The sequence below is a fragment of the Megalops cyprinoides genome, chromosome 2 (genome assembly GCF_013368585.1).
Source record: "Megalops cyprinoides isolate fMegCyp1 chromosome 2, fMegCyp1.pri, whole genome shotgun sequence".
Classification (NCBI taxonomy): domain Eukaryota; kingdom Metazoa; phylum Chordata; class Actinopteri; order Elopiformes; family Megalopidae; genus Megalops; species Megalops cyprinoides.
The window spans coordinates 53355915-53500093 of record NC_050584.1 but is presented as its reverse complement, the minus strand read 5'-3'; the positions used below and the strand labels follow the sequence as shown (position 1 = coordinate 53500093).

Below are 144179 nucleotides of genomic sequence, written 5' to 3'. Positions count from 1 at the left end.
GGAGCTGACAGAAGACCCCCTCACCCAGTGGGCCCTCCCCAGCAGAGGTGGAAGCAGAGACATGAAGGTCAAAGGCCGCGTCCACATCAACAAGCCACATTCGTCTGGACATGGAGCCTGCCAGGGTCACTTTGAAGATACAATAAGACAGATTCAAAAACGTTTTTTTTTAATAGACAGATGCAAAACATATTTCTAAAATAGATGCAATCATCAGTCTCTATAACTGGCAACGGTTGAATGTTTCTAAATACTGTATGTTTCATGAGTGTTGGTTTATAGAGTACAGCTGTAACGTGAGTTGGGGGTATGCTAGGGCTTGTAGCTCTTTGTTCAGTTTCAGAAGGGTGTATGTAGCCACACATCTTCCGCTGTTGCCTCTCCTTCCTGTTGTTCTCACAGCAAAGGAATAATTATAGCTGCTGTCTCACTTGCCAGGGCCCTGTTCACAGCAGACTGTAGTACGATACAGCCTGCTTGTCACTGCTGTTACCACTGCTCTGCTCTGCTGGCACAATTTGTTTCATTCGGGCAATATGAACTTGAAAAAAAGATACATGTTTTTTTTTATTATTTATTCAAGAATTGAAAGGAACAACACAGTTATTTTTTTCACCGTTTCTTAAAAATGAGGTAAAAAGTTGAAACTAATTTTACTTTAGAGAAGGAGCTGCCTAACACGTTATGGATAATAAGTGTTTTATTCTGGATGATGTTAAGCATTATAATAAAGCAGGTTGATCTCACGCTATCATATTCATTTTCATAAACGTGTATAAGCGTGTCACATGTTAAGAGGGTGTTGCTTTGATTCATCTACTCGGAGGCACTTTGTCAAGAGTCACTATGTTGCAGGAGAGCCACCTAGTGAGCTGATACACGCTTATCATTTTCACCCTGATGATTCAGAGCTGAAGGAGATCTGAGTTACTGGAAATGAAGAGCATATTTTCTGTAAATGGTGAAAACCCTGCCTTTGGTCTGTGGGTTTGAGACGTGTAAGAAAGGACAGGTAGCAGCCCGGAGGATTCAGAGAGTTGGTTTGCTGTGTAAGAAGAGTGTAAGAAAACACGCATACACACACACACACACACACACACACACACACACACACACACACACAACCACGCACACACACACACACGCATACACACACATACACACACACATGCATACACACGCATACACACACGCACACACACACAGACACACAGACACACACAGACACACACACACACACACACACACACACACACACACACACACACACACACAAGTTTCTCACCCTGTTGCCTGGTTCTGCGATTCCTCATGTAGATGGTGTAGTTTGTGATGAAACCTCTCTGTTGGTCCAAATCAAGCTCCTCCCACTGGACCTGTATACGGGTGGCCTCAATTGTGAGCACAGACACCTTGGGTCCAGAGAGTGGTGCTGAAATAGTTTGCAGAGTTTACAGCTTCAGACACTGTGAGTGAAAGGTTGATGAATAGACAAATTTTTCATGCAGTTGATGAAACTGCAGCACAGTCATGTGGTTATCTTATTTACATTCTTAACATGATCAACATTAGCATGACTTAATCGAACAGCCACAGTCATCGCAATAAAGATATGTGATGAACAAACTTTGAACTTACTCTCTTCTTTGGAATAGATTTGTTTGGACGCAGGTTCAGATGCACCCACTGAAGTTACTGCATACAAGGACACATTAAACCTGACCCCTGGTTTCAGACCTGTAATATCCCATCAGTAAGTAATTCTTTTCTGTTCATTTCATCTTCATCACAGTCTTAAACATGCACTCTAACAGCATGGCTCTATGTACCAGTTTGCCCCTGTCTAATGAACATTGGAATAAGAAACAGTGTCCAGTTATCAATGTGGCTAAAATGCTAGTCAGGCCATGGGTTGCATGATCACAGTACATGAATCACAGTGGATGAAATATTATTGACATTATTGCATTCATGTTTCTGTATATTCACATCCATAAATTCTAAGGCATATTGTAAAATGTATGTACGCTAAAATGATTCTGGGGCCACTGCACTTGCATGACATTTTCAGAATTAAGAACCCACCTTCAGCATGTGTGGAATTGTGGTCAGCAGCCACTTTCTTCCACTGCATTTTCAGAGAGTGGCTCTGCCACTGAACAATGTAGAAGAGTGCTGATTCGGTCGGATGACGGTGCATGTCCCAGGTCAGGAAAACACGGTCCTCACCTGCAGGAGCCAAATCTCTCACGCAAGGTGCAGCAAGACCTGTCAGGTGAACCAAAATACATATCATGACCATAGGGATCACAGGAATTGTCCCAGTTTACTGATGTCTCCTACATGCCCAACTAGATCATTCGATGACTATTTTCTAATTCAAAGCATTTTTGGTGGGTTGTTTTCTAGAGGCAGAACTAGGGCCTCACCCATTTGTCTGTGCAGGTACCATACATGACCTGTTCACACACAGCTGTGTGAGACCTCTAGCAACCTGCTGTAGCCAGTACCGGGGTCCCCTCCTAAACACAAATATGGTTTTCCCACAGAGAGAACATGTCGGTGGCGAAACCCTCACGTGTCTGCGCGATGTGTAGAGCGGCAGGAGGGGATTTCCCTGCGGATGTGACGGCGCTGACAAAGAGAGTCTTCACTCCAGGTGACACTCGGAGATTACACTCTGTTACATCGGCATCACAGGTATGCACCCGTTCCTGGCCGCCCTCCTGGTAAACAATCTCATGGCCCAGCATCACACCTTTGTAGTCTTCAGGAGTAAGGGCCTACACAACACACAACAGGCAGCAGGCAGATTGGAGGAAAAGGCAGTGTAAAAAGCAGATTTAAGTCATTGATTTATTTTAGATTTTTTTTTTTAAAAATGGGCAATAAATTAGTTTATTTCCCTACAAATCATCTAAATATGTAAGTATGAACAATATTGTGATTTTGGACATCACCGTATTTTAAGCCAGCTTTGAGGTAATGTGCACATACATATGATTTTATTTTTGTCCACTAGAGTGAGCTCTTTAAACTCCTTTCCTCAGTGGGAGGCAGTCGTCACTCTCGCGGTATCACAAAGAAAAGCACAAGTGCTGCCTTTCATGTGGTGAATTTAATTATAGAGTGGAAGACCTCGTAACTTAGCAGCACTGTGTAATTATTATGCCCACAAATGGCAGTGTGTTATGCACTGGATGTTTTGAGGACGTATGCAAATAAAGGTATATGTACCTTCCATAGTACTGTAACCCTGTTTGTTCCATCCTTCTGAATGCCTCTGAATATTCTCCAGACATCCAATTGTCTATGAGGTGCTGGAAAAAGAGAACAACAGACAAATTGGGTGACAATTTCAAATGGAAAAATCGTGACTAAAGTCTGGACAAGACAAAGTGTTATTGCTACTAACTAACATTGAGGAATATGTTGATTGTTATTTGTTTTCAAAGGGTTGAATGAGTGAATTGTTACATGACTGAATGAATTACGTTAATCCAATCTCATACATGATGCAGTATCAACATCAGGACAGCAGACTATTGTGGCCACCTGTTCCTGGACTCATATGCCATGCAGATGGACTCCATTCGCTGCACTTAGATTTTCCTTCTGCAAAGCACACTTGGATCTGAAACTCATACTGGGTCAGCGGTTTGAAGCCTTTCAGCAGCAGCAGGCCTTGACTCTCCTCAGTCCCCTGTTTTTCCACCTGCACAAAACACAACTCATTAATCTTACATGGACAAAAAATCACAAACTAGTACATGTGCATGTTGAACTTTTATTCAGTATATCATTATATGTAAGCTGATATACTTGATATAATGTTGATGTGTCCTTAGTCCTCAGGTAAACCGACCATGGGTTAAAAGCACCCTCCTGCCTGTCTGGTGCTTGGAATGAAACCATTCAATGGAAAGGCAGAAGCTTTACCCAATAAATGTTGATGTCTTACCTCTCAAATTACAGTCTTAACAGAGTGTGAGCATTATTATGTTTGAATCAAATGAAAAGAGCATTGAGAAAAATTCTAGGTCTGCCACTTTGAGATGTTTGACTTATGGAGGTTCAGCATAGCTTAAACTGAGTTGCAAAGATAGTTGTCCTCTTTGACAGAAAAACAGATATAATAACAAGTTTGTACCTATGTATGAAATATTGTCATTTCTTCCAGTATTATTAAAAACATTATGTTTTAAAAAATGTTTATCTTTATTAGATGGATCTTGTTCTCTTCCTTTGTAAGTCGCTCTGTGTAAGAACGTCTGCAGAATGATAAATGTAATGATGATGAATGTGAGATGTAAACGACAAGTGATAAATATAAATGTATAAAGTGATATCTTGCAGTAATTGCAAATGTTAAAATTGTGAATTAAAAGACATTTCTTTAAACAATTTAAAGATGAAAATATGCATCATAGGTGGTTATTATATTGTTTGCAAAGGTCTTACCCAGGGATCTTTGTCACCTCTGGCCTCTCTGACTCTCACTTTGGTCTTCCATGGTCCCAGCGATTCAGAAATATTCCAACGTAGCATAGCAGACAGGGAGCTATTCTCAAACTCCACCGCTATGATTTTAGGGGTGCTGGGTATAACTGAGGCAAAAAAAGAGAGACCTTAAGGTACTCAATCTCACAGTCACAGTGGAGGTCTGTAGATATTCATATTCTTTGAACTCACCTAAGTCCGCAACTGACAGCGGAACGACATCGGAGGCAGACTCTCCCAAGTCATTCTCAGCTCGCACGCTGACGTTGTACTCCCCATTCCCGTCAAACATGGACCGCGGCACACAGAGAGCGCTCTCATTCTGGCTCTGAACATGAAACGACTGGGCCCCATTTTTACTGGAGAAACAACGCAGTATTTGTTTATTGTAACTAGGAGACTGGCAAAGAGTGAGTGAGACGACGCATTCAGGGACAGGAAACATGCTCACTGTTGGAATGTCACGCTGTAGCTGGTGAGTATGTGTGTTTGCCTTCCTTTGTTCCAAGTGCAGCTGACATTTTCTGAATCCTTCGTGGCAAAACATCTTATCCCAGTGGGTTTCTCCGGAGGAACTGTGGAAACAGTTCATTTGCATTCCTTATACTCTCTCCACATGGGCTGTGTGCCATGCTTAAACATATCAGTCTCAGATCAAATAGGACAATAAAAGTTAACGTAGCTCAAGCTTAACACAATCCTCTTGAATCACAAAAACCTCTTGAGTCAAAGTTATCTTTACTCAACCAATGTATTTAACATCAGCACCTATTCTCTTATTCATCTGCAATGTCATTTAAAGTCAGCAATGACACTATCAATTTTGTTGAATTTCTCACCCTTAAAACCTCCTTAGCATTTTCATTACGGCAAAATAATTTTAAAAAGGGGAGCGTAACAAGCTACCCATGACAATGGACGCTATCAGATTAGCCTGTGTCATAATGTAATTTCTGTGCAGGGCAGCGGTAAAAAAAAAAAAAAAAAAAATGTTTACTGTACTTACATCCAGACAGGAGCACCATTCCGCACACGGTTTGCTCCAGACTACCATTGCTCACTCTGCAGATCAGCTCAGATTTGGGTGTGCTGACGTTAGCCAGGCGCAGCCTCACGGTGGAGCAGTTGAGCACCTGCAGAGGTGTCTGGGGTTGCTGGTTGAGGGAAATGGAGAAACGCCTGCCACACTGCTTGTTGTAGGAGCGGCAGAGGACGGTCAGCTCAGAGCCCATGGAGACTACAGTGTCCGCTGGCTCCACCCAGAGGACGCCGTTACACATGACCTTCATGCAGCCTGGGGGGAAATACACAGTCAGATGAGCAATAGCAAAATCATCAATAGCTGTCTTTGAAGTCTTCGTTTTGTGTTGGATCAAGGCAACTGCCTTAGTGGTAACATTGTGCAAATACTACAGCTACACTGGGGATTATAAAAAAGGATCTTAGCACCCAGACATTGCAATGTCACATACACTTGACATTTTATCTTGCTTTTTATTGTCTGTGTTAACCATTATTAAGGTCATAATGAAAATAAAGAAGAAGCAAAAAAGGGAGAATTTAAACTTACATCCAGTTCTCCAGCAGAGAAAGCAGAAAAACAACACCTCCCACGTTTTCCTACAGCGATCCATCTCTTTCACTTCTGGGTAAATTAAAACAGATACATTGATATTTTGTCCAAAATGTCTCGTTTCTATCTCTCTCTCTGTCTTTCTCTGTCTCTCTCTCTTTCTCTGTACATCTGCCTGTCTGTCTTTGTCATCATCTTAATGGAAATGCGTCAGATGATGCAAAATGTACAATGCTACCACAAACATTTTCATATAAATATATTTTCATATACAGCTATTTTGTAGTGTAAAAAATACAATACTTGACAATAACTGCTCATTTAAATGCGGGCCATGACATTGTCTCGATCCCCCCACAGGTGAGATAAATATGGTTGTTTTCTGGTTTGGAAAGTGACTGTCTCTCTACCCACTGCTTCAGCCAAATTTCATTAAAAGTGACCTGAGCACTTGCATGTTATCGCCTGTGATAGTTAAACTAATAAACCGTTTCATTTCAGTCATGAAACCTCTTTGCGTGTTTTTGAGGGGTACTGACCTACATTTGTGGTCTTTCTGCATGAGCTCAAACTATGAGGTGTCCTACATTAGCACGAACCCTCTCTTTCACATCAGTAATGCAATTAGCTTTCTCACCTCACTTTGTAAAACTTTTTCCACTTCAGTCTTTCTCAACAGCTTACAATGATGTGGTTGTGGTGTGATTTTAACAAGACAGGCTTGTGTCATTTACATGGATATTTTTACTGTAATACACTGTTCAATGTTACAGCTGCAGAATGCCATATTCTATATGTAAATCAAGAACGCTCATACATATTGTCCCCAAGAGGAAATGTTTGATTCATACTAATGGAAACATGAGGAAAAACGCATTCAACACAGGGCAGTTACCATTCTGGCGTTCTCAGCAGTTTATCTCTGTCCAGCAGTCCATATGTCATGTTCTCACAGAACTGTTTCAGGTATGTCCAGACATCACATTGTCTTCATATGTGGTTTCTTTATGTATCCTTTAGGTAACTTCATCACTGAGACATTTTCAGAGCTCACTTCAGCTCTACAGTCTGATGTGCCTTTCTGAAATTCATTATGGGTAGCACATGGCACTGTTATCACAAAACAGAAATTGATGCATCTACAAGGTCCCGCTAAGGAACTAGTGAAGGCTATGCAAACTACATATTCCAATGGAAATCCCCTCCAAACGCCCAACATGAAGCTTTGCCCTTTGCACTCAATACTGGAGAAATGTCTTATCTTTGTTTTGTCTTTATGATACCAGTTAGGGTTTTCATGTATGCAGTGGGCAGAAGTATTTGACATTTGAAAGAGAGAGAGAGAAAGAGAGACAGAGATAAAAAGAGTGACTTACTTTAGTCTTTATCCAGCATGGTCCATAGAGCAGCCAGTCAGCATGTGAAGGAAGCACTGAGGAAGTCAGGTTTGAAAAGCTGCCCCAGATTTATGCTCCTCTTATACTCAGTTTCCACCTCCAGCCACAGAAGGGGAAGGCCCCACCAGCTCAGATATGTTGAAAAAGATAAATTTAATGATGAGACCGCTATGGTCTTGCAAGAAAAAACATTGTGGCTTTTAAAAGGGAATAAATTCTGTCGTTATGATCATTTAGAGCCATTTTCATGTGAGCATGCTGAGAGCTGAGCATGTGGAAGGTGTTGGTGCTGTAACCACTCCCATGAACAATACGGCCTTTGTGAAAGCTTGTGTTGGGTGCACATGTAATTCACACCTCTTACACACTAGGGGAATGGTGACCACAGTGAGAATGTATATGTAAACCACAGAGACTTCTGAAAATAAATCAATCAAGCTGGTATTTGAAAGCCACTCAAGTATTGTGATATTTTTGCAAACATTATGAGCTCATAATGGTCTCATCAGTGATTTCGCCACTTTAGCCTTTCCATTATTAGTTAATAGTTTGTTGGTAACTGAATGCAATGGACAGTAGTAAACAACTTTTTAATTTACACAAGGGTTGAGGGTACACAAACAGTTGTTTTCTGGAATCCACTTCAAGCATACTGAATTAAAGTGGAGATGTTCATTTTTACCTTATTTTCAGGAGTAAATATTTGAGCAAGGCACACGTTTATAAATGCAATTATAAAATGTAACCATAACAATATAAAATGTAACCATTTGAACAATACAAAACCATCACTATAGAAAATTAAATACATGTGAGTTGTTGCATTAATTAATCAATTAATTAATTAAGAAAGTAAGTAATTCATTTATATATATCATAATTAGATGATACTGAATAATTTCAAGAACATGAAAAAGACAGAATGAACAAACATCCATTCCCTTTAAAGTATTGGTATGTCCCAATGAGTTATTCCTAGAGCCCAAACAGCCATTGTAATACTTTTCATTCTTTTGATTAGTCAGGTTTGCCACTACACCATTGCAGACTCCTAACTGTAACAATTCTAATTGTCTGAGAATGTACACCAGCTCACTCTTCCTTCATAATGTCATCAATGTGTTTCAAAGTATTCAAAAAGCCAGCTTTCTGTGTATTTTATCCTCAAAGTGATATGTTAGTGTTTGTTTTAGGATTATCTGCTTCATTATGTCAGTACTCTTTGTGACCCATAACCAGTATTATAAATGTTTCGGCTTTACTTAGATTCATTTGTTAGATTCACATAGTTCATCCTCTATTTCTTTTTCATCATTCATCATCTTTTGATCTGCTGAATATAAAAAAAAACAATGTTACACAATTAATTTGTATATTATAATTTGTATAATTGTATATGATGTATATAATGTATATAATTGTATAATTGTATATGATTTGTGTTAAAAGGAAAAATGCTTCTGTTGTTGCATGCCAATAAAAGAACATGTTTCTACCCACTCTACTCTATCTTTCAGTTACAATGCCATAGACCTATAGAGAATTTACATCCAAATGTAAATTGTATCAATGAATAATACCAAGATAGTGATCACACTAAACATGCATGTATAAAACATGGGAAATGTGACAAATGCAAGCATCTGAAGTCTTTGATGTCTCTCGCAACTTCCTGTGCTCGGAAAAAAGCTGCTAGTTTGACAGGAGGTCGACCCTGATTTGATGTGGTTGAAGTCGTTCAGCCTACTTGCTGATTTGCTTTAAAAAATAGAGAGGTGAAAAATGGCATTAATGTCAAAATGAGAAAACAGAAAATGACTCATTCTTTCGAAAACAAAAATCTGTTGTACTTAAAGGATTAGAAAAAACAGAAATATTAACACATTTTCATAAATGATCGATCTGCTTACAGACTTGCTTATTGTCAGTGTGGCTAATAAATGCAATGACTTGTACTGAATACAACATAAAGCACATATATTGAATGGATGTACATGGAGGTTATTTTCTGATAAGTATCACCCAAACACTACATCTTTACTCTTTTTTTTCAACATGTGATCAGTGAATATCTCTGTTCCAGTAATGGAAGAGAAAATCACCATCTCAACTGCCTAAAATGATGGTTCGATCAGCCAGCAAACTGGTTGGAATGTCAGTTGATGTATTTGATAAATGTTTCTGGCTAGTACAACCAAATGCCAGAGTGCTTGTTTGTGGAATAAATGTATTACTTTCTGCCTGTGTCGTATAAATTAAATTGCTTAAACTGCCTCTGTTACATTTATCTAACCTGAGAACATGTTGTGAGTTATGTTTTTATGTTGAAAGTATTGTGCATAGCTTAACTCTGAAGACATCAGAGTAACATTATGTGGTCTGCTGACCTGGATTTCAATGTCTCACAAGTCCTACAACCACAGTAAAGAAATGTCTTCCTGGCTGTCACATAAAACTCTTGTCATCTCATGGTTATCTCATCTCCTTCTTTATCATTTGATCATGCTGTATATTTTACATTGGCTAATGGCTGATCCCTCTGTCTGAACTAGTAGGGTACTGCTTTTTCAGTGTTGCCTTTCACATGTAGTTCTGTCTCTGAATGCTGCTTTTAAATCAGATTCTATGACTTTTAATATGTTTCTGCAAATGAAAAATAAAAATGTTCAAAATTACAACTAACTGAAATGACATGGATGCTTTAAACATAGTTTTCATATATGTGGAAATTTGACACAGTTCAGCAGTCTGACATAAATATTGCTCATTTTAGGGACCCACGACCTCTTGCTCCTCCATCTTGAATATGACCTCACAACAGAGAGAAAAGGAGATGCTGATGACTGCCTTTTCCTCCTCCTGTCAGCAATGTCAGCAACCTTTTTAACTACAGCAAGACTAAAACCAAGCACATTTATTTTCATTGATGTGATAACCAAGAGAGCTTGCACCAATAAAGATTACGATTAGCATTTCCTTCATCATACGCACACGATACACCCACTTCTTTCATGCTTTGAGACATTGTGTCACGTCAACATTGTCATTAATCAATTTTTAAAGATGGTTATCCCAGAACAAAGTGATTTTGTTAATTTTCAGATAACACGGGCTTCATGTTATGCACAGACCACTGTTTATATTTTTGGAAGTATGTTACATTTGCTTAGTAGACACTCTTATCCAGAATTCCACATAGCTAAAATTATTATCATTTATATTTATACAGTTGGGTATGTACTGGGATGACTTAGGTTAGGTACTTTCCCCAAGGGTACAACAGCAGAACCCTACTTGGGAATGAAACCCAACACTGATGTTACGAGCCTTGCTCCTGTCCACTATGAGACACTGCTGCTGCTGCAAATTGTCACTTGCACATGAATGCAGCTGACTCCTCCACAACTTTTACTGTAACAGCCTTCATCGGGGTAAAGCTGCTACTATTAATCTACGCAAACTCTCTCCTACCTTCTCAACCCTCCCACTTCTTCCTCTGTCACTGTAGACAACTTTGCACTTTGCTGTCCCGTGACAAAGCTGTTGACATCTATAGGCTACGTGAGTCCCCAACCGCACAGCCTACCGACCTCACTTCACCACTGGTTTCCCCTCTCTCTGCAGCTTTTCCTCAGTCACAGATTCCTGTTTCGCATAAACTGACCACCTGCACTCCGGATTACCCGTCACCCAGGTGAACTTCATCCTGATATGCTTGCCTTCCATCCACGTCCCCTTAAATATGCCCCCCACATTGGGTGCCATCTCTTCACCTCATCCCTGTTTTATTTATTTATTTATTTATTCTTTCTTAATTCTTTTGGACTTTTTTGGAATTCATTTGGACATTAAATTTTTTACATGGTCAGTTTAAGTCTCATTTAGTGCAAGACAGTTTTCTTCTAAGAGAGAATCATGTTAAATTTGACACTGCAACAATTTTAAAAAATCAAAGAAATGATCTGAGTCCCACCTGCCCTACCACTACTCTACCCTGCTGCCTGCTGCAGATCCATGGCTGCCTGCCACAACTGTTTCTGCAGATCCACTGGATCTCTTGTTTTGGTGACCATCCTGTCCTGCTGCTGTTAGAGGACCCATGTTGCTCCCTGTTTGCCTGCAGTGTCTGCTCCTGATCTCAGGCTCTCAGATCATCTACGACTGGCCTTCTTTCTGTCCTCTATAGTTAAAAGATCTTTTAGTGTTGTGGCACCTCAGCGCTGGGACAAAATACCGATTTATGCCTCTTTACTCCAAAAGATTTGAAAACACCTTATTTCAATAATTATCCAATCTTTTCTTTAAGAATGACATCTCTTTTCCAAACTTTGAGAGAAAACTTTCCTCTTCCTCTGTTATGATCCTTTTGGACCTCCCTGCAGAATTCAACAAAGCTGACTGCCATGCCCACTTGTCCACCCTGAGAGGAATGGTCTTGTTGTGTTCTTAATAATTTACCTGAGAAAGTTCAATCTTGACTTCTCACATTCTCTACACAGAGATTCCTCAGGGACCAGTGGACCAGTGCTTGAACTTGTTTCATTCAAATAAAATCAAATCACTTGGATGAGTCATTCCTGCGCTAGCTTTTTTTCTTTTACTGTTACTGTTGATGCTGATGACACTCAAATGTTTCCTTAATTTTGCACCACTGACTCATCCAGGAGATCGACCTGAAAGTCGAACCATCATCTTACACTCAAAACCGAACTGCTCCTCCTGCTGGCCAAACGTCTCTAAGGCTTGCAATTTCCTTGTAACTGACAGTAACACCCTCCCTAAATATATTTCACTTCCTTTTAAAATGAGTCTGAAAATAAATGTACTGACAAATGTGTTAAAAACATCCCACAACTACATCCCATCATTTTTATCCAAACCACACAGTCCAATCTTAAAAGGAATTGACAGTTTATTTGCATTTGCATGAAACATATGGTTCGGCACTGACACATATTTCGACTCCCATGCCCCCCCCCCCCCCCCCCCCCCCCAAAAAAAAAAACATACACATAATTTCAAGGCATAGCAAACTGTCTGTGATTGAGAAAATGGCTCTTTTCATAAAGGAAATGAGACCCACCCCCCCATAAAAAACCCAGGGGGAAGCCTCAAGCTCATTAAATCCAGACATCAATAAAAACAAACAATGAACATGAAACTACAGAAACAGGTCAATATAAAAGTACAGAAACAGAAGTTGAATATATGTTATCAATTTCAGATTTGCTGGGGAGTACAGCACACAATTTGTTTTTCAAAATCCCTTCTAGGTTCTACTACAGTACAATAGTATGTAAACTTACAACAAAAATACATTTTAGTTAGCAGAACAGTGCTTTTGGTCAATCCCAGGGCATTCTCCATGTTTAGAAGAAAAAGCTTTTGAAGCAAATCTCTCTTTACAGCAATTTCAAGGTTGTGGACCAACAATAATTAAGACCAGGAAAAAAAAAGAAACAGAAAAATGTTAATGTACTACATACAGGAACAGTACCATGAGAGATACTGCTGATGACTGAGGTAAGACCAGCGTGAACTGACAGGTCTGCATGTATCATAATAAAATTCCAATTGATTGGCAGTCTTATGTAGGGGTGACCACAGATGTGAAAAACTGGTGATTGAAGTGACTGAGGTGAAGTTTCAGTTAAGTTGTACAATTTGATAGAAGGGAAATGAGATACAGGTTTGATTCCCTAAAGAACTGACTATGATGTTTATGACATGTTTACTAAGATGGTGAGATAGAGATAGAGACAATGCTATTAATGTATGACATGATAGTCTGACATCCGGTAAAACAAGTTTTTTTTATGTTTCTTGAAATGAAGATCATGTGGCTATTGGCGGTACCACTGCAACTAATTGCTTTGCCCTGGAGATGTGGAAAGCCAACCAGCAGAAACTCAGTTTTATTACAATTTAAACAGAGAAACATTTGCTTCAACTCGCTTTTGAAGTAAGAGAGACAGAAAGACAGGATTGCATCAAGGCCACTGTTATCTTATGGCAGGCTAGCAGAAACACTGAGTGTGGATTTAAACCCCCTTTCCTATTTCACAAATACTAAAAAAAAAAAGTAATAACTGTAAAGGAGAGCCTGAGATACCAATGACACATTGGTAGGGACACTCTTGTGCCATGCTGGTGCCTGACTGGAGAATTCTTATGCAATCTGCTGGTGCTTGTTTGGGAATGTTCCTATCTGCCAAATTCCTGATGGAGTATGTTCTTATGCATCCGGCTGGTGCTCGAATGGCCACCTCTTGGGGGGTGGGGGGTATCCCTCTTTAAGAAGTGATGATCAGATGCAGGTGCGTGTGTGTGTGGCTGCTGTATAAAAGCTACAAATAAGACAATGGGGAAATTCACTCTTTTCCTTTCTGTTCATGTGGTCTGCAAGGTTTCCCTCTGCCTGTAGTGCTCTCAGCTTAGATTTTTTTTATTTTGGATTGTGTTTCTTTGCTGGGCTCTTGAGTTTTGCTTAATTTTCAATGTTTTCAGTTTGGTTCGGCAGGTGGAGAAACTCTGGGTCCACCTCTTCATTTTGGGGAGGCCTAAATTCCCAGTTATTTTAATTTACATTTGTATTACTCTCTAGCCCAACTTTCTGCAAGTTTCTGAATACCACATTGTTTCCTTGTCACTCATAAATAAAGCATTATTTGGCAGTTTAACTGTCACTGAATTCTGTTTAATGCCTAGTTTTGTAACTGGAGTTTTGTGTAACATCCTTCACTATGTTACAGTCCCTTTCTCTCAGTTAAAAAAAATTACTCCTATTTCTATTTCTGTTATTGCTAGAAATTTAGTGCTATTCTACTTCCAGTGCATAGAGTTCATATGTTGATATGATACTGATAATCTAAAACAAAAATACTTTGAGCGTGCCGTGCAGTTAATCACATGTACAAATCTCACCCTCCACATGGCCGTACATACACACAAATATCACATATTTAAGTAACATAATGCCAACTAATGAGTAAAAATTAAGGCCACATTAACTCACACACTCTAAGGGAGCGCTATTGCAAAAGAGTGCCACCCGCTGTTTCCTGTGCCATTTCATGTTACCTAGCCCTGTGGTTTCTCAGGTAACCCATTAAAAATATGTTAGTGTAGAGGCACCAAAACCTCCAGGTTTGGTCCTATGGAGGCATAGACTAAGGCAACAGATATGTAACATTCAGCATCTAATACAGCAGTTTATTTTGGCCACTTTAACATACTACCCATGATATTCTTTTAAAAATATGTTCATAGAATATGAGAATAACATTATTTCTCAAAAATGTGACTTACAGCGTTCCTCATTCAGACAGGTGGAAGGGTTTTCAACCTGTTGTTCTTTGGCCTGCTTTGCCCTGAAAATATCCCTAAGCTTAGTTTGACCATCCATTCACATGTGCAATTTAGAAAATAAATAAGTTTAAAAACAAATGCAAAAGTGCTACTTCAGTAGGTTCCAGGGCACCACTGCTTGACAGTACTCTGTGAGGTCTCTTGAATGCTGATCTTCACTGGTTCTACAAAAAGACAAAGAACTGCATTTTCAAATGCTGTTTTCCACTGTGATATAGCAGGAACCATAAAGTGCTGCAAAACTGCAATGTCTCACACAAACGATACATTCTCTGTAAACTATATTTACAGTCAAAAAGAGAATGTCTGCATTGTATCTCATTTTGAGGTATTTGTGATGATACAAAAAAAAAAACAATGTACAGAGTGGGATCTGCATGTAAATCATTTCTGTTGTTTAGTAATAAAGTTGAGTTTACCTTGAATGGGCTCCTGAATTCCACTGTGGCAGCAGCTGCAGCAGATGAGCATGGCCCTGGCTCTGGAGAGGCAGCCACACACCAGCTGGCATAATCCAGGACTTGAGGTCAGGTTCCCTGGGGCTAAAATTGTTACTGTTAATACAATTCTGTATTTTTATGCAGGTTACCCATAATGCAATGTATTTTCCTTCACTTTTGCCTAGCTGCAGTGCCCTCTACAATTGCACAGTAGTGCTGTAGCTCAGCAAGTCCAATGCTCAGATAGTCTCCCGCAGCTAAAATAGATTTTTTATAGGTGGCTGGTGCATCAATAAAGGGTGCTGATGACTGGTGTGATATGGGAACCATAGTGACACAAACTCAATTATACAAAGTCAGCTACATCCCACTGCTAGACACCCCATGTTATTGTCAGCCAATGACACAACCCAGACACAAGAAATGTCTTAGGCTCTAGGACTCAGAGTGCTTGGAGCAAAACCCCTTACCAACTGAGCCACTTGGGAACTCAGGACCACCCACAGTACAATTAAACTAAATAAACTTTGTTTCTACTTATTGCTTTATCTGTATACAAAGCATCTATTTTGGCCATACTGAACTTAACATATGGTACTTGGCATTTAGCTGTGTCCTCCATATTAATTCATACCCTTGGTTACAGATATAAGCAAAACAGGAAAAATAGACAGTCCAATGGGTTTTGAACCATGTGAGACTGGAGGTCTTAATAATTACCAGGAAGAACAATATACTGCCCCCCCCTTACGGCCGTCAATGAACATGCCGACTTTCGGCATTTAATTATTTTCTTCATAGCTGAGACTGTACCGACAAATATAAAAGGCAAATACATATTTTTTATTGTGTGCTCTATACACCGACAAAAAGCTGAAACTGCAAAAATAAATAAGTAGCTCAGTGATCCTCTGGGTACCACTATTCATTTCTCCGTTACCAACAAGCACATTACAGGCCCTCCAAATGCAAGGGGGCGGGACTCGCTAGAAAAGAGTTTAAAGCACGTGATTATTCGGCTCTCTTCGGAGAACTACATGTTTGGTTTCCTGCAGCGTTTAGCAGTCAGAGCCGAGAGGTAACGTTCCGGTGAATGGATAAATTTAAATACCGTAACACTTCTGTAAATCGCCTGTCTACGGCAGTAGCCGGTCTGTTACATTATTGACCTGTTTCTGTAGTTTCATTATTAATTTGGGTTCTAAGCAAATAAACCCCCTGGCCTGGCTACTAATATAAATTGTACTGCAGTCAGCGCCGCTCACTACTGCTCTATAGCAACGTTATTGTCCTTGTTACAAGACTGGTTTGAGAGTAACAGTTTATATCCTGAAGTGATTTTGTCAGTGCTTTTCAAAGCCAGTTTCAGACTTCGATCGTCAAGCCCGTTACTGTTTTGACTAATTAAAAGTAGCTAACATTAACAGAGTGTCCTTGCTGCTAAAATCTCCGTTCATTCATCCATTTATTATTGCTTTTAATAATCTTAACAATCCCCTCGGACGATTCTGTAACGTAGCATACATTTCTGGAGATGAAGACACTCACCGTCCTGTCTATTTTCCTCGGGAGGCTGCGCGTCGAAGTGAGCCGAGTGCGTGCTTTCAACCTCATCGTAAGAATGCTCCAGTCCCGAGTGTTTGTTGAGCTGCAACATCTTGCTCCCGTCCGGCTCTGTAGACAATCCAGTGATGTCAAAACCTTCATTCCCTATCTGACACGGCACAGTGGACCCTCCGATAGTCCCTAAAAATTCATGAGATGGCAATGGCAGACGATGCATTTCGACTTCACAACAGATTTAGCGTTCCTATGCAATTTCTCGCGCGTCCGACAGGCTGTCAGAACTCGGGAAACTACTACGCCAGGAGCAGCAATACAGTACAGTAGTCAACGCTAGTCTTCTACTACATTTGGAGACGGTCGGTTCAGGCGTCTTGCTGCCACCCACAGGATAGGAGGTTTCACGACTCGTTTTCACGTGTTTTTGGAATAGTGGAAGGAGAGAGCTCAATCTAGGAAATCGGATGGGTAAACATAAAACAACTGTTGTAGATGAGATACATTATCATTTTTGTCCAGAGGAGACAGCCATAGAGCTTTTTACACTAAATGAAAAATCTTGTTTTATTTGTGCTTCAGAAATAAAGAACCTCAGACTTTGTCTATGTTATTGGTTCTGACACAAATCATGACCACTGGATCCAACCTTGCTCTGGCCAGAAGCTTGATCACATGCTCCTGGAAATATCTTACTTGGGCACCAGGCAGACAGTACACTGTACAAGACTCCTTTTTCACATGTGCACAACTCCATATGGTGGGTGTAGCCCATCAGCCCCTTCCCAACATTATGGCCCATGTGGCTCTTCCTGTAAGGCCTTGAATAACACAGAAACAATTTCTAGAGATATTATCCCAGCACTATGAGCATGTACCTTCCTACAAGTACAACCTAGTCATCAAACTCTCTCTCCTGGTCTACTCCAAAACCCCCACCTCACCACATCCAGGACATATCTGACCAGAACACAAACCACTTTGCCCTTCACACACTGCAGAATGATCACAAACTTGATACCAGCTCTACAGAGCAAACAGTACCTCATTAACCAGACATTACTCAGACATAAAAGAACCACTCATCTGCCTTAAATGGACACCAAAGTTAGTGTAGCTGGGGGCGACCATCAGTTAAAGGGCCTGAGACGTACTGAGGTGCTGCACCAGATTGCCAATAAAAACACTTTACAATTACTTCCAACGCATAGAAATATGTAGCCAATGCAGAGCATTAAGGTAATCTGGGCTTTTTCTACTTCTTGCCAATATTCTGAGTCCAGTGTGCTGTACCAACTGAAGTCTTTCAATGGTTTGGTTGGGCAGGCCTGTCAGTAATTAAATACAGTAATCCAACCTGCTTGTGACAAATACACATATTACCCTTTCTGCATCAGCCTGTGAGTAGTGGTCTGACTCTGGCAATGTTTCTCCTATGACAGTATGCTTTCTGTGGTAATGAATGTTGTGATGTTTTTAAAAATAAATTTAATATTCCAAACAGTATGAATACAGAATGTATTAGATATATAGTTCCACAACTACAGGAAACGGTATTTAAAAAGTGACTAATAGCGCAGTGGCAATAATAATAATAATAATAATAACAAATAATGGCAGTGGTGTTGACAAAACAATGAAGACAAATTCCAATGTTCTATCTGCATAACCATGTCCATGTTTTCTGGACATTGTGTTGAAAACGTCTTCAGCTATGTATGCACAAAACATTTTGTTTGGAAATGGCAGTAAGTCTAATATGGCAGACCCAAACCAAGACTGCAGAACTCAATAAGGGGTAAGTATGTAGAGTTTCAAGTCTCTACACCATACAGTTGATGCATTGTTTATTGCTCTGTAATGAAGACGAGGAAAATTTGCTGTCATATCACATTTTGCAGTTAAATCATGTCATTTTGTGGCCCATCTACTTCTGGAACCCACCAAATCTTTACGTTTCTGAAAATCTGTCAGCAATTTAAAGCAGTTTCTTCCAAAAAGTGGAGGAAAGCCAGAAAAAAGTGAAAGAAAGACGTCTACAGACCCGTTATGTGTGTCCCTAATATTATATTTAAATATCTAAATTCATATATATATATATATATATATATGAACTTCTATTTTTTCCTACACAACTGTGTTCGCTAGAAATTGTACAGCGCCATCTGCTGCTCTTTACATACATTACTTAGAAGAACAAATAACCTACAAAAATGGGTTAGCGCAGGGTCATCCAAACTATGGCTTTGTGGTAAATTTGGTCTGCCACACCTCCTAGTGTGGCCCTGTGGAGGTATATATATGACTGTATAAATATGTAACATTCAGCTTTCAACATGTAATACAGTCCAGTTTATTTTGGCTAGTTTAATCTGTGGCGTAGGCCTATACAGCACCAGTCAAAAGTTTGGACACACCTACTCATAGAAGGGTTTTTCTTTACTTCTACTGTTAGTCACATTTTAGAATAATAGTAAAGAAATCAAAACTATGAAATACCACAAACAGTGACCAAAAAGTGTTGAACAGATCAAAACTCTCTTATATTTTATTCTTCAAAGTAGCCAAAAATGTTTTTTTAAATGAATTTTTTTGGAAAGAAATTCATGCAGAGACAAATGTAAATAGTGATGTCTAACAAACAATAAGTTTAAGTTCTAACAATAAGCTGATGTCTAACAAACCCATTTTAAGAATTTAAGCATAAGTCTTTAGATCAAAATGTCTCTGAATGCATATTTCCCATTATTTTAATCAAGTGTGCCCAAACTTTTGAATGGTACTGTACATCTTAAAAATACTGCAAAGGCCCAGTCATGTACTAAGGGAGAGCACCCATCCCCTGAAAGAGTTGTGCCATAGTTGCCACTTTTACTGAGAAGACAGTAAAAGTCCCATTCTTAGACAATTATTGTGTAACCAGCTACTGATATTCTTACTTGCTATGCTAGTATATACCCCACTTGCTAGAATATATTGAAACTCATACAATAACAATATCAGAAAATATTCTTCATTCAAATTAGTGGAAGTATTTTCAACCTGCTACTCCTTGCTTTGGCCTGGAAATATACTTCAAGCTAGAGTGCCTGGGCTTCCCTTAAGAAGTGCAATTCAGAAAATAAAAAATAAATAAATAAAAAATAATGTAATGCCAAATTTATATAAAGGTGCTACTTCAGTAGGTTCCAGGGCACCAGGGCAGAACAGAACTCTGTGCAGACTCCTGAACGCTAAACTTCTCTGGATCTATGAAAAGACAGGGCTTATTTTCAAACATCTTCTTCCCCCAGAGGTGTAGACATACCTCTGAAGTACTGTAATTAAAAGATGTATTAACAAAGAAATATATGCAGTCTCCTATTCTCTGTAAAATATATGAAGTTGTATAGAAAAAAAACTATTATCTCACTTACACACTTGAATTGTAAGCAAAGCCTGAGAGGGAATTTAGTCTCATTTAAGGTAACTTATTTTAAGTTAATCTAACAGTAAGAATACCATATATGATGTCAATCAGAGATCTGTATGGGAACATGTTTCTCATCTTTAGTAATAAAGTTTTACCTTGAGTGGTATTTCCAGTGTGGCAGCAGCTGCAGCACTTGATAGTGGCCCAGGCTCTGGAGAGACAGCCACCAACCAGCTGCCATATTCCAGAACCAGAACCTGAGGTCAGGTTCTCAGGACCTTGAATAACAGGTCAATCAACAGTGTCAATAACTGCTATCCTGTGTTCAGAGGTTTCAAGCTGCCCTATCCATAATCCAAGTAGTCCACTTACATTTACATTTATTTATTTAGCAGACGCTTTTATCAAAAGCAACGTACAAAAGTGCATACAGTAAGTATAGCGACAGTACGGGGACAGGATGTGTACAGTTCCATAATGGGACAGTAGTTCTCAGCTGAGAGCAAAGTGTGTTTGAGGACGCAGTACTAGCTAATTTATACAACTACAGGGTACAGGGCAACACAGGGCGGGGATTGTGTGATAGGTCAGGCCAGGTAGAGTCTGAAGAGATGTGTCTTCAGACCACGTCTGAAGGATTGGAGTTACTTCAGACCACGTTAAAAGACGTCGGGTGCTTGGTAGATTAGCAAAAATGTTCCCCATCACGCAACCCCCAAAACCGTAAGGCTAGGAATGCACTTTTTTACATTTGATTAGGGTGCAGCAGATGAATAGGCAGCAGTATGGTGTAGTTGTAAGGAGCAGGACTGGTAACCAAAAGTCGCTGTACAAATGGACAAAACTGTAACCTATGTAAATCGCCCTGGATAAGAGCGTCAGCTAAATGACAATAACGTAATGTAACTTCCTACCAGAGCGCCTGAAGCGACACAGGTCGCTGAGTAAGGTCGCGCTTCATGAAAGAGAAAAGCAAACGCAAAGCGAGCCCAATGCATCTACCAGCGTTACGATACAACAGAGGAACGGCGTGCTCGCTGATGTCCGTCATGGATCATCAGTTACATTGAGGCGAACCCTATTACATCCAATCGATTTCAATTGTGTAACCCCTGTGACCGCACACATTTCACCAATTAATTCAGTTTTAAGTCCCAACAATATCAGTACGCGCGAGCAAATTGTATTCATTCGTTCAGGATTTCCCGACAAGCATCGATCGTGCCGTCCAACACCGTCCATTTCGAAAGTATAAGAAACTCACCATTCTGTGCATTTTCCTCGGTATCGGAAGAGTGTGCGGTGAAGTTTGTGCAGAGTTCGTTTACTGCATCACTGTAAGATGGTCCGGCTCCCAGATGTTGAAACGCTCGTGGTCTCCCCTGTCCCGGATATTTCTTGAGCAGGTAAAGTTTAATGCCATCGGACTCCGTTGGCAATCCAATGCGAGGTATGTATTCCTTAAAACTTATCGTCCGTAGAATGTTCTTGAGTTGAAACGAAGGTCGATGCATCCCAGCTGAAATCTCCGTTAACGCAGGCTAACTGTTGCCACAAGCCTCTGTGAGGAGCGCAGAAGGGCACTGTACGCCGGTTTATATGTAGAGACAGAGCGCGTTTAGGCCACGCCCACGCGGTGAAGGGAAACAACGCTGCACTTCCCATTGATTTTCACTGCAGTTCTCTGTACTAAACTAAAATAGGCGGGGGCAGGGGAGTGAAATACCTGGGAGGCGGAGAGAGGCGGGTAGGGCGAGTGGCGAAGATGCGTTTCTTTCTTAAAGGCGCCTCTCTTCTATGGTAAAATGTTACACATGCATCGGCTTTTTGCGTGTAATATTAGCCTCTATCTATCTACAAAGTAGAGGTTTGCGTACGTGCTTCCGAAGAGTTAGCAAAGCTCCCCCATCAGGCATGCGCCGTCATTCATTAAGATGCTTAACCACAGAACATATTAAAAAGGAGGATACACAATTAATACTTATGAACATCAAATCCACCATTTACCACATCCAGTAGCATAAGGGAAAATCATTTAAACACAGAAACCATTAAAACATCAGGAATACATCGCCATAACGTAACGGGTTTGTATGAACGACCTAGTTTGGAAACTTTTTGATATCTAGATGGAATTTTTTCATTCTTGTGTAAACGTTGGTATATTTCATACGTTTGGTTCTAGAGCGATTGTCATTATAAGGACTTCACCGTCATTAATTCATAGCTAATAAATCAATAGCCCAGTCTCATTTAAAAGTGTCTTTCTAATGCTAGTGCAGTATATTCCATTCAAGAAGAACAAATAAAGAGCACAAAAACATTACAACAGCAAAAAGTAACACTGTCCATGCTACCGAGGTCAGAGAGGAGTGCTGAAAGAAAGGGGTTATCACTGCCCTGTCATTAAGGCACAGTGGACATGTCTTTACATTGATGGCAAAGTACGATTTTGTGTCCTCACTTGGATTATAGATGGCATTCCCGCTATGAAAAAATGTATGTAGGCTAAGATACATTTTCATCATTATTTGTTTAACTGCAACCCCAGCAGCATAAAGATGTCTTGGCAGTGGATTAAGGCAAAGTATGAAAACATGATCCAAACTGGCAAATAGTTATAGTACTCCCATACTTTTAGTGTTTTGATGATATGCATAGTATAAAATTAAGATCTGATATTGCTTGCAACCAACAGGAAAAATGACATGAAGAAGACAGGAGGGGGCCCACCACGGGATTACACTCCTGAGAAACTGGCCCTCTCCAACAATGAGGGTTGGCCCATGAGCCATAAGCAAGGGTGTGTGCTCTGACCCCAGCGCTGGCAGCACCAAAGAGGAACCTTACATACAGGGTATGTGTAAATTAGCTTCTGCTTAATGACTGGGATACAAGCACATATTTGTAGTGGTTAAGTGTTTTCATTTCATCTACAGTTGAGGGAGATGCTCTGATATTGCAGGATTTTGATCCCGCTTCACAAAACAGACCACACGTGATACACACTGAGATTACGAATATCTAACTGAGACCTGGCAGCAAGAGGGCAGTAAAACATGGCTCAACACAAGAACAGGAAGGAATGGCATGCAGACTGTAACTAAAACATTATTTTTTTTATTGCAATGATATTTCAGGTTATGCCCTTCTTCAGCATGCTACAAATGTCAACATAAAAATCCACATGCAGGTGGCTGTAATTAATAGAAAACATAAAAGAAAAGGAATGGTGCAACAAGTGGAGAACCTGTTAGAGGAAGCCATGGAGGTACTTCCATGGCTCTAACATAGTATTGCAATATGGAGGCAAATAGTAAAATAAGTCAGAAGGATGAAACATGTCCCAATATAGAAGCTGTAAATATAAAACTTGAGGCCTTTATCTGTTGGTTAGGGACAGCTCTTCATTAGCTTTAGTACTCCAAGAGCCATCCAATCTGCTTCTTTTAAGAGGAGTAGTATGGCCCTGCCTCCGCCTCTTCTTGGAACATTGGCTACCTCTAAGCACATGTAATGGAAGCTACCGAGATCATGCTTTCACCCAGCTGGTGCTACACATTAGTCTGAGGTGAGTCCCCCTTCACTCTGAAGTATTTGAGAACCGAGGCAGGCTGAAATGTGCTATATAAATTTTACCTTCTAATCTAATCCACTCAGCTCCATCAGTGTAGTCTGTGAAAATAATCTGTGATGCATGGAGCACGAAGAAAACAAAAAGAAACAAAACAAACAAACAGAAACTGGTGTATAAAAAACACAGCTGAACGGAAGACACCGTCCTACAATGCGACGTTAGACCTTGCCACGTTCACCTGCTTGATCACAATCTAACAATTTTTTTAAAAAGTCTGAAAAGAATGAAAAAGACGAAATGCGCAAAAAATCATGCTTGGGAGAGTGGGCGGGTTCGTCCCACCGTGCCTGCATTTTGTTTTTCTAACCCACGTGTCAGGAAGCTTACTTCACGTCACGCGAAGATGGGGGCTGTGTTCCTGTCATGTATGAAATTAAACCCAAAACATTAATACTAAATCAGTGAATTCAATGCTTTCAGGGGCCGACAGCCAATCAAGTAAATCCTCTCGAACAGTTCTCTCATAGCATCATTTGTTTTTCGACCATGAGTAAGGACGCAGGCTGTCCCAAACTTTTTAAACCTCCCGCTTCCCCGCTTCCCTTACAATTCGCCGAGTCACCACTGGTCTGTTCGATGTTCACGTCAGGAGATATCACATTGTGCAAGAGGCTGGTCTATTTGCGAATAAAACTAAACGTTCTACAAAATGGGCTGGACTGTTACTATAGTGATGGTGAGCCATCGGTGCCCGAAGCTGCATAACGTGGACGTCGTTGGAGGGGTAGGTTGGGTGGTAGAAGGCTGCTGAATTCTGATTTAACTTAATAGTAATGAGTTAAGGGACCTATGCATATGTAGTCTTACCAGTTGATCGTTAGTTTTATATGACGTTTTGACGGAAATTTAACGTTGTAGTGTCTACTCTTGAAAGTAATTGTAATTAACTCAGCTGTTTTGCGTGGTAGCGACTTGCTCATGGCAGTAACTAGATGTCCAAAATTTGCGATTGGCATGCGAAGGGTTGCTCGCTAAAGATAGGTGGCAGATGTCGGTACTGATATCCTTCTCGTTTCCATTTTGTCGTTGTTTTTCCAAAACGGAGCTACCAGCTGTCTGTCTTGATTTGCGAATATTGGCGGAGTGCCTACTACGAAGTAGAACATGCTATGTAGCCTATAGCTGCTGTATGTATGACCTCTCTGCTTAAAACTTTAGTCAAAAAACTACGACAACTGTTTCAGACAAAGCAATGTTAAAGGCCAGGGATTTCCTTTGAAATGTTTTCTTCTCGCTTTTTCTCGGGATTGAGAAAAATATAGTCTATAATATTGTGTGCTACTAACATTGCTTCTCTAGCTGAATACAACAACGTCGTGAAACCATTGTATTTTATATAGTCTAGTTATATAGCCTTTATGTAGTCAGAGTGTATATTTAGCATATAAAAAAGCCAACCAAATTGCTGTGATCGTTCATTGTTTTGGATAGGTATTCTAAAAGGAGATTTTCTAAAAAGATTTTAGAAGATATTCTAAAAACACCAGTTGCTGGTTTGTTTTGTTTTGCAGCTTAAACTAGAGTGCGTATAGTGTTTTTTTTTTATTTATTATTATTTTTTTTTTTACAGAATGTGTAGTACTGGGACAAATAAAGGGATGTAATGTTTAATAGTTGCTTTATGATGCAATTGTCCTTTAATGGCTCCGAGAGGAGAATTTGTTGCTCTTACTTCGAAGGAACCGTAAGATAAGTCACCTGCAAAAGAAAAGAAGTACATCGTGCCTTAAGCCTGACTTTCCCATGTCATTTCCCTGTGAGTGGGACGTGGACTTTCCCATCACCAGACCATCAGTCACAAAACCTAAAGCCACTAACAGGTAACCGGTAACAAGAGAAATTTTCTGTTGCTCTTTAATTGTTCGTAACATTTCTTACTTCCTGTTCTACAAGAGATTTTTTCCACCCGGTTTAATTGAAATTAATAAACAATTTTGTGAGCAGTGTTGATTAACTTGCAACTCAGTAATTTGATCTCTTCTTTTATGTGGTGGTTTTGCACTGAAGGTGCTGTGACAAGAACCACAATTTAGGCCAGCATTTGTAAATGTTATATTTGTGAAAATGTGGGAATACCTTCAGCTCAGTGTAGAACACCTGCTTCCAAACTAGGCCATAGGTCCACTAGCCATATCATGGCTAAGGAAATAGGTCTAGTGTAGCACCAAGAAAAAGCATTGATTTGGATCCCTTGATTTTGAACACACTTCCTAAGTGACTCGGTACCACCTACCTGATGACTTAAGTGATGAGAAGCTGTACCTGTGGTAAATGCACCCCCTAATGGATGTGTGATCCACCAGGATCACAAAGTCTGTTGCCCCAACGTCAGCCATTAAAGGAACTGATTGCAGTAAACCTGTCAATGACACCAGTGGAAAGGTCAGCATAACACCGTTCACTAGCCCAGAGGACCTAGCTGTGAGAGCAGTTAAAATGAAAGGTGAGTGCTTTTCAACTGCTGCTCTCTCTTTGGCTTCTCCTCTACTGGTTCAGCAACCTTATTCCAGGAGCTCAAAAGCGAAATTTGTATATGCAGTTGTGTGTGTTAATGAGATGCTTTGTAAACCTTTACCGTTGTTGTGTTCAACAGACAGAGAGAATTCTGATGCAGGCTTTATGATTATCGCATTAAAAAGAAAACAATCCCTCAAGTCTGAACAATACCCGTCCCAGCAGAGACTCAGGTGGTCAAAAGAGGTAAAGTATGCTGTGCTGCAAGAGTAAATAATGAATGATCTTGTGTATATTTAATCCTGCTTTTGTAATCATTTATATGCCAGAGCGACAAACCCACCTGTGCCTCTCCATTGGTCAGGTCCTTCTTTCAGAATTGCTGTCGGCCAGCTATTGGTTGTAGATGACTGCAACCGTCTGTCCGTATGCCGTCTTGTGTGCCAGGTTCTGTTTCATTTAGTCCTCAGGCTTCAGGGGAACCTGCCTCCAGGTAGATTGGGTGTAGAGTTGCTGATGAGATTGGGATTGTTCCTGGGTTATAAATGATTTCCTGATGCAAGTTGGAAAGAGACACAGCTCATGTTGCATTAGCAGAGCTTGGGCTTGTGGTTGGAATATGTGCTATTGTGTGTGTGTCATAAATGTATATGATGTGTTCATGTGTTTATTAACACATTATATAATATATTATATGTGTTAATATGTGCTAGATTACATTCAGTCTGTAAAAAAGCTAATTTGGAAATGTTTCCTGACATTCCCAAGCTGTTCATTTGCATCAGTGGTTCAGTATGCACATGCATATCCTGTCTCCTACTCATTCACTGAAATTCCTTCCACAGTGCTTCTTGTATGGAAAATGTACCTAGTACTTGTATATGGAGTTACAAAGGTTGAAGGGAGGTGTAATTTTAACTTTTACTGTTAAGTCTGTAAGGTACAACATTTGAGAACTGACCTTTCATGTATGTACACTCATGTGTTTTCCTGTTGATCCCTGTAAGTTAATTAGTTTCAAGTTTTTATCTAAAATATTGAACCAAATGGCATAACAAACATTTGTGGATGTGGATGTGGAGATTCGTGTCATTATTTCCTCTTTCCAAGTACTCATTATGTCTGTTTGTTCTTAAGCGTGAGAGGGTGCCATCTTTGGATGCTTTAAGTAGAGGGCACAGCCAGGCTCAAGTTGGTGGAGCTCTGAGTTATACAGACACATCCCGCTGGAGCTCAAACTCTGCACAGGACCCCCACGACTTACCTGTCAGAGCTTTCATGGGTACGCATGGAATTTCAGACTGCTGGTGTCTTGCAAACAAAGTAAACAGTTATAGAAAGTATATTATATTTGATTGGCATTCTGATTCTGTGCTTATGATTTTTTTTTCTGTAGATGAGGAGGAGGGTCAGTTCACTTTGTGTGGGCCCATTGGCAAATTAGTATGCCAGCAGCTACAACATGGAAATGTGGTACGGGTTGGCACCAATGGAAATTATAAAGGGTAAATGTTCCAGTGTGGTCAAATTAAGTTTCATTTAATGTGTGGATATTTAACTCTGGGTAATTCACTGTCTTTTTTTGAAAGCATATATATATATATGAAAGTATATATATAGATACACTCTTCAATGAAACTGTGTATAACTTAACATTGTATGGAGTTTAAAGGTCTAGATACATTGCACATAATTTTCACTTCTTTGCATTTAATTTTGTATTCAGCAGGACTGGGGAAGGTTCAGAGAGGGGCATGCCTTCACAAGCACATAGTCCTGCTGTCAGACTGTCAGGACCTGTTCCTCTCAGCATCACTGATGAACTGGAGAGAAAAAATGCAAAAATCCTCACTCCTAGATCCCCTTCTGTATACCTGTCTCTCCCGGTAATGTGTGCAGTTTGTTTCTAATCACTATTTTTTAGGTATTTGTACTTGTAGTTTTCATGCTTACTTTCATTTAAAAAGCACTGAATCTTTTACAATTAAACAAACAGTATCACTCGTCTCTTAGGAGATATCCATGGCTACTATTGAGTATAGTTACAGGGAGAAGGTTGAAGTCCAAATTTGTTACATGCATTTGTAATTCAGTGCGCACAGCATAGCTCCTCTTTTCACATGTCAAGAGATAAGGCTCTGCTGGAGTGAGTCAAAGCAGTTCAAGTGGTTTGGTTGTAAGGTCAAGTGTTTGTTGTCTAAATGCAAACATGGAGGGTTGGTCATACTGTCACTAATCTTATGGAAACAAGAGATAGATTAGCAGTCTCAAGATTACGGTAGCACTCAGTATTTGTGGGACAAGCAAGTAAAGGCAGTTTCTATGTTTCAAATAAACTGTAATATGATTTGAAGTTATGAAGTTACAGAGGTTAGTGTAGAGAGAAATGATGATGTACTACATCTCTTAAGGAAGTACTTGTCAAATGGTAAATGAGTTGTGTTGATAAAGGATTAAATACTGGGTAGTAAATTTGAAGGGTTACAGGCTGTAAGGTTAGTCTTGAACATACGAGGTGAAACAGTACAGTAGCAGAAAGGATATAATGCATTTGCATGGTCAGAAACAGTCCTAGAGTGCAAAGGAAATGGTGACATTGCAAGGTATGGCCTCTAATTGTCATTGTGGAATACCCGGAGAGCTCAAGAGCCATGGGTAAGTGTGTTTAATAATAGTAAATTTAAACAGGAACCTTTTACAATTAAACAAACAGTAACACTCATCTCTAAGGAGATATCCATGGCTGCTGTTGAGTATAGTAACAGGGAGATGGTTGAAGTCCAAATTTGTTACATTTATTTGTAATTCAGTGCGCACAACATAGCTCCTCTTTTCACATGTCAAGAGATAAGGCTCTGCTGGAGTGAGTCAAAGCAGTTAGTCAAAAAGTGGTTTGGTTGTAAGGTCAAGTGTTTGTTGTCTAAATGCAAACATGGAGGGTTGGTCATACTGTCACTAATCTTTTGGAAACGAGATAGTTTAACAGGTTCAAGATAACAGTAGCACTCACTATTTGTGGGATAAAGAAGTAAAGGCAGTTGCTATGTTTCAAATAAACTGTAATATTATTTGAAGTTATGAAGTTACAGAGATCAGTGCTGAGAGAAATGTCCATGTACTACATCTCTTAAGGAAGCACAGCTAATGGTAAACAAGTTACACTGATAAAAGATTAAATATTAGCTTGCACATATGAAGGGTTGCAGACTGTGAGATCAGTCTTGAACTTAACAGGTGAAACAGTACAGTAGTAGACAAAGCTAAAATTCATCTGCGTGGTCAGAGACCATATTAGAGTGTGAAGGAAATGGTGACATGCCAAGGTCATTGTGCAATACATGGAGAGCTAAAGAGCCATGTGTTAGGTGTGTTGAATAGTAGCAAATTGTTTCTGTTTCTGATCTCACAGATTGTCAGTGAGACATACCCTGTGGTGTGTCACATGGATCATCATCCGCATAAACCGTTCAGCAGCCCTGGCTTTCACTCTCTGGAACCTAGAGAGGATGCATATCAGAGCCCTGGGCAAACAGGTGCTAGGAAATGCACAGTCCATTCCGCCATAATCCGCATTACTCAGGCCATGCAGGAACACCATTTGCTGAGAGGGGTAAAACAGAGGCAGTGGATGGAACGGTACAGTTCTCAGATTTATCCAGCACCGGCTCTAACGGCGAGAAGGTACGGGGCCCGCAAAGTGAATCTCCGCGCCCTGTCAGCCAATGAGGACATTGTTAAGTCTGAAGATCTGGACAAACTTTCTACTCAGTGTCACAGCCAATCGCTCTCAAGAGCAATGACAGTACCTAGCTTCAAGGGACCATCAGTTCCTATTGTAGCCATCAGGCAGAAGATTGTCTCCACTGCCAGTGTAGGTCGTGTGCTAAATGGAGTGAACCCTAAGCACTCTCCGGACAGCACCGTGCGTTCCTCAGATTATTTCCGAGGGTTGCTAGGCACAACAAGGAAGAAGACCATTAGTTATCGACATCAGACACCAGCACTCTCACAAAGAAACCTAATCGCCAAGCAGGAGAACAAGACGGACTTCTTACTGATTTCAAAACCACTAAAGTGTAATCATAAAGACATCAGTCCTTTTGTTTGTAAGCAACTCTCCGCTGAGGAGCAGTGTTGCCCGGGACAGACTCCGTTGCCTGAGACACCAGTGGTAAATACGGAAGGTGTAGGTCTGTACAGAACAAGTGTTCTGTCGAGAACAAACAGCAGCTCAGGGTACAAATTCCAGAACGGGACCCTTGCCAGGAGAGGAACACCAATAGATAACCTGTCCTCAGATGGTCTTGAGATTCCCACAGTGGCCTCAGGCTCCTTTGCTCCTGGGAAAGAGTATATGGAATCTAAGCTTGAGGACAAAGACTTTGAGTGTGTCCAGAAAACTGCTTCCCCCTTTGACCCACAGCAGGCAATTAGCATTCCTACTGCAAGAAGTGTACTGCATGATTTGTGTTAAAATCAGAGGCAAATTCTTGTAGTTAATGGATTTTTGCAAGAATTTTTCAAAGCCAGTATGCTCTATTTTCTCTTGTAGGTAAACTAATTATGGTAATAAATGTACATTGTAAATATTGTCATTGCCTTTGTTGTTTTTCTTTTCATACATTCATACATAGCTGCTGTTACCAACATGATTTTGTTTCATGTTGTCAGATTGTCCTTTCTTGTTGTCAGGTTTCCTGGTAAGGTCCCTCCAGTCACCACAGCCCACACTTGCCTCTTCCTCTTTTTCCTCCCTCCCATTCTCCACCCCTCTTCTCTGAATTCTCTCCAATTTTAGATGTTGTCGCTCATCTCCTTACATCACACTGACCTACCAGCTGTGCCCCGGATCCCATTCCCTCACCTCTCCTTCAGACCGTTGTTCCCAGCCCTCTACCATTCGTCTCTGCTGTGATGAATTTGTCTCTCTTCACAGACTGTGTGCCTGCAGCCTTCAAGGAGGCATGAGTCACACCCCTGCTGAAGAACATAACTCTGGACCCATCTGCTGTCTAGAGCTGTCGACGGGTCTCTCTCTTTCCCTTTCTCTCTAAAACACTTGAACAAGCAGTAGGTAACCAACTATTCTCCTTTTTCCTCCAACAACCTTCTTGACTCTTGTCTGGCTTCAGGGCTGGTCATTCGACAGGTCATTCCACAGAGACTGCCTCTTCAGTCATCTCTTAGCTCTGTCATCTTCTTCCATGGCCTTTCATACCGCCTCTATGCTGACAACACTGAACTTTTCCTGTCTTTTCTGACATCTGACATAGGCCTCGCACACATCTCAGCTTGCTTGAAGGACATTTCACAGTGGAGGACCACCAGATAAAGCTTAACCTGGCTAAGACTGAGATGCTTTCTATCCCATCCAGGTCCTCCCTGTTTCAACATCTCTTCCTCAGCCCAGACTCTACAAGACTTTTCACCAAAAGCACTGTCAAAAGCCTTGGTGTAATCCTTGATAGCCAACTGTCCTTCTCCTCTATGGTTGCAACTGTGAGTTGGGCATGCAGATTCTTTTTGTACAACATCTGAAGGATCCGCCCTATCTCACTATGTATTCTACACAGCTCCTTGTTCAAGCCCTGGTCCTCTCATGCCTGGACTACTGTAAAACCCTCCTTGCTTGTCTTCCTGCCTGTGCAATCTTACCCCTACAACTCATCCAGAATGCAACTGCACAACTTGTCTACAGCCTCCCTAAACGTAAAGTTGCACCCCTTCTCACTGCACTTCATTGGCTTCCTGTTATCACTTGTATCAAGTTCAAAACCTTGGTGCTGGCATACAGGAAGGGTGAATGAGTCAGCCCCCTTATATGTACATTCAGTCTTCAAACCATATGTGCAGCCCAGATCACTACACTCTGCAACCATGGGGCAACTGACTGTCCCATCCTGATGGGGTTGCTCCTCTCAGACATGATCCCTGTCTGTACTGGTCACTCATTGGTGGATTGAACTTCCTACGGGGGTCAGGACAGTGGAATCATTGGCCATCTTCCGATGCAGGCTGAAGACCCACCTCTTCAGATTGCATCTCAGTTCCACCTCAGTCCCCACCTCCTAACACCTGCTACTTGTATTACTTGCTGTTTATTTTATGTTTAGTATCGCAATGTGTTTTGGATTCTGAGATCTAGTGACTGTGATGTACGGTAGTATACTTGGCTTTCCTTGTCTAGTCAGGTTGGCCAAATTAACTTGTGGTAGGGCTTGAATAGTGTTGTGCTCACACACACACACTAGTCTGGGACTGTTGTTAGCCTGCGTTGACACTGTTTATACAGCTTAAATGGATGCACTTCTGTTCTTCTGTGTTGGAAATCACTCTGAATAAGAGCGGTAAATGAATATAATGTAATGTAATGCATGTACTTTCCACAAGATGGAACCATTGGGCCGTGTCTCTTGGGGGGGGGGGTCTTAAAGATACAAGCTTCATGACATCACAATGTACGCAGCTTTGTATGTTTGGCGGAAGTTGAATAACGTCAGCGTTTAGCAACGGGTTAAAAGAGAAGCTCCTATTAAAAGCAGTGAACACAGTGATGACCGCACGGGGATGGCGGCCGAATCACTGGCAGTGTTGTTGAAGCTGTCTGCAGCGGGGTTTTATGCATTAAGTTCTTTTTTAATCGTTGTCGTGAACAAAAGCGTCCTCACAAATTACAGGTATGCCGAGGGACATACTGGCATAAGGAGTGGACATGTGGCTAATAACTGAAAGTAATTTACACTTTGTATAGAGATACAGGGACGCGGTTGGACGTTTCCAAACTTCGTGAATGAAAATTTATTCAGTGTTGTAATCTGGATTTAATGCAGGGCATTATGCAGAACTTTGCGCCTTCCCCATTTTCAGTATTTGTGTCCGTCAGGGACACATGGTTTCGGGAGACTTGGTAGCGGGGTCTGCTTGACCTCGCTGTAGCCTACTTCTAGTGGTCAGTGACTAACTTTTACGTTGTTGACTAGCTACATTTTACTCTCATTATTCTTTGCTGTGGATGGAATCTTGGCAAGTGGGGATATTATTGTGTAGTTATTGCGAATGAATAGTTTTCTCGTTACCTAAACCCGAGCACACTCCTATTGATAGCCTACCGAATCTTTTGGGCAGCGCTTGGGCTATTTATGTGACATGTGGCATTGGTTACAGTTTCCTTGAATATCCAGTGGCATAGGTTTGTGATACGTTTGTCGCTGTTTTTCGTCTGTTCATTTCCTCATGTATGTAACAGGAAAACGATCGTAGTGAACCCTAACTGTTACGAATATTGTTTTGCAGGTTCCCTTCATCAATATGCGTCGGGATCGGTCAAGTAAGTGTTGGTCTTTCAATTACACTTTTGACTCCGATTAAGTCAAAGGCGTTTTGTTCAGTATGTGGTGTTCTTTGTGCAGATGCTGGCGACCGTGCTCGTGCTATGGATGGGAAAGGTTCTCAGGGTGATAACCTTTCCAGATTTTGATCAAAACATACCTCGGAAGGTGAGTTGTCGAAAATCGATTACGTCAAAAAATAATAATAATAATAATTGCAAACTTGCACGTGTTTACATTGCCAATGTGTGTGAATGTAACTACCCGTGTAAAAATGACATCGCTGTCGATTTGTGCGCCGTTCCATTGCCAGTAGCCGTGCACGAGACGTTTTGTTGGAAATCGTAAAATCATGTATTTGAGAGCTCCCCAATGCCGTCATTAGCTTTGTATTGAGTGTGCATTTTGCGCTGCTGGCGTTAACCTAACATTTTGTATGAATAGATGTACTGTCTCGGCGTCAGAATGATGTCACAGGGAGCACGCTATGTATGGGGTGGCATTAGGGGGTGTTACTGGCCAGTGCCTTTTCACTCACATAAAGGATCTTTTATCATGTAATTCTGAAATCCTCTGCTTGAGCAGTGTTTATTTAACTGCAGCAGAATTCAGTCTGCCATAGGAACCTGGCTAGAATTTGTGTTTTTAACCACATTTGAGTTGATAGTGTGAACGTGCAGATATGACGTGTTCAGTGAAGATTTGTTTTGTTTGAAGGTGGCTGTCATCATCTCAACCATCAGGACGCCCACCCTAATGCTTTTTTTTCTCCTTTCATTACAGACATTTCCTCTACCTCTTCTTTATGTAGGAAATCAAATAACAGGACTGTTTGGAACAAAAAGGCTAAAGTATGCAATTTTCGGTGTGGCATGTTTTGTAGATTACTGACCCAGGACATGGCTAGATTAATAGCCACTTAAAGTGTTGGTTAATGTGAAGTACTAAAATGTACCCATGCGACATGGAAATCATGTTTGCATATTCTGGTGAAAAACTTATGAATAGGATTGTTTATTAATGTTGTATGCCTCTATTTGATGTACTCTTCCTTTTCACAGTTTACCCATGTTCACTGTTCTGAGGAGGTTCTCTATCCTCTTTACTATGCTGGCTGAGGGATTCCTTTTGAAGTAGGTTTTCTTCATATTGGTCTCATTAACAAAAGTATGTGTAGCCACAGCCCACAGGCCTACTCATGCCACTGTTGAATTTACTATGTAAATGCATTGTCTTTTTTCTTCTAGGAAGAAATTCTCTCGGTCTGTACAGCTTACAGTGTTTGCAATGATTCTTGGAGCTTTTGTAGCTGCCAGGTATGATTTTTATAGTGATTGCATAATTTGTAGTTTTGTTCCAGTTTTAATGATTTTTCTTTTTAGATTTGAAATGGAGTTTTGAATGTGTTTACAATTAGTAACTACATTTAGTTTAGAGGCACTCCATTAACAAAGTAGATTATTTCGTCATTGCTGTGTCCATCTGAACAAATTAATGTGGTTATCTCATTCACAGCTCTGATTTGTCCTTTGACCTGGAAGGGTATGTGTTCATTCTGCTCAATGACGTTTTGACAGCAGCCAATGGAGCCTATGTGAAGCAGAAACTTGACTCCAAAGTAAGTGGAAGTGCGAGGCTGAATTTGAACACATTTTTGTTGCAGAGCGGGAACTACTAGACGTTAGAAAATGTCATTGGAAATGACCCATCTGAATGGCCTGCATCAGTTCTGTTTTACAGGGACAGTGGCAGTAGTTCAGAGCCTCTCTGATACCCGCTGTTTTAATTTGGATGGCAGACATGCCATCTGCCAAGTTACTGTTTGACGGGCCATGCCCCATACCTATAGAGCCCTGAGATATACACCCTTTTTGGGGTTTTCTACAGAAATTCCCACAATGACTTGTGGGTCTGACTCATCACAAACATTACTTCTGGGCCATCTGAACTCATTTAACTATACAGAATTTGGGTATGACCTCATACGGCCACACACATGCCCAAACTTGCTGCTTTTCTGTGCTGAAGCTTTTCTTGTGGATATGGAGCATACAGAGGAGGCTGTTAAGATCCTAACATCAGGATTTTGTGACCATTTTACAGAGTTAAAAAATAGCAATAAATCCTGGGAGATCTCTGTCACTCACAGTAATCAGATCCCCTGTGGTAGAGTAGAAGCCAGTGGTAAAGAGGCTCCCCTGTGGAAGTAGGGCTTGAACTGGTTTGTCTTGACAATAAATGGTTTCTCACTTGTGTTAACATAAAGAGTCAACTGTCAAAACATTGGGAGAAGTATGTATGCATTGAAAATTAAATTCTGGCCACAGTGAAGGGAAAATTTCTTGCATCAATTTTCGCTGTGGTCACCAGTGACCGAACAGAGTGAGAAACACAAATTCTCAGGTGCCCCATTTAAAGGTTATGAATAGCATAGTTTCCCCATAACAACACGGGCTATTCAGATGCAGCGATGAAAGTGTTGCACTAGGAGGATGACACATGACGTCTGTGTGATAGGTATGAGAGGAAATGAGAACTAGTTAATATTGTATATAGCCATCTTTCTGTTTTCCCTCTTTCTCTCACTGTCCGCAGGAGTTGGGAAAGTATGGACTTCTCTATTACAACGCTTTATTTATGATCTTTCCAACACTGCTGTTGGCTCAATTTACAGGAGATATCCAACAGGTAAGATGTTTTGCATGAACTCCAAACTGCAGTGCTTCCCTACTGGCCACCAGTGTTAGTATTAAAATGGTATAGTGTACATCTTTGTCGCTCTGTATGTATAGTATTAAAAGCACTACAGCCTTTGTTAGTGGGTTTTATTGTCAGTTTGTGTGCACTTGGCACACTGTTTGGATGGTTTGAGGTAAAGAAGTTTCAGTCCTGGACCTCACTTGGAAAGTACATGGTGTTGCGATCTGGTTAGGATTTCTGTCCAGACTGTCTGCCCCTTATATGTAGATCACTCGCCAAGGATTCATCTCAAGCTAGGCTAGTCTTGCAGCTGCACACAAGTCATCTGTTCAACAAGGCTTACCCTAATCTGACCTGGCTGCCATTGTATGATGTACAGGTGTTAGCTCTTCTCTTTGAACAGCTCTGAATACAGACTTATAGTAGCTGTCTGTTCATGCTGTTGTCTTTATGACACGTGAATGAATGAATTGAATTGCAGATTGAGAAATAAACCTTCTGACATCTGTGATATATCGTTGTTCTCATTTAGAGCAGCACAATATTGCTCCCTTAAATTTCTCTGCTTCAACCTGCTTGCCTAAAAGTCTCATGAATATGGTGTGATTGTGGGATAGTGTATGTGAGTGATGACTGTTTATATTTATGTATACAAATACACACACACACCTGGGCACCACAGTTAATTCTTCATTTATGGGGCAGCCGCTCTGGAAATGGTTCAGCCCATTTATCAAGGACTGCTTTAGGAAAAAACGCTCAAAGCAAGTGTTAGAGTGTACTGAGTACAATGCAGTCATTATTCCTGCTACTAGATTTAATGAAGCAAACTGAAGCTGGGAGTTGTGTTTTTTTCCCCATCTACATTTTCAGTGTAATGTCTGTAGTTTTTTTTGCTGGCTGGTAGGGTTGGTCTTAACGCACAGCTGAAAATCATGTGTGAAGTTTCTTTATCAAGGAAAGAGTACATTGCTAAGTGTGCAGACTGACTGGCTATTTCTACACACATATATACTATGAGTGTATATTCTGCTAACATCAAGGAGAAAGAGCACATACTAGAAAGAGCAGAAGTACACCTAGTGATCCCATTTATATCTGCTTAAGAGGGGAACGCGAGACCCTGGCAAAGTGCCGTGCCAGTCTGCAACGTACGCACTTGGAGCTGAATGAAAAGAAGGGATTCATTGAAGTAACTCTTTCATTGGTGTAGTAAAATTGCCAGTCTTCACCATGTGGACTTTTATTGGTGAGGATCTATGCTTTCCCACTGCCTGAAATGGGAGTTCTTTGAAAGCTTCTACTCTGTGCAATGTTTAAAAGCATACTGTATTTCCTGTGTGATTGCAGTTAACTGATTGTGCTTAACAGAAAATGAAATGTGAGGATGGTGGCGATGCACTTCATTTTAGCAGCAGTAACAACTTGACATAATATAAATGGGTTTAAGTCAGTTTCAACTGTTTGATCATGTTTTGGTGCCACATTTTCTACTAAGAGCGTAGAATTAACTTCAGTCATGAGTCGGGAGAATAAGTAATCAAGTAATCAGTTTTTTTCTCTGATTATGACATTCCTTGACTTTGTGGGTATTAGCTGGTCAGCGGTGCAAAAATGAAATGCATTTTTAATTTCTTTTCACAGGCGTTGGAGTTTGAGGGGTGGTCAGACGTCTTCTTTGTCAGCCAGTTTCTACTCTCTTGTGTTATGGGGTACGGTCTTTCAATGTTGTGATATCCTACCAACATACATAAGAAACCCAGTGCCAAACCCGTGGATATTAAGATTTTGATCCAATAAAATGAGGCTGTTCACCTGGCACTTGGGTCAAGTCCAACTTCAAAGTATTTACAGAAAGCCTGATTCTTACAACAGGATTTCAGAATCCATAGTCAACTCTCAACAGGATGTTGAGTGCTATATAAGTTTACTCATTATAAGTATGGCACTTTCTACCTCATTGTGCTATTGTGAAGAGGGTTGAGCGAAGGAGATTGGCAAGACTCTCCCTCCTGGCATTCTGGACTATGAGGACGATACCAGCAAGCTAATTGATTCTAGATGGAAGTGTAGAGGGGGGTTTCTTGTGGCAGTTTAACTATGTACCATTCTGTTTGATCCAGGGAAGCCATAATTCTTTGTGAATTCTTTTTTCTTTTACTGGCAGGTTCATTCTGATGTACTCCACAGTGCTTTGCACACAGTACAACTCTGCTCTAACAACCACCATCGTAGGCTGTATAAAAGTAAGCTGTATTCTTTATAAGTTTGGCCATCAGGAGGAGAATCTGATGATGATGATGATGATGATGTTTCACTCTTTTTTTTTTTTTTTTTTTTTAAACTGCTGTCTTCCTTGGCTCTCTCCCCTTCTTACAGAATATCTTGGTGACTTACATTGGGATGGTGTTTGGTGGAGACTACATTTTTACCTGGACAAACTTCATTGGTCTAAACATCAGGTATGAAACCTGCTTTGAAGCAGTCAGGCTTGTACTTTTTTAGATGCAAATTAAGTTCACATGTATTTTTAATGAACCCATATACTCTTGACTGCTGGATGTAGGACTGTAGAATAAATACACAGTTGTGAGGGGCATATACACACTTTCAACACAGATATAAAGCAAACTAGGGTGAGGTCTTGTGGAGGTAGTTTGGAATGCACAAGCTAGGTAACAATGGTATCCAGAAGTTGAATCTGACTACTTGGTGTTGTTTGCACAATGAGGTACTGATGAATGCAACTATATGGCCTGAGTTGTCATGACTTGCAGACCTGCAGGCACACATCCTGTTGTGTCTTGTGTGGAAGGTCAGGCGTTTCTATGTGGCAGTTGGCAACTATCCTTGGATTTCTGAAGTTGGCACAAATTGCGAGTGTATATTTATACAGTACCAAAGTTTTAAATTAATGGTTTAATTATCAGGAAATGTGGCTGATGAAATGTAACTGAATACTCCTATTGCCACTGCCTTGAAACTGTCGTTTAACACATTCCATTCTATTATGGCAGCACTAATCAGCGATTATTGCAGTGTCACAAAGTGAGCATTAGAGAATAATCCTGGTGTACAGACATGAAGAAGGTGTGTGATGGACTATAAAAAGTTACATACTGCTGTGTATGTAGTTTCACAGTGCTTGCATTAGGAGTGCATATTGTCTTAAGTGACTTTGAGTAGGGGGTGGGGTGGGGGTTGTGACAGTGAGCTGGGAGACGGTACGTTCCATATAGCTAGAATGCAGAGGTGACAGGCTGGGCTTGTAGAGACAGGTTGACGACTCAGCAGCAGATGTGACTTAAGCTGTGCCTTGGAGATTGTCTCAATTGAATGTCAGGAGGATCTCGGGGCAGTGTCCAGTCCCACGCTGATTTTCTCATGTAATGAATGAATAGAGCACCCTGCAGCAGGCCTCTGACTGCTGCTCGAGTAATTAATGCGCCCAAGGCAGCGGAAGTGGTTGGCTAACACTGGTTTCTCTCTTTCCCTTTTTGTTTCGCTATAGTATTGCTGGCAGTCTGGTGTACTCGTATATCACCTTCACAGAAGAGCAATCGACTAAGCTAAATGAAAGCACTAACAAACTGGAATTAAAGGGGAAGATAGCCGTATGACGAACTCCAGGGGTTTGTCCTGTATTTTGGTACAACAGAGATGATTTTAATATTTTTTGTAATTATCATGTTTTGTATATCTGGAAGCATGTGAAGACAAAACCAAACCACCAAAGCAGAAGACTTTCTCTGGACTCTAGAAGATTTTTTTTCTACATTTTTTCTACAGTAACAGACACAAACCACAATATAATATGTGAGGGACGACTAAGGCAGTGCTGTGCAGCCAGTGTTTTTTCTTGTCAGTGTTAAGGAATGTATTTTTTAGCCATTCCTGCTTTGTTTACCATTTCAAGAGTGCATATTTGGGACCAGATAGTAATTAGCTGCTCAGAGTGTTTGTGGCATCGAGGTGATAATTTTCAATTCAGACATATTGGATGGGAAATATTATGTGCTTATGTGAAGGTCAAAGGATTAGACAGACATGAGTTGGTTTGGAGTAAAATGTGTGTATTGTCTATGTGAAATGACATCTCTGTGATGAATCTGAACAAGGTCTGTAGACCTTGATCTGTACCAATAGCAATGTTCCCTAAGACGTGGAACTGTCCCAAGGTTTGCGAATAGTATAATATAACGCATGGCTTGTGTTGTGCTTGGGTGTGTGTGTGCACGTGCGCAGGTGTGTTCACCTACAATTTTAATATGCACTAAGAGCAACTATTTTAATCAGAAAAGGTGTAAAAAAAGTTGTTTGAAATGTACTCAGTTTTTTCAGTATTTGGTGTATATATACATAAGGTGTTTTGCCATACAGATGGTTTTATATGCTGGCAAAATATGCAGTAGAATGTGTTTTGTATTTGTATCATGTGCTCAGTATTTAATGAAAACTAATGTAGAAAGTGCAATTTTAAGAGTTTACAGCCATATATGTGATTTCTTCTGTGTATGTAAAGAATACTGTAGAGGGGGAAGGCGAACTGTAGTTTCACCTTTATTTAATCAGAAATGCCTTAATGGGGAGCTCTTCCTGGAAAGTGAATTTGGTGTAAGACATGTTTGTGAAGATGTAATGTAGAAGACAAGAAAAATCTGTATTCTAAGATCAAATGTAAAGCATGTTGGGAAAGTTGGCGAAAAACCCAGGAACAAGTAAAAGATGCACTCATTGTTTCATGGATGGTTTTTGGAGTATGTGGGAAAAGGGAGTTCCCGTGTACTGCTTAGTCATCATTTTGGCCAAAGAGCGCATTTAGACTGCAGGAACAACACATACCGAGTTATTTTTTGGCTGCAAGAAGATGACCGAGGGGGAAGCTACCATTTCCCAAGAAGTAAACGGTTGATGAATAATTGTGTTGTGTAAAACCTTGCAATAGTAACCTCATCTCCCTTTGTACAACAGAATGAGTACGTATTGCATTAAAATACCTCAGTCATGACTTGTCCTGTTGCTTCAGATTTCCTTTTACACCTGAATAATTCTGTTCAGTTGTATTCGTTGTATGTGTTCATGTCCCTCTTTTCTGGTATTTTATGAGCACGGCCTCACATTCCTCTTTTCCACTGTAAGCATGTTTTTAAAGTTTTGTAATTAAGGTCAGTATGCATTAGAAGTCTTGGCTCTAAAATGTGGGGACCACCTTAAAGATTGTCCTCAATAAAGTTAGTGTTGCAATCATTTTGGCAGATTTGAAATGGAGTTTTATGCATGTGAAAATGTGTGTTAAAACCAAGATGTCTTTCATCGACTCCTAATCAGGATTCTGAATCAGACTAATTCTTTGAAAACATGCCGGGTGTACATATACGTTTCTCAGGATCTATATATGTAGTCTGTCTACTGTAAAACTTTCCACAGAAAAATACAAGACTCACGTTACTGCAGTTACTGTAGTTAGTTACTGCAGATGTTTAGTGCCAGATGTATCAGCAGGAGGAAACTTGTAAAGTTTATACTGATTTGGAACTGATCTTCACAGACTGATGTAAATAAGTCATATATATATATATATATATTGTTTAACATATCACATGGCTTCAATTTTCATCAGATTTATCGTGACACCATACCCCAAAAATACAAGCCTTTGTTTTAAACGTATTCCTCTAGTTTCTCTAGGTGTCGATCTTTCATACTGTCTTTGGTCAGATTCCTGAGATAAGCTTTGTTCCTTTCCAATCTGCCCTATAGCTAGAAAGGGCCTGCAAAGCTTTACCTGGTAGTCTAGAAAATGCAGTTTAACAAAGTGTAATATAGTCATTAACAGCAACCAAAGAACTAAAACAAAGGAAGTGTTTAAGTGAAAAGCACACTAAACTATCAAGTACTGAATCATTGATATTTATTCATTTAAATCTTATCACAATCACTAAAAATACCTAGTCTACCTCTATTCACATTCAAGGGGGAGAAAAAAAGACACTTCAGCTTTTGAAAAAGGAAAAAAAAAAACTTTTACTGAAGATAAAGAGAACGATAGGTCAACATTTGAGGGACTAAAGCTTTGCAACAAACTGCATATTAATCAAAAACAATTTGTGGATGCAAGTTAAAGCAGTACAAAATATCAACACCATTTCAAAACATCCAGACAGCAACAAACTAATGTCTTGAGACAGCATTTTCAGAGTACAAAGGAGCCTCACAAGGCCATAGTGCGTTAAGTGTCAGGTACTTCAGGCCAGGGGACTAGTGGTGACCAATTAACAACCACACACGAGCTGGTTAGAGAGCAGCAATGTTTACATCATCTTGCACAGTGAACATTTTCTCACTTCACAGAACCTACACTCTCCGCAGTGCTTTAGGGTCAATGAGAGGTATTGCACCGAGCCACATCCACATGTTTCATGGAGTCATTAGCAGTCCATTCCATGCAGCAAATAAATGGCCAAATACGTTTTGTCCAATGCACACACAAAAATAGAATGAAACATTGCTTAACCCAGGAAGGAATGTTAAACTCAACAGCACATTTTAAGGTCCATTTTCAGGGCAACACAAATAAATGACAACTTGTAAGAAATAAGTAAATGCTGACGGATTCAGATCTGAATTTAGTATATTTTTGCTTCTTACATAATCAAGTATATGAACTGTACAAGATGAGAAATCTATACAAACTTCACACACAAAAAGCTCAATAAGCTCTTTCTAAAAAAAGAAAGGAAAGAGTCAGTCTAGAAAGAATCTGGAAAAATACGGTTCTGTATTTTAACTGCCCCATAATCAGCAATATACAGGACATCACTGATGTCAACGTCACATAAACAAACCTTGGGGATCCCCATTGGCTCATTTTTCCTATAAGAAAAAGAGGGTGTAGGTAAGGCTTCCTGGAATCTGAGTTTCTTATTTGCTTTGATGTCATGTAGCTGTGGTGCTACGCTCTTATACAAAACGAGAGTAGAAAAGTGCAACATTGTATGCCTGTAAAGCTCCAGCATGCCTCCTTCACTGTGAGAGACCGCTGTTCTGCCAAACTCACTCGCCTCTTGTTGAATGGCTTAAGAGTAATCACTATCATCAAACTTTTCATAAAAAATATAAATATCTTTCACATACAAAAATATGAACCGAGCATTTGTAATACAAATAAGAAATACATTTCTTTAAAATCTCGATAGGTCTCTCAAAAGGAAATAACGCGCCATTTCCCGATCGGTGGGAGACGCATTACTTTGGGATATAAAAGTGGAGGATGGTGGCCCTCGGTGTGGTGTGAGGGGGTTTGGGATGGGTTGGGGGAGGGGGGGGGGGGGGAAGGGTGTCACTCGTCCTCAGCTCTGCGTGTGCTGCTGCCGCTGGGGGGGTCTGCTTCTCCCACAGAGTCATTCTCCGTCCTGCGCCTCTTCAGGGGCCTTTCGCAGCCGGCCTCCTCCTGCTTGCCGCTGTGTTCCAGCTCCTCAGAGTCCCTTTTGCTGTCGCTCAGGGCGTCAGCGCTGGTACAGCCGTTAGTGTCCTTGTCCGTGGCCGGGCCCTCCTGGGCGTGGAGGGGCCCGTTTGTCTGAATCCCTTCGCTCTTCATGTCGTTCGCACCAGACAAGGATTCACTGGTGCCGTGACCTACTACACCTGCGACACAAACCGGACAGCATGAGGCTGGGTGCAGCGTACAGAAAAGTAAACGCATTTGTGGTTCACATAAGAAACTTCAGCTTTTGAAACAACATATTCACAATGCCAATGTAGGCATTTAATCAGTAATACACTACGCTGCATATATTATCTATAATCATTTCAGGCTTGGTCCTATAAAAGGAGAATGAGGAGTACTGACCGTTCTGGTTGCTGCTGTCATCTTTCTCAGAGTGACTAGTGCTGCTGTTGGAGGTGGTGGGAGGAGGAGAGGCCGCCCGACTAGAGGCAGCACTCTCTGTCTCATCCAACAACCGGTCCATATAATCCCTGTAAAACAATCCACCACACACAGGTCATTATCCACAGTCCTGTTTTCACTCAGCAGTTCCGGCTTTCGGCCCCACTGTCAACAATGGCAAAAAACACTTCAATTAAAAAAACGTGAAGACACTGTATCCTTCACTGATATAGCATGCTTCCTGTTCATACCTTTACCTATCAACTCATGTAACAATGCAGACAGTGTTTATAAAAGTCAGGCTATACAGTATACATTAAAGGAATATGAATTATTGCAGTCATGCAGATTTTTTTTACAGTGAGTTTACAAAACTGACTTTCAAGTACGTTGTATCCAATCTTATGAAAAACCTTTTAAAACAATTACTAGAGTATGCAGTCAATAAACACTGCTGATGATAACTGTCTGCAAAAAAATCAATTAAGTAAAGATAGAATATTGTAAAAATAAAAACTGAGTTTCATATGGTGCACAATAAACAAGGTGCAATGGTAACTGGGAAGTCTTTGTACTGATGTGTGATAAGAAGCAGAGCTCATGCAGGACAAACCATCTGCATACAGTCACTGATTACTTAACATGAGAATGCAAACGTACAGTTAACTTTTTCACTGCAATTAAGAACTTACTCCTGGATCATAAACTTTTGGGATTTTGCCGTCATTCATACAAAAGAATCTCTCTGATCAGAACTGACTTTATATTTTTCTATTTCTCTTTCACACTCCGCAGAATAAAACCAATGCCAAAAGCTATGTTGTCGCAATAAATTCAAATGGGACCAAAGCCATACTGGCCATTTCTACAACACGTTAACCAAACGGTATTTTGCTGTAATGTCTGTCATTAAAGCACTTACGTAACACCTGGGTGAAGATTGTATTTCCTTTTCCCAAGTCTGGTTTGCTGTGCAAAGAAATCATAACGCTCAGATTTCTTCCACATGTAATAAAAGGCCACACATTCTCCTACTGATCTAGTTCTCACCTGAAAAATTTAATGTATCACAAAATAAATACCTAGGAAGAATCAGTGATAAAAACAGCACCTTAAAACACAAACAAACAGCACAGTATGAGTACATGTACACAAACATTTTAATTTTCACTCTAATGAAACATTTATAATCATTATAAATTCATATTTACAATTACAAATACAATTTTAAACTTAATTACTTGCTTCACTGAATACAATTCACTTTACACTTCAAAATAAAGTCCAGATAAAATGTTAGAAACAGATGTTAACACTACTACAAATATACTTATACTCTCTATACTGTACTTATATTAATTCACATCACATAATGGCATCATTTGTGCAAATTACAGGAGATGGATCAAGAAATAACATTATTTCACTGTCATTGCTTCACAAAACCCACTCAAACTACTAAGATAATTTCAGTCATTTTTGTCAGAGTGATTTATGTAAACAGTATCCATGTTTCCAGATTGAAAAAAGTCGTTAAGATTGGTCCTCTTTACCTTGTTTGCTTGTATTAAATGAAAATCCTTTCCATAAGCTTTTAGTCCTTGTTCAAAATTTCTACATTCTTCTTCTGTCCAAACTGACAGTTCTTCTGTAGCAGAGAAATACGTTAAAGCTTTGATGACAGTCACAAGCAACTCAGCATGGATAAAATATCAGACTCTTGAAATTACAAGCCAGCTACTGTCACACTTTAATGCTAAACAATTAACATTTACAGGACACACCAATCGGACTGATTTTCAACACTATATTTTAAAATAACAACAATAACATACATAAAAGGAGGAAATACAGAAACCAGTGCCTACCTCTGGCTGCTTTTACATTAAACCTCAGTCTCCTTAAAGCTTCATCAGTATCAAAATTGCACTTGACCAATTCATAAAGGGCCTGAAAGACACGTGAGATATATTTTCATTAGTGAAAACAGATAAGAATAAATATGAAATAGATAATTAGATCTTTTGAATAAAGGTCTGAGAACATGTACTAGTAGAATGTACCATTTATATTACTGCACCTTTCCAAACACAAGGGTCCTTCATAAAATCAAGTAACATTCTCATTGACAATTCAAGTCCCAAGAGAGGAAAAAAAAGAAATGATGATTACATGAATCATATACTCTTAACAATGTTAGCAAATACAGCGCCACTGGCATGGTCTGTCAGTAGCTCTTTATGAAACAGTAGGATAAAGACGGTGTATAAGGCAGGGCTCCAGACTATCTTTGCCACTGGTAGCACTGCTGCTACCAACTTTCTCAGTTGGTCGCAACAGCACATGATTTGGTCGCACCCTTTTTTTTGGTACAGCATGGTATTAATCAGTGACCTTGCATGCTGACAAATAGTTGTCTCTGCATACCCTAGTTTCGCACTGATGTACAGATTGACAGTGACTCGAGACTTGATATTTGCAAAATATTTTAATCTGAACATTAAGTTTCCCTCGTACCGCAACCCCGGGTACTGCGTTAGCCATTGTGGTTGAAAGTAGTAGTAGTACTTCACTGGCTCAGTCGGTCTCTCCCTGCCTGCACCTGCACTCTCACCATCAGTTGTGCCTGAGACCTCTCATTGGCTCTGGCTCTCCACCAGCCTCGTCCTCTCTCTCCTCATTTTATTTTTTAACCCTTTCGCACGTACGGTCACACCGGTGTGATTAGCCGTTTAGCGCGTATGCTAAAACCGGTGCGATTACAACATGAGATTGGAAAAATTCTAGCTAATTCTAGTTTTGAGGAAACAGAGATTTAACATTAAAAAATACAGCAAATGCGGCAGTGAAAACTATGTGAAGCTTAATAACGCTAATAAAACATAAAGAACCATGTAACATAACACGCTCTACATAACAAAAAATAAGTTGCGTGCGAAAGGGTTACAATAATCAGCTATAGACCGCTTCAGCTTTGGAACACGGTAACAGCTATACAACAGGATTGTTTCGCGCCTTTCGTCATCAGTGCGCATGTAAAGGCAGGGAGAGTGCAGGTGCAGGCAGGGAGAGACCGACTGAACCAGTGAAGAAGAAAAAATACTACTTTCAACCACAAATGGCTAACGCAGTACCTGTGCTGGAGGGGCACCAAAACAGCCTAATGATCATCATGCACTCGCACGAATGCGACCATGTGAAATTCTAATTGGCACACTCAAAAAATGGTCGCATATGCGGGCATATTTGCAAGTCGCACTGGTGCACCTACTTATAAAATTTAGTCACGCTGTCTCCAAAAATGGTCGCAAAATGCGACTAAATGGTCGCAGTCTGGAACCCTGGTATAAGGTGATGGAGATGTATGCTTCTGCTGTACCTGCTCATTGTCTTTGATATGGGAACCCTCTGGAATGGCATCCACTCCCTTTTCCTCACCAGTACGTTTTGAAGCCTCAGCCAAAAACTCCACCACTTCATTTTCAGGAAGTAACTCTGGATTCCATAATAACTGATCATCATTTTCATACACTGTAAGTGAGAAAAAGAGAATACAGTTCATGAAGTCCATTCATTTTGGCACATCATTCACTGTATTAATCTGTAAATACACTGCTATTTACATGTTTATTTTACAGATAAACAGAAATTGTTCTTTAAATGATTAATTTTTGTTTATTATTGATTGCCATTACCTTTTTCATTTTCTTTATACCTGCAAAGCCCAGACGGAGTTTCCGCCTGGTACATAGAACCCACCATGATCTCCTGAAAGGCACAAATCACACCAAATTAGAATGCATTTAAAAGAGATCACACTCAGGAAAATGACTATTGACTCTTGGAAGTGCTTACCTTTTTCCAATCCTCGGACGGAATATAATCCTCATCCTCCTCAGATTCCTCCTCAGCATCGTTACCTGAAATCACAGACTTGCCTTTTCAAGACAAAATCCAAGTGCACACTCTGACATTCCTTCTGCAGCATGTCATTTCAAATTTGAATAATGTGGAAATGAGCAGGCTACCCCATTAAAGCCATATTTTAACAGTAACTGACAGCTCACAGAACATGCCTGAGAGAACACTTTTATTGCTGCTATGCTGCAGCTGACTTTTCAGGATCTTTCCTTTTAAAATCGCATGCGCTTATGTGAGCATCTGATACTACAGTGACAGTGAAAAGCTGCATACTTTCAAAGTACTTGCACCGCCGCGGGCGGATCAGCTCCGCGGTGTCATGAGAGGTGACAAATGGAGTCTGGTCATCATTGGACGACTGAGTCTCATCCTCCTGCCCGGAGGAATCCTTCACTCTCTCGTCCTGCAGAAGACATTTCAGACAGGGTAACCTGAGTGTCTTTAATTACTCAATTACAGGCAAGCAGGAAGTGTCACTAATGGATTTCCTTACAGTCTGCATTCAAACTTAAAAATATACCACCACAAGAAACTTTCTCATGGAAACACCTCGATACCGTCAGAAGAACGATGAGCTTTTGTTTTATACTTTTCATGCAATATATGTCACTAACACACCAAAGTTTTGTGCTCAACAGAATACGAACCATTGTCCCTTTCAGTTCACCGGTGCTGCCACTGTTCTCATCGTTTTCCACATCTTCCACATACTCCTCCTCCTCTTCATCATCCTCCTCAACCTCATTATCATCCTCATCCTCTTCCTCCTCAGGGGACCCCCCACCACCATAGCCATACATACTCAACAGCTCCTGAATGGGCATTTCACCCTCCTGCAGAACAAAGCAAGCAAACACCACCACCTGGCTGAAAACATTTTATTGCATGGAATTTACATTGCTTCCAGCTGAATTCTAAGCCATCTGAAATATACTTTACCTTTAAAATAGTCAAATTTAAACTACTGATAACTTTTTGCTATTTATTTCTCACATCTGCCAGGGGACTGCACTTAATAAGAAAAAGTACAAGAAAGAAACAAAAAAAACAGGCCTCCCATTCTGACTTGAAGTCTAAAGACAACCTCTACAGGTACTTCTGAATAGATCTTCCACTTTCAAAAGGCAAATAAAAATGCAACGACGCATTTATCTGTATTGTTCTAGAATATCTAGTTATCAGAACAGGTTGGACTTACTCGAGCAAGATCATCAATCTCTGTGCTAAAGTTAGTTTCTCCCTCAAGCATCTCCTCTTCCTCTAGGGTTCGTTCATCGTCATAATCGTGAATGAGCATCTCTACAGATGGGTCAAACTCATGGTCGTCTGAGCCAGCCGAATCTCCTGCATTCCAGAGAATGAGAATTCAGGACATCTTGAATAACAAAAATAAAATATACACTAAATAAAAATATTGAAGGCAGAAATATATTTACCTGCTGGGCTCGAACTCCCAAAGGAGGACTGGAAAAAAAATTATACATTAAAACATGCAAAAATCACCATTTAAGTGACATGTTGCTGCTTAACAATCAACTACAACAATTAAACCCATACAAGAAATGGGTCCTGCTTTGGTATAACCCTCTATGATTTCTTTAAGGTTGGCACCTACACAGTGTAGCCCATGTAGTATCCCCTCGGCTGTGCAAATCAAAAATATTTCAACATATTTTGAACATTTTAACAGGGTTTCAATATTATCCAATGCGCCACCATGCATCAGTACAAAGAACGGTATTTTTACCACAATTACTCATGTATTATACAGTACAATAAACTAAACTTCACTGTATACATTTTTACATTATAAATTTACTACTATCACATTATTAAATGCCAGTTTTGGCAAGTCCAACGTATTCAATAACAAGTGTGATTTACCACAATGTCATCATGCCATTTTAATATACAAAACAGTGCTTTATGTATGTCAACTGCTATAAACATTTCTCAACATTATGTAATACCTGAGCAGCATACAAAACCCTCTGTATTCTGTACTATATATTCATTGCAGAGGTAACTAATAAGAAACCAACCATCACCCTCAGAAATGATACACTATTTACACTATGCTGTTCATAATTTTAAAAGGCACAATAGACACAACCGAAGCTAACCGAATCACTTTGCTTTTTTGTACCTAAGTAAATCATTTACACTAGGACAGCTGAAGTTTCTACAGCTAAGTATGGTTACTAGATACTTGTTAATTATTCTAAACTATACAATTAAAGAGCAAAAAGCTGAAAACAGACTACTCTGAAGGCGACAACAGGTTCTCTTTGTGATTTTGAGGCTATTAATCATTGAAACCAACAGTAAGTGGCAGTGACTTTGTTTAAAAAAAAAACACACAAACACACATTAAGCTTATGAGATTAAACATGGTGATGTTAAGTGGGTTCATCTGTGTTTGTAATGTGGATATTCAAATGTCGGTCAAATTTTGAATTTATATTTTAATTTTGAGATTTATAACTAAAGTCTTCTTTTAGACATTTGAGAATTTGATTTACATTTACTTCTCAAAATTATTAAATATGGTAATAATATTAACAAAGCACAGTCTTTGATGTGTTCATCTTTCAATGATATTCAACATACTTTAGTGAATGAGCACAGCAAAATTCCAGAGGGAGCCCCCTTGCAGTTGTAGAGATACTGCCCACGCTTATGAAGGCTATGATATGATTTCCAATGCACCATTCATCTAACAGCAAATGAGCACACATGAGGAAAAACCCATATAAAATACAGCATTCAGTGACCAAAAACACCCGGCCATTTTTCAAGCTAGGACCACTGGCACAACTGAAAGGGGCTGACGGTTTGACGTGACATCTTCCTCAGACTGATTAAAATATCTAACGCCACTTCTCCATTATTACGCCATGGTGATATAGGTCATCTACGCACATTCAAAATGAGCTGGAACTAGAAAAAGCCCCTTCGTTTAGTACTACATCTCCACCATATGATTTAGTCCCAAGTAACTACGTGGAGACACTAGGAGAAGGAAGACACAATAATACCTGCCTACCAGGTGTCACCAGAAAATCTGGTACACATGGACATGGAGAGTTATAGAGGCATTTCTCTATATTCATACATTTGCTAAATAAATTTTGCTGCTTCTGCATTTCAATATGCGGACTGCTGCAGTTTTCGAAACTTTCAATTTCTTTTCTTCCTAACGGAATGAATCAAAAATGTAGTTCTTTGTCAGATCAGTTTGGTAACTTCATAACGTGAATACACAGAAATGGAGCATTTCATTTTTTTTTCCGTCTTACACTACATGTGTACCACACATTGCAGTTTTTCTTGATAAGAAAACTAAGCGTTGTGATATGCTGTATTTCTGGACCCAGACTTAATCCCACTGCTCTGACTATGCTAGATAAAAGACTAACGTGTGACAAAAATAGCATTTAGGTGATTAAGTGTACACTACACACGATTCTCTACATCGTAACGTCTCGGTTTATGCACGAGAGATAATATGACATGTTCTAGTACTCAGTGGTAGTCCTTTTAGTCAGACCCAGTGGGAAAAAAAGGCAAGAGTAACAGTAATGGGCGTTGGCAGTCGTATACTATTTGTTGAATAACCTTAATAACTACCACCCATATGAGGACATGAGCAATATCTCGAACTAGGAAGTTCCACTCTAAAATGCGTTGCGATCAAGTCTGTAGTCTGTAGAATATTTTTTAAGAAATGTCGTTACTTTTAAGAAAATCAAATTTGTGCTCAATTAAAAAAAATGGCCAGAAATGTAACAGGTCACCACACAACAAGAGCTATAAAATGACAGACTTTATGCATCTTGTGTTGATGAAACAAAATTTAAATATCCAGGGTTATGCATATAATTACAGAAATACTACTTCAATTAGCCATATTGTACATAATTCACAATACGAAGGAGTAATTTTGCCCACGTTATAATCTATCAATTACTAATGTTTGTGCCAACTTTTTAAAAGAAAATGTCAGAGGGTCATGGCAAAGTCGGTCCCATTTCACGTGAAATTAGCCCAATTTTTATATTTCTACAGGGCACTGCAAATATATTTAAAACATGTGAAATTATTCTCTCTCCAAAAAGTAAATGTGCAATACATCAACCCAATATAACTAACCATCATTGCGGTTAAAACGTTGTGGCGGTAATCAAGTAGCTAGACTAGCTAACGTTACGCCACAGTTTTGCAAGCGAACTGGATGGCTAGCTAGCTAGGTGGCTTCCAGTTGCAATGCGAGTCTTGCAAGCACTAGTTATCTAGCTACACGACTTTGTATTTGTTATAATTTAAATTCTGGAAAAGTTACGCGAAAGTAAAACGTGTATAAATTTGACGAGTTGTTTCCGACACTACTGTGAAGCTAGACGGAGGGCCTAGTACTGGAGTAATAAAACTGGAAGTTTAAGCTCGTAAGATGGAAAAGCGCGCCTGAAAGCAGGCGAGCTAACAAAACAGGCAAGATATGAATCTCCAACGTAACATATGAATAAAACACTTGACAAACACTTCTAAACCAAAATAAACGAAAAGAAAATGAAACACGGGGATAATTGGCGATCAAGGCTGTGAACAGGTTCACACGTTAGCAAGCTAAATAATTTTTGTTTAGCTAGCTCGCTCACTAGCTTGTGAGCTAGCTAGCTAGCTAATTCATAAATAAGTTTGCAAATAGCTAGCTACCAAACATATTTTAAATCAAACTACCCATAACTGTTTTATTTAGCAAGAAATGTAACTACATAAATTACTTATTTTTCCTTCACTCTGGCGCTCTAACAGCAATAAAAAAATGAGCAGCTGCTATTATGAAAAATATTTATATCAAGCTTTGAGTTTTCGTCTTACCTCCGCCATATTTGCTATGCTAAAAGGGTCACAATGCGGGTCATGACTAGCTCCCGGATGGACTCCCCACCTCACGTAGTATGACGTCATGCGATTTTTACTCGGGTTGATTGCAATCATTCTGCATTCTGCATTTTGTTTTCAGCTACAAGCGACGCAAAAGAGACCGACTTCGGCTTCGTGCTTGTCCCACTTGTGTATTTTCACAACGAGTTGGCAGTCATACGTGGGTTAACTGTTGTTGCTTGCAAATGTAACTCGTTAGCTGGCGAAATTGATTGTGAATACTTAGACGAGACAAATGGATTGCAATGAGACGGTCGGGTAGTTTGCATGGCGACTCATGCACATGCCCAGCTTTATTCGGATTTAGCTGTTAAACCACTCCAGCTGGCTAGCGATATGGCTACATGTATACTTGTGTGCGTGCTGCGGTTGTTGTAGAGTATGGAGTCGCTGATCTTAGACATGATCTGATTGGCTCGTCCCGCTCGCAGTGTAATTTCCAGCCAATCTATACCATGTACGTATCAGTGAATCTCCGCCGAATTCTGCGCAGCATGACGTCCTGGACGCAGCCGTTGGGTCATCTGCGCAGTCAACTGTTGTGGGCGGTGATATCGATTGCCATAGTAACTTTAAACAAGACTGAAGTTGTCAAGTAACTGGGTGCCAGTAAGATACAGATAGCAAAGTATCAACCAGGTTAACGTGCACAATATTTTCGTTTTCTCACTTTGCACTTCGAACAAATGTATTTCTGAAATGTCTACCTCCACAGCGAAATTGAAGAAGCCAACTGTTAAAGTATCTCCGTAAGTCAACTTTCCAGGCTATCTTGCCAGCTCTCTGATGCCAAGCTCACGATAACGTTGTAGGGCAGCTCTATCTAGAACAGTTACTTTCAGCCATATTATGACTTGCTAGCTACCTCAGTACTATACTATATTTATACTATACACGCACTAATTACTTGAAGCAACCATTTTATGTTGCCTTTATGGCTGCCAAAGTACAATTAAATAAGTTACTTTGGAAAGCTACTATTGCTATGTTACTATGTTACGTAAGCTGACATCAGTTGCTTCCTTTTAGATCCTCCAAAGCATCAAACATATCAACATCTGGAATACTCAAAGTCAACCAAAGCACAAATAATACCAAGAGTGCCGCTTCAGTAAATCGAAAAAGTTTCAGTTTAGCCGGAGACAGCAAAGTTCTTGATAAGAGCGCAAGCCAACCAGCTAAGCGTGTTTTACAGGTAATAAATCCCCCGCACACAACATACATTCACCTCAATTGTCTACTAGAAATAAAGACGATAAAATAAAATATAACATAGTTTCTGACCATGCGTAGTTGCTTGGCTAACATATGGGTGTGTTTTGATTTCTAAAAAGGTTTTTGATGACCATGGCAAAGATGTCACCCCTCGTCCGCTCTACAACCCAGAGCCTGGTGTTGTGCATCATAAACAGAGTAAAATCCTCACAGCACACGACACTACCAGCGCCACTGCCTCCGATTTCCTCTCTACCACATGCCAAACTACCAATGCAAGTTCTGCTGGGCCCTTTACCAGGTAGTATCGTGTTTTTCTGTAATGGAAAATGTTGTAATTATTATTACAGTTATGCGCATCGGTGGTGGCTGAATGATGCATGACTTTCAGGTCAGTTTTTGGAAGCAGTACTGTGTCGAAATCAAGCCAGTCTACCATGGAATCAATGACTGACGAAGCTGAGGATCCATCTTCCAAGCATGACATTTCCCTTAGCGTTCCCGGTAAAGACTTTCTTTCTCTCTTAGAATGTCTTTGAGAATAGTTTTGCCTGTGGGTATACTACACAGTGCTGATAAAGTTTAGTTTTCAAGCCTAGAAAAAGGCTTGAAAAAGCCTGGTGAATATTTTATCCTGATTGTTCTTATTCTTATGTTTACACAGAAGTACAGGTTAGGAGGGAAGAGGTGAAGGAGCACATCAGCGATGAAATGTTGGATGCTGTAGTGGACAGATATTTAACTGAAACAGAGACTATCTGGTTGCTGGACATACCTGGAGTCGCTGTGGCTGCAGACTCAGACGAAGCTGTGACCGTGAAGTAGGTACACGTGTTACTCTCACATATGCGGTGATTCATGTGTTGATCAGTGATTCAAAATTTCATGTAAATGACATCCTAATTACTGTTTGTAAATAAAAATTTGGCATCAATATTCATTTGGATGTGCAGGTGTTACTGAATGAATTTCTCAGTTGGTTTCTCCTCTATTACTTGCAGAGAGAGAAACAATGCATACACTGAGCTGTGTAAAAACAGACTGGGGAATGACAAATATGTGGAAAGAATGATGCAGACTTTCAGTGGAGCCCCAAAAACGAAAGAAGTCCAGAGTGAGAGGATTACCATGGTGGATGCCGGTTAGCATATATTTTCCCCTTGATTGTGCTGGCCACAGTTTGGCAAGAACTTTGAAGTGACATCTTTGTTATGTTTTACATGGATGTTTGACATATGTTTAATGCACAACCTACCACCTACCACAGGTATTGTAGCAACTACCTGGGACATGTACGACACTTTCTCTGCCATTGGAGTGGGCGAGACCATGAAGTCCCCAGACACAGAAGGCTACCTTGAGGTTGTCTCAGACCACAGACACACCACGAGTGGAGGCTCGGACAGAGATACATCTCTCATCAGCAACGCAAGCATAGGTGACCACTTATTTTAAATAAGACTAAATAAGGCTCTAAAGCTGTCGTTTGCTTAGTGGCACCACTGTGAATCTTTGCTTTTCAGAAAGCAGCACCAGTTCACACATAGAGACAGAGACTTTTACCGGGACCAGTGAGGAAGAAGCAGACCCTCAGCTGATTCTCCAGTCTGAGAAGTTTCAGCAGGACTTGTTTGTAATGGAGAGGATTCTACTGGAGAACATCTTGCAACCTAAACAGGCTGCCTATAGGCAACTTCCTGTCTTGAGAGGTGACTCCTGACCCTGCTGTGTACATTATTACCCATGCTATTACAAACTTTCCTTGAATAAGGCCATATTCAGATGTGTAAAACTGAAAACTGCAGAAATGTTGCAAACATCCCTTTTATATACCGAGGTAAAGTGATGGGGAAATTACCACAAGCTTAAATTACACAATGGAATTCCTTCGGGAAAAAGAATTGGTATGTTTTCTTTTACCAAATGAACGCTGAGATTTCATCTGGTAAGTTACATTTAATGTCCTTATGTTGCACAGATCCTTATTCACAGAAATACGAGGCTGTGAGCAAGAGTGAGGGGAAGGAAGAGGGCACCCTGACACCAGCACTAGAGCGCCTGTGGTCGTATACCTGCTCGCTGACCATCGGCCTCAATGTCACTTGCATGGCCTGGAACAAGCGAAATCCGGTACACCACCTTATGTGTCCTCTCTGTCTAACACCGCTTGCTGCCTGCTGGCTCTGCTTATGGTCCCATTCTCACTGGGACCCAACAGTGGGCATGAACTAATGTACTTACTGTATCTCTGAGCACTTCATTTTCTCTTACAGGATATTCTGGCTGTGGGATATGGGCATTTTGATTTTAGAGACCAGAAACATGGTTTGGTGTGCTGCTGGTCTCTGAAGAATCCCATGGTATGAAAAGTTACTTTATTAGTTGTGCTTTATTGTCTTTTGTTGTCAAAAACTGTTGTAGTCAGTTTTTGACTAATTGCATAAGACCCCTACACAAACAGAGGTTTCTGTGTAGGAAGTCTTTGTTGAAGCCACTCGAATGAAGTGATTACTGTTTATTTGTTTTTCTGTTCCTGCCTTTGTCACACACCTTTTTTGTGGTCAGTAAATTTACTGCTTTATACTGCTCTTACCATGAGTCACAGGGCAAGCCAAGCCAAATGCCTCCTTTACACACCCTATCCCCAGTGGAACAAAGCTGTGGGCTCTCCATCATTAATCCCAGATGATATGGCTGGTTTTGACCACAGGCTGTATTGCTCAGCTTGCATTTAAAATGAGTGCTCTGCCAAATGAACCACTCAGGAGCCCTGAATGAAGCGATTATAATTCAGTCCAGATCCCTATTAAAACCATATCGACAAATATGCAGTTGTAATTACATAAACACTGAGGCCCTCTCTAAGAGACAGTGTCTTAGGCCATGTTGAAGGGCATCTCACTCTTTTTCACATGAGCGGAATTGCACATACCGTGCCACAGTGCCCACCAGATGAGCCGATCCACAAACCATGAAGACTGGTCAATTGCAATAGAACATGTGTTGCGCCTGCACATCGTATTACCATATTAACCATTGCGTCTCTCTTCTGATACCAGTGGCCAGAGCGAATATTCCCCTGCGAGAGTGGCGTGACTGCGTTGGACTTCTCTTCTAGCAGTGGAGGCCAGCTGGCTGTAGGAATGAATGACGGGATCATAGCAACCTATAATGTTCAGAGTGCAGAAAAAGCTCCAGTTGTTGACAGCAGGTGGTGCTGTTTCTTTGAAGGGTCATAGTCAATGCAATTTGTTATGCAACCATAAAAAATTACTGAATTAATTAAATTCAGTGAAAAGTAAATTAATAAATAATAAAGTTAAGAAATTAAACTAAGACAAAAATGAAGAAATGATAAAATATGAAATGTAGATCAATATAAGGAATATATTTTCAAACCCTTTAAAATATGTCAAATATTACAGATGTAGCAATTATTTCTGCTTTTGTGTCATCATTAAATTCACATACTGTAGTGGATAATTTAATGTATGAAAGTGGCAATAAGTGATATGTCTAGTATATGGGATATGTCAGTATTGAGTATATTCCTTATATTTTCAATAGTTAATGAAAAATCAATGTCGCACAAATGTACTTTTTGAGGGAAATGATGCCACATGTTACATGCTGTGAAAAGACAGTGACAATTATGTTGTTATGTAAAAGAAATGGTACACACTGTCCACATCGGCAGTTTCTCTTAGACACAGTCCAGATATACTGGAAAGTAAACTCAATTACCTTTTTTTCTGATGAGAGAGTGTCTAACCTGTGTCTTTGCTTTCCAGTGATTCCACCCACAAACACACGGGCCCTGTGTGGCAGGTTAAGTGGATTGAGATGGAGAGAGCTATGATGGGGGAGGACAAGGGAGAGTCTCTTATTTCGGTGTCTGCGGATGGAAGGATCTGCAAATGGTTCCTGAGGAAAGGCCTTGATTGCATTGGTAAACCCTTACCCTTCTCCTTCACATTTTAGAAAACTCACATCACAGCACGGCATACTTGAACAGGACATTACGTTATTGTCATTTATCAGACGCGCTATCCAGAGCGACTTACACAGGTCACAATTCTTACAAGTTGTCCATTTATGCTGCTGGATATTTACTGAGGTAATTCTGGGTTAAGTTTTGTGCCCAAGGGTGCAATGGCAGTACCACAGCAGGAAGCTTAACCAGCAACCTTTTGGTTACAAACCCTGCCATTATACTACACTGCTGCACTCAAATTAAAGCCATGGTTTTTTGTCAGACCTGATGAAGCTGAAAAGAACTGACAAATCCAAAAAGGCGGAGGAAAAGGAGGGAAAGGGTGAGGTGCAGATCTCCCGACAGGCACCTGGGCTGTGTTTCGATTTCCATCCTAAGGTAGGTGTCACTGGTCACAGTCACGGATTTACTCACAGAAAATCATTTTGTCGGTAAAAGTCCAGAAAAAAGATAGGGGAATCTGCCAGGTGATAAGGGGTTATTTTAATATTCAAGACAGTGCTTAATTAAGTAGTTATCAGATAGCAGGGCAATTATCAAGTATTGTTCTGCACCTGTTATTATAGTTCTGACTTTGTTTTCCTTTCTTTCAGGACACAATCCTGTACCTGGCTGGCACAGAAGAAGGCTATATTCATAAGTGCTCCTGTGCATATAATGAACAGTATCTGGAGACATACAGAGGGCACGATGTAAGCAGGATTTACACCTCATTTTCTGAGCAGGCTCTTCCTTATGTAGAGCTGAATATTTACAGCAATGTTCCCTCATCATGCAGGACTACAGCATGCTTGTATTAAGGCTAGCAATACCTCTGTCTCTTTCAGGGGCCGCTCTACAGGATCACCTGGTCCCCCTTCTGCCTGGATGTCTTCCTCAGCTGCTCGTCCGACTGGACAGTCCAGCTGTGGAGGCAGGATCTGTTGCAGCCTGTGCTGGGGTTCACCTCCGGCCAAAGGGCCGTGTTTGATGTCATGTGGTCGCCGAGGTGCGCCACAGTTTTCGGAACAGTCAACGAGGACAGGGTGGAGATCTGGGACTTGAGCATCAGCATGTGAGAGCCCTCCTTCAAAAAAAAATCTTGTGTTTCTTCTTTGTGCATGGTGGAATGCAGAAGATCATTTCAAGGCTATTGCATTTATCTTCAAGGTATTAAAATGAGTTCAAGCCATTTGGATGTCACTGCTTTACAATTCATGTATATTTCGGTTTGTGCATGTAAAAATGGTAGTCATGAGAGCCAGTGCCACATGTCCATATCCATTACATGTTAATATGTCAGTCCCAATATTTGCATCTAAAGCATTTTGTGTCCTCTCAGCTTGGACCCCACCATCGTGAGCTTGGCTGGCCCAGGGGTGAAGTTTACCTCGCTGCTGTTTGCCACTGAAACAGACTGTGTTCTGGTGGGGGACAGTGAAGGCCAAGTTGGTGTCTATCAGCTGAAGAACCTGAACATGGGAGAGGACACAAAGGTAAGCCAGAGACACATACAATCCACATGTGAGACATTACCATATAGAATCTCAAATTTCATTCCACAGCCATAGTCAACACAGAAATTACACATACAGTTCATTCATGTACATTTTATATGCATTTTATGCGGACAGATTTAGTTAGATATCTAATTTGTACGCACAGGGTCTATACACTCTTGAGTAAAATGAATGTAGAAGTTGTATGTATTTGACATAATGTAACGTGTACAGTATTCTGAACAGTTATCATCAGTTATTATTAGTACTAGTGCCATAGGTGCCCATGATATGATCCTCATGGGGAAATTATTTTGTCAAAAAAGATTTACAAGAACAGAGGAACCACAAATACGAGACTAAAACTACAGTACAGTGCAAAAGGGGAGAGGAGCCATAAATGCAAAACAAAAGATGCGATACAGTACCACACTTTAGTGTGTAATAAAAGACCTAGAACTCTGATCCGATCAGATCACCAGGACTGTGCGACCAATGGATAAAAAAGGCAGATTATCTTGAGGCATTAAAAGTGCGTAGAGCGGCTGGTATAAATGACTGCCTACAGCTTTCAGAACAACACCGAGGGGCAGTAAGGCATCCACTAAAGCTACTCATCTGCCTCGCTGATAGGGGGTGCAGAGGATGCAGACCGGCTTGCGTAATGGCCTTAGTTTTGTTTCTCTAGCCTATACTGCACTGTGGCTTCCAAAGGATCCAGAGCTTGCCTATAGTGTGATTCATCCTGGTGTTTAAAACCTGTTATGCATCACCACCATTCAGGGTTTTGTCATTTAAACATACCAAAATTGGTTGCAGTTCATGTTTCCAGTACTAATATATGAGTTTTACTGTGCAGACTTACTGCTTACCTTTTTCAGTTCTTGATCAAGATAATTACATTTGTGTGCAGAATGTGTCAATCTCCCGTTACATGTGATAGGTACCTCATGTCATATCTTCTTTCCTTGCAGGTGGATGTGTTGGAAGATATCATTAGGTCATCCCTCTCAAGCTAGGTGTAACAAGAGCACAAGGGCAACAGGCACCAGGATTTGGGGACATGCTGCTTGTGTGCCATGTATTTTTAATAAAATGCTGATACAATTACCAAGTCCACTTTGTCATTGTCATGGCAGTAATATCTGGTCAGTCAGGAAAGTGGCAGCCTGAAAGTCTCCTCTGGTGAATAACAATGAGATTACAGTGCACCTTATCTGCAGTGACCCAGCAACAGGCATCTTCATTTAGCTCCATGTCCACAGTAAAGAAGTGTAACATTTTAAAAAGTCTCGTATGAAGTCATGTGAAATGAAAAGGTCATGAGTCATTATGTATGCATATTGTCACTCATAAATTTGACATTATTTCAGAGGCATATTGCTGTATAATTTTGAGTAAAGGTTTAAATTTTGAGACCATTATTCTAATATTGAGACCATTGTTGACACACCTCAGTATCAAATGATCACCTCAGTAGTGTTAAATCTGTTTCCTTGATGGCTTTGCTGGCTGTGTTGATGAAGTCATAAGCAGGGACCCAGAGAACATGGATTCAGCTGTGACTGACCTTTGACCTGTTTGTGATGAGAGGTAAATTAGCGTCTTTATATGACCCTCATTATGGAACACTTTGCAAGATTAGGGCAATAAACAGAAAATCATCCCTGTACTAGGAAATGTCCATCATCACATTGTGCGTTTCTCTCCTTGACATTTAGAGAGCATTTTAATTGTCAGTGCTCTCAGAAACAACAGAAGAGGTAAGCAATGTTAAATCAGATGCTCTCGAAGTAAACAAGACACAACAGACCTTTTAAAGGGAGTGGCTGCCAGCTGGTTCATCACGGTATTTAACCCTTCTCAAATATGTCGCTATAAAAAAATGTACAATAGATCTACAACACCCCCTTGTTCATTAAGATTTATTATGTTAGGTGTACCTTCTCCAGCGGAAGCAGGAAAATATGAACTTGTAAAAGAGATAACATGATGTTAAGCATTATCTCTGTGTGGTGTCTCAGTTTTATTACTGACATTTCAAATAAAATGGAGAATGTTAGCATCTTTACAGGTTTTACCATTTTCATCAACCCAAAAAAATCGTGTTAATGAAGGAGATGGTAACTATGATCTAATATATCATGTGATCATGTGAGGTATATAATTCATAACCAGGTAAATCCATACACATGAATGTAAGGATATTGTAGGAGATGGGCTGTTCACATCCAAAATCTTGGACTACTGTTTAGAAAACATGATGTAAATAAAAATGGTTCGCTGGGGGCAAGCCTGGGGAGCACATGACCCAATTAGCTTCGCATTAAAGTGAGGTGATTGCAATCAAGCCATTAAACGTTAGGGGTTAAGAGGCTGTGGTCGTTTCCCAAAAGATGTAATTTAATTCCCTGTCAGGGCTGTAAATGTCTGATTGCCTGTTGCAGATCTTTTTTGGGATCCACAGATGGCATTGTTAAAGTTGATTGAAAACATAAAGCAATTAGGCCCGGGCGAGTAAGTGGTGTGGGGGCGACCAGAGAGGCAAAGGAGGACGGGACCAATGGCCAGGGGGTGGGAAAGAGGTCCAGCCATGTATATATATGGAGCGGACGGCCAGCACTGGCAGAGCAAGGCCAGCCCACCGCGTGGACTGTGTTTGTGTGCGAAGGTGCGAGTGCAGAGAAGCTGAGGTCGCCATGAGGGAGCTGCTGGTGTGTGTGCTGCTGCTGTGTGTGCTGTGCGCGGGGGCCCAGGCACAGGGCGACGTCAAGTCCATCAAGCTGTGCGGCCGCGAGTTCATCCGCGCCATCGTCTACACCTGCGGGGGGTCCCGGTGGAGGAGGCTTCTCAGGGAACGGGAGCTGCCAGGTCAGTGCCACCTCTCTCCTCTCTCACGCTGACCCACAGTACCTGCTGTCTTTGTGCAAGTCGGCATCCCTGTGCAAGCCGGGGCGTGAACATTCGAGTACAGAGTGCACAGGTTGACTGTAAAGACATGGGAGAGCTACACAGGCCCCCCTTCCCCCTTAGCTATTACTTACTTTTAATCCCATTTGGACAGGCTGATTGGCTCTGGATTTGTCAGGTACCCATGTATCTACATGTAAGAGCTGCATCGCCCAAATTCTGTTCTCTACGAAGAAAATGAAAGAATTTGAAAAGTCAGTTTGTTTACTGGATTCTTTTGAATTGTCCATTTGTCTTCATTACAACTTACATTTACATTTAATCATTTGGCAGATGCTTTTATCCAAAGCGACTTACATAGGTTACAGTTCTTTACAATGTTATCCATTTATACAGCAGGATATTTTACTGAGGCAATTGTTGGTTAAGTACCTTGCCCAAGGGTACAGCAGCAGTGGCCCAGCGGGGATCGAACCGGCAACCTTTCGGTTACGAGTCCTGCTCCTTAACCACTATGCTACACTGCCGCCCACTATGCTACACTGCTTAGGAAATGATGCTGAAATTAACATTAACAATTGAAACAAACAGAAATGATGAAAGTAATAAGTAGAAATTTGTCTGCCCCCCTTTGAATAAGCCTTCGCTGTGAAATCTAAGATACGTTCAGACATGAAAAAAAGAAAAGACTTCTCATGAAAACCCAATAACAAATGGTTCAATAACTGTAATGGGGTCTTCATATTTTTGCATTACTGATCACTTCTATTGTTCACTGGCTCAGATGAATATTTGACTGCCTTGGTGGGTGCCCTTGCAGATAAGGGGTCTGGTAGAACACCGCCAGCGGAATTCTGCTGTTATCAGATTATACGTTTCAGCACTGGGGTCAGACTTGATTTACTGAGTAACGGGACACAGTTAGCTTAGCTTTGCCATGGTCATTAGTATCAATTAGAACAGTGTTGACAGAATCCACACGCAGAAGCAGCAGGCTGCTGAATACGAATGTTCCAGATAACAAATAACGTACGTCTCTACAGAAAGGATTATGCACAACATTCAAAAGCCCAGAGGAGCTGCCAGCAATTACTTTTTTGGAAACCCCATTACAGTTATTGAACCGTTTGTTACGTTGTTTTCATGCAAAGTGATTGCTTTCTTTCATGTCTGAACATATCTTAGATATTACAGTGAAGGCTTATTCACAGGGTAATTGGCCAAGAGTCATATTGGCCATATTTGTCATGTTCATTGTAATTTCGTCATGGTTTTGCATCTTGGCCATTCAGGTTTGGGCAGCGAGGACCAGAACGACTTTGGGGTCCTTAGCAATGGTCCTGGGACAGAGCTGGCCCGACGGGACATAAACCAGATGCTGACGACCATGTGCTGTCAGGTGGGCTGCAGCAAGAAAGACCTCACCTTCCTTTGCTGAGGCTCCACGGTGACCACCAAACTCTCCCACAGACTCTCTCTGGCTGCATAACTCTTTCATATCTCAAGTCCAAATCATTTAAAAAACTATTCACAACTATTCATTCACAAAGCAATGTTTTCAAAGCACTCTAAATAATGTGAACCAGTTAATTACAAATATAATAAATTATGTAATTGTGTCTACCGTATACATTTAAAAGGTTTATGTTGTGCATTAGGTGGAGATATTGGAAACATATCTGAAACATAGAATGGAAGGGTTAAGTACCTACTTTGCATAAGTGGAATTCACTGTTTCCCTGTTTTGTGGCTGCTTTTTAAATAAGGATGGAGTCCATGTGTTCCTATACAGTAGATGTACTCTTTCATCACCACCCTTTTTGTGAGAAACAAAAAAAAAATCAATTGAATTCAGAGATTTAAATCTAATATTGAAAAAAAAACAATGTATTGCACATGTTGCTAGCCTTGTGTAATAAATATTATTTCCACCGCTTGAAATATGCCTTAAAATTTCTCTCCACTCCATAATTTTTACAGATTTAATGACTGACAACATGGTGTATTTATTGCTTTTAACTCCTTGTGGTCATACGATTCACATCAGAATTGCAACATTTCTTTTCTCTCATGGATCAATAATTTTCTTAAGATAGAGCATTACTACACAACTACACTACACAACTTTAAAAAGTACAAATATATTCACTTGTAATGGAATACAGTATTGGATGAAGTTCTTTGGAACGTCCAGTAGGTCTTATGACAACACATCAGCCACACAACAGTATAACATACTATCCAGATGGTTCAAGCTAAATAGTCATGTCACTCACCTCCTTCACACAGAATTATATTACTTTCAATTGTTTACACCTGTAATCATTTTACACATGCAAAAATGAAAGACACTTTCCAAGAAAATCTGTATCAATAAAATGTAATGCAAGTTCAGAACAGTTTTGCTTTGGTACAATAGTAAGGTAACAGGTAATCCAATGGCTGCCAGTTTTGTCCCCCTGAGGGGCACTGCTGTTGTACCTTGGATAAGGTATTTAACCTAAACTGTCTCTATAGTCAGCTGTACAAATGGATATGTAAAACATGTAAAACATTGCAAGCTATTTAAGTTGCACTCAGGATGAAGTAAACAATTAAAATTATCCACGTTCCCTCAAATCTAGTACAAATGTATAATATTTTGCACCTGTACCCTCTTAGATGAGAGACACACTAGTTGTTTGGCTTCAGCAAAGACAAGTCAGCTGACATCAAGGCAATGCCCAAGACTGTGTTCTCTGATTACAAGAAGTATATAATTATTAATCTAAGGCACTGCAACAAATTAATTTACAATTGGGAATATTACCTCAGTCGGTCATGTGTCTACAAATGCTGACAGAACTGAAGGACTGGTGTGACTGAAACTGCTGTATTGGACTTGTGAAAGCACTAGAAGGCAGGAAATGAGCATATGGGTTGTTGAAATTGAATAATTGTGAAAAATATCATCCTACCAACAAATCCTTTATCCTCATATTGTAATCAAAGTAAATATAACAAAAGATTTTTAAATTACACACCTCATATTACAATCAAAATGAATCTCGTTGAATACACTGTCTACAGCTTCAATTCTTCATGGGATGCTGTTCTACAAGTCTGAAACTGTTTCTAGTGGGATGTTAGAACATCCTTCAAGAAGGAAAATCTGTAGCTCTTTAAGGAGGCGGGAGTCCACTTTGCACTCTATATTCCAGAATCTCTCATAAAGGTTCAATCTTGTTTTGATCTGGTAATTGAGGAGGCCATGGAAGGTGTTTGAGTTTATCCCTGTGTTCATGAAACCACTGTTGAATCTGTTTAACAGTGTGTAGGGTGGCATTATCATCTTGGGATAAGGGAAGGAACATCTTGAAGCAACATTTTCCAACACAGGGGGCAGCGAGTCACCTAATATGGCTTTGTAGCTATAATTCTATCATGCAGAGTAACAACTGGACCCAAAGATTTCCATGAGATCACTGCCCATACCATAAAATTCCAACACTAAGTTTAATAGTTGGGAACAGGCAATGTGGGTTGAAGGCTTCCTTTTGGCTTTCTCCAAACATATACCTGTTCAGATGTAAGGAAAAGAGTAAAAGATGATTCATCAGACCATATTACTTTGTTCCACCACTCATAAGTCCAGGTTTTATGGTCATTATGCCAGGTTTTGCTCTTTGATCATGGTTGCAAGGAGTTTCTGAATGGCATCTCCAATGTAAATATCTGCTTTTTGAAGTTCAAGGTAATTTCTGTTGAGACTGGGTCACAGAGGTGTTAATTTCTGAGGCCAATGTTTTGTGATTTTCAGCAACTATCCTGTTAGGTGTCTGTCTATCCCTGTTGGTGAGCTTTGGTGACCACTGTTCCTCTTTCCTGATGTACTTTTTTCCTTATTTGGGATATGCCATTATTATTTTCAATGCTGTTTCCCTTCCCTGATGCATCTAACAATTTGGACACCAACTATCTGGATTATAAAAATCTCCCATGATCTCTCATGTTGTCTCATGTTTAGAAACTCACATACTGAGATTTATAACAGAAACATATTGGTAATTAGTGTTGACAAAAATATCAAAATACCTCTTCACCAAATATTCATTTGGTGTTTCCCTTATTTTGTCTAGTGCCTGTTAGTACTGTAAATACAATATCTAGCTCAGCTCAGTCTTGACTGAGCTAAATTTATCTGACTTTACACTCTGTTCTGAGCTCTAAAGCTAACCATTGCAAAAACCAAAACCTAGTTAACACATTCACAGCAAAGACAAAAAAGAAAAAAAACTTCAATATTCCTCACTTTATTTCCAAGAAAACTGACATCAACTGACATCTTAAACAGATATTACATAATGGTCATTCTGTATATTTTTAAAACTTTAGATGAGATTTTTCTAAAAGTACATTACATTTACATTAAACAATTGCATATTCAGTATCCTGTGCAATGGATAAGACGTAGACACAACTAAATTAAGTAACATTTATATAAAAAGAGAGAAATTAAAATATTTACAGAGAGGGTATAATAATCATACATTTTACTAATCTATAAGGCGAATAATATTTATACAGATGACTTTTTTGTTTCATAGATCCTTCTCACACATTCATAAACAGCAGCTGATCCACAAAAGTGGCGCAAATCTTCGACAAGTAAACCATACAGTTCTTAAAATAGTTATTATCCAGTAAGGCGTTTAAACTAAGCAAAAAGCACAAACGCACTCCCAGTTATTTTATTGCAACTAACAATACAATTTTACAAGGAGAAATTCAAATCTACTGTAGGTCTCAACAAATACACGCTTTTAAAGCCTTGATAGCTGAATTTTGAGTTTTTTTTTTCATTAAAGCAAGCATTAGGGAAGTGCAAACCACATTTGTAAGAACACATTTATAGTAGTCACATAGCTGAAGTTTGTATTTTACAGGAAAACATTCCTATGCCCAGTTTCGTTTATAAAATGGATCCATGTTTCACATATTTAAAGATTTACATGACTGCTTTGATGAGTGACAAAGGACACGAGCTTTAACGCATTAAACAAACTGAGACATGAGTTAATTTTTTACCAGTATCATCTGATTAAAAAGAACGGGCATCACAGAACACTGTAACAAGTTATAAAATCAAAATAAGAACAAAAAGTATGTAGTTAATGCCAAAAGCCACCAATTGAAAAAAATGATATACTTTCAATAAGAATTAAAGGGAATCCTGGATCGTAGCAGAATATATTAAAAAAAAAAAACCAAAGCAAAAAAATTTAATAAATAAATATTGTGCCCTTTTGCCAATTCAGAGGTTCAGTGAGAGACTGTTACCCATTCATGCACCAACATATGTATCCTATTGCTGCTGCATGACAATAGACTTCTCTGTACCTACGATAGATGGGTGTATAACTGATAAAGGATGAATGCCTATTGCATATTGAAAGAAATATCTATTCTAGTAAAACTAGTCCCTCATATTCATTCAGTATACTATTTGTCTAATTTTGCCATACAAATAAGCATGTAATTCCATTGAAGGAACCACAAATTGTTGAGGTATACTGAATACACCAGGTTAGTCTGACTGAGAAACAGAATACTACATACCTTATGGACTCCTGTTTGCCAGGTATTTTATTTACACTGTACTTCAACTCATATTTCAACAAATGATTTCCCTTCTAGTACATGATTTGACTATAGAGCTACACCTGCATGTGACATTTAAATTCAGATCTCGCTGGGTGAAGCAAACATATTTATTGCCTGTACAGCCCATTATTATCTGAGATATGTCAGTTAACTCCATTTATAACACAGCAAACAAAGTGCACAGAAATCTTTATACTACACCTGCAAAATTCTGGGGGATTCAATTCCTGGTGACCACCCCTTGCCTTTTTATAAAAGGGATAACAGCTATACTGAATGATTCCTCACTGGAAAACACTATTTGTTCATATTCTTAAATTATATAAAAAAAAAATCACACTGTGGTTGGAGTTATTAACATTTTATGTAGCAGGTTTCTATGAAAACAGACCATCATATATATGGATTCTGTTTTATTGGTTGAAAAAACAACAACAAAAAATAATAATAATATGGTAAAGAAATGTTGATTTTTTTTTAGTTATGATGGCATATGGCCATGTACAGAGCTCTGATGTGCATTTGTGACAAGTGACGAGAGTTGTGAAGTAGCCAGTCTGAGCACACAGAAACGTTCCCTCTTTCTCCTTTCTGATTTGTTCTTACTGTGAAGATGGACCACTTGGGGAATTTAAAATCAGCACAGTGTTATATTGTTTCTTAAAACAAAAATTTTATTTATTTGTTTAAAAAATAGTCAGGTTTTACTCACTCGAAACACCCAGGAGAACACACAAAACTATAAAAGCATTTTGGTAATCTATCTTCTTTCCTTTCTTTGTTTTTTTTTTTTTCATCTCACAGAGACCATTACCATATGCAAAATAAAGCCATGGATTCAAGCATTTGTTTTATTCGGCTCATGCTTTAAATGTCGGATAATATGCAGTCAAGGAGTCTGGTACAAATACATTGAGGTGATTGGAAAGCGTGTACAATGTCAAAAGCTGACCGTCCATGTTGTCTGTACAGCTCTGAACAACACTGCTTTTACTAAGCATGACACACCCAGGTAGACTTTTCTTTTTTTTTTTACCCCCCACCCATATATAGCTCAATTTTTCTGTTACACAAGTTAAAAAATTATATCTGAAATAAATTAAAAAATTATACCTCAGCATTATACTGTACACAGGTTACCCACCTACACAGATAACAAAAAGAATTAAAGTATTTATAACTTTAAGGGTCCTAAATCATGGTACCATTCAAATTCTAATCATATACAGAATCACATTTTTACAACAAATCAGTATCATCAATAAATTAAAAAATATAATGCTGTAATGTACTTTGAAATCTAACACTGCTGTCTGAAGAACAACAGAAAGGCTATTGACAATACAAGGAAACACCATACATACTGTACGCCCTTTAGGATATAGAGTACCAATTTAAAATTACACTTTTTACATTTTCAAGGGAAAACATTTTTTCAAATATTGCAACTATAAAAGTATTTGTCACTGAAGCTGCCATCTACTCTGTTATTTACTTAGAGTACAAATTCAGAGGCTGGACAAGCCTGAAGAATAAGCTAACACCACTGTTCATTCTCAGATAACAGAGCACCACTCACTTTCTCTTGCATTCCTCTTTCAGCAAAAGCAGTAAAGTATTCCTATCCAGACCATGTTTACAAGCCACAGCCTTTGGGTAACTCTAACTGAGTGAAAGGACAGCACTTTATCACCAAATTTCTAGATAATTTGTTATCACACGCCAGAAAATATGTTTAGTGATCATTACTGATCATGACTGGTGAATGATCAGCAAGTCTTTGGGTTTCATTAAATTCATTCTTCTTCTCCTGCCAGTGATTCCCTGGCTATTTCCAGGGCCTGTGTCTTAATGAGATGGAGATTACCTGTGCCTGAACCTTCAGCTCTTGAAGATTACACTTGAAAGCCTGCATGTACCCTGGGAAACCAGACACTGATCTCTGTGTCAGTGTGACACTTATGGATTGTCAAAATCTTTATGTGGCAGACCAGGTTTAAGATCCACAATACACAAACTACGACAGGGCAGAGACCAGGCTAAAACAGCTTTCAATATTAAATATGATAATAGAGAGGAGTAGAGCAAGCTGTGGCACGCTCTTTTACCCTCTGACTTCTTAGCGCCTTTGAATCTATTAACAGTAGATTACCTGCAAGGGGAGAAATTCAGTGACGTGTCCAGATGCAACCCCAAAATTTGGGTCTGAGTGCCACAGACTCAACAGCAGCTCAGACTGAGCTCCACAGTGAAGCGCATCTGTCCTGGCTGGCAATACAGAAGTCTATCCATAACAGTGTCACACTGCCTGATTGTTTGGATTCTATGCCAGCACAAGCTTCTGCACTGACATTATAGTTACATTGTGTTCCCTGCAGGATGGAAATTCAGTTTTTTTTTTCCATTACAACAATGCAAGCGTGTCATAAATAGTGATATTGTGTCATAAATAGTGAATCAACTATATATGGGCCACAATGTACGTAGCTTGGTCTTGTGCAGTGTCTTTTAAGCCAGCTGTCCTAGTATTGCACTATGTGAGACAGACCCTTATAAATTCTCTACCATGTAGTAAGGGCTAAGTTCTGCACAGGGTTATGGTTGGCTAACATTGGCTTGTTAGATAAAAATGTTTCAACTGTTAACTTTGCCAAGTTAGCTGGCTACATAATAATCTTTTCACCTTTATCAAAAAGCAGCTAGCACACAGTTCCATCAATAGAAAATGACAACAGCATTTCACTAGCTAGCTAACAGTGAAAAGGATGTGCTCCTGCCATGATATACATGAAAAAAGACACTATCCCTACAGTGATTTAATGGCAAGCAACTGAGATCCACAGATCTCTCATTTTCTTGGCAGGGAATCAGCACAACTCTCTGCCATTTGTTTCTCCAGAACAGTTAGGTAACCAAAGGCACAACCATGGACCCTGTTCACTCATCACGCAACAACTGAAACCTGCCAGTGTCTCTAGTCCAGCCTGTTAGGGACTTGGCAGTGGTATCACGGGTAGAACACCATTACAGCCATTTTAACACTTTAACGTTAGCATTTCTTGTCTGGATTCATTCTGATGCATTTGACGGTTCCATCATTTTCACGGACATTCTCCTCAACTGACTACAAGTACATCTTTACCACTAGCTGACAGCTTCTCTCCCTGTGTCTGTAAGTGTTCAGCATTTGGGTGCTGAGAAGACCCAGTGGTGATTGGTCAGGGCTGAGTAGAGAGGCAGCTACAGTGAGAAGGTTGACAACACTAAAACGCTTGAAGGAAACAGCCGCTAACTTCGAAAAGAAACCCAGGTGTTAAAGTCCTGCAATACAGATGTTCTGAAATGATACATATTACAAATACAATAATTACACCCTAAAACTCTCCACAATTCTATATGCATTTTATATAATACTGTTGGATTGGCCAGCTTGCCTTCCTTAAGTAATTATACAAAGGGTTGACAGTGATTCTGTTGGGATTGGTGCATCTGAAAGGTCCTTTCTCTTAACTGTACATCTAGTCCAATGACATGGTCCTCATTGTTTTGTTCAGTAGTGTTGATTAATTGTCAGCCATGTATTTTCCTGAAAATTACAAAAACACATAAAGGAACATACATTCAGTTTATTCTTAAATGAAATGTACGAAATGTCACATTTTTGAACAGTGACTTTAATCTTTTGAGTGTCTCATAACAGAATCTAATACTCAAAAAGAGTTGATTGTATTTATTTGGCTTTATATGTGCTATGGTACTTGATATTCTTAATCTAGCAAAATTACGGTGCAATTTACTAAAGTGAGGCTTTCATCCATCTAGAGATGATTACCTTTTTCCTCTTCATAGCATTTTGGTTCTGAGCATCACTATCACATTAAATGTCTCCAGAAAAAATACTGAAGAGAGGCGACATGCACTGTTTACCAGCTGACATGAAGCAGGCGTTATCTCAGAGAGAACCATATACACACATATGTATACAAGTACTCATACATATATCTGCTCATCACACAGCTGTAACTGCATACTCTCCCCTTTTGCTGGATTAACTAACCTGCAGCAAACCTCTTTTTGATGAGGGAGAACCTGTATCCACCTCCGACCAGCTCAATGTCACAGCCTGAGAGAGTACTTCCCTCGCTGGTGAACTGCAGCGCCAGCGGCGACGGCTTGCTGGGTCCCTCTGTCAGCTGGAACCTGGCCAGCAGAGACCCCACCCCTGGGCAGGACAGAGAGGGGGACAAGGCCCTCAGTACAAACAACTCCACAGCTCTGGGTCTCCTCATCAGCTTCAAACACAGAGATCAGAGTCACTGCTCCCTAGCCAAAGTTCATCTGCTACAATTCATGTGTCATGGCCATGGTTTTAAGCGCGTCCTTTCCAGAACTGTTTAAAACAAGCAATTTTGGGGTGGTCCCTTGGCCAGTCCATGAGTGCTAATGGATTTGCACCTAGGCTATCATCAAGTGATGCTACAGAAACAGGCCAAGTCACATGGCAAAGCGAGGAGGCCATGTGGAAAATAGCATTGACTACAATGGAATGGAAAATTGCCTGGTTGGTCCTGAGGCCCTCAAAGAGGAGCATCACTGATCACAGTGGGGGAGTTAAGGTCAGAATACTGAGATATTTCCCCACATAGCTGCCCCTTCAGCGCTGCACTGAAGAGCCCCTCCAGAAAGGTCCCCTGTTCTGTGTCTTACGTTACAGGCAGACATTTGCATTCATTACAGCTGAGCTAAGCAGTGCTGGCTAGAAACCCGCACAAGGAAATTATACACTGCTTTACAACAAACACACAACTTCTGTCTGTACAATGCAAGAGTGTGTAGTCTAGGTTCTCAGTATCATGAAAGCTTGATTGCTGGAACAGAATGTTATTTTTCCTTTTAAAGTCAAATCCTAAATACAACTTACCTCCATTTTCTGACTTCTGAGAAATATCAGGGATTTTCCACAGGATTCTCTGTTGTTCTGCATTCCTTTGGCAATAAAAGGAAAGATATTTCCATATTCAGTTCCAAAGTTCCATATTCCATATCCAGTAGGCCCCCCAAACACACACACACATACAAACATACACAAAATAATACAACATGCGAACTTTCTGAAAGAGAAAAGTAGAAAAACACTTACAGAAAACTCCTAGAATAATAAAGCACTATTCCCACATCACTCTCACTGGATGAGTTGTGAATTTTATAAACCTACTCCATATGTGAAAAATGTAAGGAATCACATGAATAAAACAGAGGCAGTATTTGCGTGTGCGGGCACTGATCCCTCACCAAGCTGCTGGGGGAAGCACTGCCTGGAGTTTGGTCACTCCTCCGTCCACAGGTACCAGGAACTGGACGTTGTTGAGGGCCACAGGCGTGGTCATGGCCTCCCCGTTGTATTTGTAGTCTATTCTGAGATCTGTGGTTGTGGGCTCGCACCGCCAGCTGACGGCCAGGTTCAGTGGGGTGGACTGAATGCCCTGTGCAGATACCTGCAAAATCACACAAATTGCCTTGCTGATTTTTGATCAGGGGGATTTCAAACTTACTGCTGACACAGAAACACGAGAATGCATTTCCATCGATTCTGGTACTTTAAAGGAATCACATCAATGTAAGAATCATATGAATATAGGATAAATTAAAAATAATAACACTACCATGAATGTAAATGTCTTATTTATCTAAAAAGGAATACAGTTGAGCAGGTGATGCCATTATACGTCCTGCAAGAAACTTTAACATGGCACAGCGCAAAACCTTAGAGCAGAGAACAGAGACAATCTCACCTGATATTTCAGCATGTCTACATTGTAGTACGTCGCCTGGGGCTTCTGCTCAGCAACCTTCTTTAAATGGGCCATGAGGTTTGGCATATTCACCCAAAACTCCTTTGAGTTGGCATTCGACTGTGTGGTGTCACTGGGGGAGAAGAGATTTACTCATATTGACTCTCAGTAAGGTTTCCATATGAAATACATTGCCTGTGTTCTACCCGGTGACTCTAGATAAACCAAATGTGAGATGGTATACGGATGTAAATGAAGAAATATCATGCATCGAAGGACATTATGGTTGCATCTGTTTAATGTGATTGCGAATGTTTGTCAAAAACTACTGTGGCCCTATTACTATCCGATGATTTGATTTTCTAGGAAGTAATATGTGTGCTGTAGCCTGGAACAAAGTGTTAGTCAAACTGAAAGGTAATAATAACAGATGATATTACCAATGACAATGTCTTAGTCTTTGTTTCTGTGATTGGGGCACTGTCTTATTGAGTTGGACGTGCACATTGGTGTTTGGTAGTGGTCGAAACACAGATACATGCAGGTCGTGGGTCAGGCTGATGCCGGTGTGTGTTTAGACCTTGACTGTGAGTGTTATCGCGCGTTATTTTTTACCAGCACAGCAGCTGGGGGTTAGGCAGGACATGCTCCAGCCGGCTGTAGTTTGTTATGCTGAATGTTAGGACGGCCGGGGAGGGGTTATTGGCAAAGTGCCTGGTGATCCCGGCTGGAAACGACAGCACCATCTCCCCTGTGATCTTCACCACACACCTTGAGAGGGAGAGCCAAACACAGAGGTTAGGGCTCGGGCCATTACGACGTGTGAGACTCCAACCCCACACACACTTCCTCCCTCTGTCACATGATCAAGGTGACCTGGGATGAATACATGTGTTGGGTCTGTGTTAGGTTCAACAACTGAACTCCACCAGCAATCTGTGAGGATTGGCGACAACCATGGTTGTTTCCCAGAATGCCTTGCAGACATAAAGGCAACAGATGGGGAATAACCATGACAAATCCATGTTGATTTTGTTGATGTTTACTGCAGGCGGTTTCCATTTTTATGACACAATATGGGATGTGAATCCTGTTTTCCAAAAGAGACCATATTATAAGTTCCTCCTCGTGAGTTCACCGAATGAAACAGAAACTAAAACTATAAACAACAAACCAAAATAAGAAAGATCAACTTTCCAACAAAGATCAACACCATCTAAAAGATTCTTGTCAGTGTTTCCTTGTCAGTCTGTTATCTAGCCACTGTCGCTGCCTCTCTTTTTTGGTGTCAATCTCTCTCCTCTGTCTCAGTCTGAATGAGTCTCATTCAGACTCACTCAGTCTGCAAAGGGAGGGACTGTACAGTATGAGTGCTGTAGCCTTTTCTTGCCGAGGTAAAACTGAGTTACAGCGGGGCAGGTGGGCAATGGTCGTACTTGCTGGGGTCCGCTCCTTTGAAGTAGGCGTTGACCGTCTCGGTGAAAGCGGCTGCCACTGGTAGGGTGTCCTGGGCACCCATGGTGAGAGGGCTGGGCCCTCGGGAACAGCCTGTAACACACGACAGCACATGCTCACTGACACTGTTCCAACATAGGGGGTGCCACATGGGCAGAAAGAGACAGATAGAGAGAGAGAAAGAAAGAGATAAAGCGAGAGAGAGAGAAAGAGAGAGAGCAAAAGATAGGGAGAGAGAGGAGAGAGAGTCATAAAGAGAGACATATTTGAGATCAGATATATCCCAAAGTCCGCAGCCCTGGGAGGAAAGGTCCTGCTTCCTAAAGACACCTGCAGCCCTCTGTCTTCAAAAACATTGCTTTTTATATACTGTCTTTTCCACAGCTGATACTATACATCTCTGATTACTTCTCATACAGATTTTATGGTTTATATCATTTACCTGGAACATACATATGGAGATGGAGAAATAAAAGAAATCCTAGTAAAATCAACCAAAGTACTGGCTGTAGTGAAGATGTTTTCAGGTGTGACTGATGGCTGACACATAACTGGACATTAGTTGTGGAGTATATAAAATTCCACTGTTGCCTGTGTGTGAGGTCCCGCCAAAATGCAATATACACCAATGCTTTCACTGCATAGTCATTTAATCATTTCCCACTTTAACACTGTGTATAACCAACAATATCTGAACTTAAAGGACTGCTGAACAGCAGACTATATTGATTTGGTTCTCAAATATTTAGAAAGTGCATCATTGTTGTAGGACTTAAATAATTCTAGTTTTAAACTGAAATGCACATGCATGTTCATCACTAAACAAATACATGGCTCATAAGCACTGGTGTGCAGAAGTTGTTCCTTACTCTGATGGCATTTTATTTCAGGCATTCAGACATTTACATCTAATGAGTTGCTTGAATTTAAGAGTTAAAATTTCATTTTTTGACACAGGATTGAAATATTGAAATATGACCAGTGGATTAGAAGATCTGTTATCAGCGTGCTAGCACAGGTACGCTGGAGACTGAACAGCATCCAACAAAAGAGACAGAAAGAAACATGGAAAAAAGAGTCGTGCAAGATCAGTAGCAGCATGCGGTTATTGCCAAAAAAAAAAAAAAAAACAAAATTCAGAGAAGATCTGAAGCCAAAGATCAAAATGAAAAGATCAAAACCAAACCCAAAAAAAAGAAAAAAAGATTAGTGAAGTGTGTGAACCGTGATGATTAAAGAAACGAAAGGCTGGCACTGCGTGAGAGATGAGAACCACGATGGTGAGAAGGGGAAGGAGGGGCATGAGCGGAGGCGGAGCAATGGCAGGAAGAGCGGAATGCCAAGGGGCTGATGGGAACAGGAAGAGGAAGGGGTGGGTGGGGAGGAGTTGAGAGATGAGGCTCAAGTGTGTGCTGTTTTCTTCTGGATAAAACTTACCTTCAAAGGTTAAATAAAACTTTCCTCTGTCAAACCATACCAGGGAAGGCTGGTCATTCTCTGTGTGGAGGGGAATTGAAGTGGGTCAGGGGGAGGGCAGGGAGAGAGAAGGACAATAAGTGTGAGTCACACGGCAGGTCTATCACAGGTCACAGTGGGCGGGAACACAGAAGGCACTGCAAGCCATTAATCAGCAGGGAGCGTGGACTGGAGGGGGCCTGCTTCTCAGTGACCAGCCTGAAGAAGCGTGTGTGTGTGTGCGCGCGCGCGTATGTGTATATGTGTGTGGAGTGGCACTAGGGGTGGGGCCGATCAGAGGAAAAAAAGAGTTCCACAGCACTGGAAGTAAGGAAAGATGTAACTGGAGCATAACTAGGATCATGAGTCTGATTTTGCACAGAGACAAGACAGGGCATGTCCTCTGTCAGGATCTGGGAGTTCCCACACTAAGCATCACTCTCTGCTTAGATTTATAGCTGCATTCTGCAGCTTTGCTTTTGGTGGGGCTGAGGTATGGTTAATTCAAATGAATGACATTCCTCACTTAAGTTACAGAGCTCTGTACTGGGGAAGGTATTCATATACATTACTACCCTGTTACTGTGGCCTGGCTTACAGCAAAAGAGCCGCCTACAGAGGGACAGAAGGGGGCAGATATGAGCCTAGCCGGGGAGAATGGATTCCCTCTTGTGTGTGTGAGGAGGCAGGAGAAGGGCAGAAGGAAGGATGGAGGATGAGTGGGAAGGAAAGGAGGCAGAGGGTGAGGAGAGAGGGAGAGGATTTTTCCTGTTCCAGCGGGGACCAATGGAGGAATGAAGAGGAAGCTGGGGTCCAGGGAGACAGGTTCATAGGAGGCTGGTTGGTACATGAGCTTTGGAGAGCTCTGTGACATTAGGGCCGTGTTAAACTTCATGTGGAAGGTGGAGTGAATGCTGAAAAGCTTCTTGCCACTCAGACTAATTCGTCTGGCAGACTTCAAAGAGGAGCATGCAACGGCGTCTCATTTGGCAGGTTATGCACTTAGTGGCGTGACAAAAAAAGAAAAAAAAATTCAAATACATCTTTTCAACAGTGCTGCAGTTTCAGAAATAAATCATGCTTTAAGGGAATTTGTGATTTATAATAATCAATACAAACTCACGATTCATATAGGATGTTGCCATGGGGATGTGGATGGAATAACCAATAGTGTATGCGTTAACAAAAATTCATTTTCATGAACTGCTCGAACACCTGAACAGCACTGTGTGACACAGGCACATAAGGAGATGAGAAGGATGAATGTCATTTCAGCTTTCTGTAAAACCTGACCTTGGAATGAGTTCCATCTGCCAGCACCTTTGTGGTATTGATGAAAAGGTTGCCCACGTTTCTTAGTAAATAAAAAGGCTTCTCAGTCATAGCATGTATGACATGAAAAAAAAAATCAAAAGCAAAAAGAGAAAAAAAGGTGTGTGTTGGACGCAATCTCCCTTGAATTTCAGTCTCAGTATGGACGTGCTGTTCAAATCTCTGAAATATTTCTTTGATTCCACAAAAGTCCCAATGCCATGTGATGGCGGCCATCTTGCACACTGACTTCTGAATGGGTGGGAAAAATGCTGTCATGAATGTCCTATACACTGAGAGCAGAATGCATCATGGGTAACAATGATTCTGCAGGCATAATGGCTTGTGTGAAATCTCAATGTCCCCTGCCATTCCAGTGAGCCCATACCATACCTGTAGGCATTTCACAGCGCCTCTCAAAGGTGGGCGGTTTGCATACAAAAGCGTCATCTTCTGACATCATTGACAAAAAGATCAACCCAAAAGAAAGGAAACAAACATAAAAAAAATCAAGCACAAATGACAGCCAAAACCAAAATTAACAAGGACAACAGTGAACATCCAGAAAGACCCACATTTAGTAAATGTATATGGAACAAAAAAAAATTAACATGGAGAAAAACAATAAAACTGAAGTGGTAATGCAAGCACAAAGTGTGTGGAGAATGAGATGCATTTGAAAGAAATGCATCTTTGTCAGTTAACTGCTCAGCAATCTGCCCTCTGATATTTTCCTGAAGTATACTAGCACACTGAAATAACATGGAATAAAATACCATTAAAACAACCATCCAACTAATATTGTATAAAGCAATTCATTGTACTGTACATCCATAGTAAACATGAATATGGCACAAACTGTGCAACTTATAAATCACTAGCTAATACTCATGACAGCATTTTGATATGGGCTAAAATAACTGTATCGTGCATAACACAAGGTTATATTAAGTTACTCCAAAGCTAACAAAAACAATCTTATAATCATGAAAGTGAAGTGATGCGAACTGAGACAACTGAAGACTGAGGGCTGCTTGTTATTGCAGAATTTCTCCAGTTTCTTTTCTGTAGGCCCTGTGGAAACTAACTGGAGGAAGGATGAGACCACAGTTTAGAATTTTACTGTGGTGTATTTTCAATTTCACATGGCATATTTTAAACATGCTATGGTTTTACATTTTTAGGCTGAAAAAAAAACAATTGGGGAGGGCACTGAAAGTTCTACATACAAAATGTGCATTTCTTATAGCAGAAAATCAATGGAACAAAAATAGGACTTTTCATGTCATAGCCTACAAGAGCTCTGTAGATAATGTGGATCTGCGGACATTTCATATGTGTTGTTAAGAGTCAGAACGCAAGGGGAAACTTGATTATTCAGTCGTTTCACAAGTCCAGTGAAAGAACTGGTGGGCCACAGGGCATGCAGAACGGGAAACACTGTATGAAGGCATAATAATTCTGACCTACACCTAAATACGACAGAATACAGGAAAATACTGACATATTTAAATCCTGCCTATGTAACAAGCATCATGGCACTTGAGCTGACCTCATACATATATAATACTAGCAAATACACAACTTTTGCTACTGATTTCATAGTAATGCTACAGCATTATCTGTAGGTGCATGCTTTACGAATACATCTGACTGGCAAACAGAAAGGCTGGCACATCAGTCTGACAGAAGAGGAGGTATATTGAAGGTGATGGAAAACGGTGCAGACCTGACACAGAAACGGAGAGCTCTTTACCGACAGTGGGCGTGGTGGCGGCGCTCAGAGAGTTGGTGGAGGATATGGAGGAGGTGCTCTCCGCTCGCGCCAGAGGGGCGATAGGCGGGGGGCTGGATGAGTGAATAGGGGGACTGAACGGCCGAGTCTGGAAAACCAATGACAATTCAGGGAGGTCAGAATGAGGGCTTCTATCAACCCTCTCACTGTGGTCAATATATGCAAGAAGAGACCTGCTTCAGCTGGACAGAAAAAAACTGGAAAATGTTAATGAAACATACGCATAAGACAGTTATATGTGCCAACGGAAATCAGTAATAGACAACATAACAATAGATGACGCCTGTTAAATCACAATTAAGAGTGGAAGCACATACCACATCCCCCACACTCGGTTTCCCAGGAGGCAGTTTGGGTCTTGAGGGTGGCCGGGGGGGAGGAGGGGGCGGGGTCGGGCTACTGCCGGCCAGTGGTGTGGCAGGGCGTGCTGGGGAGGAGGAGCCTGTGGAGGAACCAATCAGATGAGAAAAATTCACTCCTGCAGAGCACATGACCCACTGGGCCTACAGTATCCCCCAAGGCCCTGAGGGGGGCGCCATTCATGGCTCAAAGCTTATATTCTGCTGTTTGTCTTGACAGCCCCGTTCCCACACTTTCTGAGCCACTACTGGCCAACAGTCACACCCTTATTGTAGCATTATGTGTCGCATCAGCAAGAGTCCGCCAGCTGTGCTTTCAGAGTGGAATCCGTTTGTCACATTTCCTTTGTGCTAAACTAAACTCTGCAGCCCGTTGCCCGTTTAGCGCTAAGGTCCTTTCACACAGACTGGCTTCAGTGATAACAAATTAAGGTCATTGTCTGATGGCATTTTTTTTTCTTGTGCTTTACAATGTATTTTAAAAGCCAAGATTATTCTTAAACTAAACCTTTCATATAAAAGGTCCCTATGCACATCAGTGTCATATTCTCGTCATATTCTCAGCATGCTGGGCTTTTTTAGCAGTTCACTGCTCTCTTCATACCCAAGTCTGAGACACAAAGAGATATAATGAGGTCAGCTGTGTAGGCAGTCCAGTGATTCAGTAGGTCACTAAATATATCATCTCAAGATCAATGGAGGATTAAGTCCCTAAATCTTATTTGTATCACGCAATGTAATATACAAGTTCATCTGCAAGAGATGCAGGAAAGTAAATCAGAGAACAGCTGCACCCAAACAGATGCTATCGACACAGTCTAATGATTACATTTCTAAGCCTTACAAGTGATGCAAGAAAACAGCACTATAACTTCATTACAGTCCATAACATTCCCAGAAAATGTACTGAGGCCACACCGAAATAAAGAACACTTCAGAATGAATAAATAATGCTCATGAAACAGCTGTTCTGTTTGTCCAAGGATCTGATGGTAATGTGGTGCAGGCTGTTCTCCGTCTGTGAATTCTGCAGGTAAGCATGTGCGAGATCTTGATGAGCGGAGGGAGGAGGACTCACCGCTGCCAGTGCCAGTTCCGGAGCAAGGCCCAGGTGAGGACACCACTGCCCTGTATGTAGGAGGGGGAGGAGGGGGAGGGGTAGCACGGGGCCCCTGGGTGAGCTCTTTGGGTGAGGCTGTGGACTCGGCGACATCCTCCTTCAGCGCTGAGGCCTCGGGGCTCCTTTTGTCCTCATCATTCAGGACAAGGGGTGGGGGGATGGTGCGTGTAGCTGGCTCCTCTGGGGGAGGAGGAGGAGGAGGGCTGGTGGGAGACTCCAACACCTCTTCTGGTGGGGGGCCAGGAGGGGGTTCCGGAGGAACGCAGGGGGGCGAGTCTGGGGGCGGGACGGTGGGCAGAGGAGGGGCGGGGTCCTGGGGAGGGGGCGGCCTTTCAGGTGAGTCGTCAGTGAAGCTGACCCATTCTTTCTCTGCCGTCTCCGCTCCGGGCCCAGGGGTCTGCACCGGTCCGAAGATGTTGTCCAGGTCAGCAATGGAAGGCTTCCTGGGGCCCTCAGTATTGACGTCCTGGGAACCGGAACCGGGTTCCTCCTCTTTCAAGACAGCTGTGTCAGGAAACGTGCAGGGAGAATGAGCACACGGGTTGACAGGCCTGGAACACATCTGTGTGCCTGAGAGTGACTGAGCGACAGCAATGGCATGAGAGCGGGCGAGCCGCTTACCGGAGGAGTCTGCAGAGGGAGAGCCGCAAGGAGGGGGCGTAGCCGGGACATTCTTGGGCGGAAGCGGAGGCGGAGCTGCAATGACATTTGTGAGGGGGGGCGATGAAAGCTTGCTCATTCACGAGGTGACTCCTGGTAGACAGCAGCAGTACCTGCACCAGATCAGCTGAGTACAGAGGTATATGGCCCATGCAGGGGCAATGGAAGACAAGTGGAGGGGGGACACTGGGTGGGCGCGGTGCATGAGTGTAACTAATGAACCCTGGAATGAAGCAGCCTCCACTAAAGTAGAATGATGAAGATAACTGTTGGTAAAAGAACGGGTTATTGAAGAATACTGTGAGAAGAGTTAAGGGCACACGTTCACATGAACACGCATCCATTCCTGGTGAATTTGTTAGCTCAGCTGGTGCAACATGCATGCAGATTAATGGAGGAGAAAATGCCACACAGGTGAAGACTTACTTCCAGTGGGGAAGGCTCTTGTCAAAGGAGAGTCAGTTTGTGACTCAGATACAGGCACACCCCACACTTCAGGCTCATCTATAACCACTACATGGGGAGAGGACACAACACAACACAACAGTGGCGTTAGCCACAGCTCAGGAAACAGGAGGCTGCAATGCAGCGCATCTCAGTGCTCCTAAAAACAAAAACCCAGTGGAGACGTAAATGTAGGCGGGGGGGGGGAGCCGCACACTACAACCAACAGAGGCCCTGAGCAGCAGCCCCTGCACTTCAAGGCAGAAACAGCTTCTTCCTACACTCCAGTCACTGCAGTCATAGCTCTGTACAGCTGAAGGCCATTTCACGCTGCCTCAATCTAATGTCCCCATGCGTGCAGTTCCATGCCTTTCTACAATTCCAGATGGGAGCTTTCAAACCAGCTATGGGCGGTGCGTGCAGCACCTTAAAGTGAACCGTTCAGTGACTTAGCAAAGAGATGCAGCAACAAGAGGACAAGACATCAATAAAGTCAATTTGGGAGAGAACGATTGCTTCCCTGGGCCTTGTTATACCTGCTGCCGAAAATGAACCTGGAGCTCAATGTTCAGCTTGATGATCACTTTGAATAAATTCACTTTGTTGATTCCCATTTTAACGGCCATAGGTGATGCATGGCTGCTTCCTCATTTGCCATATCTTATCCAGTTTACAAACATGTAATCAAATTAAATTAAACTAAATTGAACGGGCTCAAAAACCCTCCCCCAGATACACAGGCATATAAACACACAGTCTGATTCATCAGCAGGCAGAGGCCGATCGGAGTAAGATACCTTCGGTTTTCTGTGCTTCAAAGGCTGTCTCCAGGGGAGGGCCGAACAAGGCCGTTGCATCCTCTGGCACTGGAGCAGCCTTACTGCTGGAGAGATAATGATAACTAGAGTGACCACTCACTGCGCACACACAACTACATTCATCAGAGAATAACACCTACACTATCATACTGTAATATACACTACCATGTAATATAACCACCACATTCACAGTGAACGTGACTGACAACCACAGTGCATTCTTTCTGTTTCATCTGTCCATATGTTCCTCTTAACCAGATGCTCTCAACACATTTCATTTCCTAATTTCAGTGGACAGGAAAAACCTTTCTATGGCAGTGGATATTTCTAAAGCTGTGGGTAATCAGGCCTGAATGTAAAACTATGGATGCCACTGGGACTCACTTGGGGGCCTCTGGAGCAGGGGCGGGTGTGGGGGTGGAGCGCCTTGGCCTTGCAATCTCCTCACCTGAGAGACAAGTCACAGCATGTCAGTTTGATTAAACAGCATGTCAGTTTGATTAATTAATTAATATCATTTCCACGACACACACATACACAAGTCCACAAAAGGCTTCTCATCAAATTAATAAAACACATAATACAAAAAGCGGCATGTTTCAGATATTCTAAGTAATCTTTCACGCATGCATTTTAACTAACTAATTCATCCATGAACTAATGGTTGATACACAACCACAGTAGCTACTTGATAGCTAGTTGATAGCAGTTATTTGATACTTACTGGATATATTTCTTTTTATCAGGCCCTGTAAGTAAAAAAAGAAGTTTAAAAGGAACTCAGTGATCTAAAGTGCAATACACTTGATATTCAAGTCAAAACAAATCAGTATTACGCTAAAATATGTGGGTCAATAAGTCAAAGTATGACCCTTTCTGTGAATCACAACCTGTCTACTTCAAAAGCTCTGTACTGTAAAATAAGAGCCGGTACGATGATAAAGGTCACATGATAAGGTACAGCCAAAGTTCCAGCTTTCCGCTGTGAATGGTGTATATAACTGGCATATTAGGCACCCAGCCAACAAGATGACTAATACCACCCTCCTCTCTTACACACAGAGATGTTCTCCCTAATACATTCATCGCTGCCATTTTATTAAATCCAAAAGAGAAAAGAGGAGGGAGCACAGTTCATTTGCATGCACTGTGCTGTACTGCAGCCCGCACAATGTGAAAGGTTTGCCGAGCTCAAAATCTACGGCTGAGCACCGTGAAGTAACAGAACTCTATGTGCACACAGAAAGACAAAAGAATAATGCAGCAGTGAAGATGCGTTCAACCTACAAACTGATTATGAAACCCACAGAATCCAACCCACTGCAGGTAATTTACGCTGAACAGATTCTTTAGCAGAATTAATACTTTAACGTAGGTCCCACAGATTGATGGGCACTGACTCACAGCTGTAGTGTGGAGTGTGACACTCATTATTAGCATCACAGGGTACTTGTTCTCCGATGCAGGGATCACAGTGGTGTGCATGTAAAGATTTTCAATGTGTGATATTGGGCTAGACCAGCCTAAGCAGCACAGTCAACTCCAGAGGGTGTGGCTAAAGTGAGAGATCAAAGAACAGCACTACCCCATGCAGGACTTGAAAGCTGTCACTAGGGGGACATTTGAGGCTCCCCAGCAGCTAATTGGCAGTTACTCTGTCATCCTCTGCCCTTGATCTTTCACTTAAACCTTGCCTGACGAGGCTGCTATCAAGCAAACAAGCATGGGAGGGCTGTTTTATGTAGTCAGTATCACAGCCACAACTTACCGGGCTACGTCTCTGTGACCAGCAAAAAGGAAGAGAGAAGAGACACCTGGTCAGAAAGTGACAAATCAGTAAACAGACTTTAAACTTCAACAGCACAGTCACCACTTCCAAAGCCCAACATTCTGTTACGCCCCTTGCCTTTCTCCCCTCTGGAAAGAGAAACAGAAGAGTGAGGAGTGTTAGCGTGACATGACGAGGTGCATGGGTGGGGGGTGGGGGGTGGAAACACATGCTAATCTACAACACCGGTGTCACTTCCTGGACAGACAGCAGGATATGATTAGAAAACAGATACTTTGAAGGAGGGCCTCTCAAGGGTAACACAGAGGATATGCATGTTGGCATCACTGAAAGCCATATGGTGTGTTTTAAGTCTGTTCCCAGTGGAAATGTACTGGAAATCAATGCCTTGACCTCAGGGCTTACTGTTCAAACAATAAAAAAAGTCCTCCTTTCACCAGTTTGGGCTTGGGGGAATATGGGAAACCACCACAGACTAAAGCATCCTTACTGGGAAAAATCACATGGGTTTAGTGTCCAAAAACGCCCGCCTTTTTCTGAGCGGGTTCTGTGAGTCTGCCATGGCTTTAGCGCTATCCAATACACAACTCTCTTTCTCAGTCATGCTCCTGCTGATGTTTTTTTTCCTATTACTGTTACTGGATCATCTCCTTTCCAGAGAAAGGAACTGCGAGTGATATGGAGGTGGACACATGATCACACTCCTTCATTAAAGCATGTACAGTATAAAGCCCAGTAAGGCAAAAGCTACAGACCATGGAAAAATGGCAGCAGGTAACTACTGCAACCTCTGGTCATCGTAATGGACAGGCTAGGGCAGGGATTAAAGTTTCAGTTACAGACATTCTTCTAGACCATTCATAAAGCAACACAATAGCATTAGTTATCCAACAGTTTGTTTCTCAATTAAAAAAGATTTAAGGGTTGTAATGAGGACCTTACTCAGCAGAAATAAAAGTAATAACAGGACACCCGTGCGCACACACACGAACAGTGATTATAATTAAAACTTAAATCTGTTCAGCTGCTGTGGAAACACTGGTGGATTTAGCTTGTAGAGTGAACATGAATATTATGAAAGTGAGATTACAGTGTTTTAGGAGCGCATAAAACACAGCCATCATCTTCCCTCTACAGAATAAGTTCTGACTGTGCACTTTGTTCTTCTGTTCTGTGGAGTACAGGCAGAACATCTGTGTTCTCAAGGAGCTGGGAAGGGACTGGCACTAGCAGTCAAAAACATGCTGCTTTTGTCCAGATTTCTCTCTTAAGGGCAATGTTGATGTCACCACACAGAACAGCAGTTTACTGTTTTTTACACTTCCCACCAATCCGTTCCTTCACAGAACACAGCAGTTCCCGAAAAAAAAAAAATAAAAAACACAACTTGACTCCAGGGTTGAGATTTCTCAAAAACCGAAACCATTTGACTCTGACTGGGAATCACTTCTGCCTCTTCAGTCACTGTTATTTTCAGAACAGAACCCAAAGATCCCAGGGAAGCAGACTGAGAAGGACACTATGCTTTTTTGCATTCCCAACCCAACCGCAGGAAACAGAAGACGCAACATGCACTGAGGCGCACACATGCAGACCTCTGCCATGCTATGAAGATGGAGAGGAACCTCTGAGCAGGGAAGAAAGAACAGGCTTACCGGACTACTCCTCTACAGAAGCCATTATTAGAGAGGGAGAGAGAGAATAGATACTACGTTAGCTTACATAACAGAGCCGTCATCCTAATGATGAATGAGGTGGAATGAGCAGGCACTTTACAGTATACCTGTGACGCTAAAAAACTTCAACTTCAGCTTTTACACAACTCATATAATGGCACTGACACATCCAGCACAGCACAGTAATGGTCGACACTCTAGACAGACAGGTGAGATGGACGCTCAGATCTCAGGTGGCCATCTGTCTCCTCCAGCAACTTAGCTTAATTACACCTGTGAAAGCTCAGCTATAAAATAAGATCTATCTGCTATAAAAACACTACCAAAATAAATGAATGCTTTGGGATTTTACCAAAGATAAAGGCTTCGGCCAAGTGACTAATGAAGATTAATAATAGAAGCAACAGCGTTGAAGTATGTAGCATAATTCTGTAGAGCACTTGAGATGTCTGGTACCAATATGAAAATTAAAAAAATGGAATGGATAAGCAATGGAGTACTTTCAGTGGAAACAACATACTCATGGGAATCTGATCACATGCTTTGAAATTTTGACCACTGATGCAAACTACATAACTGACACTTGATGAGTGAAACTCAGAAACTAAACTAGGAAAATAAATAAATTAAATCAAATTAAAAAATAAATAAATAAATTTTAATAAATTAGCTTTCAATGTGAAATCTTCAGCTGCTGTTACTTTTCTTGTTATAATACAGTTTGTAAATTTAAGATGACGCTGAGCTTGCAATAGCACAAAGAACACCAAAATGTGTACCCAGTGGATACACTGAGTATGTGTGGAGCCATACACTTCATAACACCATTACAAATAAGAAGAAAACACCTCACTGTGGTGATAACTACTGCAAATCAGCAACCCACATCACTGTGTGCCCTCTCGCTGGGCAGTTAACAGCTGAATCCCCAGAAAAGTCACACCATAGACTTTAAAATGATGCCACTACCTGTCTGCTTGTCCTCAGCATTAGAGACTGATTGAGAGTTTGTTGTCTGATAGACTGGAGTCCTGGCCAGGGGTTCTACTTATATATCAAGCCAACTCATGCCAAAGGGAATCAGGGCAAGTGCTGACCCTACAAGCCACTCTGGCTCATAAAAAAGCTTGCTAATTACATTCTACAGACCAGATGTCAATGATTTACTGCACTGATCTCAGAACACATGCCATTTGCATCTACTAAAATAACACCCTCAATCACACAGCTTCTCGCTGCTCCATGCTCCATATTTTCTGCCCTGCTGTGCCTATTCAAATACATTGTAGATGGCATTATTCTAGGTTTTATGCCTTGCATCTGATTTCAATTCCCATCTCAGCACTTATGACTGTAGCCAGGCCCTGTCACCTATTATGTGGTTTTTAATATGCTAAACAAATAGTACAAAAATGCAATATTGCACATGAAAATGCAACAGTTATCTACCACTAGATAAAATTAAAATTATACATAAGAGAAGGATCGTCTTCATTATTCAGTACGTCTTCTTCTTTGCTACTCTGCTTTATATTCTCAACATGGATCCAAAGCAATGATTCAAAAGCAGAAAGAGAGGGAGAGGAAAAGAGAGAGAGAGTGGAAAGGCCCTCTGCTATTCAGTTTAAAGCCTGTTAACCTTTCACCTGCTCCCATTCTTGCAAACAGATTTCATGGTCAATCCATCACCATGGTTACCATTGGTAAGGGCATGTTGCCATGGAGTAGGGCAGACATGTGATTAATGTATAATTCATGAACAAAATGCCAGAAGTTACAATACTTGACAATATTGGGTTTTTTACTTAATGGATGTGGTAATTGCCATAGAGAGAGAGGGGTAAAACACCAAACTCTCATTGAGAATTTCAGGGCTGATGGAGCCACAGCTATCTGTAAAGGCCTGAGGGCAAATGTGTGGTGTTAATTCCCCCTATACTGCACACTGAGATGTTCCAATAATTCACGCCTCCTGTTCTTTACAACATGTGTACATAATTACTGTAGAGGCAAAGATCTCATTCAGTACAATTTGAGACCATAAGATATTTTAATCTATTTTTAAAAATCATTATCTAGAGAGCTAGAGAATTCTGTCTGGGCACAACGAAAATTTTGTTGGTCAATGGAGAGTAGAACTCTTTCACCTCTGCAGAATGCTAATGAACACCAGTAGCTTTAAGACAGATACGCTGCAATACACATTTCTAAATGTAAGTCTCAAGAACTACTGGTGAAAACAGGTTCATTCCAACAAAATAAGCATCTAAACTGTGCTCTTTGGATAACTGTCCAAAGGTCACTAAATAATTAATCTGACGGGTCTCTTAACATGTGTGGGGTGGCTCTTGCAAATGCCCTATTCCTCTGTGCTTAACAGGGCTTAATTGTGCATCATTTTCAGAATTAATAATTGATATGTGGCTGAGAGACAACAGATGATTTTCACTGTTAGTAGTAGTAGTTAATACCAGCTACAGTCAGAGTAGGGAATGGGTAATACCAGCTAATGGCAGGGATCCTTCTGTGTCTGGCAAGAACCAGCGCAGGGAGAAAGCAGACAGCAGTCAGACCAGAGAGTGGTCAGTGTAGGCTGTGGTTACAGCAGGGAGTGGTGAGTGCTAGCTAAGGTAAGAGCAGAGAGATGGTGGTAACAGGAGATAGTGGGTAGTGGGTGGCTTTGTGCTGTCACCTGCTGAGTCCCTCAGTGGAGCCAAATTTAACGGCAATTCTTCTCCACATGGGCATTAGGGGCAGAATTCTTTTTGTATAAATCATTTCGATGCAAATTAAGATTTTTTTAAACAAAATGGGAAGCTACAGTTGCTATCTGGGCTAGCTAATTAGGTAACCATATCTATATCAAAGAGGTAGCTACATATATTTGCCAGAACCATCTCGCAATTGTAACTAGCTGCAGATAAAATCCTTGTGTTCCATAAATAAATATGCACAGCTGGCTAGTGACTTAAGCTATAGCCATAGCAGCAGCTCACGTGCAGTACCTACATAGAAAGATAGCTATCACAAGGAAGCAAATGAATGGACCAAGAAATGAATTTCTTATTGCCTCTAGACTTTCAGGTGTATTCAGGGAGCCATTAGGACAACATTCAATCATTCAAATGATTCCCTCACAACCTATTTCAATCCAAATAAAGCCACCAAGTAAATGAAGTCCATGGAGATGGGAGGGCTGCAGGTGTGTAAGTAGGACAGGCCAGAGATGGCTACCCTGTGGTGCCCATTAACACAGCAGAGCTGTTTGAAACACAGATGACACTGTGTTTGTGAAGACATGACCCCCCCTCTGGGGAGGCTGGGTCACGTGAGGGTGCACGCAGCTTCGTATGTAGGCCATGTGTGCTCACTTTCACAGCTGCGTAACATGTCTCAGTAATGGCCAGCCTCAGAGACTGCTCTATATCTCTGCAGGGAAACGATTCTCCACACATCTTGTATACAATTCAAATCCAAGAAATAAAATCAGGCCTTGTTCTGACCAGCATTCTTCTAATAGACAGTTGGATGGAGGAGACTGCATCAGTCCTGCCTGAGAGACAGAGGCATTCAGACAGGACTGCTGATACCCTTATGCCTCTGAATGAAGCCAAGGTACTTCAGACTCTCTTCCCGCCAGACGGATACATTGACTGTCCTGTTCATTTCGATGCATCAATTAAAAGAGACCCTCTGCACTGAGAGTGTCTGAGAGACCACAGTGGGGCTCAAACACTTCTGACTCACAACCAGACACAGACAAAGGCTCATTGTTAGTCAAACATGTCCGTTTTTGGCTAATGTGCATTTCTGCAACTGTAAATATCTCCCAATAGTCACCTGTTATACAGGTATGTTGCACAGAGAGATTCTGAAGGCTTATAGTGAATGATATGGGAAACTGATCACGGGATCAAAATGATGACTCGAGCCACAATACAATAAGTAGAAATCAGCACAGGAATGTGTAACAACACAACAATCTAAACATCTGAAAGAGATTTAATTATTATGTTAAAGGGAACTCACCAGTGGAGAGGGAGACAGTGCTATGTTGCCTATGGAGGCTTTTAGTTCATCTACTGTGGGCTCTGTACAGTTTGCGCTGTCTGTAGGTAAAGGTCTGATCTTGATTTTGAACTTTTTCCGGTGGTCCTCCTCCTCTTCGGACTCACTGGATGAGAAAAAGTGAGTCTTGGCTTTAGGAGCAGGTGGGTCTCAGTTAAGGGCAATGATGGTTTGATACGTCAGACCAAGAACAATTACTTAAAGTTGAACTCCAGTGAAATTTTAAACCTGTATTTTTTGTCAAAATATTGGACCTGACTTTATTTGGAAGCGATATACATGGGTTCTTGCCAATAAATCGGTATATTATAGGTCAAAAAAAAACCTTTTAAAAATGCTTTTGGCTTAAAATATTATCCTTCCAGACTGTAATGCCAGAATATCAGGTCCCCATGGCAGGCATGTTCTGATGGAAGAGCAAAGGCAGGGAGCAAACGACTGGCAGACTCAGACAGGCAGACAGGAAACCAGTGAAATTTGAGTGTTATCTTCACTGTGCAACTTGGGTTGCATCCATTATTTTCTCTTTAGCAATTTAGTGTGCTGTTTTGCGTGAAAAAGCTCTATGACAAGGAATCCCTGAAGATTTTATTTATCTTGATTTAGACATTAAAAGGTTAGCCTAAAATATCATTACCATGATAAACTTTCTGGCCTCTGATCCTACCACTCTTAGCACACACTTATATACGTATATGACAGTTTCCTGTTGTAAAATACTCATTTTTATCCATTGTTGGTGTAGCTAATGTTTCTTTTGTGAAGGGGTGGGGTCAGGGTGTCCGATCAACAAATCAAGCTGGAATACCAGTAAAAACTGAAATCTGTACCACTCAGTAGGCATTGCGACTGGCTTTGAAAATATACACAAGCTGAATGAAACGGGAACAAACAGCACTGAATCTCTTAACCAATTTTCTGAAGTCTGACAAAGACAGGCACAGATGCCACATATTGTTCTTGAAAGGCCCACCCTCATAATCAATTTTTTTTTTTTAAATTAGTCATTGATGGTGAGTGGGGAGCTCCAGCAGAAAAGCTTGAAAACTGCTTTTCAATGTCATGCTAACTTAGCTGTGTACAACCTAAATATGGGTACTACCTCAAATGAAGGGATGGTCTTCTGCCATATTCAGAAGAACATCAACACCTGACAAGCTAGTGTTAGATTACATTCATATTGTGACGTCAGTTATTTAAAACTCTTGTTTCACATGCCCTCTGATATAAAGGAGTTTAGTGCTATTTTTACACGTCTTCCCAAATTAATGGAATACCAACCCTGCAATTTATTTCATAGGATATAAGCAAACAACAGTGTGTCTGATTTTCACTAGAATCAGTTCTGAAGCATGCCAACTGCACATTGCCTATTTATTGGCTCCAGGAGCTTCCTGTGGTTTCCATCTCACACCTCAACATCTCACTACCAACTATGTAGAGACTGGGAAACGCAGGTCTCTACCACTGAACAACAAACATTCACCGCTTTACTGCCTGTCGATATGGCCAGATTCATTCTACTAAATCTCAAATGAATTAGGGCTTTTAACACTAGGCTGTAATATTGAGGTCTTTCTGAAGACAGCCTCTGAAGGATATATATATCCTCTTCCTCTGGTCTAATACTGTATCCTTCTTCATCCACCTCAGGGGAGTTCTGAAACAGGAGGGAAACAGTTATATCAACACATATTCCAATACATATCTCACCATTACAATTAAAAATAACGTAGATTTAATTGATTATTTGGCAACCTATGACTAACTTATGCCAAAGGCATCTCCATCACATTTCATCTAATTTAAAACAAGCCTGCAGCATAAAAGCTGTGGAAATCATGACCACTGTGTGTTCAATGGATAATGGATGGGCTGAGCTCGCTCTTTACATTTGAAGAGGTATCACACATTATTGTCCTTAAACTGTGATAAAAGTAATGAATAGCAATGCGCGTTACTAGGCATGATGTTACATAGGAAATACCATATAATGGATTTATATGAGGAGGAAAGGAAAAACTACTTACATATCGATCCCAGTCAATCTCTCCGTAAAACCCATTCGGTGCCCCATTAGTCTTTTTCTGTGACTGCACAGAAATGGTGAGAACTTTAATCAACCAAACCAGGATAGAACTATGATGAATTATATACACTCTACTAGAGGTTATCTTAGGATAGAATTGCTATAAAGAACTAAGGGGTCTTCGCTAAAGGTCCTTCCTAATACTGGTTTACATCTACTAGTAAGTAGCAGGGTAATGCATATCGTTTTAGTACCGATTCAGTCTCCTGAGGTTCCTGGCAGGTGAAGGGCCATAACACAGAAGATGAAATATAATGCGGTTATTCCCTTTAACCACTAACACAGTGAGCTTTACATAAAAGCACGATTGAATGTAGGTTACACACATTAGCATACTTGATGAAAGAACATAAAAGAAAAAATATTTGCTTTGAAAAACAGGATATTGAGTTATCAGATAACATAAAAAATAGAATACAGTAATAAAACAGTCATAAAAACACTCCCAAAGGGAGTATGTAAAAAGATGTAAAGCCTAGCTATAACAGCTATATTTGCCTCACACACTAAATGAACAGGCTGAATAATTCACAAGCAATGTGCAGTGCATGCTTGCATAACACTTACACCCCCATCTCTGTCCGGTGATCCCCTGAAACACACAGATTTGGAGAGACACAGTCAGGATCTTTAAAGCCCTCTTCAGATGGCAATGCTTTCTAATCACGAGTGTTCCCCAGAGCAGGGTAGCTCACAGGAGCACCTGCGTTTGCAGCACTCTGGTATACTGAACAATGGCAAAGACTCTCCTCATCCCCACGGCAACCAGCCATTACCCATCTATCAGAGTGATCCCACTCACACATTGGACAGGAGAATGGAAAGCTGCTATTAGCAAAAACAACATGATGCAGAGTTACAGGGCTGTAACTCTGCGAAACATGGCCTGACCGTCCCTATATGCAGAAAGATATTGAAGAATGGTCATTGGCCTTTTAAATCTGAAACCATGTTAAGTTGTTTTTGTGTCTGTCCATTATCAGGTTTGTGGCCAAAGAGGAAGCAGGAGGAAACTGAAAGAAGACACAGCTTTTGAGGATTCGTCAAAGCTCTTTTATCAAGGCTGTCCAACGCTTTGAAATGTGCTGTGAAATCCATTGTATTCAGATGAATAACCATCTCAGCTTACACTGTTCATAGTCAATTGACATAAGGCACTAAAATAGACATGCAGTGTGTGTGATGGGTCTCTCATTCCGCAAATCAGTCTTACTTGTGAATGTTGAACTCACTTGGGGATTACAGGGTGAGTGCATTTACCTATTTATACTGACAAAAGATCATTACACACACATTCACAAATGTGTTAATGGCTGTTGGCTCCAGCTATTTTTAACGCGCTATTTTGGCATGATGCAAAGCTGTCACATTGTATACGGGGAGAACGTACGTAGAATCTGTGTCCTTTTCTTTCTTCCTTATCCCGAAGGCCTTCCTGGTACGCTTTTTCAATCCTACGAGAGAGGAGAGAAAATGCGTCACTAAAGCATCTGAGATCCTAGGGCCATGCACATTCATGTATGAACGCAGAAAAGCAGTGCACTTCAGTCAAAGGCTGCCCTCAGTTCTGTGAGACAGATAAAAGGGTGGGTCCACTGAACCTTTGTTAGAGTCCAAGATCTACTGCCAAACCATCAAAGGGAAACGTTTCATGTATTATTCAATAACAAGGTGGCACTGCAAACATAAAATAATTTCACATCTAAAACAGTCATAGAGGTCCAAGAAAAGAGCAACATTCCTGGAACAGAGCAGATGGTCATTTATCTCTAATGTAAAAGCATGTTTTAAGACTGCTGTATAAACCTGATCAGAATCAATCTACAATCCAGAAAAATAATCACACAAAATCATATTGTATAAACAACCAAATAACTGGCAAATAAACACTAACACCCTAGGGAAGTCGTGATAAACAGAGTCATCTCAGCAAGGCAAATTAGAGCACTTGCACCAATTATTAGGATGTATACGTTTTCTCTGAAGATTATTTGCTGATTTTAACTGAAAGAAGTATTTCAGTGACAGTAAAAGTATTCCACATGACAGAAATATCACTCTATCTCTTATTTTGAATAAAATATCCTTCCATGTCCAATTTCCATTTTCTAAAACACAAATTAATTCATACTGCATAATGAACACTACTATCATCTGTTTTCACCTGTTTTCCTTCTGTTATTTTGCTGTAGGTATAGTATGGTACAGAAGACTCACGGACACATGTGCGCTTGTGTGACCTTTCCTTTTATGCACCTATGCCAGGTCTTTTTGCCCTCGCCCCCACATTTTGCTTCAATTTTTCACTGGCAGCTGCAAATTCAGCTTATAAATAAACGATCACGCAAAGACGAGATGCACTGGGGGGTAAAGACATTGCTTAGGATGTACAGGATGCAGCACTAGACAAGTGGGGAAACACCAAGGAGGCCTGGACACGTTCTCAGCAGCCGTCTGAGACTCAGGCAGTACCTCCCCCTGGCAACAGTCAGTACCTAGACCTGCACTGCACTACACCTGGCTGCTGCTAAAATGAGAAATCGATCCAGACAGGCCTGGGAGCGGCGCATTGTTCTCCTGAGGTACACTTATCGATCCCCACAAAATATTTCCCTCCTTCTCCCGGTTAGTGACACTTTCCAAAGAGGAAACTCCCATTATCTCCTGGCTGGTGAAACTGCTCACTAGCTGCTCCTCTCCTGTGAGTCAGACTGATAGATCTTGCTGTGCAACCTGAAGCAGGTACATGACTACTAATCCCTGGCTGAATGCCACCTCACATGTACTGATCTGAAGACCAGAGGAGACACATGGGGAGTGTGGGACAGTCAGACAGGATGAGAGCAGGAGGAGAAAGGAGACAGGGCAGGAACACAGTGTTCACACCATGACAACCTTCAGAGGACTCATTCTTTTGCAGCCACATACTTTTTTCTCCTTCTGATTCTTTTCTACTTAAATCCAGTTTGTTTCAGAAGACAAAATGCACATGTTAACTGCATGAAAATTAAAGCACATGGGGTCTGGAAGTACTACACAGAATTCAAATCAATACAAAATTATATCAGTCTAAACACTTTTGTTTTCCACAGTGTGCTTGTGGCTGGTTTGCATTTGAGGAAAACAACAATAAAACCTAGTTAGACTGGACTGAGTACATGGTGATCATCACCAACAAAACTGATTTATACATAGTACAGTAAGGACTATCCTGTGCTCAACAGAGCCATTCTAAATCCTATTTTCTAACGTGAGATTCAAAACACATTCAAATCCCTTTAATGTAAGACTAATTAGTGCATATGAAAACTAAAAGCTATGTCTCCAACATGATTTAATAGCTTAATAGCTTCCTTATGAATGTAACAGAAGTGGTCTCATAATTAGTGTATGCTCTTCAAGAGAGGGTAATCTCATTCATTATAGGCCACAGGAACTTAACGCATTGACCGCACAGGAACTCCACTTCTGCACATAGGACGTAGATGGAGAAGGAACACAGATTTCAAATAGGATGGCCTTCAGATCAGCGGGGGAAAAAACTGAAAATGTTCACATCACATCGATCTCGTTCGCTTGCCATGCAATAGCATTTCTGTTTTTCTCTTCAGTCAGATTATTCTTCAGCCAAAGTAACTGACTGCCAATTGTGCAATAAATGACTGCCAACTACACATTAACGAAGCCAAGAATAAAAACATTACATTAATCCTTTTCCTATGCTGCAAATATTGACTAACTGATGAAGAATAATTTTAACTACGTGTAAATTAGTTTACTGTAAAATGAGAATGGGACGTTGGAAGCAGCCTAGTTTAAATGATCTCCTCACGTACCTCTGACCAGTACTTTGGACGCAAGGCCTTCACATATGGAGATAAACAGGGATAATTCAGCATCATTCTCCCTAGCACAACAGGCAAATCCTTACTGCAGTTCAAACCTGCAAACAAAATTGCCTCAAACCCTACCTTAACCAGGGCAGCACAATGCTGCCAGTGAATCACTGCTTGTGTTTCACACAAACTAAGGGCTGCTACTTGGCACTGCAAGGTCAATGTAACCTTTCAATTCTACCTGCAAAACAGATAAAAAAAGGAATTCCTCAGCTGAGATGCCACTGGGGTCTGGACCACTGTGATGCATCTGTTACTGGTGTGGCCTAAGGTAAAATAAACCTCTGTCTTTGCAATCACACAGTGCCCCACCCAGCCGGAGACATTAGCGGAGTACCTCCTCATGGAAAAGACACAGGTTCTTCTCATGAGGATATATTAAGCCACTTATCTCATCTCCACAGGGTGACATCACGTTCTGTAAGGGTCTAACATACACAGTGAGCTCAGATACAGGTGTGATAAGGCTGACAGACTGGGATTCATTTCTGTCTTAAGCACTTAACGCTGTGCCTTCTCTGTGCCTGTGTTTGAGGTAGCAAAGGCATACATAATGGAAAATCAAGTAAAGCTAATGTGGAATTTTTATGAATATTTGCAATAAAATCATAAGAACTTTTTTTTCAGCAAATCCTTCCTTTTTGATAATCTGCTCACACAGCACGTTGACAGCAATCTTCCACTAAATCCTCAACGGGAATAATGTGTTCCTCAGTGATGATGTGCTTTTTTTTCATGTGCTTCTCCGTGACTGAGCTGGTGTTTCCCTGCTGTGAGGAGGAGAAGCAGCAGCACCGATCTAAAACATTAATGAAAATAACTCATAAAACGCTTCCGGTCTCCAGCACATTTCATTTCCCCCACTTCCTCTGAGCTGCGCAGCTCCCTGTACGTCAGACTGCCATTGGTTATGAGGCTAGCTAATGGAGGAATCCACACAGCTGAATTGCAACTATAGCAAATGCAAGCTAATTCAGGGAGAGGATCATAAGAGGGATGTCCTCATCGTAAGACACCTACGGGTTGGGACAGCCTTTCTGCTAATGTCTACTCTAATGCTAAGCACAGGCTATAGACACTGTTGCACATATAGAGCAAGAGAGCTGGCTGCAGTAGCTCGTAGAGATGTGGGGAGGTTTAAAATGTCTCCACAGTCAGAGTGACTCATCCTTAAAGGAGCTGGAGGAGGATAGCGCAGGAGGCAGACGCCTCCTCTATGAAGACAGGCATAGAGGGATCTACTGAGTACACGGCTGCCTCCAGTACCCCCACACACATTCAACAGGGCATGTACATGGTCACGCATGCACACACACACACACACACATAGACACACGCAGCAACACATGCATGCAAATACATTTACACACATAGATACATACGAGCTGACTAATCCATTCCAATGATCCCTTTTCCCACCTCTGAGTCATCTATTATGATTTTTGACATCCCATTGGATGAAAATGGATGAGGGTGTGATGCAAAATAAACATTAGAACAGGAGGCAAGGCACAGACCTTGGCTTCGGGGTTTAAGGTAAAGGACAGAAAGAAAATCCCAGAGAGGCTCACTGAAATGAGTTAAAAATACAAATATTTCTGCACAAATAGCAAGCTGCACATATCACCTGGACCTTACCACAGAGCAGGCTGTGGTGCTACCATGCTGCATTTGTTATTGAATGAATGCACAATCTGAAAGATGCATCTGAATTCCCCGTTCAGCTAATGACATAAAACACATGAAACTGGGTCAGCGAAAGAATTGGTTCCCCATCACTGAAAGACAATAAATGACTTGCAAACAAAAGCTGTTTTGGAAACTGAAGGACAGCTTGTGGTAGAGAGCCCCAGCCTGTCCTGTACATCTTCACCAGCACAAAAATATGTACACACCCACCCATCCATACTTGCACACACATATACCAGCATGCAGATATGCACACAAGCACACACACACACACACAAACACATACACGAACAAGCTGACAAGTAAAGGTGGAACATTTACGATTATACACACAAGTTTTCATAAATCAACCAAAAATGAGGCACTAAAAGGCCAGTGGAGTTCTCAATCAAACAGTGAAACTACAGAAGGCTGTCAAAGCTCCAGCGTCAACAGCTGTATTACAGCTGCATCATATTCAGCAACTGTGCTGTTTCCCATTATTGTAGCGACTCTTCGGCCATGGCATCATGCCACCCACATAGTGGCTCTGCCAGTCTGAGCCAATCAATGAGAACGACTGTGTCTGCTCACTGCTAATGGCCCCAGACAGCCTGCTGGCCACTGGATGTCTATGGAGATGAATACACTCAGAGCGTTACAAAACATGATTGCATTATGTAATGTAATCAACCATACAGGGCTTATATGGCAGTGCTGTAATTTAGTTACTACAAATGATTCATTCACTACTTCTACTGTACCCATATACAATATATGATTGAAACTGTTCCACGGTAGTCAATAAGCAGCTTTGCTTCCACATTTATGGGTAAAATGTTGGCAAGCATTCTGGTTAGGATGTGCATTACGGCTGCAACTTTCCCACATGCTGTATTCAAAGGTTTCAACCACATCCTCATTTAAAAACCCAAATCAAAATAAATCATGAACAAAGCGAAAAGAGCATTCAAAGAAATATTCTCATTCTCAATATTCTCCACATAAATATCCAACATTTTTCATGTTGATATGCTGAAGTCATTAGGGTAGGTGCTGGGAATGTTTCAGACAGAAATATGGTGAAATCTCTCTCAGCAACTAATCTGTATGTATAACAGTGCACAGAAGCTTAGTAGATTTACTTAACTGGTGATTAATGCTCAACAATCAGTTCAACTGAGAACACAACTCTTATTCAGGGGTGGTGTGGAACTGGACCATTTGTCTCTTGACTGTCTCCTCTCCCCCTTGTTCTTACTGCGCTAGGGTGCCACCCCTAAGACGCTTCACTGGCCTAGCCAAGATTTTTATGGATTGCAATGCCTTCGCCAGTATTTTTTGGATGCTCGCCAGTTTTTACAAGGATTTCAATCTATCTTTTTTATTGTAAAATGTGTGACAGTTACATTTCTGGAGTGAGCATACATCTGAAATGGACTGTCATAATACAGTGAAGGGTGACGAATTTGATGATAGATTGAGGTTTTCTTCTGAGCTACTCTTTATAGTTTCCATGAAAGCATATTGCAAATAGCTTCCCTCTTGCATACTGTGCATAGGCCCGTTTGTTTCACAGAATCAAAATGAGTGAAGGCTGCTAGTTAGCACAAAACCAGGACAGCAGAGCAGGGGGAGGGTGGAGCCTGTGGGTAAGATGAGCCACACCCTGTTGCCAGGCAACAAAGTAAAATGTGCCAACTACTGTATATAATGGGCTACACAGACTGTAATCCCCTTTGTGTCTGAAAAGGAGCAGATAAAGGCCAAACTCCATTTCATGTTGGGTAGTGCCCACTGCATGTCGACTACATTATGGGGCCATGAATAAAGCACAGCAGTAGGCCTCCATAAGCATGGTCAGTAGTTTGAGGTAAGATGTGGGTAGGGGGCAGGTCAATTCATTGTTATGATCTGTCATGCAGCTGAGTCTAGCACAACATGACCTGCGGTTGACATACGACCACACTTCACTGATGCTACTGCGTTTTGCTCACAACCATTAACTTGCCTCCTAAAACAACCACACACTAAGCGAAGGACAAATTTCTACAGCAATTTCTCCAGCCATTTCCCAAAGCTTCTCTGAGTCTTTCCCTAAGATAACTGATAGGAAATCTTTGGAAGGGTAGAAAAAAAACAATAATTTACAAGATATACCCGAAATGCCGGAATGAGAAAAAAGTTTTTACAGAACAAGAACAAAGGGGGGCTGCAATACGTTTTTTTTCCAGGGATGCATAACCATATATAAGTATACGGAGGTACTATTAAGAGAATGAAGTGTCCATTACCCTGGCAGCTGTAATAAAAGACCTAAAAATTGGCTCACCTTACCCCAGTGTCTTCAACTCATCGCAACAGATTCAAAAATGAATGAGAATGTATCTTCAGATAAAACAGTAGATTTAACACTGCAGTTATCTCTACTGCTCCTGTTTTTAAATTTTCAGTGTTCACATTTAGAATAAGACATTGCTGGCATGCCATTTTAAATCCAGATACACCGATTCAACAAATGAAGTGGACTGTTTAATGTACGTAAGAAAGTTTGTAAGTGGTAACTGGTGTCATGATGGCAAATTTTACTGTTGATAATAGAAAAAGTTTACTACTTGCATTTACTACTACTAAGTCTACTATGTGTTCACTATTTTGCTTGTTTTTAAGATAAGATTTTAACTACATGGATGAACATGTACTTACACACAAACACACACACACAGACACACGTACACACACACTCACACACACACAGCATAACACATATGCTGTAGATATAGATGCATCAAGTTAACAAAATTAGAAGATGATTACATCTGTCATGACTTTCCATGCCTAGGACAGTCTGCAGAAGCCGTGACTGACACAACAATATGTCTCTCGTCCCTGTGTCCCCTGGAAGCTTTGTAAAGGTCAATCTTCTGCCCTTTAGAAGTGAGTTACACTCTGTGAACAAAGAGTTTATATGCTGGCTCATTTGTAAGGTCGTATCTGGGGGAGGAGAGTTACACACGGCTGGTCAATTATAAAAAAAGTACATTTCTGTTCTTGGCACTGCGATAGTTTGTGGTGGTGAAAAAAACACTTCATTATCATTCTTCTCCTTTCCCACAGGGATGAGAGAGGGGGGTCGAGTTTTTTCTCTAATTTGGTTATTCACCCTGCATCTCTCTGTTATGTTAACATGTTCATTCACAATGTTGAGAAGGCCTAGCCGTGACACCTTTCTGTTGTGAAAGGGAGACTGGTAAAGCAAATAGCGAAGAATTCAGGCCCTGAAAAAATTAAAATCAAGTGCTGATCCACCATTTAATATCAGGAGATGGTGTTCATTAAATGAAATGTGACAAATTTTCATGGCAGAACGGTTGATTACTGCCTCACAGCAGGACAACGGGAAGCTCAAATAAGGTGTGTGATGGGTGTTAAAGAGATCACACTTAATGATGGTGACAACAACCATTACACATGCCCCCTTGTTAACAAATGTTGTTAATCATGTCCAAAATATCTTAACAGCCCTCAAGCACACAGAGTAAGCCAGTAAGACCCTTTTCACATGTGGGAATTATGCACCAGCTGGGACGCAGTTTGCACAAATGTTCAATGCTGATGTAATGTTGTTGCAATGTGATAAAATGGTGACAATATTCGAGCAACTTTAAGAGAACATTTTGTGCTAGCTACGAGCATACTTTGCTTCATGTCAGCAGGAATTGAGCAATGAGACAGGAATCACAGAAATTCTAATTCTCAATGAATGCATTTGCCTACAAATCACTTTAAGAACCACATCAGCAAAACCATAGCTTCAGTGGAAGATTCTGTTATAAACGGATATGTGAACAGCTCAGCTACTACAAGCATTGTGCTGAAGTCAGTCAGTTCTTTGAGCAGGTGGAAGTATTTGTAAAAGAGAAAAAATACAATCCTTTGAAACAGAAAAAGATCAATTAAACTAATACAATTCTTTGTCATACTGTTCCCAAACTCCAGTAAGCACAGTTGACACTTTCAAGCACCAGTATGCTCATCAATGTCATTTAAAATCACTGGTTAGCACACTGGTAGAGATTTAACAGACGAGCTCATTGTTATTACAGCAGCAAATGGATTTCGGTGACATTTCCATTTTTCATGTGAACTACAAAGCAGTCACACGCATGCATGACTAACAAACTCCAAAGAACTCCACTCTTTCTGTTAAAAAGCACATCAAATGACCCATTCATTTCTATGTAAATAAAAAAACAAATGTACTGCATGGGAGTTTTGGCTAATGGCAGAGGTGATTATGAACATTCTGTTTCCCACAATTCATCAGGCACCCTCAATGTGAATGCAGCAAGTGGAGAGTTGGGCACAGAATATGTCAGGAAAAAAAGGGCTCACATAGAGGAATATGTCAATGACTTCCCTCTGGGCATTTAAAAACATGAATTAAAATATTGCTAAATTAAACAAGCTTTGTTTAAGGTTTCAGCAAGGCAAAATGGAATAACTTTGTTCTGTTGGAGTTTACGCATGCAGGTCTTACGGTTTACACATTTATATGTAATTTGTTTATTAAAAATTACTGCGGGCATTGTAGCTTTACAGTACATTTGTTTTTGACAGATGACCAGGCAGTTCCTGTGTCGGTTAGTACCTAAACAGGCACAATGTTTCTAGTTCACCTTTGTGGAAAAGGTCACAGATGTTTGCTGCAACGGATAATGTTCCTTGACAAACTACAAGTTTCTTTGGACAAAACTGAATCAGAGGCTTGAGATGGTCCTTTCCTCTACAGCATTTAGACAGCCAAGCAGTTACTTTTCACAGTATGGTAGCAGAATGGATGCTTTATTAAAACGTAGGCTCAAATCACAGCATTGCCTGTCAATTTGACGCTTCATTCATAGAACTGACCAATCTAATGTTTCTAGCCTATGAATCATTGCTGCAATTCAATAGATCATATTTTCCATAAAGTTGATAGTATCACACATTGACATGCTTTGTTTTAAAAGGTTGAAAATCCTTAAGCATTCAAATTAGACAGGAAACAGTATGGAGGGATGTGGAAAGAAGTGTCTGTGCTGTCCACATGGCTCCCATCCAATGAATGATGAACAAATAGAGAGAACTGAAGATGTTCTGAACGCTAAACAGATGTTCAGCTGTTGAATCCCTTCCTCTGTACTTCCTTGCCTAAGTGCTTCCTTACTTCCATTTGGTAACAGAAGGTTTTGGTGTCACCAGGGTGGTTATGCCAGCTGTGGATGTTGTGTCTTTGATCACACCCCTTCATGAATATTCATAACAAGCAGGTGAAGCCACAAAGACAGGATTCTTAATATTAAGTGCAAGGAGCTAAATATCTGCTGGGTAAATAGAATATCTTTGCCAGAGATCCAGAGATCAGAGATCCATCCCAGCCTGCTCAAACAGCTGCCCTCTGCCTTGCTATAACACAACCAATCACATAGTTTGTTACTGTCAAGAAACTGTCCAATTGGTAAACGGATTCAAGAAGTGACAGCCTGTCTTTGTACAGACTGCTGAAATATTTATTTGAACTTTCCTTTTGATGAAACCAAAACTATTGTGAATCACCATGCATGATAAATCATGATTGTGTGTGCCTTTGAAGTCTCTCGAAGGTTAAGAAATTACATTGTTCGTAGAAATAATTAGGACATACTGCACTTAATTCAGACACTGGAGAAAATCTTGCTGGTATGAATCAGCAGCTAATGTGCCATTTAAAAATAAAAGAGTCAACAAGGGAGGACTCCGTCTTTTTAAGTTTTACCATGGAGCTATTTCAGCTCCTGTCCTCTCTGATCTTTCCCTGGCTTTGGGCGAGAGCTAGCTGCAACTGCGGGAATTCCTGTGGATTCCTGTGTCTGCACTCCCTCCCTCACTCTCTAATACAGTGATCACAACCTCCATCTCCATCACCCAAAGACTGCAATTACAGGTTGGTTAAACACTGGTTGAAAGGGCAAGCCTGTTAAACTGGCATCAGGGCTCCAGTTTCTCACAGATCCGAATTCCTCCCCTGCCGCATCCCACAGATGAAGTATTTTTGTTTAATGAGATGGAAATACCGCCTTGTTTGTTTGAGGGTCGAGGCTGTGGAAAACGTTAAAATACATCCACTATCAGTACTGCGCAGTCCAGCAGTCCAAACCCTCTATGAATTAAATACATCAAATATTAATCCAGTAGATGGGAAAGTACAGGATCAGAATGAGGCCCTTTCTTTTGTCTGGCACGGTAACTGTACCCACTGCCTTCTGGTTTCAAAAAACATCAGGGTCCTGGTTCACTAATGTCTGCAGTGCTCCAATCCTCTGAACACTGCCTATGAGGCCCTTTTCAGACAATTTCAATTTCCCTCTCAGCTTACAGGGTATGGCTGAGCCAGGCCTAGTGGCATATTCACCGCTCCATTCTCTTAGAGACACACTCAGACACACAAACACACACACAGATCGTTTACAAGCATATAAGCTTTATGTCAGAAAAGAATGAAGCGCTTATCCTGAAATATTCCCTCAGTTACAATATCAATGGCATGGGCTCCCAACCATGATGTTTACCATCGCCGCACTAATACTGGCAGTAATGGCTTCTTGCTCCGCTAATTTCCGCAAGGCACAGCTGGAGACGTGATCAGCATCGTAATCCCCTTCGCTTCTTTCCCTGATGCTTAACCGCTCTGTGTACACAGGACAGAGTTATAGTCCTCACAGCCTGTTGTACCTGGGTCATAAATCACAGGTCACAGCGTCTTTACCTCCGTGGTACTGGCACGATGCAGAACATATATGCTACATATGCTTTGGCAAGCATACGCAGCATAGATAGCAAAGACACCGCTTGACTACTGTGGTGTTGAGGCAGGATAATCTATCCTGAAGGGTTCATCAAGACCTGAACCTAAACAATTCACAGACACTGGGTGTTGGATATATCCTTTGTTGCCTTTTAAGTGGGTTTTCAGAAATGATGGAAGGCTATAAGAAGTTCCCCTAATTCATATGATGGTTAACTATTACATTTTTTTCATTTGTATTCATTTTATAGAGCAACTAATGAATTAGAGAATGCAGCGCATATCACAAAGAGCACAAATATCATAAATAATAACAATTATCATAAATAAATAATTGAAGCAGCACTGAAACAGGATTAAGGAAGCATATGCCAAATGTATCCCTTACATTTTAAAATAATGTGTTTGACAGTAACAAAAGATATTACAAAAAAGCAAGCTGACTGAAGTGTGGCGGTGTATACATATCAAAACCACGACAAAGGACACAAGGTCCTGGTATTCAAAAAGAAGCAAAAAATTCACAGATGCCAGGAGAGACTAAAATGTGGATTTAATGAAACAGCAAGTGCAAACGCACGATGCATGGTGAAAAGCAAACCTCAGCTGCATGCTTGTCAATTATGTTCAGTGGGTGGGTAAACAGTATTTCTTCAGTGTTACACTGAACAGGCAGGTCCTGTATTGATTTAATTTGTTTCTGTTTCTGACCGGCTGGAAAGATCTCACACTGATACGTATTGATGTCATGTGTGACAGCGTACTGATTCATGCTTTACTATACCAATGAATACACAGAGGAAAAAGAAAGGGTGAAAAACAGACGGCATTCATGAATGAAATCTGTAAGAGAGAAGAGCATCGTCTCATAAAACAGACTCTTAAGACTCTCTCAATAATGTTTCCTAGAAAGTGTCGACAGTCAATAATATACATATAGCCCAGATTCACTCCATAAGAGTGTCTGCCTACAGAACTTTATTTTGCAGAGAGATTTTCAAAGAGGCCATAATCTCGTTCCAGACTTTTGATGTCCCAGTATCGGTATGGATCCTCCCTCAAGGCCCTGCTGAACCCCTACACTGAATGTGCCTTTTGTGTCGGATTGGCAATTGGGCAAAGTGCAGTCTGACGCACTGTCTGAGGTACTGGAGCTGGCAGGCAACAACAGCTGAAGCAGACAGTTAACTTCATTATGAAACCTGGTGATGGAGTCCAGACAACGACCAGGTTCAAGGGGTCTTCCATCCAGGACTTTGGCTATGATCGTGGTCTTAGATGAAAAAAGTTCACTGGAGAGCGTACAGAATAATATCCTCCTCCCCAATGCCAGAAGCACCAAAACCACCACATTGTTTTGTTGTCACTCACAGTGTCTCATCGCTTCCAGTGTGACCCCATCTTTGATTGTTATGTTGGGTTCAGACGTTTCCATAAAACATACATGGGCTGAATGTACCTGACCTACTTGGACCTTCTGTCAATGTCCACCTGGGACAGGTTGGTCTTCCCACATTTGAATATTAATCAGTGACTGCTTGAGGTATGCCCACTTTCCACAGACTTGCTAAGTAGGGGTGAGGCTAACATAGATGTAAAAGCTGTGCTTTCTCCTTCCATAAACCTCCTCGCTGAGACCAAATGCAGCTGAGTAAAAAAACCAACAAAAGGACGAACACATTGGTGCTTCCAATGTATAGATAAAGCAGCATGGAAATAAGATCAAAAGCAATTTCATGACATTGATTTAGTAGTGTGGAGGAAATGACTAACAGGAGCATTCTATAAGTGCAGCCTTTTTAAATACTTGCACATCATCTGGAAATATCCTTGCTACTGACATTACACACACAGTCTCTATAACAACTGGAAAAAATGTAGTAACTCCTCAAATTAATTGCTTAAAGTGAAATACAAAACACCATAGCAGGTAGATTGAATTCCCATCTAGATCCCATTACTGTCACTCATGAGCTGCATACATTTAAGTTAAGAGTGAATATGACCTATTCCACAATTCTGGATCAAAGCCATTATTACTATAAAACACAGTACAAAAAGGACCTAGAACTGTATGGGCTGTCAGCAACATGCACAATACCCACAAAATTCAACCAATATACTGTAAATGACAGGTGACAACTTGCCCTATTCCGATTTCGCTGATTCTAACATTCTACTTCTCACAGTGGCTCAAATCAATGGATTCTCTATTTTCCGGTGTGGTGTAAGGTCTTCTAACGAAATCCAATCTGGGTATGAGTCACCCTTCAGATAGCAGAAATGAACAGCAAAGCTCCACATATTAGGTCCTGCTCTGTGAGGTCACTGTGATTCTGTCTTCACAGTCCTTTCTAAAAGCTTCTGGGACTTTTGAAGGCTCTGAAGACAAAACAGGTTGTATTTCTGAAAATGGCACCTTGACAATACACTGAGATGGTGGAAATCTTACAAATTATCATTACACTAACATCCCAAGGATAGAATTCAAGAAACACCTTACTGACTGACTGAGCTACCTTTCATGTCATGACATAGCCAGGAATCTGGAGTTGATAAGAGAAATAAAGTATTATGAGCAGGATCAGTGTACATATCCCTGTGTTAGGATTTATTGGCTGAATATCATTCGGTGTGATTTTTTTAATATAAACTCCCATGAGATATGACACAAGACTGCCAAATATTTATATCCACCTCGAAAACGGTATCTCCAAAAGAAGGTGCTGCTTTTTTTGGTTTTGATGGTCAAGTAAAACTGCACATGAGCAATAACTAGGGAGATCAAATACAGAGCAGCAGCAGCACAGGAGGGCATCCAGTGAGGCACACACATTAAAGAAGCCCAGGCCACACTGGGTCTCCAGGCAATCTCTGTATTCCAGGGCCAGGCCCCAGAATACGCCTGCCTAATAGATTGTCACTGTGGCTTATCATCACAAAGTCTCCTTGAAATCACACTAGCTGCAAACCAGCTCAGCTAATGCTAATGTCAAAGTTCCTCAAAGCACAAAAAAAAAAACAGCCCAGTCTCCTTTTTCTCCACACAGACACAACAATCAGCCAAAGATGGCCAACGCGGTCTTTATCTCTCCCCGTGTGAGACGGCATTAATCACTCTACATCCATTTGAGAATCCTCACAAATCTGTAAATCTGTTTTCCTTTCCAATGGGGTGACTGGTGTTTCCCTGCTTTGCCTCAGTGTCACAGGATTGCAGCTGCTTTTGTCAGACTGCCAGAGACACCTTTGCATCCCCCCTGTGACCCCCCTGAATCCAATGAGCCATCCATATCGCAAGCAACACCAGAGACAACTTAGGTACACCTGCAGATGAGCCAAGACATGAAAGTCATTGATGTAGCACGTGGACACTCTGAACATGCCATGTGTTTCAATCCAATTTAAAGCCTTTTTTCACCAATTCCATAAATATAAACGCCTATTTATCTTGGCATAATAAAAACATACAAAGCTATTTTGCAAAAGATTTATTATAATTCTCCCTTTTAGCAAACTGGACACCCACATGCCCTGTGGTTTGAGCCAACAGATGACATTCTTTAACACATAGTCTGCCATTTTCTGAAATCAAAAAGTATGTCCAGAATGTTTTCAATCTTTTATCATGCCATTTAATTTAAACAAAATGAAATGCTTACAGTTTTCCATTAATGTTAAAATGGCCAGTTAATGCCTTCTGGTTTAGAAACATAATAATGATGCACTTGCTATTGGTAGGTGTTGAAAGTCCCTTCATTTTCACTTTGAACGGTTCAGTGGCTTTCCAGAAATACATGTACATCTGGTGGATTCATGCTCATGTTAACCACTGGTAAGAGTTACACTCATAAGGATTACATAATCTGGTTATTGTCTGTACAAAAATGTTCAGTAGTTTTTGGATCAAAAATAATCTAGAGTGTTTAAAATTTTGAAATATTTAAAATACTGTACATTTAGCTTGTCTTCCATTGGATTTTCCATTTCACTTAGCTTTTTAATAAAGTCAGCAGGCTTATATTACTGCTAAGTATCATGCACATAATAAAGAATATTGCAGGTGTCAGAACAGTAAATATCCTTAATTCATTCAGTTAAAAAAGTGACATCTGTATAAAAATGTAAACCCAGGCATGTGATGGCTGGTTTGCATGAACAAAATTAATGAATGAATAATAACAATTTGATTTGGCAGAACCCTGATTTTGCCACAGTGTGCTGTAGTTTAGATAATCTGAATTAAAGCAAAGTAATGTAAAATGTAAAATTCAAAAATACTGATGTATTTTGAGGTTTATTAATAAAATGTATTGACACATTTTGAGCACTATGCCATTCAACTGAAATGCTATACAGTTGATATGCAAATCATCAGTGGGCTTTTGCAGGAATGCTAACTTGCTTTGAAACAACTGCAGTTGCCTGAATTTTGGCATCCTCTAAACTTAACAGAAATCAGGATGGAATTTTTCCCCTTTCATTCAATATTGCATCTGACCTCAAGCTGACAACCTGATGACAATGTTCTGACACAAAAGTGTTCTTGTTCTGATCATACCATTGCAGGGTGAATGGAAGTCAGTCAGCAATCAAAACAGGTGACAGTCTACTGAAAATGGGAAGTAAAGGCAAAGCCAAACAACACACCTGCAGTGACAGCAGCATTTAACATTCTATTACAATGTGACAATTTCAAAGTATAATAATGTGAAAGTCAGAGCACAACATCATATACTGCTGTCTTCCAGAAAAATGGAAATCAGTTAGGACACATGGTTAGGTGGCCATATTGCCATGTAGCTCATATTGTCTAGCTAACTCCTATATGTATATACACTATGTGTCTGTCTGCTGCACCCAACCACCCTGATGAAGGCTGTTTTAGCCCCAATGCAGTAGTTTTTCAAATGTTCTAGCCCAAAGAAAAGAAATAAAGACTTCTTAATCCACATGAGTGCCTTGAAACTTTTCCTCTTTTTATATCCTCATATTTTCTTTCCATAGTCACAGAATGTGATTTCAAATATATATGTGTTTTATATTTTTTATTAGATATTGAGAGGAATACACATGACCTTTCACTGACTGATATAGTCTTAGAAGGCCTATCTGAATGACAGGAAATTCCACATTGACTTACACCAAAATGATGCGGGTGATTTTAATGACTACAGAGCTCAGTGGTACAGTACTGACATGCACATTTTAGTGAAACAAACAGCGTTAACAGGGAAAAAACACACACTCCTGCCATGTAACTTCTCCATCAAATAAATGTCAGTTTTAAAACCCATTAACAGCATGGGAGACTGTTGGACCAAGCGCAGAAAAGGTGTCCACCTGTGGACTGGATTTCTGTTGTAACTACCAACTGTGCAGAGCACAGACAGTCCAGAGCAGCCTACCTATTATCTTGAATAGCTGCCTTACCAATAGGAAAAGAAACTCAGCCCACCATAAATAGGCAGTAGATAAGATGAATTAGTAATGCAAGGGATGAATAAAACATAAGCAAAATAAATTCAGCCGCCTGGGGGACCCCATGCTCATACAGACAGGAAGTAGCAGAGGTCATGTGATGTCCATGCCAGCAGCACCCCTGGCTCTACCTGTGCAGAGGGGCAGTGATTGATGTCTCCAAGTATTGGAAACCAGAGTTTTTAAGGGTATGATGGGATACGATCTCAAATCAGCACTACTAGCTGCAGAGTGCAACTGGAGGCCTAATGGCAAGCGACAGCGGGGCCGCGGGCAAAACCAGGGCTGGCATCCGCGGGGTGGTAATTAGGGCAAAATGAAAAATCAACATCTCGGGATATGGTTCCAGATGCCCCGTGGGCTTCCATCAGATTAAAACCCCCTACATTTGATGAGCCTGGAGCCCTGAGTCGCTGATCTGAGAGCAGTGACTGCGCCGGGCCCTGGGCTGATGTCAGGCGCTGATATTCTGCTGAGATCATGTCCCCATCTCTCCCCACATCTCCCTCTCTCTGGGACCAACGTGCCTTCTTAACCACCAATGCTTTGCCCATTTCTGCTTGTGCCAACAACATAATCAGAGCCCTGTTTTGCAGCGCATGTGAAAACCTCATCCACGAAGGAGACAAGAACCTCTTAATCCGGGTCACGCGCACAGTACGAGGGTTAATCTGTATCCTGCGTAAGGCCAAGCTCACAGACCTCCACTCCACTCTCACAGAGAGTTACTTGGAGAATGTGTGAGAATGCACACGCACACTGGATCCAGCAGTAGAGATTCACTCTCCAGTTTCTCTCCAAAAACAAAGAGAGGGGCACACAGACCCTGGGGCTGGTGACTCTCAGAAACTGTACTAGAAGACTTCACCCCATTCAATCACATTTGGCACCACCAACGAGCTCTCTTCTACTTCTGCTGTTCTCATAAATGCCCAAAGCTACACTAAAAGCTGTTTACATATTCAACAGTTAACATATTGTTGCTTGGCCAGTCTTCACCATTTGATAAACACTATAACATAAAAAGGCATTTTTATTGTGATTGTAATATCTAAGGGGAATCACAACTGTTCACTATGTTCAGGTGCATTGATTGTTTTCAATGCACCTGAGCATAGTCTTCCGTGACAATATTTCATAACATTGTAAAAAGCTTTGATGAAAATTGATGGACTAGATTAAAAGATCTGTTAGAAACACAAAATAAATCTGAAGTATCTGAAGTATCAATGTCTGAAATTATACAGAACCAGACAGACCCTATGATAGTAACGCATGTACAAAAGGACTTTACTGTGCAATACACACTGGTTAAACAAATGAATATGTTGGAACTATATACTATGGTCAGTATCATATTTTTTCTTATGAAAGCAGTCCTGTCATTCCTCTCTAAAGACAAAAGCATTATTATATTATAATATTATTATATTATTTTAAGCATTTATTTTAATCTAACATTTGTCAATTACTTTTTAAATCCTGTTCTATGCTGCCATTGTCTGTTGAGAATCGCCACCATGGTTATTGACATTTCATCTGCTAGTTAAATTCATTAAAAAATGAATTAAGAGCCAAAAATGTGCGTTTGGAGATCATTTAGAAAATATGACTTGTTTACGAATGTTTATTGAAATTGCTGTGAACAAATCACTCTTTGAACGTTTCTGAGACTCAAATGAACAATCAAAAATCAACAGCCTGATGCCTTGTTTCACCCCTTTGATGAAATAAGGTTTTCATAACCTCTTCAAAGGAACAATTGTGCTCTCAGCCTGTTTGATTATGCAACAGCACTCATTAAATATTATTTGTCATATCTGAAGCGGATCATTGCATACAGCTTGTTTTGGGAGCTGGCTGTGATGTGCGGAGAATGTTGGGGTGTCTATGGAGTTGCCTGATGGAAAATGACAAGGTGCAAATGTGACGTGGTGATGGGGTCATTCCACTGTCCGGCCAGCACAGGGCGAGAAAGAAAGGCGCCAGCCTGCTGAAAACACAAGCCAATCAATCCAAACGACACTCACTCTGAGTAGCACAATGACTGTCCCAGCCCTCTTTGTTCTCTGAAAGTTCATCTTGGTTCTCCGTCAAATCATTGTCGCATCACAACAAAGGGCCTCATTCACCACAACAATGAAAGTTTCCTCCTTAGCCCCTTCACTCTGAGTGCATAAGCGTGTAATTGCTATAAATCCACAGTGCTTTGAACATTACTGCTGCTCACGGAAGCACCGGGCATTGCTGCTTTCTCAGACCTGATGAATTCGTGGACTCTCATCTGGATATGATTACCTTTGGAGCAGCAGAAGAGACAGGGCCATCCAGTCCGGTCCTGTGTTTATTTGCATCCTGACAACCTGATCTTGAATGGCAGCTTGAAACACGTCAGCAACACACTGACTGATACACTAAAAAATAGTGAAGCTGATGTATCCAAGGAAATCCAAAGAATGCGACACTGCTTACTCTGCATTCACCTTAATCTATTTCATAGGTTTGAAAACAGAACATCCGACTACATGCAGTGGCGCTGCTTCAGGACACATGCTACAGATTACTAGAAGGAGTCATTATACTCTCGTAGTATGTAAAATGACACTTTCAATCAGTCCAGACAACCAATTTACTCATTCTCTTCATCAATATAAATATAACCACATAACCTAGTTCAACTGAATGTAAATCTGTTTCCCCATTTCAATCATCAACCACAATTTGTGGCTTACAGGTCTGGAATCCAGAGCTTGCACCAGAGACCTCCCCTGACCACACTCACTACCTCAGATGAGGGTGGTGCCAGAAAAAGTCTTTGAACTTAGCTTTAAAAAGAGAAAGGGGAAATGTTTTAGTTCACCGCAATTATATCAAGCACCCTTCTGTTCCTAGTCAGGGGCCACCCATCTGAGGCCAACCTGAGCCTACCCAAGCCTGCCTTTGATTGGCTGTTGTCCTGCAGATGACAGGGTCCACCCGTGTCCCATAATGATGACACCTGAGTGCTTGATGCAAATGACGCAAAACCAGACCATTCTCTCCATCATAAGCGTACTCAGCCAGTTCAGGGCCATTCCGTACCGAGACACAAAACGAACTGGACTTTAAAAAGCATTGAGCAACGAGATTAGCGTCCAATTTTACACCTAACGGTAATCCACGCGCCAGAGAGCCCCTGTAAGCCTCTGTTTGTGATCCCAATGGCACCTCACCTCTTCGTCAGACACTATTTCCAACGTGACGTGACTGTCACTTTTCTCCATCGGTTATCTAACACATGACACACGCTTGAGACATGCCCCGCAACTCATAACCCCACTTTGCACTTTCACAGAGAAAGAAAGAACTAAACTGTGAAACTGCTTCAACTGTTCACTTCCTTTATTGGGCAAATTACACCCTATATTTTGTGTTAGCCATCAGTGAGGGTAAAAATGTTATGAGTGGAAAGAATTTGCTGGTGTCCATAACATTATCAGCTCCACTGGCTGGTCTTGATTTACAAATACAACAACATTGTTTTCCATCACAACTGTAATTACAGGATCAATCTATTTGCATCCCCTCAAAAACATTTACTAAACCAAATAAGAGAGTGAAAATGCTGAAAATAGCAACACATCCTTTACAAATGTGTTAATCCATGGATCAGCCATTCAGTAAGCAAAAATTAATGTGCATTGAGACTGATCACATCAACAGTAGGTATAAAATTTTTTCCAGATTCCATTGTGATATGACAAGCTTATAAAACAAAAACTCAGAATATACATTGACAACTCTTACTCAAGCAGGAGTATTGGTCTGCAGGCCAAGCAAATGACAAAAAATAAATCATTTTTAAGAGAACACAAAGGACAGACATGTTAATACGCTAAAAGATTAACAGGCTTGCATTGTACACTGAAAGACAGACTGAACCAACTAGGGCTGAATAACTACATTATTCATGCGACTACACCTCAATAACATTCGTATGGGAGTCACAGTAAGTAAAGCTTAACCTTAATTATCACACTTCACCTTTACATAGCAAAAAAACAAAACAAATCCCACAGAAAAAAACATTTTCAAAGGAAGTCAAAATAGTCAGCCATGCATGAAGTGATAATCCTTATCCAAATTGTCATTGTACAGAGGAAAATAAAACACAAATAGTCATATTAATTTCAGCAAACTAGACGCAGAATTACAGGCTTCATGAGCAAATGCATCTGGTATGGCAGGAGACATTTCATTGGAATGTTTCTTAAGCCACCTAAGGTCACAATATGAAATGACCTGTCATCCATTTTCGCCCACAACGGCATGTTAGATATATCTGCAAACGTACACATGAAAACAGCACCGGAAAATGGCTTCGGGATGCAACCATGACACAACTATAGACCATACTGTATGCACCCGGCTCTAAGAGAATTCATACAATTAAGCAGATGGAACATAAGCCTTGCAGCACAATAAATCCTCATAATCCTTTACGACAGGAAGAACTAACAGCTAGCTGTACCACTGCATTTACACATTAACGACATTTAATAGCGCTCCTGCTTTCAGAGAATGACATGCAAGTCACCGGAATGCATGCACTCCAAATAGCTAGACAGCGAATGACATTAAGAGCAGCTGTACAAACCAGCAAATGAAGGAGGATGAAGGAGGACAAAAAAAAAAAAGCTTACCTTCCATCATGATTGCAGATTTGCATTCCTCAATCTCCAATGAGCCTGAAACGATAGCGGGGGGGAAACAAAACCCTAGTTACCAGCTGCTGAGACACAGCCGAATGAGACGTTCACGGAGCCGAACTACCCCTTCCCCCCTGCCTCCAAGGGTCCAGATACCGGGACCGAGAGCCCCTGCTGCTTAAGCCTGGCCCGAGCTGGAGGGCGCTGCGCTTTAGGCCATGGATGCTGCTGCAGCTCTCACCTACACAATCACGCAGGGATGCTGAGAGGCAAAAAAAAGGCAAATTAAAAAGAGAACGCAAGACAGAGAGGGAGAGAGAGAGAGAGGGAGGGGAGAGGGAGGGAGAGAGTGAGAGAGGGAGGGAGGCTTGCTGATGTCACGTCCTTCCTGAGCCAATCTCCAGAGCTCTCTGCTGCGTCACATGGCTTCTAGCCTGCATCTCCTGACACCATATCCCTTGAGAATACCAGAGCAGTACCCTCTACATATGCACGCTAACTCACACACACACACGTACATACGCACGCATGCACACCCACCACCTTTTCATCCTCTATATATATACCTTGTGTTGCTGCACTGGGCAGATTCTGCTGGAGAGGGTTACTTGAGATGAATTATTTGCTCGCTGCCTGAATAATTACAGGGATGAGGTACAGAGATGGCCACTGCAGAACACACACAGTGCCACTCAAAGAGAGAGAGAGAGAGAGATGTTTTCCCTGGCAGGGCTGTGTTGCCACTCCCATCTGTAATCACTGTGTTTTTAAATGAAATCTCTCTGCCCCCCCCCCCCCCCCCCCCCCTCCCCTTTCCCGGCTCAAATACGGGGAACATGCAGCTGAACAGCAGAGCAGATGGCTGGCATGGTGACTCTACTGTTTTTTCTTTTTTTTTTTTTTAATTCTTGTGTGTTTTTGCTCTGCCTGGAGCTCCACTGGCCGCCAGTGCGCCTGCTCCTCGCTCCATCGCTGCCACTCGGGATGAAAATCAATCACGCTGACGTCACGGCAACAATTATTACCACAACCTGACTGATGAAGGGAGGAGCTCCTACAGCTGTCCCCAGCCTGCCGGGAAACGGGGGGAGTGGGGGAGAGAGCGAGCGAGAGAAAGGGGGAGATAGAGGGAGAGCAAGGGAGGGACAGTGAGAGAGTGTGAGAGAGCAAGAGAGAGGCAGAGGAGGAGAATAAGGACAGAGAAAGAGAGAGGCTTGCAGCTTATTTATGCTTGAGGAGGTGGCTCAGAGCCAGGGAGGCCAGTGATGACCGCTAATGGGGCTCAGACAAAGAGAGATGTTTTTGTCCCCGGTCGGGGACAGCTAAGCACACAGAACCCTTCACTCATATCAAGACACTGTTACACTGGGACACAAAAGCAATCTCAGTTCGAAATAAGCAGATAAACACAGAAAAATATTATCTTCTCTTCCCCTTAAATATTGAGAGAAAACATTTAATAATGCTGAAAACCGTTGATAAAATGACTACATGCGTGTTGCATCTGCAGTGGATATTCTTTACATTACTCACTGATTTGTCTCATTCATTGACTAACAATTATTCAGAAATCAAATTAGGTAAATTGAGAATTACTAAAAATAGTTAATGATTGCATCATTTTGCCCTAATTTGAGTAATTTGCCTGGGCTATGTAAAATCATATTTAGAAAATGAACTAAAAAACAACAATCAATTAAGCATGGGTTTGTTTTTTTAACACGTACTGGTGACTTCCCTATTTAGCATCCCCAATCAGACGAGAGAATAATAATTATGTGTGAGATTTCGAGATCCTCCTCCATCTTGTCTCCGATTTCCTCGCTATCCGACACAGCAGTGTGACAGGAGCGGCACCAGCATTGCGTGCCTGCCGGTGCAGACGGACCTCAGTCATAGTTTAACCTGAGCCAGGCCTTCACACCGCCTTGCCGGGTGGAATTCATTCTCTACAGTCATGCTCAGAGTCCATGTGAGAGTCCCTTTCCCAGGCGAGTCTCCGCCCTGCCCCCACCCTCTCTCCCCCCAACCCCCCCTCCTCCCATCCCTCCTCTCCACTAAGGCCCCGCCCACCGCCTGCTCTGCCAGACAAGGTGCCTTCTGTAGCACTGCTATACAGGGGAGGGCAGATTTACAGAACTGAATGGAGGGGATTTGCTATATAAAGCCTAATTCCCTAAGCCTCATCTTGGTGCTGGAAGTGGTGTAGGTAAAGCCAGCAGTGTTTTCTGGTAAAAGCTCCGAAGGCACGTTCAAAATGGAGGCAGACAGCATCCAATGGTCCTGGATGCAACATGTTTACGCACATGAACCTCAGGTGGGGGTTTATCTCACACTGAGAGCCTCTCTGACCAGAGGCAGTCACCAGTCACAAAATCTTGCTGTTTTTTCATGACAGAAACAGCTTTTTATCTCAGCCATGTCAACAAGTCTATTTAATATTACTGTTAAATAAATCTTGGATAAGAAATGTTGTCAGGGAAGAGCCAAACTGCCATTTCACGCCATGAGTAATACACCATGACACAGCTTGGCTAAGTGCTGAGAAATCTGCAGCCACACGAACACTGTGTTCACAGTAATCTCAGATCAGCCTGTGTGTACATACTGCTGACCTCAGACACTGCTGAGGACAGAGATACAATAATTCAAAGAACTGTGTCTTCTTATTAGCACATCATCCTGTGCAAACCACTAAACCGTACCCGCTTCCTTCTACAACACAATGAGCCACAATTCAAAATGGGAAGGGAAATACTGAACCAAAAGCATCATAGGGGGAGAAAAGAGTCTGAGGGGAACCAGCATCAGTGCACAAAGGGCATTATAAAAGGCACGCGTTACTATGTGATCTGTTAAATAGAGAAGTGACAACTCATTATATTTAATCCTTTCAGGCAGATTGCAAACAATAATGCTGTGTTTGTAATGTTTCCATACAATGCCCTTAACAAGATCAATTACCCCAGCCTCCTCTGTCAGCCCAAAGCACCCACTACAATCCTCTTTCTCGCTGGATACCAGTGCCATACTATCTACTCATTGCTACTCAGACTCAATGGGCTCAAATGCTCATCACTAGAGTGCACAGTGACGAAACCCCAAGTAAAACTGCATGAAGCTGTTCCAATGTCCAGGGTTTTAGTTGGGAGTAGGAAGCAAACACCCCATCTCCGCACAGCCATGTGAGCCCGCTCACGCTCCTACTCCTTCTCCCCACGGCACTGTGGCTGCGGTCACTCAGTGTCCGGACACAGCGGACGGCCGGCCCTGTGCCGCTGGTTGAGGAAACAAGGTCCTGTTCATTGGAAAAGAGCACGCAGAGCATGTGGTCAACAGAATTTATATTAATACTTAAACCTGTGAGATGAACAGAGGTAGAACAGGATGCGAACTGATTTTTTAAAAATCGGAAGTGCTTCTCCCCACCCACTCACAATTACATTATGGTATATGTGGGGCACTGTTTTGGCTCTCTCTGCGGGATCAGGATTAGGGTTTACCGTAAAGTGTGTTCGGGCTCTGCAGAATAAATATGCGCTCTTCTCTTAATCTGTGGGTATCTTCTTAGTGAAAAAAACATAATCAAGTAAAGTAACTGTAGTCATTGCTGAGACACAGATCAGGCCTGCAGGAACGAAGAGGTCATTTCACTCAGCTGTGTGCTGGCCCAGCAGAGCTCTGCTGATTCACACTTAGATCATCAGATGAAATCCACGCCCTTCTCACCTCCACTGTGCACATATTAAGCACAGCTGTTTAGCTGTGACCACACCTTCCCCACCTAACCTACCTCTTCACTATCATTTCTCTCAGTACTGCTTCACTGAAAAAAAATATGAGCACAGAAGCAATCCTCTACTTAAAGGGCTGTTTCTTTATACTTAAGCTTTAGATATGATAATGGACGGCTTATTAGGTTATGCAGACTGTTTGCATTTCAGCACCAGAAATATCACATATAAGTTTAGCGTATAAATGAAAAAAATATTCAAATATTTAAACAAAAAGCCACCTTATGGCAATATGGCAATATGTATGCTTTCAATAAAATGGCGCACAGGAAAAGCTAAATATTCTATGCTGATCCTGCGTAACAGAAACACATCTGTGGTGAGTTATAGAGGCTGACTGTTTCTCACTGTCACTAAGCTTGCTGTGTAGACTCCATACGGACTCTCTTATTTTTAAACTATGTGGACTGGCTCAGTGAACAGAATGAGAGAGTAAATCCAGACGATTACAAGATCTGTGCTGCTGTGATTAAAAAAAGGGGGAAAAACCCAACCCACTTTATCTGCACCTCCAGCTACATCTGCGCATGCTCTCAGGGAGTTCAAAGGCCCAGGAGTGGGCATAGTACATCTGTTAAGCAGCCAGCAGGTGGGGCTGTGTTAACAGTCATATCAATTGCATATGTTGAGAGACCGAGGGAGAAAAATTTCAAAATACAAGGTCTATCTGTTGAAGACCTGCCATAGCAACACGCTTTTCCACAAAATCCACTAAGAGAAAAGAGAAATACTGGTCTGAATGAACATTTCTGTATTTTAAGACTTAAATCTCTAGTTTAAGCACTGACTGTACAGTTCTAACATTCAAGAACAATTGCCCTAATTTATGTACATGCTGCTTTATGACTATGTCAAGTTATAGTTTATCTACAAAACATGAAGTCTACTGTTTATTTGTTCAAAACAGGTTCTTATCCCTGTTTCTATATGTTACTTTCTAATTTTGTCTTTCATTTTTGCTATTACCATAACAAACAAATGATGCTGGCAACAGCTCATATTTTTGAGAATCTTAAGCTTATAAAGGCTGCCATATTTATTTTTAAATATACTTTGCTTATGTTGCTATTGCTAGCAATAAAAGACTTCATATCAATGACGATTTGTGAAACAGTGAAAAACAGCTTATAGCAAAAGGGAGTTTTGCTTATTTGTGAGGCACTGATGACAGATTATAAACAATTCAAACCAACTATATTATGCAGAATAGCCTACAGTAAATTCCTAGCTTGACTGTGCCATGCTAACAGGGACAAGCCCCCTGCTTGTAAGCTCTATGTCACATGTACAAGCTCATCCACGAGCTGGATTTGTAACATTTACCCTGGGCTTGCACAGGGCTTCCACTCCCACAAATGCAACAGCTACTCTATCAGCACACTCAGGCCCACTATGGTACGTGAAGTGTGAGAGGGAGGGAGGGAGGGAGGGAAAGAGAGAGAGAACAAAAAGCAAGGGAGAGCACAGAGAAAGAGAGAGAAAGAGAAACTGGAGAGGCCCTCTTTTTTCAATAGGCTGAAATCTCTTTATCCACCTCCAGCGTAGCATTTGAATCACTGCAGTGCCACAGAAAACTGCAACTGGCATACTGAATTTCCATCTGACCCAGTTTAATGAAATACAAACTTAATCAAGTAATGTGTTCAGGTTTAACATATAAGATGTCCTCACACAGATGGCCTGTCACAGTACTGTGTGAGAGACATTTTTCAGCCACAGCACTGCTTTAATGAAAGCTACAAAACTGTTACTGTGTCACTCACAGAGTTCAGGCATCCCCACAGCACATGGAACTTTATCCAGAAACAAAAACCAGGGTTCTCTTACCTGCAACAATGCGGAACCAGCCAGTACATAGCTCCTCAGCCATTTACAGAGCTCTCCATGGAGTGGGGCACAGCTCAGGCGATCCAGAACAGATTCAGAAAAGAGAGACGGATGCACCAAAAGGAACCCAAATGAATGACAGCGGGAACCTGCAAGCAGAGACAGTGAAATAACAGCAGCAAGAAGGGACTGAGCCTCCCTTTCCTCTCAAAGAGAGCACAGGCAAGCACGCACACACAAACACACACAAACACACACACACACACACACACACACACACAAAGCCTCCCGAACCTGCAGAGAATAGTGATGTAGAGGGAAGCAGGCCCAGCCCTCCTTCTGAAGGGGACTCTGTTCCTGCTTCTCCTTGACTGAGTGACCTGGTATCTGTGTGTGTGTGTGTGTGTGTGTGTGAGGGAGAGAAAGAGAGAGAGAGAGAGAGAGAAAGAGAGAGAAAGAGAGAGGGAGGGAGAAAGACAGAGGGAGACAGACAGCAGGAAAAGGCTGTCTCCTGAGACACAGCGGATGAGGCCAATTACAGTGAAATATGCAGTAACCCCTAACATCCTACATCCGGGAGAAGAGAGCAGGGTAGCAGGGAGATGGAAACAAGGAGCAGAGAGACTGGAACAGAGAGAAATGAGCAGAGAACAAGAGCAGTGACCAGAGCAGAGCAGAACAGAGCAGTGACCAGAGAGAGTACAGCAGTGACCAGAGAGAGCAGAACAGTGACTTTATAGAGCAAAGCAGTGATCAGAGGGAACAGATCAGCGATCAGAAAGAGCAGAGCAGTGATCAGAGGGAACAGATCAGTGATCAGAAAGAGCAGAGCAGTGATCAGAGGGAACAGATCAGTGATCAGAGAGAGTAGAGCAGTGACCGGAGAGAGTAGAGCAGTGACTTGATAGAGCAGAGAAGTGATCAGAAAGAGTAGAGCAGTCACCAGAGGGAACAGATCAGTGATCAGAGAGAGTAGAGCAGTGACCAGAGGGAACAGATCAGTGATCAGAGAGAGTAGAGCAGTGACCAGAGAGAATAGAGCAGTGGCCAGAGAGAGAGAGCAGTGATCAGTAGGATCAGAACAGAGCAGTGATCATTTCAGTGGGGTGAAATGACCAGAGAGTATAGAGTAGAGTGTAGAGAGTAAGGAGCATAGGTTAAAAAGAATATATGAGAGAACAGCAAGCAAGGAACAGAGAAGAAAGAGCTGGGAGCAGAGATCAAAGAGTAAAGATCAGGGAGCAGACAGAAGGAAGGAGATGGTAGCAGCGGAAAGATCTCACACGTTTAGTACATCCAAATAACCTCGTTGCCCTCAGATAACCACAGAACAGTACAGTAATATGACCAATCTCTGTACAATGTTGTACATATTGTACAATACTGTACAATACATACAATATGTACTCTGTTTTCATGAGGACAGGCTGTAGTTGATAGTTTATTTTCAATAAATAGATTAAGCGTAGTGAACTCAAGTTTTCCTTTATACAGTGCAACTGACGCTGTAAAACATACATATTTTGGCTGTCATTTTAAGTGTCCTCCAGAATGAAGGGGTAAAATTCATATGAAATATACAGGCAACAGGACAGATTTCACACAAGGGGACCTCATTTTGAAGTCAAAACTTTAGACTTTATTCACTGCGCACAATGTATCGTGGCCACTACGTTCTGAGTGACATACGGGCTGATCAGACCACTTGCAAATCAGATGACGAACTAGTCAGATCTTAGCCACAACCTTGATGAATAAAATGTAGGGTTTAATTGTGGGCAGCAGTGTGGCATAGTGGTCAGGAGCGGGGCTTGTACCCGTGAGGTTGCTGGTTTGATTCCCTATTGGGGGCACTGCTGCTGCACCCTTGGGCAAAGGTACTTAACCTACAATTGCCTCAGTAAATATCCAGCAGTGTAAATGGATAAAATTGTAACCTATGTAAGTTGCTCTGGATAAGAGTGTCTCCTAAATGACAATAATGTAATGAAATGCGAGTGAATGAAGTGAGAGCCATTTCGGTTGCCTAGTTCTCACCAAAGTACCAAAGTGATGATATTTAAAATGTTTTTGATCATTTCAGATTATAATTCATTCTGCCTCCCATGCCTCTCCCCTGATTCTTCCGACATCAGCATCCCATTGAAGCCTCCAGTGCCCCCGTGGAAAATCCTCAGAAACCCCTGTGCTCTCCCACCTGCCAGCCCAGGGGCCTCTGGGCCCAGCGACAGACTGCCTGCTAACCAGATAATTGAAATGCGTGATCAGGCTTCACGCTGGCTGTAGGTGTGCAAATCACTTCTCCTTGCTACATCTCAACTATCCCGGCACATCCATTATTCATCGGTATGCCAGGATCTAATTGACCCAGGGAGAGAGGAGAAAGAGAGACGCTGTGACATTCCGTGCAGCTTCCAGACTGGTACCCTGTGAAGTGACGTGAGAGGATAGCGCCCCCTCCTGTTCTTTCTGCTGTACTGTAGACTGTATCTCCAGTGCATTGATGTGACTTCACCACAAGCCTTGCAAACCCATCTGGATTACTCATGGCGACTGAGGCAACTAACCTATCATTTATGAAACATAACCAATGCCTTGTCGCTATGGAGATTCCTTGGAGTTTACTGGCACAGAAAGGCTAGTAAAATGCTGAGGTACTCCTACTCAAAGAAACCATCATTTTATAAACCAGCTGAGAGCCCGCTAAACTTTGGGATACTAACCACTCTGTAGCGATGCCCAGCAAAAAATAAAGGTAAAATGCATGGTCCATCAGATATTTTGTCACTGTTGTGCTCTTACATTGGGCCTCAGAAACTGTATGCACTTCACATCACTTCAATACTTTCAGAAATTAAATATCTGCAACTGAATATGACTAATATCCAATATTAGGCATATAAATGCTGACAAAATGGAAGCAGTCAAGTGTCTCCACTGCACACTGACCCCATTACCGCAAGAGAACACAGCAGTAAAATGAATAACTTTGACCATTTGCATTTCAGTAGTAAAATGCCTAACCCTAGCCCTAGAATGGATGCGACACATGACAGATGTTGCATTTTAAAATTAATATCCACTGTTATATTCAATTCAATCATATCAATTTAAAATTGACCATCTGAGTGCAATATAATCAGCTGGCTGAGTACACACACAAGATTTATCTGGAGATCCATTACTGGCTATTCTGACTTTGTGAATTGTAGCCATAACAGGACAAAGCACAAGGTGTAAAAATGCCAACTTCTCATGAAAATCTCGTCCGGAAGAGAGAAAATTAATTACCTATCATTACCCCCCAACTGTCTTAAACGCCATTTTCATATTATTGAAAATATGTGTTTCAGGATATACACAATACTGCCACCTAGTGACAAATTTTCACAAACTATTCCTGCAGATGACATCTGAGCACACAAATTTATTACTTGTCTGTCATTGGAGAAGGGCACAAGGCCCTTCAGCTAGTCTGGACACGCTCCAGTATCTGCTCCAGGAGGGGTCTCTTGCTAAACAAGATCACATGTTTTCAGGATTTTCTGCTTTCACAAAGAAATCAGCAAAGCTGACCTGAGGTTACACACAATGCTGTTTTTCTTTTGAGATATAGTCTACCTAAGTGGCAATTACAACCAAGTGATGGACTTAGCTCTTACAGCAATAAGAGAGTCAGTGTCTATTTTCTAGCACAGACTGAAACCAACCTATTCAGACTACATCTCAACACCTAAAACTCTGACCCTTCCTCCCCCAAACACTAAAAGCCCACAGCAAAGCTTTAATATAATTTTAATAAAACTATAATATGTATAATATATAAAGTAAAGACGTTAGAGGCAAAAAGACAGATAGCAGTGCCAGCTTTTTGCCGAGGCAGTCTAAATTTTGTGGTGACTGAAGCTTCCGGCAGTACAAACTACAGCAGGTGGCTGAAAACAGTGATAGTGGTATATGTTTGTCCATGCTATGACAACACTCACTGTGGCAATGTTTCCCACAATAGCATTATATTACAAACATTAAGTGAATCCTTAGTATGTATATGGCCAAATGACTAGCCTGATCAATGCACTGTTAGTAAATCACTGGGCATAAATGCATCTGCTGAGTTACTCCTACTACTACTCCTAATTAATAAATGTAAATGTAAATGATACATTATCATCCTACACATCAACAACGTACATATTGAATTCACTGATTATACCCATTCATATATTGTTGTAAATATGTTGTGCGTATGAACACTGTATGAATATTGATCTTATCTAACTGGTACCTAACTATGGCAAACCAAAATCTGAATTCTTTTGATTGAACTCTAACTTCTCTAAAAACTCTTACCGTCTAAAAATCATGTATCTGGGTCACTGTATCTGGGTTTGTTGACAATCAGTAATGCACAGTATGAAGAATCAGAGTGCTATGTTGGGCGATGCCTGCTTCAGAGAAATCCTACAATCACGCTGTCCAAAAAGTAAAATCTTCAAAAAGAACACATAACATAAACTATGTTGATGATTGTGGATATTATATTCAGTCACACTGACTGATACACCCAAGTACTAAAGAAGGTGTTTAATTTCAGGGTAGGAATTTTTCTTCAAAAAAAAAAAAAATAAATAAATAAAAAATCAACACATACTGACTTCGCTGGTATGGCTTTCTTCAATGTGTTTGTCTATTACACTCTGGCCACACCTTTGGTTCTATTAACAGTTTTTCACAATGCAAATGACAACCTATAACTGAAGCAGCCAGCATAAACACGACTGTATCTGACCTACTTTCTCTTCACGTTTTGATACTTCCAGCAGGGGGTGCAGTTCTACTGTCACAGAGAAAGAAACACTGTTTTGTGTTATACCACTATTAACGAACGGAAAACACCGCTTTGTAATCAACTAGTTTATGATAATCTCTACTGAATTATTTTCCTTCTATATATGGGATACAAATGAAAAAAATATATCCAACCCTGATATGCAGAAAATGTACTAGTTCTAGCTGAGAGCATGTACCAAACATTATTTATTTGCTTAGTAATTACTCTCTAGAATCTCAGGTGTCTTCCATATTATCGGCTTATGCAGCTAAATTATTAACTGAAGTGAATCACATTAAGTGTCTTGTTTAAAGAAACAAAGGCAGTGCACCACCTCTGAAATTAGCTACACAGCACTTTCCTTCACTACTACTCCACACTGTTGCCCTGTTACACTGCACCAGTTTTGTGTGGTGATACTTTTGGTGGGTTTGTGATGGCTGCTGATACGCGGCTATTTGCATTTGTGCTGTTAGGTCTCTTGCCTGGAGTACTGAGAAATGCCATGAGCCTCCACATCTCCGTGTGCCAGCCAAACACAGCCCAGAACCAAAATGGGGACACTGCATAGCTGACAAGCAGCAGCATCACATGGCTGCAGACTGCACTAACTGCAGTGAGGAGGCAAAAGCAATCTCGCATCTCTCACATTGACAAGCCAGAAGGAGACTCAAGAGAGCTCCTGGATTTTGACATGGAGCTGCTACAGTGTGCCTGAAAATGTCTGCCAACAGTCAGCTGCTACCCGGACTGTAGTGTGGTAGAGCGGGTTTTCTAATCATCAGGTGGCAGGATCAAATTCCAGGCAGGGCACTGCACCCTTGAGCAAGGTAGTTAACCTGAATTTATTCAGTCCAAGAGCATTAACTGATAATGTATTAAACTGCAAGCTGTGTAATAAGGGCCTCTAGTAAATAAATAAATGAAGATTCTGTTAATGCAGAAAAAGTCAGAGACATTATCTGGGGCCCAAACATACCCCAATGCCTATGGACATGAATGTGAATGTGAAGCCTGCCAAAATTCTTCATGCAAATGAAACTGTAATTTGCTAAGACTTAAACCTTCTAGAATCAAATATCAAAAAGAAGACAAATTTTAACTCCTTACTAGACAACAGCCCTAAACTCCACCTTTCCCGACTCTACTGGGAAATGTCTCCATATCAAACGCATTACGGTTAACTCCCGTGACCTGCACTGGGCATGTCGACCATAGGGCTGACAGACATGACGAAGTCGACCAGCGGCACAAGATTGGGGGAAGTGGGTGCTAATTGCAGTAAAAGCCCCTAAAAACTGCCTCTGACTAATGGAGTGACAGAGTCTGAGTGAGTGAACCCGCCCTGCACCGGCCCGTAGCCAAGGCCAGGGCTACACTCGGCAAACGGCACGTAGGCTCAGGGCTGCAGACACGCGCTTATCGCCCCTATCGTGGCGGCGGAATGTTGTTTTGATTGAACTGATGAGTCACATACAAACTCCCTAATCAGTGTCCCTCATCACCTTCGGGGAGTTGCACTCCACTGTTTGCAGGCAACGTGAGGTAGAGATGCCGCCCTCCATCCTCTGCGTGGCAGTGCGCTGTGTGGAGACGGGCTGCGGCCGGCTGAATGCCTGAGGGCGGGACTGGCCATTATAGAACGGGCCGACGGGTAGTGAGGAGGGAGGGTGTGCTGTAAGAGCGCGCATCTCTGCGAAAGAGCCGAACAGAGCAGCCCTCTGATTAATGACACTGAGGGTTTACGGTCAAGGAGCTGTGGTTTTAACCACTAAAGCCTGCGGTCAGCCTGTGTTCATCAGGCTGCAGTCATGCTGGCTCTCGGCCCCAGCACGTCGCTTCCAGCTAAGTGAAAAAGAACAGGCCATGCCTTAGAGAGATGGTGAATCTGCTCTCCAGGGTCAATACTACTGAATCTCACATGTTGAAGTACTTTGGCACATGTTTGTATTGCTTTCCTGCATTGCCAGGAAGGAGTGCCTGCATTAGGTGAGTACTGTACAATACTAGCTCAGGGGATTCAGACTGGCCTGCATGTCAGCTCCAACACCAAAACATCGCACGTTCAACTAATGTCTAAATTGTTTCAACAGCTAGACAGCAATGGCATCCATATCCGCTAACTCAGAGCATTGCATAGCATTACACAACAGCACATTCAGACCATTACACAGATGGAGAGGGGTAATGGCTCTGTAATGGTTTTGCATCCTCTCTAGCTACTTGTACATCAAGCTGCTTCATACTGTACCACAGAAATTAGAATCCAGCCAACCCTGGGGAGGCCTAACCCTGTGGGTCACCCAGGCTAGGGGTATAGCTTCCGCTCTTATGGTCGAAAAGGGAACCCCCCCCCCCCCAAAACTTTAACTGTATTGTGTGCAAAACTTTCCTATCAGCCTCGACATCCATAAATTCAGATTCAGAATGCAGACACCTACCGGAAAATAACTTTGAAGAGCCATTGTAGCATCACTTGAAAATAACAGACCGTCTAGAAAGCGTAAATGACATCCCTTTTGTTGAGGCATCCCAACTCTCTCAATGGTCCCTTATTCCAATTAGGTGCCTTTTGATAAAAATTCAATAAAGTCAGAGGGCACTGTACATGTTGCAGAGAGGGTTTCCTCTCACCAGGGTACCTCAAGAGGGCCAAAGAGATGAAGGTCCTCAACAGAACTAGTGGCAGTCGAATAAAGATATCTATACCTCTGTAACATGGGTGCCACTGTCAATCAGGGATTTTGATATGCTCTCTCAACTCAGAGCAACCTGGTCGTCAGATTTCACTAAAACGCAACATCAGATTCAGGAAGATTCAAAAGAAAATAATCATAATTTCGCTCTAGACTGCCAAAAGGTGGTTCTGGAGCTGTTATTTGGATTGACTGGTTTAAGTTTTACTGCATACAGCAATACCCTGTGGAATCACAGAGTGAATGTAGGGCACTCCTACACACTCCACTGACGCATCAAAGCTTGCTAACATAACAGTACTCTCCCTTTCAGCAGCTCACCATAAGAAATAAGCATGGAGAGGTATTAAGGTAAGGAGCTGATAAATCCTTCTAAATGCTGTACAGCTCTAGCTGGACACATTTCTTGCTTATCATCGTAAATATGTCTCACCAGCCAATTCATATTTACGCATCGGTTACTTGATGAAGTAGCGAGGTGACATCTTATTTTTCCACCCAGATCCCCCATCTCACCTACGCAGCTCTAAAAAAGGCCCCGCTCATCTCTGCCTCCTGTCTGGCTTCTATATCCCTTACTTGGTCACCACTGCCACCCACCCCTGCATAGCTGTGTTCAAACTCAAATAGAAATACGGTGCAAGGATCCTTAAATAAACATAGGAAAAGGACCCACACCGTACCTACCAGCAGCCGGAAGCCGCACAGGGCCAGCACACATACATGGAGTTTCCTGTATGAATGCTGTGAGTTTGTTATTTCGGTAGTATGGAGCAGCATCCCACAAACCAGGAGCTCCTCTTCCTGTCGGTGGTGGTTGTGATGACATCACAATACGTGGGGCACAAGCCGTGAAAAGGTGTTCATCTGAGAGTCAGGCCCAGTGCAATTGTGAGGCTAACACGGTGTCAGCATTAAACAAAAGATCTGAGAAGGTTAGCAAGGATGGTGCTGGGATGGCCAACAGGACTAGTACAGAGTATAAGTGGAGAGCTGTGGCCGAAGCGCCTATAATCCACCCTGCAGCAACAAGACTGCCATGATCAGAAATTGATTGCATCCCCTACCCCACCATTGTTTTAGTCTACTTCACTCTCTCAGTCCCTCTCTTTCCAGATCAGATATAACAAGTTATACACATTCAGCTAGGTTCAAGGTCACAACATGTTCTGGTTGTTTGAAGTGCAAATTTGAATTTAAATTCTGGTCACAATCTGCCATTTGTTTTGGTGTAATAAGGAAGAACTGATTGCAAAATTGATCACTTTTGCTAACCACTTTATGTGCAGGTCAAATTGTCAAAGAGCTTTTGAACACAATAAGCCTGCACTCAGCAACTTGAAAATTAATTGATAGGGCTTCAGTTCAGTTTTATCAGAAAAACTGTAACTTTAAATGAAACCTGTCACAGTCTATCAGGCATGTATTTGGGGCCCTGGATAGTTAATTACTGTCAGTTTTCTGACTGTCAAGCTACAGTGGTTAATTCCCGGGGCCGAAACACAAAAGCTTTAGATGGTAAGGCAGAACTTGATTTGACTCCCTTTCCAAGATGAACATTTTTAATATCCTCTAAAACAAAGAAGATTAATACACCTAGCATGGTCCATGCCTAACCTATCCACACTGAAAGCATTCATTAGTACAACTGAAGTGGTGTCTCCCCCTCTAGTGAGTTCAGTCCTGAAGACCTGGGTGTTTAGGTATCGCAGGCTGAGTGTTAGTTTAAGGACTGCACACTTCATCAGACACACCTGAACGTCACATCCACAAACTAAAATGAGTATAAAATACCAGAATCAATTTCAAAATCAAATTTTCTTTTAAAAGCAGTTACTGAAAGTCTTGATCTGTACACTTCTGTTTGGAATTTACAGTATAAGAGCACAGTCCCTTTCTATTGATAATGAAAAAAAAATATATTTCTGCATTTGTAGTCATGAGAACTCATTAAAATCCTTACAAAAAAAAAGATTGCACTAGTGGCACTAATTGGCAATTCCTTTCTAATTATGCAAATTGCTAATAGTGGTTATGTTTTAGAGTTAGTTGTATGAAGGGTGCCAGCACAACAACCACATTTCACTGGTGACAGCAGTTTGCCTAAATGTTTGAACCTTTTTATCTTCATCATAAAAAAATAACAATGAGCTCAGAATTTCCCGTGAATGTACTGCAGTTTGTAAAATTTCAACAGAAACGGTGAATTAATATTCAAGTATCAGAGCACTGTGTGATGTGTACCAGCAGCAGCAATGGGTGGGAAGAGGATAGCGGGGCTTTCCCAAGCCCATCATTTTAGTTCTGTGGAACCAACATCAGTTTGCTGTCACGTCGCATCCTGACCTAATCCCTGTAGCTCCCACCCACATTCTGAATTTTTGAACTCATGGGAGTTAAGTGTCCCATTCAGATTGCAGCTCCTCTGCTGGAGTTTTATCTGCAGGGTGATGTGATTTTGCACGCTTTACTGTGCCGCACATATGGGGGTCAACCACGAGGGCATTCGCTGTCTCTGAAGAGCTGTATGAAGTATGAAATCAGCAGGAACCCAATGCTTTAACCAGGTACATCCAGACCTGTATTTAAGTATGGCGACATGACCTACTTGCTGCATTCGTGCATAACCTATGAGGGATTCCACACTAGAACAGACAGCTCCTAACTGAAAAAAGAGTCATATGAACATGTGACTTTTAATTAGATCACTGGGCTCTAATTCATCAGTTGTTACATAAGCTGTTTTTTTAATTAATAGCGCTGTCACATGGCTTTCACCAATCCAAGCGTAAACTCCATTTTTAATCCTATTATACCGCTTCCAAACAATGATTCTGAGCAGTTACCGTTCTCAGACACTTGATGCTCCATCTTGTTTTAATTGCAGAGGCACACAGAGGAACAGTGAAATCGCTGTTTTTTTTTTTTTTTTTTCCGGAGGAACACAAATCCCGCCTTTCCCAACAGTGTCTTGTGATTCTGCATCAAGCACACGAAGCTGATCTCGAGGTTGTGCAATAAACTTTAACCAGCTGCTAGATTCTCTCAAGTGGGCGCGAGCCCTGCCAGAGTCGCCGCTCAGCTTGCTCTCACGTGGTGCTGCGCCATGGGCCATCTGCCCGGTCCCGTCAGGGAGGTGCCAAAATGTTTTCATCCACGTTAAACCCACCATCACATAAAAAAAGCAAAGTCTGAGGTTTCCGTCCTTAATGCTTCCAGGTTACATCCACTACGCTGCTTCTGTTGAACACATTACGTGCGTTTTAGAGGCAGTTTTTCAAAAGAAATCGCTGGTGACGTACAATGTTTTCAGGATGATGATGTGGTGCAGTGGTTAGAGCACTGGGGTGTGAGGGTGTGTGTCCCCGATGAGCCAGTGTATTTTGTGTGTGTGTATTTTGTGTGTATTAACTTGTATTACATGGTAAGCTGCCCTGAATAAGGGTTTCTTCTAAGCAAACAAATCATAAAACCAAGCATATGAAAGCATTCACGTCAGAAAACATTGGTTGCTCTCAACACAGTTTGTTAAAATGGTGAAATCTTGTTTATCCAGGGATGAAACCTTACATGGGGATGTGATAGCCTCTTTACCACAGAGCCTGACACTTGAGAGCCCAGGATTACCGGCCTGGCAGGGAGACACACCACATGAATGCTCGTATATTACTGTAAGAAATGAAGCGGGCTGTTCTTCCACCGCTCCCATATCAAATGCCTAAATCTCTTAATGTCTGGATCTCAGACCTAAACCGTGTTAAATCAACCCAATCCCAACTCTTTCTATATTGTTACAAAAGGATATAGCTCATTCATGAAACCACTCAGTCCACCAGTCCTCCAGCATAAATATGAATCTTTGAGACATAAACACACATCTGAAAACTGTAATTTCAAGCAAAACTCAGCCAACTTTCTAGGTACAGATTAATGCATTTTACAATTTTGACTTCAGACAAGAAAGCAAACAGGTACTCTGTCAGCACTTACAGTTCACAAGCTTTTCAAGACATTCATGGCACAAAAACACAGGATATATCCACCAATGTCTTTAAAACATGTGACTAATAGAGACAGGGTCAAGGTTTCTTTGTTGTTTTTTCCCGAAACCATTCCTGTATGTGCTAAAACATGTTTTCCAGCACCAAAGCAACTGACACTTGTGCAGACTAATCTCGCTAATTTCCTCCCCGGGTTTTCCCTTGCTCATCATTCTCAGCTCTAGCCTCGCTGAGATCCCCCCTCTTCAGACTTCCATGGAGACATCTGGCCCTCTATCTACACATGCTGTGAGGTCACCTTCACCAGGGAGCAGGACTTCCCCTGTGTAGAGTGTGAGTCACGGGGCAGCTCGCCAAATGCAAAGAGCTCTCTCACCACAGCCGCTCCAGTCACCCTTCCAGAGCAATCCCACACAATCCCTGCAAATCACCCATCACCAACATGAGCCATCGTTTTAGGTTAACATGCGGTTATGTGCCTGTGTGTGATTGTGGTCTCAGGGCATGGCCAAGGGACCTTTTTAGAAATGTCTTGCTTTATACGGAATGATTCCTGTGCAGTGTTTGACCATGGTTCCCTGTTCATAGAGGTTATAAGGTACATGTGCCACATGTACGCTATGGTAGAGGTAGGCTTGTATGACCTGTTTGGCAGCTCACAGAGTGAACTCTGCTTACAAGTTAGTCATTATTTCTAATGTTGGTGTTGGCAAGTAAAGTAGGAGTTTGAGTTGCATACTGACATCATAACAAGCTGTAATGATTTACCATGGAAGGTAACCATGAATTGCTACTTGGTATCTAAATTTTCACTTTTAAACCACAAATGTGAAAACTGCAAGTCATGTAGCTCTCCGATTTGTTCAGAGGGAGGTGTGTTTTGACTGTGGCCTTGCACACCAATAGCCTTGACTTTTGTCTAACAAATTTTTTTCTTGCCTGTTTGGTTATACTGGTTTGATTTAATACAAGTTATGGCATGTTAATATTGTAAAATATTGATGCAGCTGACTTGGTATATCTGCTATTAATATTACTGCTAAATGGATGAAGTCACAGCTGATATAGTGATAGATATATTAGCAGTAGAACATACAGAAACATATACAAAAATGTCATATACAGTAACACATGATTATGTTTTTCTATGATAAGACCAGTGTGAGAAATACCCGGTGGCAATCGGGGGGTCCCCCCTACCCATACCTGCCAACATTTAGGTTTCAAAATACAGGAGGTTTTTTCAGTGGGGGGGGGGGGGGGGGGGGGGGGGTTAGTAAATAGATAAGTAAATATTTAATTGTATGTAGTGTGTGGATTGTGTGTGTAGATTGTGTTTCATAGACAATCTGGCAACATGGGTAACGTCAGACAAAAGTAAATTCTGCTGTTTATTTTGATATGCAGTACATTGTGAAGCGATAGGGACTTCGTGACTTACTCAACCAAGAAGCAGGAGTGTGAAAATAGGTGAAGAAATTAGTATAGATATTACTTTGCAGAAGTTTGATCTGTCTTCATAACGTGATTACTTTGGTGTGTACAAATATGTGACTAGCATCATTACAAAGCTCCAGTTCCGCTCTTTCTTGTGATATGTGTTCCATATCTAGGCAATGACAAGTTCATGAGTAATTCAAACAAGAGCAATGGGCGTGGAGATGGACGCAGAGCTGTATGTTGATTGTAACTATGATTAAATTTGATGTAAATTCTAAATTATTTTTCGCGCCAACACTTTGTCACATAGACAAGCAACAAGCATTGTTAGCAATGAATAGCCTACTTCATGAGCAATTTAACTGAGAAGAAAGGATGTGAATTTGGACGCAGGCTGCGTCCGTCGGGGTTAAAGGGTTAAAAGACATTTTTAGTGACAACTGCAAGTGACAAATAATTTTTTAAAGATTTTTCCAGAGACCCCCCAAAATTTTGCTGTTGAGGCTTTCAGGGGGTCTCAAGTGTCAATCAAGGGGTCTCGGACCCCCTGAGACCCCCCCGTATTTCGCACCCTGGATAAGACCATATTTACCATAGGACAACAGGGTGTTCAGCAGTCCCAAAGGAGAACTTCACCAGTGGCATTGTGGATCAGCATTTGTAAACTTGAGCAGAGAAGGTATACATTTTTAAGGTTAACGACAGGTTGTGAAGGCCTACTGTAGGTAGCTAAGGTAAGGTTAATACATGGGAGTTGAGTAGATGCAGTAAGACAAGGTAGCTGAGTATGGTAAACCACTGAGATACAGTAGAATGCATGAACCAGGGGAACATGTGGGGAAAAGGCTTGTATTGCACAGTAAGTCAATTTGGTAGTCAAATAGTACAGTAGAGCAAGGTAAGTAGACACACCCAGTTGAAACATATAGTAAAATGCTGACAGTTTTCATATTATGCAAATGTGCTGTGTGGCACGGCAGGGTACAGTAGATATGGCAGAACTGTTTCATCATACTGTAGTAATGCCAGTTGTATTTTTCAGCTGGTATGACGTGGTGGGGATAGATTAGCATGTCCTTTATATGGTAAGGTAGATACGATATGGTAGATTATGTTATAGAGTATTATGATAATATCATATAATGTAAAGTAATGTATTAATTATCAATGGAACAGTACAATTAATATATTGACACACCATGTGCTGGACATCATAATAAAGCATATGGTATGTTGTGGTATGGTATGGTACGGTATGACAGGGTATTACAGAGTAGAAATGCTTATGAAATTCTCAGATAATTGTATACTGCCTGCAGACTACCGCATGGTATGATAAGACAAACTGAATCTTTAGGCCGCCAAGGATTTCCGTACTGATTCTGGATGGATGTCAACACAATAGAATTTTTTGACAATGACGTGGTGCAGACGAATGAAAGTAATGATTCCACATCTATTTACTCTGACAAGTTTGAAAGGCTCTAAATCACTAAATACATACCGCATACACTGACTAAAACTACGCAACCTACCATAAATTGAGCACAATATTCCCCTAGACTTTTAAATGCGCACTTTAAACTCCACTGTAAAATAAAGGAGACTGCCATACCTAAACAGCAAATTGTGTGCCAAAAACAATGAACATGCAGGTGAATGCATGCTCCATGGCATAAAGCACCACTGTGCACCTGAGTTCCCCTTTCAGAAGCTCCAGGGGTCACCTTCGGACCGTCTGTGAAAAGATCTAAACAGATATGTTGACCCTTTGTCGAAGCAGGTCAGATGGTATACGACTATTGCCATTTTAAGTGGTACTACTATTACTACTATTATTTCTCTATCATTTTTTTTTTCCATTTTGTGTTCTTCCTTTGTAATCTGAAGAGGCAGAAGCCTAACCCTTGTAAGGCAACACACCATTGCACATAAATGAACCTTAAGTTGTACTAAACGTTTATGTGGCACCTTTGGAACAGTGTCAGGTTACTTTGGAAACATGTTTTTGTGCTAAAAACGGTCAGTTTCATCTACCACATTATAGCTGTATAAGTGTACTGTAAAAGTGTTTTCCAAATAAAACTAACAGGATTCATGGAGAGATGCTATATCAAAATGAAGGCACGCATCAGTCTGAAGTTTACAGACATTTTGAACAGCGTATGTCGTTAACCGTTGTGTGTTACCGAGTCAGGTACATTTTTTTCTAACACAACTCAACAAGACAATAACAAAACGTATCGGTGCGATAACAATTACTACTCAGTCAGGAGATGGAAGGTACACACAAAAATTATGTAATGCCGTTGCTACTATTCTACAGGAAAAATGGAATACAAAATGATATAAGGCATTGAACTGGTTTGATAACAATCTGGCACGCCAAATTTTATGGTAGGCTACCGAACAGTAACTTTTTGCGTGAATGAAACAAAATCTCACTGCAGTATTACGTATGCACGTATGCAAGCTATTTTCTAAATCGTCGTTCATAGTGTAAAGCTGTATCCATACAGTTATATTGCATTTATTCCTCGACCGCCACAAAAGTTCTTCGCTGCACCCAACCTCCTTGCGAAATATAAACAAGGAAGCGCCCGTCAGTTACACCCTTTCACAACAAAGGAAAACAAATGAAGTATTCACCTCAACACACGTCAAGTCAAGCCTCTTCTTTGAATGTTCGCATTCAGTGTGTAATATTCGACTGTATTACAACGAAATTCGCTGCGTTGCCCGTTGGCCTCGGACAATATTACAGATCGATACTCACGTTGTTGTACTTGTCACGAGTGTGCTGCAGACGTGCATGTGAAGTTCGGTGGCAGTTCCAGCGCGACTGCATTCACCAGATTCTCGCAGCGACGGAGAACAACGAATGCGGGAGGCAGTATAGCAGTATTTTAGCTTGCTTGATGCATGAAGCACACAAAATCAGATTTTGCATACGGCATTACCTTTTAAATCTAGATTGTTTTATTATTATTATTATTATTATTATAACGATTTTACCTTTACCAAAGGAAAGGGGCTTTTGGGCTTTTGCATTTTCTTCCAGCACACTGTTCCTAACCCGTATTTACATTATTTGGATCGTACTATAGGCCTGCACTGTCAATGATGCATGTTGTTTCTAAGAGTTAAAGGTCTAACATGAAAGTATATATTTTCCCTCATATTTCTTTAGGTTTATATGAATATTACTTTTTGCAAATTGTCAGGGAATATTTTTCATTTTTTAATATTTAATCACACTTGGGTTTTAGGCCTATTTATTTATTTCCATTTGTTTTTTCCTTCTGGAAATAGGGAACTGTAAAGCACTGTTTGACAATTTGATTGTAGAGCAGTATATCAAATAAAAGTCTGATTGATTTGCATATATCCATAAAAACTGAAAGGGGGAAAATATACTATGAACGAATAGGAAACAGAACAGCTCACGTTGTCCATTAGTCATGTGGAATTTAAACACATATTAGACTTGGTTTCAGAAAAAATTTTAATGAACTTATGGGACAAGATTTTGACAAATTTTTAAAAGGTGGGTGGTGTTTGTGTAGAAACATATTTTGGGAAGATGATTAAATTTTAGTGGTAAAAGGTTAAAATCAGGACTTTTATCTACATTTAACACCACACATATTAAGGGACAGTTCATTAATTATCATCAGTATGAATTATTTATTTATTTGTCAATCAATTTATTTCTATCATTTGATAAATCAAATGCCAAAAATGTCTTTATTGTATTGTCTGGTAATGATTCCACCTGGCTGAGTTTTCCAATCCTTGCAAAGATGAACAGAGAAGATAATCATGGCCTGTACACAGTTTTCAAGTCAGCCCATATGGAAACTGTATAGCTTTCCCACAGCACATACACAAACAAACACCATGTACCAATTGATCCCTTTTAATTAATTGTTATGTGGTGTATTGTAATGATATTGTAAATATAGCAGTACACCCAAAGAAAGAAAAGCCATTGATTTCACAAAATGGAGCAGCTGCTGCAGCACCTCATGATGGTGGTGGACTGGACCAACACGCCACGCTATTCAGCTGCAGCTCTAGAACCCTTCCATCCGTCACTCATATCAGAAACTCCTGTGCCCCCTGCAGGGCTTGGGAGAGGCTCGGCTGACCGCAGAATGGCGCCAATGGAGGCCAGGCGCAGGCCCGATCCAAATGTCAGCGATCATTTGAGTGCATCACTGGTAGAGCACAAACCCCTCCAGGAGATTTCCCTTCCATGTCCTCATTGACAGGTCAACTACAGTAACTGCAGTGCTTTCCCCGTTCCATTTCAATGGACGCCTTGCTCCCTGCATGGTCAAGGCAGGAGGTGCTCGTTCTGCCAGACATCGGCGTTTCGCCTACATCGCTCCCCAGTGGTGGAACGAACTCCCGGTCTCGCTACGGACAGCTCCTTCACCCCAGTCCTTCAGACGGGGCCTGAAGACGCACCTCTTCAGACTCTACCTGGACTGACCCAGCACACAATTGCTGCCCCCCCCCCCCCCCCCCGCCCATCAGTGCTGTCGTAAATTGCTGTGCTTTTTAAATTGTGCTTTTAAATTTTGTCTCTTGTTGCCGCCTTAACCCTGACGCTCATTGTGCCGTTTGAAGTTGTTGAAGTTTGCCGTTCGAAAGTATATCGTACTAGTTGCCCTTTAGGCTGTAATTGTAAAAATCTGATAGTACTGCGTCCTCAAACAGACCTTGCTCTCAGCTGAGAACTGTCTCATTGTGGAACTGTACACATCCTGTCCCCGTACTGTCGCTGTACCTACTGTATGCACTTTTGTAAGTCGCTTTGGATAAAAGCGTCTGCTAAATAAATAAATGTAAATGTAAATGTAAATGTCACAATATCAGTATTATGTACGTTCGTGAAAGAAGAGCAGTCCGTCTAGACATGCTAGGTTCTATCTAATGCTTAACAACGTGGCAATACAGGAAACGTATTCTCTCTGTACATTTTACGTTTTAGAATGAAAGCAGTGTTGATGCGCACCAAATACAGCTGTTTATCAGCTTAGTGAGAGACGGAAAGCTGTTTGGCACTGATGTTGTCTGACATTCAGGGAAACAGACATCAAATGCTCAGAAAACTGAGCCCAGCATGGTTCAAGCAGTCTACCACCTCCACCTCTCCTACAGATGCAATGCAGACGGGCTCTCGGCTCAGCTCTGACCTGAAATAAACAGGCACCGAGAATGGTTTTTTGTTGGAACGAGCGTGCCAGGTTCTGCCGGGAGGAGAAAGGCGAGCTGTGTGTCTGAGGTGGCCATTGCTGCAGAAGAATGCCCCCTCTGTGCGGGAACCTGTTTGATTTCATCGGGTGCGTGATGTGAGGTTTGAGGTAATGCAATCAATGGGGCACTGATCTCAATGCCGTGGAAATTGCCGTCAGGAATGGCTGTTGAATTCATTACTGCATCAAGCAATCTACACAGTACCCCCCGCCCCAACCCCTCATTCCACCCTAGTAATCGAATTCCCACTGAAAACACACAGTGTGGTAAAACACAGCTATTAATGTCAAATGGCCTTGGGACGCCCAGGCTGATGTGGGACTATGTGCCAAGTTTTTACAATAACATTTCTTTGAATTGAAATGCATTCTGAGTGTTTGTTTCGAGTTTTCTTATTCTAGTTTTTCTTCTTATTTCTTCATGCACTATGGGAAGGTATGAGAGAAACAGGGAGCTTCATCCAAGCATGGTACTGTTTATGTTTACATGTGTGTGAGCGTGCCTTAACATTTACCAGTCACTTTTACTGCAGGGCAGGTTTCATTGGAACTGTGGACTATAACCTTTGCAAAACTGTGGATTTTTGATTCTCTAGTTAATTCTTTGAGGGAAGGAGAGAAGGTTTTATCATACATGTACAAATAAACCAATGTACTCAATGATAATACAAAGACTTAATACTTGATGTTTAATATCCAAGCACACACCTGGCTATCCTATGTGATTTCTCTCACATACATTGCATTTAGTACAGTATGTTGTCTGTTCACAGTATAGACAACAACACACCTTCACCTGTAAGACAAGTGTTAATTTCACTTAAACATGTTTTCTCTGAAAGAATTTGATTGAACCTTCGATTCATTCTCAGCCCCTCTATCAGGGATGCCCTTTCTTCCAAGGCTACGTCAGTTATAGACAGCAGAGGAGTGGACCTTTGGCCCCTTAACCTCGCCTCTGAGAGAGAAACGCATCACTGTCCTTATCTCCTAATTGGCCAGGATGGTAAAAATAGAACTGGCCCAAGACCACGTGATTGATTTATAGCTCTAATTTACAAGGCTAATATGCTCCCAGGAGGGATGGGGTGTCGTGTTTCTCTTTCGTAGAATACATTTCCTGGGGTCACCATATGATACTCTCTTAAGTATCTCTTCTACGGCAAATCATGGTGGTCGGGAATTTCAGGAGGATGTAGGACTGGAGCTGTCGTGCATTCACATTTTGTGCAAAAAGCGGCAAAGCACAACATGAAGGCTTTCATTGCAGTCAGGAGAAAATGTTTGGGTGACATGGCACACTGTGACCACCAAACAGGGCAGTGGGCATTGTGCAGTGCGGAATGCAGAGGATGCTAAAGCTGGACAGTATTTTAACTTCAAACCCACTGGTATGTGGTGCAGCCATGCGTAACTGAGCTTGGTTGCTTGGCAACCTTGTATGGACTGCCCACAGTCTCCTCTTAACCACTTCAGTGGATTCGTTGAATATACTTGCTATCGTCTAAGAGTCAAGTAGAGCAGTGGTCTTTTTTCCATAGATGATGTGAATGGCTGACTCTGTTCCTTCTTGGAGGATTGACCGTTGACACTCAACTAGACATGCCCTGATACACATATTTATGGTTTACACATTATCCTTCCAGGAATGAGCCAATTTAGGCCTTGTATCATGGTATTGACGTCAGTGGGCCATAAACAAGCTGTTGTATTAAACAAAGTTGACCAATTTCTTGGAGCTGGGGAGCTGTCAACTGTGGTGGCCACTCTGTCACAATATATATTGAGTATATTTCTCTGAAAATGGAAACAAACAGTGTCCTTTCACACACTTTGCAGGTTGCTTCACTGATCACCAAAGAAAACATATCTGGCTCATTCCTGTTGTTGTCTTGTCAATCAAAATATTAAAAAGGTTAAAAGTGTATGTCATTGTTTAGACACATACCCATCCTATATATTTGTATATCCTATATGCATCCAGTACATCGTATGGGCTCTAGTATATAGGACCAAGAATGTCATTTTTTGAGACAACAGACAATGTTCCAATACAACATTTAGGCTGAGAAAAAAAAGCATCTCTGATGTAGAAAAATTCTCATTGTGCCTCTCCTTGGTATTTCCTTTGTTGCTGAAAATATCTGCTGGTTTGGAGCCCACTGCTCATCCCCTATGGAATTGGAGAGGCATTCTTTTAGGCGATGGCATATGAGCGAGCCACCTTTACAAGTGGGAATGATTTGGTCGCATTTTATTTTCATTCCCAGAGCATTACATGCCTGCTGTAGAAGCTTCCTAGTCACCCTCCATCTTCATTGACAAGCAGGTCACTTATCAGTTTAGCCCAGCCTGTGAAATGATCAGTGTAAGACAGCTAAGGTCATGGGAGAGTGACAGCAGGGAGAAAATTGGCATTGCAGCATGATCTCAGAGTTTCCTGCTTACATTCCAGTCTACACAGTGTAAACTCATCAAGTGCACTTCAGTCAAACCAGATTTGGCTTGCCTGGTACGTTTTACTATCGCTAATGAATCTAAGGGTCCTCAGACAGACTTAATACAGTCTATGACTATGGTGTTAGCCTGACACTGAGATGGACTGGTGGGAGAGCAAGAGATAACCGGTGAAACTCCAACTGGTATCTCTAGATCACTTTGTGTTCAGAATGGGAAATTACTGCAAAAGCATACATTATTGTCATTGTAAATTGAAAAGCATTCATTTTTGTACTCATGGCACTTGGAACGGAAAAAATAACAGACACTGGAAATATATTCATGCTTTGATTTTTAATCACTTCATAGAAAAAGTATTTAGGATTTTTATTGAACACAATATACAATACTACACCATACATTGTGTGAAATGAATAACCACCTGGAACAATGCAGTATTCAACAGACATACAAACCCATTGGTCATGCAGATAGTGCTAATTCTGGCTAACCATTTGGACACAATGTGGACCAAAAGCTTTAACATAGATTACAATGTTATACCGACAATTTGAATTTCAAAACTGCTAACAAGTTCGATCAGAAAATAGTTCACATTAGCACAAATATTACATAAGATCACATTTTGTAATTCATACTGATTCATGTTGGTGTTCAGAGAAATTGTAACATGCCACCAATATCTCCTTTTACCTAATTGCCACAGAATGTTTTTCTTCTTTTTTTACAGAGCCAGTTGTTTGTTGATTTCCATTACTGTATTTCTACTGTGCTGGAACCAGTTTGTCTCAAACTTTATCAGCAATTTCATCCAAAATTCTGTGTAGTTACGCTATAGGCACTACAAACATTCTATAGATTTTTTTACCATGACATAATAATCAGCTTTCAAACTTGCAAAGCTGGCCTTGTAGTGCTATTTTCTCTGTAGATTTACCAGCCTTTCCTGTCACCCATGGGTTGAGTATGTCTCTTACAGCTACTGTTCAGGGCACTCAAATGTTGTGCGATATATATTTATATATATATTTATATATAAAAAAACAAAAACAATATATTTCTGAATGGAAAGACTCAAACCCAGAGCCTTCTACACATTAACACCACCCCATTCAGGCAATGCTAGTGTATTTAAATTAAAATAAACTTACAGTGAGCATTATTTTATTTACAAGTCAAAGTAATAAATACACTGTTATAAACAGCAAAGGACAAACTTGAGCTCAGGTGCAAGGTGGAAAGAAGGACTGTGGGATTAAGAGTTCTTTTCTCCAGACAGGGGACCAGAATGTATACAGTACACATGCAGCACGTCCGTGTTAGCCATGTATGTGTGTTGCTTCCATCTTAGCAGGGCCATACTGTGGCTCACACAATACCTGTCTGAGGCTGGACGATACTGTAGTTAAAGTACCTCTGAGTATGACAACACGACAACAAAAAAAGAGAGATGGATTAATGGAATAATTTTGGTAAAAGGACTCCACGAAAACCAGTCATGGGGGAAAAAAGGGTTAATAAAAAAACAGCTTCTCCCAAATACTAAGAATTTAATATTTATCTTTGGGTTCATATATGGGTACTGTCTTACATCATGCCAGTTCAGGCAGATGCTATTCTGTGCTGAAGGTCTTATCTGGAAGTGTGTATGTTTGGGTTTGGCTTTACAAAAGATCTTTTCAGAAATAAAGAGAACTTCTGAGAAACCAATCCTGATAGAGAAGCCCCAAGAGATGTGCTGCAATAATCTGTTAGTTCGAACACTTGACTGACGTCAATTGACTAAAGAGAAGTTTGTTCTGACCTTCCTGTTTCAGAGGAAGAGGAAACACTGGTTTACCTCATTGCACTGCATTTGCTTACCAGAAGATCTTATCCAAAGTAACTTACATCAGTTGTTTTACATTACAATTTTTACATGTTATCTATTTATGCAGATGGATATTTACTCAGGCATTTTAGTCCAAGGGTAAAAAAGCAGCGACCCAACTGAGAGTCGGGCTGGCAATCTTTGGGTTACAAGCCCTGCTCCTTACTACCAAGCCACACTGCTACGCATCAGTTTTGAGGGCTTTCAGTTTTCAGAGACGTATGGCAGAAACCATTTTCTC

At 41.1% G+C, this 144179-nt stretch overlaps 6 protein-coding genes across 17 annotated transcripts in view; 3 read left to right on the top strand and 3 right to left on the bottom strand.

Moving 5' to 3' along the window:
- The window catches only part of il23r (interleukin 23 receptor), an 8964-nt gene extending 1453 nt beyond the window's left edge, over window positions 1-7511 (bottom strand). Inside the window, exons 1-14 of the mRNA XM_036519833.1 lie at window positions 7450-7511; window positions 6969-7154; window positions 6071-6145; window positions 5507-5794; window positions 4952-5075; window positions 4693-4859; window positions 4462-4607; window positions 3556-3715; window positions 3238-3320; window positions 2579-2783; window positions 2086-2268; window positions 1639-1737; window positions 1286-1432; window positions 25-129 (exon numbers count right to left, since the gene is read on the bottom strand). Coding sequence (XP_036375726.1) covers window positions 25-129; window positions 1286-1432; window positions 1639-1737; window positions 2086-2268; window positions 2579-2783; window positions 3238-3320; window positions 3556-3715; window positions 4462-4607; window positions 4693-4859; window positions 4952-5075; window positions 5507-5794; window positions 6071-6134 — 1771 coding nt within the window. The 5' untranslated portion in view covers window positions 6135-6145; window positions 6969-7154; window positions 7450-7511. The remainder of the gene's footprint in view (window positions 1-24; window positions 130-1285; window positions 1433-1638; window positions 1738-2085; window positions 2269-2578; window positions 2784-3237; window positions 3321-3555; window positions 3716-4461; window positions 4608-4692; window positions 4860-4951; window positions 5076-5506; window positions 5795-6070; window positions 6146-6968; window positions 7155-7449) is intronic.
- A 19685-nt stretch (window positions 7512-27196) lies between these two features.
- slc35d1a (solute carrier family 35 member D1a) lies at window positions 27197-40331 on the top strand. Of its 2 annotated transcripts, XM_036521725.1 has the most exons (13): window positions 27197-27218; window positions 32931-33018; window positions 33635-33668; window positions 33751-33837; window positions 34453-34520; window positions 34731-34802; window positions 34917-34985; window positions 35185-35287; window positions 36265-36357; window positions 38014-38081; window positions 38537-38615; window positions 38749-38831; window positions 39881-40331. In XM_036521725.1, exons 1-13 carry the CDS (start codon window positions 27197-27199, stop codon window positions 39987-39989), a joined length of 975 nt encoding a protein of 324 aa, XP_036377618.1. In that variant the 3' UTR covers window positions 39990-40331. The 2 variants fall into 2 exon arrangements, with proteins under 2 accessions (XP_036377618.1, XP_036377619.1); XM_036521726.1 differs by lacking the exon at window positions 27197-27218 and having other exon boundaries at window positions 32894-33018.
- Window positions 40332-43672: 3341 nt separating this feature from the next.
- mier1a (mesoderm induction early response 1a, transcriptional regulator) lies at window positions 43673-53085 on the bottom strand. Of its 4 annotated transcripts, XM_036521246.1 has the most exons (14): window positions 53060-53085; window positions 49615-49642; window positions 49377-49522; window positions 48826-49011; window positions 48452-48581; window positions 48113-48177; window positions 47953-48025; window positions 47637-47788; window positions 46126-46207; window positions 45811-45905; window positions 45340-45368; window positions 45180-45226; window positions 44219-44346; window positions 43932-44013 (listed from the first exon to the last, which is right to left on the bottom strand). In XM_036521246.1, the coding sequence occupies exons 1-14, from the start codon at window positions 53066-53068 to the stop codon at window positions 44008-44010; spliced, it is 1176 nt and encodes a 391-aa protein (XP_036377139.1). In that variant the 5' UTR covers window positions 53069-53085; the 3' UTR covers window positions 43932-44007. The 4 variants fall into 4 exon arrangements, with proteins under 4 accessions (XP_036377136.1, XP_036377138.1, XP_036377137.1 ...); XM_036521243.1 differs by lacking the exon at window positions 45340-45368 and having other exon boundaries at window positions 43673-44013; window positions 45180-45307; XM_036521245.1 differs by lacking the exon at window positions 45340-45368 and having other exon boundaries at window positions 43673-44013.
- A 605-nt stretch (window positions 53086-53690) lies between these two features.
- dnai4 (dynein axonemal intermediate chain 4) lies at window positions 53691-60831 on the top strand. The gene is made up of 17 exons (XM_036522604.1): window positions 53691-53874; window positions 54155-54320; window positions 54460-54641; window positions 54732-54844; window positions 55005-55161; window positions 55342-55481; window positions 55608-55778; window positions 55864-56049; window positions 56319-56470; window positions 56614-56700; window positions 57400-57551; window positions 58132-58289; window positions 58597-58712; window positions 58928-59026; window positions 59162-59388; window positions 59656-59809; window positions 60787-60831. Exons 1-17 carry the CDS (start codon window positions 53825-53827, stop codon window positions 60829-60831), a joined length of 2355 nt encoding a protein of 784 aa, XP_036378497.1. The 5' UTR covers window positions 53691-53824.
- A 1680-nt stretch (window positions 60832-62511) lies between these two features.
- insl5a (insulin-like 5a) lies at window positions 62512-64160 on the top strand. The gene is made up of 2 exons (XM_036555438.1): window positions 62512-62683; window positions 64015-64160. The coding sequence occupies exons 1-2, from the start codon at window positions 62512-62514 to the stop codon at window positions 64158-64160; spliced, it is 318 nt and encodes a 105-aa protein (XP_036411331.1).
- A 3082-nt stretch (window positions 64161-67242) lies between these two features.
- Window positions 67243-121763, bottom strand: sgip1a (SH3GL interacting endocytic adaptor 1a). Of its 8 annotated transcripts, none has more exons than XM_036554724.1 (26): window positions 121671-121763; window positions 121377-121525; window positions 115750-115794; window positions 94587-94650; window positions 93764-93788; window positions 93138-93200; window positions 92710-92767; window positions 91069-91250; window positions 87019-87030; window positions 85343-85354; window positions 84299-84323; window positions 83959-84022; window positions 83554-83639; window positions 82739-82825; window positions 82274-82348; window positions 81611-82156; window positions 80491-80615; window positions 80108-80261; window positions 77050-77109; window positions 75594-75705; window positions 74773-74928; window positions 74158-74290; window positions 73658-73860; window positions 73287-73351; window positions 72423-72587; window positions 67243-71951 (listed from the first exon to the last, which is right to left on the bottom strand). In XM_036554724.1, the coding sequence occupies exons 2-26, from the start codon at window positions 121417-121419 to the stop codon at window positions 71929-71931; spliced, it is 2583 nt and encodes an 860-aa protein (XP_036410617.1). In that variant the 5' UTR covers window positions 121420-121525; window positions 121671-121763; the 3' UTR covers window positions 67243-71928. The 8 variants fall into 8 exon arrangements, with proteins under 8 accessions (XP_036410617.1, XP_036410669.1, XP_036410609.1 ...); XM_036554776.1 differs by lacking the exon at window positions 121671-121763 and adding an exon at window positions 78772-78831 and having other exon boundaries at window positions 121377-121601; XM_036554716.1 differs by lacking the exon at window positions 121671-121763 and having other exon boundaries at window positions 121377-121601.
- Between the last annotated feature and the right edge of the window lie 22416 nt (window positions 121764-144179).

Coding starts and splice junctions, on each gene's coding strand:
- slc35d1a (XM_036521725.1), top strand. CDS start 27,197: ATGGAAAATGTACCTAGTACTT. Junction 34,986..35,184: donor GGAGCTTTTGTAGCTGCCAG/GTATGATTTTTA, acceptor TCTCATTCACAG/CTCTGATTTGTCCTTTGACC. Junction 38,832..39,880: donor TTCATTGGTCTAAACATCAG/GTATGAAACCTG, acceptor GTTTCGCTATAG/TATTGCTGGCAGTCTGGTGT.
- dnai4 (XM_036522604.1), top strand. CDS start 53,825: ATGTCTACCTCCACAGCGAAATTGAAGAAGCCAACTGTTAAAGTATCT. Junction 53,875..54,154: donor CCAACTGTTAAAGTATCTCC/GTAAGTCAACTT, acceptor GCTTCCTTTTAG/ATCCTCCAAAGCATCAAACA. Junction 55,162..55,341: donor GACGAAGCTGTGACCGTGAA/GTAGGTACACGT, acceptor TATTACTTGCAG/AGAGAGAAACAATGCATACA.
- sgip1a (XM_036554776.1), bottom strand. CDS start 121,419: ATGGCTGAGGAGCTATGTACTGGCTGGTTCCGCATTGTTGCAG. Junction 82,826..83,553: donor TGAAGCACAGAAAACCGAAG/GTATCTTACTCC, acceptor CTCCCCATGTAG/TGGTTATAGATGAGCCTGAA. Junction 80,616..81,610: donor CGGAACTGGCACTGGCAGCG/GTGAGTCCTCCT, acceptor GTTCCTCCACAG/GCTCCTCCTCCCCAGCACGC.
- insl5a (XM_036555438.1), top strand. CDS start 62,512: ATGAGGGAGCTGCTGGTGTGTGTGCTGCTGCTGTGTGTGCTGTGCGCG. Junction 62,684..64,014: donor CAGGGAACGGGAGCTGCCAG/GTCAGTGCCACC, acceptor TTGGCCATTCAG/GTTTGGGCAGCGAGGACCAG.
- mier1a (XM_036521243.1), bottom strand. Junction 49,523..49,614: donor TGGGAGTTCGAGCCCAGCAG/GTAAATATATTT, acceptor TCTGGAATGCAG/GAGATTCGGCTGGCTCAGAC. Junction 49,012..49,376: donor AGATTGATGATCTTGCTCGA/GTAAGTCCAACC, acceptor TTTGTTCTGCAG/GAGGGTGAAATGCCCATTCA.